Source organism: Rhinichthys klamathensis, unplaced genomic scaffold, assembly GCF_029890125.1.
Source record: "Rhinichthys klamathensis goyatoka isolate OS25496 unplaced genomic scaffold, OSU_Roscu_1.1 h1tg000110l_1, whole genome shotgun sequence".
In the NCBI taxonomy this organism is placed as follows: Eukaryota; Metazoa; Chordata; class Actinopteri; order Cypriniformes; family Leuciscidae; genus Rhinichthys; species Rhinichthys klamathensis.
Window position 1 is genome coordinate 2,000,629 of NW_026606648.1, and position 144,179 is coordinate 2,144,807.

General features: G+C 38.2%; 1 protein-coding gene across 10 annotated transcripts; it reads right to left on the reverse strand.

The window, feature by feature from the left end:
• Window positions 1–21,537: 21,537 nt before the first annotated feature.
• Window positions 21,538–110,069, reverse strand: eya1 (EYA transcriptional coactivator and phosphatase 1). Of its 10 annotated transcripts, XM_056254122.1 has the most exons (20): window positions 109,990–110,069; window positions 95,666–95,733; window positions 65,816–65,911; window positions 58,782–58,909; window positions 58,174–58,239; window positions 56,276–56,353; window positions 54,501–54,567; window positions 53,992–54,137; window positions 52,414–52,551; window positions 46,546–46,628; window positions 45,978–46,164; window positions 44,563–44,705; window positions 43,643–43,726; window positions 37,734–37,823; window positions 27,222–27,280; window positions 26,971–27,131; window positions 26,673–26,787; window positions 26,276–26,397; window positions 25,533–25,633; window positions 21,538–23,534 (listed from the first exon to the last, which is right to left on the reverse strand). In XM_056254122.1, the coding sequence occupies exons 4-20, from the start codon at window positions 58,903–58,905 to the stop codon at window positions 23,454–23,456; spliced, it is 1,845 nt and encodes a 614-aa protein (XP_056110097.1). In that variant the 5' UTR covers window positions 58,906–58,909; window positions 65,816–65,911; window positions 95,666–95,733; window positions 109,990–110,069; the 3' UTR covers window positions 21,538–23,453. The 10 variants fall into 10 exon arrangements, with proteins under 10 accessions (XP_056110097.1, XP_056110098.1, XP_056110103.1 ...); XM_056254123.1 differs by lacking the exon at window positions 65,816–65,911; XM_056254128.1 differs by lacking the exons at window positions 95,666–95,733; window positions 109,990–110,069 and having other exon boundaries at window positions 52,414–52,536; window positions 65,816–66,112.
• Window positions 110,070–144,179: the final 34,110 nt, after the last annotated feature.

Below are 144,179 nucleotides of genomic sequence, written 5' to 3' on the forward strand. Positions count from 1 at the left end.
TGGTGAAGCTGGAAGCTTTTTGAAGCTTGAAAGTTTCAGTCCTCATTGTCAGTGATCTTCAAAATGTCTCTTTCTGTGTTTCATGGAAGAAAGAAAGTCATGTATGGAATAACATGAGTGAGTAAATGACAACAATTTTTTTTTTGTGTGTGTAAACTAATCCTTTAATAGTGTTGGCCAGAGTCAGCATGGAGTATAAGGGAATGACTTCTTCTTTTCTAAATAAATAAATGGTAGATGGAAAAATACAAAATGCTGACAAAATAAGTATTTTAAAACATTACTGTCAAAAGTCGTTAAACTCTCTTTAATCTCTTATGGCTTCTGACAGGTTTTTGCAAGTATTTTTGCAGTCAGCTTTTATTTAACCATGAACTCATGGATTTACAGTTACATCAGACATTCTTTGAGGTTTGAGTAATTGTATTGACTGCATGTGCAATCTCTTTCACAGAATTAAGTAGCAAACTGTGAAATGACTGATTCACTCAATAAACAAGATATGAAATGATGATACATCATCTGAAAAGCATTTAACGATCCATATTCGCTATAAAAGGCTGAGAAGAGGCTGAGAACTTGGAGGAGTTGTATAAAGAGCATTATTTTGCTACAGCAGGGGTCCCCTCTGTAATATTGGAGCTTGATTATGTTTGGCTGTGTTCCATCTTCCTTACAGCGAGCCAAACAATATCAGCATATTCGTAAACTATGCTTCATTTGAACATTTTAAGGGGAATTCCACCCAAATATCACCTTCTGGTAAGCCCAAAAGCTGTCTGTCTGTTGTTTGGGTAAAACGGCCCTTTTTGTTGTTCATTTTCCGGACATTTACAGACGTTCTTTTGTATACGAGCCTGTATCGGCAGTTAGACTAATGTTCCCATAAATCTCCAGTCGGTTCAAAACACAGGGCACAATATAACGCATGAGAATATAAACCTACGCTTGGCGTAGGTTGTATTTAGCGCTCTCTATGAGAGTCAGAGTAATCACGCCACATGGTTTGGTACCCCACTGTTTTAAAAGTCTAATAACAAACACCATGTTTTACACCCTGGCAACGAATCAAACACGTTTATATTAAAAACACCCCGAAACCACATCCAGTAATTACATGAAAATGCGTGGCTCCTCCATGACCTGGAAATGTCGAATTTTTACCTTGTAATCCAAGTTATGGCTTTTGACACGTAATGCAGGGGCTCTAACTTTCCAATCAGTTTTAGAGTAAAGTGGGTTTTTGGTCTCTCTTCCTCAACTCTCTTTTCTAAAGAGCCTGAAATCTCATAAAGCCATATGAAGTGCTGAAGGTGATGTAATGTGCTCTTAACATCAGCAAGAGGGGCGGACTGGTGATTTACTGAGCGGAGAGGGAAGACATGACAGAGACTAATTGCTCTCATTTATCACGTTTGTGCGCATATTCACAGCGTAAACTAATTGAAATCCTCTTACCTGACAGGCAGCCAGGCGGTGTGGAGGAGTGTTGGAGTATGGGTGGATAAAGGATGGAGGAAGAGAGAAAGTGAAGGTCCAGACAGGAAATGAAGCTTTAACTCCAAATAAACCATGTCTTTGTCTAGACAAATCTCCCTGAGAATGGTAATGCCCTCTGAAAACGTGTTAATGTCATGTAAAGTCTTTCAGTGGAGGCAGACTCATGGCCAAAGCCCAGCCCAAATGTGGCTCGTGAAGAAAGGCTCTTTTCCGGCATAAAACACCAAATCAAATTATTCAGGCTTGCAACAGCTGCCACTGCCGTCCGAGGGAGGCCCATTTGTACTCTAAAACCTCTGTGTGACAGGAACCATTAAAAAGCCTTAACCATGAGGAATAGAGACATCAACATCACCACAGACAATACTGATACTTTAGCAAAAATACTGAGGGCTGGATTCACAAAACAGTATTGTCTGTGCAGTATTTTTAATCATTAATTACTCACAATATAGTTTAATCAGGCACTAAACACTGCTTTTAATTAGGGCTGTCAAATGATTAATCGTGATTAATCACATCCAAAATAAAAGTTTTTTTTACATAATATATGTGGGTGCACTGTGTATAATTATTTTATATATATAAATACACACACATGCTTGTATATATTTAAGAAATATTTTCATGTATATACTGTATATAGATTTATATATCATTTATATTATATATAAATATTTTATATATAAATAATATTTTTTCTTAAATATACATGCATGTGTGTGTATTTATATATATACAAAATAATACACAGTGCACCCACATATATTATGTAAAAAAACTTTTATTTTGGATGTGATTAATCATGATTAATCATTTGACAGCCCTACTTTTAATATAAATTAAGCTCTTAAGTGCCCTTTTTTAAAATAAACATAAAAATGCACAATCCAAACTTAAATGGTTGTAATTCAAGAATGCTTTGGATAAATAAATAAATTAAGGAAGTGAAGCAGAAAAAAAGTTATAGAAGTTTGAGTTTATGAAAATGTAAAAATTTAATTATTCATATTTTATATAAAATATATTTTTTCAAAACCTGGTGGACTCTAAAACCGTAAGAAAATCAAAGCCAAAACTCTTAACAAGTTGTGTTTCAGATTTTAGGTTGATATCTCAAAAAATAAGCTTTCGGTAAGATTTTGTTTGGGCGCAGTACCAAACTTTTTCACTGGGGCGCAACCAGACTCCATTACTGCCCATATAAGGGCGCCTCCATTTCCATGTGTGTTTTGAGTGATCTGAACCATTATTTCCACAATTTTCATACAATTTATGAAGTAGGCATCCTATTCAGAAGTAGTAAGGGAAGTTTGGCATATTTTGATATGAATTCAACCTCAATAATCACATAAAAAGAACACGTATGTGCGTTATAGCTCGCTGCCATTTCACAAATGGTGAATCTATCATTTTTTTCTTTATATTTAAAACATTTCCAGACCTTTTTTTCTAAAACAAATGTATATGGATGTTGTCTTTTGAGCTATTGGCATGAAAACAAACTGAGGTTTCTGCCTTTCTTTCATGATTTTCATGTTCATCACTATTTCAAAATAAAGGTCTTAACACGCCTTAGGAGTGTGAAAATATTCTTGTTGCAAATTGATAGATTACGGCTCTTCTGTAATTTATTTATATACCAGATATGAAAACTACAGATTGTAAGCTTTAAAATGATATAGTTTGTCAACATTAGTATAGGTTTAGTATAGGATATAACTGTTTTAAATATGTAATGGCTATGGGCCCGTCGGCAGGCCGGTGCAACTTAAGGGGTTAAATAAATGCATAATCAATTCCATGTGAATCAGATACAACTTGTTCACAGAACTTTTTGTCTGACACAATTAACATCATAATTAATTATATACAGTATACATCAATAGTATATAGAATTTAATTAGATGTTTGTGATGGGGAATTACAGTTACCTGATTTCAAACAGGTTTCTTAAACCGTCGCCCGTACGCAATTTGTTAAAACAAACAGATAGCCCCACCCCCAACTCACAGCATTGGTTGAGCTGTTGCTATGCTGGGGTTTCCCAAAAGCATTGTTAGTCAACTATGGTCGCAAGTTCTGTCGTTATCAGCATAGTTCATTCCCGAAACCATATTTCCAACGAACATTCGCAAACAGCATCGCAAAGTTGTGTGGTTTGAACGACGGCTCTCGACCTTTGGTTAGAAGCATAGTTTCTGGTTTGCATGACATGTGGACTCAATAAATCCTTGTCTTGAGGCAAATAAGCACAATCTATATCTTTTATTTAGAATACATACAAATGTCATTTACGTCTTTTAGTTTGTCAAGAGATTTAAAGCGTCGTTTTTGAAGAGTGTGCATGTGTGAACGTGCTCTAGTACGTAAGAACGGGCCTATGATTGAATCTGGAAATAAAGCAAAATAACTGAGAAAAATGAGAAATAGTCCTCAGAAGCCATGTCCGTAATTTATAGCAAAACATGACATTCGGTTTCGGGAAACAGTCGTGAATAGCTAGTTGATTTATTCTACGATGCATCGTACTATGGTAGTTAAGCAGAGAGATACGTCGTTGTACGGGAAACGCATCCCTGGTCATAATGACTGTTTTCAAACAGGTTTCTTGAACCCTCGATCATATGCCATTTGTTAATACAAACAGATAGCCCCGCCCCAAACTCACAGCATTGGTTGAGCTGTTGCTATGCTCGGTTGGTTAAAATGATCAACCAGCTATGTTTTGAAAGTGCCACGGATCCCAATTTTTTTTTTTTTTTGTGGAAATAAACCTAAAAATACATTTGAAAAATGTGTCTCTGCATATTAAAATATTAAAAACACTAAAGACATCGGCCTGAGGCCATGATTATGATTCAGCATTAACAAACGACCCCTGTGCCAACTGACCGTGATTTAATAGTTTTCACTGGGCTGTTTTAGGTCTACACCCACTTCTGTTGTTGTAAAAAGGTGAAGAGAGGATCGGAAGGAGCTTTTATACCAGTTAAAGACCAGTGCTTAAAGGAAAGGTGCTGAGGAAAAGCGTAAAAATTTTAATCCCATTCCACCCTCTCCGTCATCCATCAAAAATGTCTTTTGTTTTCTGTCCAGGGCTGTAATTACTCAGAATCGGTAGGTGTACACGAGAATGAGAGGGGAGGAGGACAAGTGCATAAAAGAGAGAGAAAACGGAAGAAAAAAGGAGAAAAGAACTCATGTTTTTCTCGAGCAGTGGGATTTACCCTCCCCTAAAAAAAAAAAAAATCCTCACACAAACAACGCTGTTCGGAGGGTAAATTAAAAGGATAGGTCATTTGTTTTGCCAAGCTCACAGTGTACGCCCGTGGCCCGGCAAGGCATTCAGGAGATGCAGGGGACAAATTCAAAAGTGATTGCCGTGTGAAAAGAAATCCTCCTGCCTTGAGAGCGAGATCGAATTTCGAGGTCAGAGACAATTAGAGAGAGAGGATGGGACCTGGCCTCCGTTGTCATGGAGCCCGGCCCGCTGCAGCTCAACACGCTCACATGCAGTCAGCCAGCCAAGTAGCCGCTAAGTCACCCATCCTACACGCACATAAAAAAAACACAGACGTTTGTGATCCACCCTCCAGTGACCTCTCCCGCAGAGTTGAACTGGCCTCGGGCTACAGGGTGAATGTGTAATTCAAGGTGCAGATATTAATAAATTCCCCCTTGACAAATATTATCTGTTGATCTGGCAAGTGTTAGTCGCTTCCTGAACATCACTTGTCATTGGTGTGGTGCGCTGTGTGGTGAGAGACAGACTTTAGATGTTATCGCGAGTTTAATCTTATTGGGTTACAGCAATTTTTTAAATGCAGTATTCCAGAAGACGAGACTGTATTCACAACCTCTCTCTCATTGTCAATGCTATGTCTAAGAGTCTGGATGAGTAGATAGTGCTTCAACAAATATTTCATATCTATGGACGCCAAACCCACACACACACACACACACACACACACACACACACACACACACAACAAGAGTTATATTATATAATAAGGTTTTCATTATTTTCCATATTCTATTTTAGGCAAATGACGACAAGGATGTGAGGGATAAATGTACAGTAACAGTTCGTTTAATAGGTTGTTCTGTCTTCGAGGTAAAATTTGTATATTTTTTTGGTAATACTTTATTTTGATGGTCTCTTTTGAAAATTCTGTTGACTATAAGTAACTTTGCAACTACATGCCAACTAACTCTCATTTGAGTATTAGTAGACTGTCTGCTAAATATCTGCTAACTCTTTATTGTGATGCTCCTCCAACAGACATTCACACAAAGTAACTTTGCAACTACATGTCAACTTACTCTAACCCTAACCCTACCAGTCTACCAATACTCTACTAACACTCTAATGAGAGTTAGTAGACACGTAGGTGCAACGTTACTTGTAGTCAACAGCATGTGTTAAAGGGACCATCAAAATTAAGTGAAAACTATTTTCTTTTTACCCCAAAAGAAATTAACAGTGCTTTTGATTTTTTTTTAAAAGCATGTCCATTCCTAGATGAAGACTCCAGTATATACTTTATCAGTAACCTAATAAAAGCTGTTTTATGTTACCAGGTAGCGGGTCACCTCATGGAGGCAGCCATGTTGAAGACACATGACCAGCCTGAAAACTACACACATAAGGTGTGTTCGACTTCATGCGGCGCTGCACAGACAGATCGGCGAGAGTTGCTGCTTGCATTTAAGTGCGGGATTGAAAACGGAGATGTCAAGTCGGACACTTTTTGCTTCCCATTGTGACTCATTGTTTTTTTAGGTGTTTTTTTTATGAAGCAACAGAAACACTTTTCATGTACTGCTTCATACAGCGCCATTGCCTCAAGTCAGATCGGTCTGCACACCGCCACATGAACTCGAACATATACACTTAGCATCTGTTGGCGTGTTCAAGTCATCTGGGAAAGATCATATTAACAAGTTAAATGCACATGAACACCACAACAAATTATGAGCAATTTTGCGATTCGGGAGTGTCAGTGTGAAAACATTGTGGACACAACGGGTGATCTGTTTTGATGGTATATTTATTGAAATGAATGAACTTTTCCCCCCATTTACTATAAAACGAGCTACGTTTCATGTTCAAAATATGATAGTATTGTACATTTACGATTGAATATATAAAAACACATTCTTTATTAACCATTTTGTAGAAGTAGGACCAAAAAAAACGTTGATGCGTTTTTGTAGAAAAGGTACATCGCCATCTTGCTTTTCGACCAAAGTGATTTGAACACGCCTGACGTCATAAACACACACTCATAAATACAAACTTTCTAGGAGGACTCGAACGCACCATGTGTCCTTTTATCACTTTTGCATGTGGAATAAATGTATCATGGCCGACTGTAAATAGTGCATTTCTACAAATCCGTCTGTGATTGAAAACTAATGCTACCATTAGGTGTCTGTATAAGTCAGGTACAAGACGAGTACCACATTGTCCAGCGAAACAAACCAATAATTAGATTTTATTAAAGCTTTATTGGAAAGATATGGAATCCTCCCTAATTAAAATACATTAACAGTCTATTATGTTATGTTGGAAGACGCCAACATGGAATTCGATCTGCCAAACACAGAGGCACATAATCTATACCTTCCATACTCATTCCATATTCATTTTATAATTAAAAAAATTCATAATTATTTATAAGCATGGCAGTTATGCACAGCAAGACAAACTGGACTTGACAACGGGAGAGTGTTTCTGTTAAAAATGCATAGTTTAAATAGCCAGCGAGGGTTCGTATAGACCGAGGGACACTGAGAAATCCACAGAGAGTTGCTGGTTGCCCAGAGTCAGGGTGAGCGAGTGATGCAGGCAGTGTTTCTTTTGCAGAAGTGAGTTTGTGGTTTTAGGACACATTTACACAGACATGTATGCGCTTACCTACTTAGAGAGAGAGAGAGAGAGAGAGAGAGAGAGAGAGAGAGAGAGAGAGAGAGAGAGAGAGAGAGAGAGAGAGAGAGAGAGAGAGAGAGAGAGAGAGAGCGAGAGAGAAAGGAGAACTGGAAGGGGAGAAAGAACAATGAGAAGGTCCTAGACAAATGTTTACAGGAGGAGTACAATGAGGTTTCAAACAGAGCAGTGCGAATCATTAAGGTGTATATTGTTTTTACGGGATTATGAATCACTGTTGACTGCAATTTCAAATTAGTTACACTACTAAGTAATATTGTAAACAGGACCAAAGAATTAAATGTGTCTTGGTTTTTGTCACTGCCAGCACATTTAAACCTCTGAAGATCTGTGACTGTAGAATGAAATAATTGAGTAAATGTTTTGGAAATATGTCAGACACAGATGTGTAAAATGACTCCTTCAGCTCTGTCTTAAAGTCAAGCATGAAATCTTTACAGTGCTTTCTTAATACAAGTTCCTGGTCTTATTTGAGAACAAATTATTGGTTCATATTATTTTAAAGTTTACATTAATTGATTATTTTAAAATAAAAAAAGTTCCCCTTTAACCTGTCCTATAGAGCACTTTATATGACATAGAAATGTTGGCCAATGCCAATAATGATGATTATTTATATTTTATAGCCATTAACCGATATAATGGCCGATGTAAGATATCAAATTACATTTGGTCAAAAAAAAAAAAAAAAAACGGCAGCCTGTTCTTATCCCACAAACATCTTATTTTAAACCATTAGAATAAAGAAATCATACATGAATTCGGCCATCTTTATTTATTTTATTAACTTTAAATTGAAAATATAATTTTCACAAATATAACAGCGAATAAATAAATTAAATGCCTGAGTGCCATGGATAAAAAAAAACTTTCATGCTCTGATTAAACATTTTATTTGTGTTTGACACTAGGTAAACCAACTTGAAATAATGATCTTTTGGCTATAAATTATCGACTTAAATATACTTTTTAATACAGATATAACATTAAAAAGTCACATTTATTGGCAGAAACTATGACTGCCAATATATTCCTAATTCTGATGGATAAAGTCATGCCTCTGCCTCCATTTCTTCTTCTTTACTAATTTCAATATCTTGTTTCACTTCAAAGTGCCACATTAAGTGAAAAGTTAACAATGGCATTTCATGTTGACTTTAAGCATGTCTTTGATAACTCTGTACTCTTAATCGAACAAATAAACCCACCCAGAAGCAGACGCTCCCCTGCACAGCTGAGAGGGTATTCATTTCTACTGTGAGCGCTTTTAATGCTTTAAGGTGATGGCTTGGTCAGTGGAGAGATAGAGCGTATGAATTATTGAACAAGGGCAATGGATGGTCCCTGTGTTGCCCAGAGGGATTATAGCGCTCATCCTGGACTCATTAGACAATAATGCAGGTGCATTTTAACACTGGACATTTCTGTGAAATTAATAGATGCATATAATGTTACTAGTCAAATGATCTTCGAGTTGGATATTGAATGCATTGACTTTTTATAGCACTTGAATAGATTAGTTTATGCGTGTTTTTGGATTCAAGCAGGCACTGTTAGATGACGGACTGATGTAAAGGAAGTCATTACTAACTTAAAGCCTTCTCGCTAATTGTACTGAATTATAAACTACGTCTGGGCGCTCTCTAACCTGTCTGTGATTAAATATGCATGAGCGAGTCATTGTGTGCCCTTGTCCCGAGCGAACCCTGACCCGGCAGTGACTCTGCCAGCTTCCTGTGTCTTGGGGCTGGCTAAGTGGCGGGCAGGGGCCGCTGGCGCAGAATGCCATACTGTATGCGCTCTCTGTTGTAGGGCCTTAGGGATGGAGGGATGAAGGTGGGGGGGGGGAAAGGCTGTGGTTTCCTGCTCTCTGAATGCTTAGCTCCTGTCTGTACGCAGGTATACAAAGCCTTCCTTCAGCTTACCGGAGGAGCAGCGGTCAGATGAAAAGGACTCGCTGATGGCTAACAGATCTGTCCCCCAAGATTCCCTCCCCCACCCTCACAACACCGTGTTTGTTTACACTCTCCCAGAGCCTTTTTAGCATTTTCAGGCCTGGCCCGGGACTTGGCGGTCCTCCATACTGCTGATTGCCATATTCCCAGACCAGAAATGTCACTTACCACTTTGCTTTCCTTCATCCGCCGGCTTAAAGCCTTTGTAATCCCCTGGCCGAGGGGAGTCACAGAGGAAATCAAATATTTTTGCTTGTCCGAAAAGGCTGATTTGCTGTTTTTTTTTGGTCACTGATGGCAAATGAAGGGTTGAAAAAAAAGTTTTTGTCCAACTTTAACATTCCTTTAAAAGAAATAAAGAAATACAAGAAAGAAAATACAGTGAAAAACACATTGTGGATACACTGATTTTTTTTTTTTTTTTGTCATTAAAGAGGCAAGATTTGGTAAAGAGAATTAAAAATATATATATTAAATAAATATTACATTTGAATTCTTCCTGAAAACAAGTTGTATAGCATATATTTACAAATGTAGTGTGACAAAGAGTAAATTACACAAATGAATCTGTTCAAAAGTTTAGTGGTTCTCAGTTTTGTAAAGGTGGCCAGCCTTCCGTGACAGTTGTCCATGCGTTCTTCAAGCATCCTGACAGCCAAAGCTGGATTCCAACATCATATAGTTGAATGTGGTGAAGAACTCAAATGAGCAGAGCAAGCTGGTACACAAACATGGACACAAACCATGAAATTAAAAAACAAGGGTGTGTAAACTTTTGAACTGGGAAATGTATGTAAATTCCACTGTTATCATGCCTTGTGGAATATAATTGTCAATCATTACTACTGGTCACCCTTTACGTCTGTCTGTGGGTTTTTGCAAACATTTAATCAATGAAAATTATTAAATGAGTTTGTGAATAAACCTCTTAACTCCATTGGATCCTTAAACCTCATAAAAACCTCATAACTCCACCCGTCCTATATTGTGAAAGAAGTGCCACACGTAGTTTGGACCGTCTCTGCTTGTTTGCAATGCAATAAGAACTGGTTCTTTAAATAAGTACAGTGTTTTCTTTACTCGTCTAGAAACACTATATATAAAGGCTAATGCTTTACGTATTTGAGGAGCAGAGAAGAGTGTCTTAGTATAGCATTTACCGTCAAATCATAGCCAATACGGTCTTAAATAGCCTTGGTGTTGCACTTCATCTTTTATAACACGAGATCTTTTCCAAATGACAGAAACAACTGAGTGCCCACATAGCTACAATACACTTTATAACCTGTAAGTTGATGAAAACGTAATGCGATGCACTTACTGCCTGAGGCTCAAATGACGGACAAAACACACGTCCATAATTCTCAGAAATTTGCTGGTCAAAAACCTTGTAACTCCATTTGAGCTTGATGGCAAAATGTTAATAATACGCAAGTGTCTAACCATATATAAAGCCACAAAATCAAGTTTGACAACGCAGTGTTTAATTATTTTAAAAATACAGTGTTTTTTCCATTTCCTGAATATCACGGTTTTGGACATACAAGGTTTCCACCAGACAGCAACGATATTTAAATATGTTATATAGCTTCATCAGGGTAGTGCTTTTTATATTCAAAGAAGTGTATCCGACATGGGAAACCATCTCTGACCCCTTGAAGAACACATTACCTCAGCTGAAGCCAGAGTAAGTGTGGTGTGTCTGTCATCTACGCGTCAATGACATCAGTCTACATTCACCAGTATAAGAGAGTCCGCACCGCTCAAACATCAATCAACAAACCCAGACAGAAGAGAAAGAAAACTGCACTCCCACTTCACTGGAATCCAAGAAGAAAAGGAAGTGTTTTACGAATGTAAAGTTGACTTACTTTAATGCTTTACTGTGGGACCCAATGAGCAGGACACAATAGAAGAATCAGGCAGTAGGAGGAGATACATTTTTATAGAGAGGATAAACGATCCGTGATTCTCTTCACATGGAGAGTCTTTTAGCCTCCAAAGCATTTCTCTGAAATCACCCGTGGAGAGAGACAGGGCACGAGAGAGGAAAAGCGAGAGAGGAAAAATCCCATGACTTATCGAGGAAAAACAAGCCAAGGCGGGACACAATGCTGTTTTATTAACCGGACGACATAAAGTTTATTAAACTCACAGAGAGGTTGGAACGCGGGCCAGCCGAGAAAGGGCTTGGAGCGAATCCGAGCCATAACGGGAGAAAGTCTGACCAATTAACACCAGACCGGGAGGTCTGAGCGCAGCTCGCTGGCCAAATTAAGTCCCGGGAGATGCAGAAGCTCACATCTCAAAGCAGGGGAAGCCGGAGTCATCGGCTCTGTGCTGCCAAAACGAGCCCTGAGCCGTCCATATAACTCACTGCCACTCACTGCTTGGTGGGCCTACAAAAGAGCACTGAGCATGCAGTTTGACCGCAAGTGCAGGTGGAGGTTGCGAACGGGAGAACGGAAAGCCAAAGCCAAGCTCTCTCGCAAATATGACTAACAACTCCCAGCTTAATGACTGGGGCCAACCCTCTGCTGCTATAAAACCAGCACCGGCCCATGTGATAGGCTGCGATGTTTACACAGCGGAGGGTTTGGAGGACACGTCTCACAAGGACCTACTTTGCTGTTACACTGAAGATCATCCTTCTAAAATTGTTAATAAATCAAAGATACTTTTATTGAGCCAATTGGAGAGACATTTTAACACCTTCAACGCAGATATCATAAATTGCACTAAACTCGAAACAACTATATGGAATAATGTGATAAATTAATGGGTTTGGAGCCAAGGTCCACATAAACAGGAGTGCAACGACAAGCATCTGAACACTTTTGGTGTTAAAGTGGAATGACCTCTTCGTGATCACTTGCTTTGTTCCAAAACCTATTGATCATCTTCTGTAGGCAACATTTTATGCATTTTTTTCACTGCTGTTTCAAAAGGTAGGCAGCAACATTATACTGCCCTATAAAACAACTCATTTTGGTTAAAAGCATTGTCACATGAATTGTTGTGCAGAAGGCAGTCCCAGAATGCACTGCGACAAGCTCAGTGAAAAATCTCATGGCGGACAGACTTTTTGACAGAGACATTTAAATAAAATAATTAAATAGCCTAATTAAATTAAATAATTAAAAATATGCTCAGTAACATTTCATTCCTCTCTATAAATACATTCTTTATATTAAATTAAATTAAATTCAATGGAATGTATGTCACCCGGTGGCTATCTTTGGTATTACGCCTAAACAACATCTCATGGGAACTTAAATTTTTGTGATATCAACTTCAAATTTGGAACACAACTTGGTTAGATATATGGCTTTGATTTTATAGTAATTTTATAGTAAACAATATTTTGTAAAATATAAATATTATATATATAAAAATATTAAGTACAGAATATTTGATTTACTGTAAATTTAAACTTCCATTACTTTTTCATACTTTCATTGTTTGAAGTTTGAAAGCATTGTTTGCTTTCACTTCAGCAATAATCTGCTGAGTGTTTTCTTTAAAACAAGACCAAATGTAGGTCTATATTCCAAAGCATTCTTGAATTACAACCATTTAAGTTTGAATAGTGGATTTTAATGTCCATTCTCAAAAGGGGGGTGACAGAGTATACTTTACTTAGAAACATCTAAGTAAATAATACAAAAGATATTACAAAGGAAACTTCAACTAAGTAGAAATTACTCAACCTTTTACAAGTTAAAATGACTTGTTTTCTTTGTTAATTTTACTTATAGCCCACTGAAGTGCCTTGGAACTCGCAGCTTTGTATAATGTGTTGACGTAATTTCCACTGAAACAGGAAGAGGGTTAAGAACATATTGAATGGCTCCTCCCCCTTTTCAAATAGCCAATAGCGTTTAGTTTACCTCACAGACTGCAATTCGTACTTGACAGCACCATGGAAGCGAATCCTGATGACACGTTCGACTTCAGCTTATTTGAAAGAGCATTTGAGCAATCAAACTCACATCTCCAACCCATATTCCTCTGTGACGTGTCAAAGGTCGCTTTGGTGGTATTTATAGCATAGGGGGCGGGACGCTTTAGATTCTAGAGAGCATTTGATTGGACAGAAGATGTGACGAGAAGCTGAAACAGTGAATTTTGTCATTGTTTTGGAACACACAAGCTTATTTATAACCTTAAAGGGTAAACTGCAGGTTAACCACCACAACCAATTAATGTGTAAATTAAAGTGCTCAATATGTATATATTTAAAAATTTCTGTCTTAAAATGCGTTAAAATAACATTTATTGGGGTTTCTTCAAAGCTAGCATGTTTTTTACAGTAACCGGGTGATGACGTCATAAGAGGGAGCGCGGGCGGTAATGCACTCATTCTGTGTGTTCGGGTTGAGGGAGAATAAAACGAATAAAACTAGAAATATCTATGAATAAAACATAAAAACTAATACATTTTTATTCATCTGTTGCCGAAAAGCAACAAGAACAGATTTACAGGCCAGAGTTTCTATTCATAACATGTTTGCAGCGTTGAGCGATGTAGCCAATCACAGACATATGTGTTGATTTCTAGGAACGCAATGGCCAATCAGAAGCATTTACGATAGACTTCCCTCACCGCTCAAAACGGACTTTTTGTTCAGTGATGAATTCTGTATGCTGCAAATCCTCGAATTATAACAAACAAAGTGTAGATATTATAAAAGATTCATTGATCATAACAGAGATGTGTGAGATCGCGATGAACTGATGTCAGCTTTTTAGGAATTATTATGGGAGCGCACTTTGTAATTATATTAAACCATGCATGACTGTAAGTTAGCCTGCTTGTTTTTATGTTATAACAGTGTGGTTTGTGTGTTAATGCTTTAATAACAAAAAAATTATCAGGAGCATTTATCCTGATGTGTATGGTGGCGACACGTAGGCTAACTTGAAAGTATTTGGAGGTACAGAAAAAAAGTATTTTTGCGGGCGGGAGCGGGACAAAACATAAATGTTGCGGGCGGGAGAAAGTAACATAGAAAGTAGTTGAGAACGTCAGTTATAATAATGACCCACGTATTGAAAAATGGTCGGGTTTAAATTGGGCTCGGGCTCATAATTACAGTTAATGTGTCGGGACGGGCTGGGCTCGGACACAACGTGCTCGGGTAGGGTCGGGCTTGCATACCCGAGATCTACCTTAGGTATGCTAACACTTACAGGCACGAATCAGTCGTTTGTCCTTGGGGAACTTGTGGAGCCTCTCCCCCGTTTTTGATGTATTCGTACATCCCGCACAAACACAATAGTTAACCATTTTTGCTATAGGTCTCCAATATAACTGCCTACTTGCCGTTTAGACTAACGGTAACTCTAGGCTTGGAGCATAGACCAGGCATAGACAGTAAAAGCTTGGAGTCCCTTTTATGACGTCACGCCCAGCTAGTGGAAGGGAGGGGGCGTGCTTAAAACCACTGTAAAACGTACCAACTTTTCATATTATATGCAGCATTTTGGTATAAAAACAATTGTGGGCGGTTCTTATCTTTATGTTTAGTAAGCACATTGCATTATCTTCGTGAACAATCGAACCTGCAATTTACACTTTAAGGCTAACATATTCATACTAAAAGCTAACAAACTTACATTTTGATTTTAGGGGGCCTTTAACTTAGTCAAGTAGAGTTTACTTAATTCCATATGAGAATTTTACTTATTGTTTTTGTCAGTGTACTCAAAATTTAATCTAAAAGATATTTTTTGCAGTGTTTCGTCAATCCAGAACAATCCAAAACACATGAGATAACAGTTCAACCCACTGAAGAGATGTATGTCTATCCCTCACAGCCTCGCTTTCATTCCTGTTAAAAATCAAAGATGGCGCTGCTGTGAATAAGGTCTATTGCAACTTTTGTTTCATGCTTACTTTAATCAAGCTTTTGAACTTGAATAAGAACCTGTGAAATGTATTCAGTGCACCTTTAAATCATTAAATCTTATATAAAATCCAAAAAACCAACCAACCAACCAACCAACCAACCAACAAGCCCAGTATGGCAAGGCCCACAGCTGTAATGGCAGGTCAGTCCCCGGGAGAATTGAAGTAAGTCTTTACTCTGAGCAGTAAATCGGCCTGTCCAAAACACACCATGAAAAGAGGCAACAATAACTTCAAATATGTTTTTCTTCTCCCAAAGACAAACATCACAATTAAAGACGATGGCAGTAAAATGACAGGCACCACTGACTTATGTAGTTTCATAATGTTACTGTTGGAGGAATGTGAATTTCAAGTGCTTTATTAGAGCCTCTCTCTCTCTCGTCTGCAGCGTAAAGATGGAGTGAACTCCCTCAGCTTGAAACACATTAGCTACCGCATCTGTGGGGAACAAGGGCCTTTTAATAGATCCTCTGGTTGTAAAGTAACTCATGTGGAACGAGTTTTTAATGTTTGATATGTATGTAATATAATATTAGTTCACTTACGATGCTCCAGGAGTGGCTCTTTCTGTGTGAATCTGCATGAAATCGGTGTCTGGGCTCAGGCAGTAAATCACTCTGGTGCTGTTTGTCAAGGAATTACTCACATAAGAGTGTAAAGTGATTTTCTTTTTCCTGCATGTCATTTTTTTTCAAATTCTATTTATTTTAGAGGTGTCTGAAACACATAGCATGTACTATATTACTTGTAAATCTATGAATTATCTGTGAGAATAACACACAACAAAAATATGACGCTGCATTTATAAGTTGGTGTGAGATGATAGATATAAAGATTATTAGATGATAGATAGATAGATAGATGGTAAATTATTAGATAGAAAGATAGATAGATAGATAGATAGATAGATAGATAGATAGATAGATAGATAAAACAAATAATGTCACCAGTAAAAATGCTTGTTTTGTTTTTAATATGTGATCAGTTTTATTATCTTTACTGTTTTTATTGTAATGTGATCAGTTTTATTATCTTTACTGTTTTTATTGTAATTATTAAACAAACAAGGACATACAATTATAATGTCACTAGTGAAAATGATTCTATTTTTCCCCTTTACAAATGATGTTTCATTGTATATATATATATAAATCCCAGTTTTTCCAATGTGGTCTCAGACTTTTGGAACCATTGCATATCAAAGGGAACAAAACCCATTCTGTCCCAATGTGGTAAATGAGCCTCAGACAGAATCCTGGCTTCTCCTTCTCCTTCTTTTTTTTTTGCATTCCAAGGATAACAGCCCTATCAGCTCTTCCTGGCAGCCTTTAAATCCCCTGGCATATTGCTTAGATGCCATCTGAAAACATAATTGACTTCAATATTTGTAAAATAAGATTCCATGAATGCTTGATTCTTCTGAGCACTTGCAGGAACGCCTCTATTCCTCTGCCAGTCTCTCGTTACATCTTCATTTTGGCCACCTCATAAAATCAGCCTCATAAATATTTTTCATGCGTTATATAAACCAACTCCACTCCCAACTGCAAGTGGCCGAGCTTTTTAGAAAAACACAGGGAAACATTTGTGGAGAGGAGCTGTTATTGGAAGCATTTGGCTGTTCTGCAAAGAGAAATCACAATTAGGTGAGGGTTTCACCTTCAACTATCCCCAAGAATAACACAAACCGCCCGACTGACAAATCGCTGGTGCCCGATTATAGCGTATTCCCCTCATCTGAATCTAGAAATACAGCTAAAACAGAAAATCAAAGCTTTTATCTGTCTCTTTATAAACAACATGATCAGACAGTATTAATACCAAAATAAAATACAATTTTCTGTCAATTTGTGATCAATTTAGACATCTAGCATTGTTTTTGCATCATATGGACCCTTTTTTAACGATCTAAGCCTGCATGCTCTGAAGCGCACTTAGTCCGAATCCACTTTTGCTAGTTTCACGAAGGGAAAAATGGTTGGCGTGCCCAGCACATGGTCTAAAAGGGTTGTCCCTATTCTCTTAATGAGTAATGGGTGTTTTGGGCGTAACGTGCAATAAACCAATCAGAGTCTCATCTCCCATTTCCTTTAAAAGCCAGTTGCGCTCGCGCCATGGCGGATTCGTTATTTACATGGCGGAATTTGCAAGCGGAAAAACTGAACTCTTCTCTAGCGAGGAAACAGATCTGTTTGTGCACGAGGTTTAAAAGCGCAACCAGACCATCTACGGGACAAAGTGTACGCATGTTGTGGATCCACTTATAGGCTTCTATTACTAACGCGCTCTTTAACTAACAAAAAAATAAATAAATACTGCACCATTGACTTTAGACCAGGTTTCAGTTGATCAATGGCGCAGTCTATTTCAGTTGCCTCAAAATAGCAATGCGCCTGAATACACCCCGTTTTCAGACCAGCCAACGCTATCTCACGACCAATTCGTACGAATTCGTACGAGTGATTAAAAGGTGGCTAATTCGTACTAATTCATACGACCTCACTCGTACGAATTTGTACACTGTTAACAATTTTCTTGTATTTTTACAGTACAGTACTGGCAGCAAGGTTGCCAGCAAGGTACTGTATTTCGATTTACAGTAACTGTACTGTAATTCAATTTACAGTACACACGAACAGTACTGTAAACTACAAAACAGTATTGTACTGTATTTTTACAGTATTTTTGTCATTTTTGTCTGCTTCTGTTGTAATTTATACGATATTGTACTGTAATATCTATATTGATATATTGATGCATTATTGCAAAACATTGTAATTTTCAAATTACTAATGATATTATAACTATATAATATGTAGTTATTACAGTATATAAATCTATAGGTAATAATATTATAATGCAACTTCAGAATAACTGCAAATCAAAAGACAATCCAAACAATGTTCTTGTCAAAAAAAATTTTTATTGATCAATTACACTATTAAAACCATGTATGGTGAACACATTTAAGAGAGAGGTTGAGAAACTGCATGACTTGCAGCTGTAGCTGGACATACTTAAAGAGATACTCTACTGGTTTTTCATATTAAACTATGTTATTCCCTTAACTAAGTCGAATTGATGCATACCTCTCTTGTCTCAGTGCGTGCACTAAATCGCTGTCTTGCGGCGAAACTTTGTTAGATCTTATCTCAGCCCTGTTCATTCAATACGTGCCAAGAAGAGAAGCGACCAAACACCTCCACGTTTTCCCTATTTAAATACAGTGACACGAGTAGTGTAACTCGACCTAGGACGGTGACACAAAATAAAACGTTGTGCTTTTCTAAGCGTGTAAAATGGATAACTATATTGTATGGCAGAATACCATAGCAAGTGCTTGGGAGCACTTTGACTCTGCGCAGTAATATCATCTCTCGTGAAAAGTCCGCTCCCCCCGCTGCCTCTCCTCCTCCCTCTCATTTCAACGGGAGCGGACTTTTCACGAGAGATGATATTACTGCGCCGATTCGAAGTGCTCTCAAGCACTTGCTATGTTATTCTGCCATACAATATAGATATCTATTTTACACGCTTAGAAAATTTTGTGTCACCGTCCTAGGTCGAGTCACACTACTCGTGTAACTGTATTTAAATAGGGAAAACGTGGAGGTGTTTGGTCGCTTCTCTTCTTGGCACGTATTGAATGAACAGGGCTGAGATAAGATCTAACAAAGTTTCGCCGCAAGACAGCGATTTAGTGCACGCACTGAGACGAGAGAGATATGCATCAATTCGTCTTAGTTAAGGGAATAACATAGTTTAATATTAAAAACCAGTAGAGTATCCCTTTAAAAACTTGGCTGGGATTTTGAGGTGGTACTGGAACCTTGGACCGATGACCAAAACTGAAAAAGACATGACACACAAAAACACATGACAAAATCTGTTAGCCACAGCACCAAAGATGAGCAGACAGACAGTGGAAGAGAGAAAACTCTGTAGAAATAACAAAAACAGACAAAAAAAAAAAAAAAGTAATCTTTAGATTTTAAAACTTTAAGTTTAAAACATTGTATTAACATGGCTAATACTTACATAAAACTCCTTCCCAGGCTGCAAATTGTCCCACACTGTAGAGCTGTAAGAAATCAAAATAAATAGTATTCAGTTAACGGTTATGTGTTTCTTGTTAAGGAAATATCTCATAAATCTGCTTACAATACATCTAAGTTAGGTTAATAAAACATAAGCTTCACTTGACCTCTCTAAATATTCTAACTTGATTTTTTGGCATGCAGTTTACTTGTCTTTGTTGCCTAATAGATCATTAACTCTGATAGTCTGAAGTTTTTCAACAATTTACACGTTTATTTATATTTTTAATTATTATAATAATCAATATAACTGGGTCTCCTGCCTAAATAGAAATGAAGTAAAAGGCTAAACTGGTACCAATAGCCAATCTCTCTAAGCCCATCTCTCTAAGCCCAAATAAATCACCCATTTTGCGTTGCAAAGGAAAGTGCAGTGTTTTTAAGCCTTATTTTCACGCGTCTTATTTTGTGTCTAAACGACTTCAATTTGGTCCAGTATTGATCATAAAATCATTAAGTTCGTCATTCGGGAAACGGACTGCAAATAGGCCTATAGCAGTTTGATCAAAATAACGATATGTCTATTATAAGTGCTTGTTTTTACCACTGACAGGCTCGGGTGTTCCCTACAGAGATAGGCCTAACAGTAAGACTAACATGTCAAATGCAGTATAATTTTATCTCGCAGACCATCGTAAAACACATTTAATTAAAACTCGACAGAAACAAAATAAAACTCACAAAAGACCATCTCGATTTGTCTTTCCACCGTTCCAACAATCACCAAATCTGTTTTGGACGAAATAAACCGTAAGGTAATGTTAATTCACGGAGTTATAACGTTAAATTTGAAAATGTCAGGACAAGCAGTGAAAGAGCAGATAACGTTAACAAACTTAACAGTGTTTTTGCAACCGTCGCTGGCTAAACTTCCACTGTCATTTCACATTAAAAGCTATGTAGGCTACACACTATAGCGTAAAATCCTTAAACCTTATTATAAAATTCAAAATTAACTTACCAAATTTGCAGATATCCGCAGAGTGAGATATCCGCGCTGAGTGAGTGAACTGCCGCAGTTGTGCTCTGACGTCAGTCAGGCGGCGCGCGCGCTCTCTGTTTACAGCAACCCTGTATATTTGCCTGGCATGTTACAGCCAGGTTACAGCAACACTAAAATGTACTGTAAAATGTTCCCGCTCAAACAAAATTACCCAGAATGCAATGCAAATTACAGTATTTTACTGTAATATAGAAATGCAGTATTGTACTGTAGGTTTTTACAGTACTGTGCTGCTAAATCTACAGCGAAAGTTAACAGTGTACGATTTGTCTAAACCCACGTGATGGGTAGGTTTAGGGGCGGGGTCAGGGGTAGGTCATTCGTACGAATTCATACGAATTTGTTAACTCGTAAAATATGTACGAATTAGCAAAAATCGTACGAATTTGTACGAGTGAGGTCGTATGAATTAGTACGAATTAGCCACCTCGTAAAATTCCTACGAATTGCCGTGAGATCGGGCTGGACCAGCACGCCCATGGGCGCACATGCAATTGCTATTTAAACAATGTGACTCAGGACGTGAAAATGATAACTGCGTCGGGCTGAAACTGGCAAAAAACACTTGCGTCGCGCCTGGCGCTGCATTGCACCGGGTGTATGATAGGGCCCATAGTCTGGAAGCGAGTCCTTAAAATGAACTGAACATTGATTTTAAATGTACTTTGAAATCCCACATATTGTTCTAACAGTTGCTTTGCACAGAGATGAGAGGAACGGAGAGCTTTATATGACATTACATCAGTTATGATGATTTAAACAAAAGTGCCATACATGACGTGTTGTCTGAGAATCTGTTGCTGGGGGAAATGCTGAATTGCAGACCACCAAATGACAAAAGAGGCCACACAAATACTACATTCCCAATCCCAATAATAATAAAAAAAGACTATTATAACGTTATCCTTCTGTGCGTGTGTGTATGTATATGTAAAATGTTAATATAATGATCTCTGGACACGCATCAGTTGCTCATATGTTCAGAAGACCGCCATTCCAAAACACTTAATTTGGAGGCATTTGATCATAGGACCAAACAGTCAATAAATACAAACTTCATGGCAGAATATTGCAAAGCCACCATTTCAATCACTCGCAAAAAGGGGAAATGTGTGTAACAGTTCACAAATCAGTTTTTATTAATTTAAACACAATCAAATAATAAATGTCAAAAACATCTGTACACATCTTTTTTTGTAGACACAACAAACTGTGTTTCACAATGAGGCCCACATATTGTAAATTATTTCCAGTTTGCATTATGATTGCATCATTTATTAAAAAAAAATGCTGTGTTAAATCTAGAAAACATTTACTGTTACCATGATCTAGCAGCAAAATGTGATTCCCCAGTAAGGGGAGGGTGGCGGGCGACGCAATAAGAGGGGTGAAATTGTAAATGTGGTGAGAAAAACTAGGCCAGAGAAGACGACCTCACCTGCAGGAGTCGAACATCATCATGTGCCGGGAGGGAAAATTAGAAACAGATCGAGTTAGCTGGGGAAATTCACAGTCGATAGCACATGTATGTTCTAAACTCCATTGTGAGTGTGTGTGTGTGTGTAGGTGTGAGTGAGTAGTGGCTTTCTTTCTTAAAGTCTAAGAGCTAGAGTTTCCAGTCCACAGTTACCTTAGAACTACCAATATGCATCATGAAAATCCAACTACAGTGGACTCAATCAAAATAAAAAGACTACTTCATACAAAAATTACACTTGCTGTACAAGACTTTCTGCTTTAGCGCCAGTACAAAAGATAATAAAACCTATTTAAGCTTAAACGCCCGGTTCAATGTCCAGCTCGGGCAGGAGATAGTACTGGGAGATACAGACATTTACACTCAGTTTGAAGCTTGACATTCAGAAGATTATTATTCTTATTATGCTGTTTATGTTCTTCCTTGGGAGTTTGAGCTACCGTTGGGACTTAATTCACTCTATCCGGTATGAAATTCTGACAGAAAGAGTCACATTTCATTGTGGAGAAAGTCTCTACAAGTTCTCACCACCAGAAGCGTACAAAGGAGGAAACAAAACATCACTGAAGAAAAATACGAAATTATTGACACTTGACATCCATGCTTTTGGTCATGACAAAACAATTATCACAAAAAAAAAATCTTTATCTACATTTATTTATTGAATGAAACCTCGAACACGTCAACACTTTCAGGCTTTGCACGAGCTACTGCGGGCAACGCCTTTACGAACTTCCATGAAGCGCTTTCCACAGCATGTACCTTAATCAATATAGGAAAGAATAGTCCAGTGATTACAAATTTACACACAAAAAAATGTCTGTACACGATTGTCTCTGCAATGTAAATAGTGTTTTGTTAAATTTTTTTCCTTAAATTACTTAGAAAATCCTTTTTTTTCTTCCATAAACTTCTTGGTGTAGTGGAATCAAAGTACTTTGTAACACGAAAAGGCACAAGTCTCTCAAACAAAGCGCCTTTTTTTGGGGCCCGGGGCCGGTGCCTCTCCAACAAAGTCTCTTGAAGATTATAAATAAGAAGAGCAGGACATCCAGGGCGATGGGGCTGGAGAAACGAGAAAAACGAGGGGGCCGTGCCCGACTGTCTTTGTACCATCGATTGAGAAAGACGGACACATAGAGACAAAACATTACACCAAGTCGCAGTGGGATCGGAGTCCTGCTGAGTTCCAAAGGCATCGGTAGCTCAGTTTTTGTCACAGGTGTGAACCCTTGCCGAGTCCCCCGCGTAGACAGGGCTGTAAAACATTTTGATGGCTTTGGAAAAAAAAGCCAATTCACAGTAACCAGGGCCAGCAGCTGCAGCGCCATAAATTCACTCTCCTCCACTTCGAAAAAGGTTTAGGGTTAAGACGAATTGCGGCCATGTGTCAACACGCTGAGAGAGTCGCTCCCTCTACGTTGTGTGTGAGAACGATTTTGTTTTTGGTCTGGTGCTGTTGGAACGCAGACGCTCGGGCGACGAAGCAGGCTGACGGTGCTGGGTTTGGGTCTTCAGGGCCCTCGCACGCCCTGGGACAGAGCCGTCACAGTGCTACAAGTACTCCAGGTCCAGAGCGTGGTGAAGGGCCATGAGGTCAGAGTGACTAGAGATCCTCCAGAAAGGCATGTTGTGCTGGGAAAGACACAGAGAGCAAGAGTGTTTGAGGGTGAAAGAGAAAATAAAGAAACACAAAACCTGCAATGAACACTTCACTTAGAAAAACAATCACGCCCATGAGTGCCGACTGAACAGCCTTGATGGCCCGTAACATCACGAGACTTGAGAAGAGGAAGGACTTGCAAACTACAACCACTGAAGCGGCACCATTCCATTGAGCTCACTCAGTAAATATCACTTTAAATAATAGGCTAGTAATAATAAAAAGATCCAATTTTGACAGTTAGCTTAGTGACATAAGAAAATAAAGCAAAATCTCTTATAAAACAGTTCTTAGTAATGTAGTTTATGTATTCATGTTGGTTTAATACGGTTTTACAAAAAACATTTAGACCTTTTAATTTAATGTAAAAAAAAGTGGTGTAACCATCAAGTGAAAAATAAAACAAATTTTCTTTCAGTTTGAATACATGTGTATAGATTTTTTAATGCACAAATATCACAAATTATTAATTCATAAATATCATAAAAATTGAGCAGTCGCACCACATGACATTTTACAACCTAAACATAAAAAGATTAAATGATCTGATATTTTAAGAAACTTGGACCTTGACACATAACCATAAAGGTATATGGGTCCTGTTAATCATTTCCTGTTTAATGTTTTTTTTCCCAAAGATTTGGCAGCTAAATATTTAAATATTAATAGGCAGTGAACAATTTAGATCTAAAAAATATAATAATTTTTTTATACATTTTAAATGTTGTTGAAAAGATAAACAAAATAAGGTATCCCCATAAACCCCATAATACTCCTCAGTAAAAAGAGTCACCAGGTGGGAAATAAAAACTATTAAATGTGCTATATATACAGCACCTCCGCACAAACTTATCCGGACACAACGCTGCAAATGAGGCATTGTTCCTGGGAGAGGCCACAGGGAAATATGATTCTGCCAGAATGAAAGAAGCTTGTCAGCTCAGAGACGTCCACACACAAACCATTACTGAGTCTTATCAAAGGTATAGCCTCTCTCAGGCATATGTTCCGCTTAGAGAAGCTTGCACTGACCCTTAAAAGACTCTTTTCTTTTGTTTTGTAAATTGTCTTTGCTTTTAACTTTAAAAGCCAGAGATGGTATCTCCCTTTGCCTTGGTCGGTTATTAACTAGAGGGGAATTGTTTCTGGGATACGATGAAAAAAACAAAACGAAAGTATACAATGGTTTGTCTTTGCTTTCGTGGTTAAATACAATGTCACCCTTGACACTAGTGTTGTATCTGACAAAACTGCAGGCTTCTTAAGTGCCAAGGACTTATTAAAATCCCCGGTGTAACATCTAAACACTTTGTTTCAGAGGAAATGGGGACTGACATGTAAAACTTAAACTTGGTGTTGACTTCCTACGTTCGCATTCCTTCTATGATTAATTGACAACATGGAACTAATCACTTGGCACAATATAATAAAGAATCACATCAACACTCATTCATCTGTTTGCGACCTGTCTGAACAACAATCTGCTTTGATAATTACATGATGAATAATTTCAGGTTTTGTGGTTTATAGCTCTGGATTTACATGAAAACTTGGCAGATGTTCTGAATACACAGGCAGCAGGTAACATAAATCTTCTGGATTGAACAACATGAGTCGTGGAAAACAACACTAAGGTGTTTGGCTGCCCCTCTGACGGTTCTAATGTTATTCTGAATATCCTCAACTTATCTAACAATGATTTAAGCCTCTCAAACGCATGTTATATTTATGAAACGGGCTCTCTAACATGCCTGAGAGGACTTGTCTAGCATTACAAATGGTGAAACGGCACAGTCACATGCAGGGACGTGTAATTATGTCATCTTGCCTCCCTTTACATTTGAGCTGTCAAAAGAATTGAGCTGATTACAATGTGAGATGTATTCTCTCGCTGGTCCAATGACATTTTTTCAGAGAATGGATTGAAGGTTTGAAGGCAAAGTGGTGTAGAGTTCTGGGTGTCTTCGTACCTTTTTCGACCCTTGCTCCTCCTCCACACCGTCCCCCACCACCACATAAACAACTTTCCTGCCGAACCTCTGGATTACTCTCTCGAAGCAGCTCTCTTTTCCTGGGGAGAGGAGAAACAGGTTAAGTTTGCTGCGGAAAGCAAGGAAGCCACATCCAAGACCAAGCCCCGGTGAAGGGGCTCTTTAAATACGCCATAAGTTACACAAAATTACGCAGTGTAAACACTTTGCCTTGGGTTGGAGATACGATAAGATCGATGCTAAGATAAAAGTAGTCTGAAAAGCATTAAGTGTGTCTTGTTCCTCCCAGAACGTGAGACAAATGGCTAAAACAAGCCAAATCAACCTCACATGCAAATGCCGCAGCGAGGGAGGTGCAAGAGCTTTGCGCAAACGAAAGTACGAAAGTAAAGGTTGGTGTTTATTTTGCATTCGCAAAAAGTGCAGAGGCCGAAAAGAAGAAAAAAAATGTCAAAGTGGAATGACATAAATTTGCCGAAGTGGTTTCATATGTGGACCTGAAAAGGAGAGGCCCAGTTCAGGCTGAGCTCCAAGAAAATAATCCCAGCCTGATTAGACCTCTTCCTGAACATCAACCCTCTCGTGTGTCCGCCACTTCTGCAGCCTAACCCAATCACACGCCATGTGTCTTGCGCTGTTTACACATAATATCGTAGTAATTACGGCCACACTCCAATAGAATCCATTCACAGACAGGTAGTTAATACTGAGCTCACACTTACCTATTTTCGTGGCGCTATAAATGTTTTCAATTGGAAATACTACTCCCAGTCCGTACAGAAGGACCTTGGCGAGGGCAGGTATGAGCTGTGTTGTGGTCACTAAGATGTTCACACAGTTTGATCTGTAATTGAAAGGCAAATTATGTCAAGTTAAAGCACACAAGGGAGGACAAGTCTAACAGGCGTGCCATTTGTCATCCAAAACGCCCCGTGATAAATGGACCTTTAATTGTTGCAAATAATCGGTGCCCTAAAATTATATATATTTTTCAAAATAATACAGAGAATAAGTGTTCTTTGAGGTATTGGGGTATAAAGAGCACCGTTATTCATGCCTCTCCCTGATTTATGTGTATCAGTGATGGGCTCTATATAATTCGCTCGTGCTAAGGCCTACCTTGAGTGGATTAATGTTAGTGCTTTCAGTGCCAGTGTTAACCAGGAGTCAGTCAGGGCTTCAATTTCTGCTCGCAATTGCAACCAGGCTTCCCTTTTGGCCGGGCCAAGCAGACCTGAAATGAACAGAAACATTGTTTGAGTTGGACCGTCCTGCGAATACTTTGAGAAATTTAGAAATGTACCCAGACCAAGTGGTTTCTGCATAAGGGATTATTTGAGAAACTTATGAGTGCTTTTGTTGACGCACCACCCCTCTTCCCCAGCAATTTTAGAAAAGCAGTTTATTGGGGAATTACCTCCGACGTTATTTTTATAGGTGGTGTAAATTTCTTTTACTCGTCTGTAGCGGAAGGCAAGCTTTCTCATCCAGTCCACACCTCCTCGTACGCCGGTGGCCAGGCACAGGTTGGCACTAGTGGCAGCAGCGTGGAATCCGTCTGTGCTAAAATTATATGTACTGAACGGAGAGGAGAGAAAGAGAGAGGGCTTTTGAGCTCGACTTCAGCCAGAGTGAACTGTGAAATGGCTAGTATGATGCCAACTCTACCTTAGATCCTGCCCGTTGTCGTCCGACGACACATCGTCGATATGGACTTGATCGCACTCCTAGAAACAAGCAAAACAAATTAGGGTGAGCCGATTGGAATTAAAATATACCAATTTGATTCATTGTTCTCATGTGGAAAATTTGGTTCGATTTGGCAGCTTGAATCCATGAAGTGAATAATGTCAACAACTGTTGAATTCCCAATTGAAAGCTCTCTCCTAAAAGCTCAAATCAACCCTCAACCACTTCCAGCCCCTAACCCCCCACCTGCTAAATCTTAATAAAAATAAACACCATCATCAGGGGACCAGGGATCCAACACATTTGGCCACTACCACTAGGGGGATCTCTTGATATGCACATCTGCTGGTACGGAAAGTCAATTGGGACGGGATCGGTAGACTCCGGGAAGGTAGAGGTGGCCTCTCTGTGTTAGGTCTGCTAGTCCAGAGACTGGTGCCTGAACAAAGAGATAGCTGTGGGATAATGAGTGCGTCTGTGCCCCCTTCAGGGTCTCCACTTCTTGGAGAGGCTGAATGATTCTACAGCTCAAAGCTGATTCAGCCAGTGTACACAGTAACACAAACCAGACTTTCTGGTAAATGTAACGTACTAGAAAAATTGAACCTGATGCTAACCGCCAATGAAATTATGACCTCTGATTGCTGCTGAGCCACACACCAACACAGCCTGAGGCCAGCTTTTTGGAGAAAGCAGACTGAAAATCTGTTATTAGTTTTCCATTTATAGTCGTCCTCTCCCACCTCCCCTCGCAAGAGCCCTAGATATTAGTGAGCAGGACCTGAGCATTCAAATCAAACAAAAAATCAGTTGGTGGCTTGGGCGTTCCAAAAATCATATGCAAAAAATAAAATAAATAAATCAATTAATTAATTAAAAATAATATATATATATATATATATATATATAGACACATACATACATATATAAATTAGCTGACCACCATTCAAATTTCAAGTTTAATCTAACAATTTACTTGGTAGTAGAATTTTAGAAGAGGGTATTTCCTTTTAGCCATTCCTTAGAATTTCCTTTCCAGAACATTAAGCCTTTTAATTAAGTTTCAACTGCCTGCTAAGACACAAAAATACAAAAAGGACTTCCTTGTTTTAACTCAATCTGAACCTGGCCAAATGCTGACGTTATTGCATTCCTGTCTAATGCTACAGCAGGGTAGGGGTAAGCGCTTTAGACCGTAAACCTTTTTTATTTTACTGGTTCCCCTCTGAACAAATTTTTCATCTCTCTGGATTTGTGGGGAGAGGGAGGGGAGAGCGACGTGAAGAGAAACTCAAACCAGCTGTTCTTTAACAGAATTAAAATCTTGACCCCCAACCCCAGCTCTAATGCAGCCATTCTCTCGCCAAGCCTCTCCCAGCAAGCCTCGAGATCCAAAGAGGAAAAGACTTTGACCTGGTGCCCTGCTCCTCCTCTCCAGGGCTCCACAGGCTCAGATAAGGGGGAGGGGGGCTGGAGGCGGGAGGGTTTGTGAGGGGGGAGTCGGGGTGACCTCACATGGAGAACTCGGAGTGTTGCGGGGCCAAAAGATGGACTGCCAATTGCAGCCGCGGCTCAGGAACACCTCCAGCTATTTGTGTAATCTGTTTCTAGATAGTCAGCAGTGGATCTGTAATACTTCTGAAGTACCAATTTGTTTTTCAAAGAGGACCTTTGGACAGGCCAAAATCATTACAGAAAGCTGGGGCCGCCGCCACGACGTTTAATCCTGAGTATTAACTGTTATGATGACAAATGCGCCATTTCAGATAAATAAAACATGGACTATTTGAAATATTTCCAACCAAGATTGATTAAAACATCCAAAACATAAAAACACATTCCAGCAGTTTTGCCCTTGTTCAATTGTGTGCAGCTGTCGAGGTCTCTCGACACGTTACCATCTCCCTTTGACGGAATCACCGCATGTTTACATTGCCTTTTAATTCTCTGGTTATTACGACACACAATTAACAGTCTTGTTGTGGGCTTCCAGACCTCCGGGATGAAAGTGAGGGCAGAGAAAGAATGCACAACCTCTAGCAATTACTGCACACAGCTGGAGCCCACATAAACCACTTGACTGCCACTCTGGTAGCTGCACCCGGACCCTAATGGAGCCGCCCGGTCCTAATGTCTTACAGTAACTCATGAGACTCATTAGGGCAGCTTCTTAAGCGCTCGTAAACACCGTTAAGCCTAATGACCGAGGATGGGCCAGCTTTAAGTGGTTAAATACAGCATGTGGTTGATCTTTAAGGGTGGCTGTCTGAAGGTATCTTCAAGAACGTGTTATGTTGAAAGGAAGAGATACTGTAAATATTGCTTGAGGTATAGCACATTTGAGTTGGTGGTAGGAATTCAATTGAGATAATGGGGTCAATGATGTATAAGAGAGTTCATGATAGCATGTACTGTAAAACACACTTTTTCTATTAATGTTGGTTGCATGCTTTTGAAATTTTATACCATTTTCAAGGAAGGTTTACATTTAATGACCTGAAAATGTCTTGTGGTGTAACCATTAAGTAAAAAGTGATAAATATACATATACTGTACATATTTAAATTTAGTTTTAAAGCTAAAATTAAATAATAATAATACAAAAATAATAAAAAAAATTTTTCAAATAATAAGCAGTGAAGCAATTGAAATAAAATAATAATAATAATAATAAAAGATTATGCAACAATCTCATTCCTTTAATGATTTTTTTTGCATTGTAATATAAGGAAATTTATTCATTGTTGACATTATACCTAGAATATATGTATAAAAAAACCTAAACATGCAATTAAAAATGCAAATTACATTTTTGATGCATTTTGAATGAATATATAAGAAAAAAATGGTCATGTTGACCCTCAGATGCCAATGAAAGTTGAGTGTGATCCAGTGTAAATAAGTCTGTCTTTTCTTCATTTGTGGATCTCCTTGTTCACCAAGAAGTGGTTCTTACAAACCTAACATCACTCCTAACTAACACCAGATGTTCCTACTGTAGGCTGTGTAAAGATCCTCCTCTGCAATCCATACATAATTACGTCTTACACAAACACTTTGTCTCTGTTTAATTCATCAATTTTTTGATCCCTTCTCATTCGTTACACAATATGAAGGCCCTGGTAGACGAAACAAATGTGTAAATGTGTGGGAAAAACTGTGGGAAACTGCAAGAGAAGCCTAACAAACTACAAAATAAACACCTTGAAATCAGCTCTTCTCTATTTCCATTCACTCGCTCTCATTTTCTTTTCAGTTCCTCCTCTGACTATCCAGGCCTAGAAAAACCTTTTCATTTATGCGAACTATCAGAGCCTCCTTTGTTCGGCTGGCATCTGTCATTAAGCAATCAGGCTGGACTGGCTGATTCTTCCTGTTGGCCAGAGGAAGGGCTTTGCTGCCGACTGCACAGAAGCAAATGCTGCAGAACGTCAAAAAAGAAAATGATTATTTAAAACTACAAACCTCACTTTCTCTCTCGTCCCGAGCTGGAAACATCCGTATTGCATTACTCTCCCTGGCTACCTCCGTTTCTCTTTTTTTTCCCCCCTCTCTCTCAGCTCAGGCTTTCATCCCTGGCCGTGCCTTTGGGCCAGACCCTAAACTTTGCTGAATCTCATTCTGGAGAAGGAACCAGCTCCCCACACAGGTGAGCGGCCCAGGTAACAAAGGCACAGTGTGAGTGATTACAGCCATCATCACAACATTCCTCCAAGCCTACAAGCTAAGTCCATGTGAAAAAGCCCAATCCATGGTTCGCAGGTTCTCAATGCTGCCACTCCATTGGCTGGGTCTGTCATCCCCCGTCTGTGAGGGGGGTTCATGACCCCAGTGTTTGCCCCCCCCCCTTCCCTTCACTTTCCCACCACAGTTGGCCCACGCAAAGGGTGAGAGAGGTAAAGGGGAAAGAGGGAGGGTGCAGCTTACCTGTGGGTCGGACACAGGATATGGAGAACAAAGAGAGTTCTTCAGACCCACTTCATTCCAATCCACAGTTTGTGCTTGAACAGTCATGGAATTCAAACAGCCGAGTAAAACAAAGCTCTCGGGAAGCGCGACTTTCCTAAAACCGAGGCTTTTCGCACTCTCTCATAAAAAGATAGGAAAGTGCAGGGGCCAGATTCATGAAAATCATCTTAAGAAGAGTCGTTCATAAAAACATTCCCAAGTACAATTCTTAAAGGTTATCCAAAAGAACATCTCATTCTTTAAGAAGAAAATGACAGGCTTTGATATTATTTGATTGTACGGCAGTTCTTTCGGAAGACAACACACCAAAGGAAGTCTTTTTATGCTGCCTGTAGATTACCGTAATACTCATAAAAAGCATGCACACTGTTTTTGGTTTGATGCGAGTTCAACACTCAGAATCCCACTTTTTAGGGTTAGGTTAGGTTAGGGTGCCATGTATTTTAAATCTTTTTTTTTTTTTTAAAGAGTATGTCTCAAGATTGAGCAGAGATGTTGAATTCATTTGCGCTCCGTTATTTTACGATGACTTTTAAGAATTCTTTTCAGCAATTCAAAGTCTTCAAGTTTTGTCTTTAGAACAATATTAAGAAAAAAAAGAGATAATAACAGTCTTAAGAAATGATTTGGGGAATTAAAATTATTCTTAACTTTATTTTTAAGTTATAAAAAAAAGAAGTAAATAGCAGTTTGGAAGAATTTCATTCTTAAGTATGTTTTGTGTGCAGTAAAGTAAACTTGAGTAAAGTAAGTATGATGGAGAGAAGATGTGTGGTGAATGTGGTCAAACATGGTTCCACTGCGTTTCTACCTTATAGATTTGACAGAAGTAAAAAAAAAAAAAAAAGGTTTGTCCAAATAGGAACACAAGCAAAACCTGTTAATACCCTAACGGTTGAGAATTATATCAAATGATAAATTATTTTCACATTTCGTCTTAATTGAGGGACTTAATTTAAAACACAATCTTGCTTTAATCCAAAAAAACTCTATTTATACATAAGGGTGAGCAATCAGCTTCTAAACCATCTTTTTGTCACCGCATTGTTTGTAACACTAAATTTTCCACAGACGCATAACCTTTATTGCTTTTAGGCCCCATTACTGTGGGCTCCTGGGTAGGAGAGGGGCCGATGCTGAGCGAAGATAGACAGGCCGACTTTAAAAGCTCTCCTTTCTCTCTTTAGTCATTCCAAAACACATCAGGGCTCCTGCCTGGGGACCTCTGGAGCTCTGACAGCCAAAAGACACTACCTGCGTCTAGACGTAAAAACACATTAAATCCACCGAGTCAATTGTGTTACCGAACACACAACACGTGCAGGGAAAGTTATGATAATGACTTATTTCACTTTCAAAAGAGTCACTCCTCTATTTTGGTTTGCTCCAAAGAGCTCGAGGAATTGTGATGGAACATTTGCTTGTGGTATTGGCCAGAAATACAGTATATTAAATAACAAAGCTATCTACCTAAATAACCGAGAGGGCAACTGGAAACTAAGATAGTTGAATTGCACTGGAAAGATGTTAAAGCGCTGTGTTGTTCAATTCAAAAAATATCACAAAAATGCATTTGTAAAAATTTTTTTTTAATAATAATAAAATAAAATAAAAATCACACCTCTACTTGATTCCAGCTGTAAACTCATAAGCGAAGCCCCTCCATCCCGGAGGTGCTAAACCCGTCCCGTTTGCAATGTCACCGGGTTGGCCTCAGGTATGCATCGGCCGAGGTACGGCCGGGGATAATTGAAACCGTTCCCACCTCAGCAGAGCCAGGGAGCAGATCTCTGTCCCGCAGACGGCTCTGTGTTGTTTTCTCTCCCGGCGAGCCGTGGCCCTTCCCTGCTGAGAGGGAGCACGGCCGGGCCTCCAGAGACGCACATTCCCACACACCAACCCGCACTCCACCTCTCACCCAACACACAAGAATGCTTTCATCCCCTGAACATCCTCACACTCAGGTACTGCACGCAGCATATCTCACAAGCTGGGTAATTGCATACAAGAGTTATGGTCTGACCAGTTGTGGTATAACCAAAGAGAACAATGCCAACAAGTCTCTGAGTGCGTCCTGCACACATGTTAAATGTGTGATTTGTCCAGTAAAAATACTGCTGTATTTCTTGTGCATTGTTCTGTCCTAAAAATAACTTAATATTTCAAAAAATTAAAGGATTATTAATTTGTTAATTTTTTTTTTAGTTTAAAAATCATTTGTGAATATTACATTATTGAAAAGTGAATTAATTTGTGAAAATAATTTATGTATATCAGTATGTTTCTTTTTTTTTTAAAGAAAGGAAATTAGAACTGCTATTCAGCAAGACTGCATTACAACTGATCAATTGGTGACAGAAAAGGTATTTATAATGTTACAAAATATAAAAATTTCAAATAAATGCTATTTTTTTTAACTCTATTCATCAAAGTATCCTTGGAAAAAAGTATCATGGTTTCCACAAAAATATCAAGCAGCAAAACTGTTATCAACGCTGATGATAAGAATAATTAATGAGCACCAAATCAGCATATTAGACTGATTTTTGAAGGATCATGTGACATTGAAGACTTGAGTAATGATGCTGAAAATTCAGCGTTGCCATCACAGGAATAAATTACATTTTAAAACATATTCAGATAGAAATATTTATTTTAATGGGTTTTTTCCCCTGTATTTTAAATAAAACAAAAGCAGCTTTGGTGAGCATAAGATAAATATTAAAAAAAAATTTAATATTTAACTGACCCCAAACCTTTTAATGGTAGTTTACTTGATGTTACATGTAAATACATTTGACAAAATATAGTACAGAGTGGGTTAAAAATGGTTTTATAAATATATTTATATTTATAAATGTAAAAAATAAAAAATAAAAGGGCATGGAGATTTTTAAGAAAACTAGATTTTTAAATGTACACTACATTTTTCAGCAACACATGTTTTGATCAACCATTCAATAAAGTTATTCGTACAAAATGGCACAGGACATTCTGCACACTCTATTTTAGTATAAAACTTGTGGTTCCTGAAATTTTCCTCAGTCATGAAGAAATCTGAATCAATATACTGCAATCAATACAAGGATCATATTGCTGACAAGCATGAAATATATTCTGTCATTGTACAATATTAATAATTAAGTGAGCAAAAAAACCCCCCCCAAAAAACAAGACAGAGAGTTTTTTTCCCCAAAGACCTCTCTTTATGTGTCTTCTCGCTCACAGTAGTGTGTGTGTGCAATTTATAACCCTTAAGACCAATACGACATGCCTCATCCTTTTCATTACTTTCCTCTATATCAACATTCATCTGTAATTATTTGAATATATCAAACTCCCATCAAACACAGGTGCAAGAACGCGTGCGGAACGACAAATAAATAACACAACCCATCGACTGCACCGAATAGTGTAACACAACACAATGCAACATGACCCCAAACATCACCAACACAGACCGACGCTTTAATCAGACAGGATGTGACCACGAGAAAATGTATCCATGTGGATTTATACACTAAACACTGATAATTACAGATCATAGTCTAGTTTTATTCCCCAAAATGAGCATTGTAAGTGCTTGGCACAAAGCAAAAGCTGAGAGGCTGATAGTGTATTTCTGGATTGTGCCGGCTGTCCTTTGCACATTTGTCTAAGTTACACAGTTGACAATCACCAATCACCATTAGGCATTTGTATGTGCAAAGCCAGAGGGAAATCCCTTTATGGCTTTGACTAAATTAGACTGAGCATGTGCATTTCTTCAAGGTCTCAAATACATATCTGCTGTGGTATTATTTACAGTTTGAAATTCTCCCACCAATTCTGTGCTGCATTTTTTTTTTGTTCTGTCCATCTGAACACCCTGTTTAGTTCAAAGAAAACAAGTACAGAAAGTGAAGTATTCAGCTATTGCATGCAATTGTCGTTTTAAGAGAAAGGTCCTTAGCTTTAAAGTGTCAAAACGAAATGTAATAATTCCGTTGCTGAGATATAGCAGAAAGGAAAAACTGCACATTGCACAATCCAATCATTTTACAAGAAGCCTCGACAGCCGAATCATACGCGAGCGGTTTAAACACATGAAACGAAATCAAAATACAGGACAGATGTTGTGAAAAAGCCACATTTAAGCTTTGTCACAAAACTGTCATATTTTTTTTTTTCAAAAGACGGGGAGGGGGTAGCTTCCATTATACAAAGTGCAGCGGGCACAATTCAGTGTAGCCAAACATACGGAAATATTTAACAGCCAATTGCTGCCAATTAACTTTGATCAAGATGAGTGCGATTGGAATCTCCCCGTCACTCGAATGTCTCGGGCAGCACAAACATTTTCTTTCTCCCTGGTTCTCGTGGCAGGAAAAGCAGAGCGAGGCCGTTGACTAATGAGACTTGGCAGGCTCGCAACAGTTCTCCTCACACTTAAGTATCAAACAAAACATTTCCTCCTCCGCGAGGTCAGCCACGAGCAGGGCACGGAGGAAAATCAATGGGTCAATGGAGTCGGGTTCTGGGACGAGGGAAAGAGGCTCGCCAGCGGTGTCTGTGATCGGGTGGGTTCTGCGGGCTTGGATAGATCTGGTCTGCAAAGTCTGCTACTTAGAGGCATAGTTCAGACTTCTTTTATCGTTTATTCACCCTCATGTCGTTTCAAACCTGTTTGACTTTTATTCTTAAGTGGAATTCAAAAGGATAAAGTTTGAAGAATGTTCAAGCTGCTCTTTTTCATGCAGTTACAATCAATGGCAACTGAAGCTTTCAAGCTTCAAAAAGAAAGTTATGTATCATAAAAGTGGTGCATATGACTCAATTGCTCAAAAGTTATACGATTGCTTTGTGTTGGAAACAGACTGAATCTTTCTATTTTTTATTATTCATTGATAATCGTCCACTGCATCCGGATCTATGAATCAGTGAGTTAAGCAAAAAATAAATAAATAAATAAAACAATTATGTTTATTGAATCAAAACATTAAGACATCTTTAAAATAAATTTTTTTTTGTTGAGTGTTGAAAAAGGCAAACTAAAAAAAAAAAAAAAAAAAAAAAAATATATATATATATATATATATATATATATATTTAGTTTTATGAACAAAGGTCTGTAGTTTTTATTGTGGAAGGTAAAACATATAAGTCAATTTAATGCTGAGAAACGTATACTAAAAAAAGTCGCTGCCTTCATTTTTTAAGTACAATCAACTTGGATGTTTAGGTCATTTCAACTTAAATTACATTAAACTGGCTTAAAAATTAGTTGAATCTTGTATAACTTAAAAAAGAGTTAAAGCAATGTAAAAACATATGTTGTCAACTTATTGATCATATATTTTAACATGATTTTGGCCACGACCTGAAGGAGATGCTTTGAGAATTCAATTAAAGGCCTTTTAAAAGACAGAAGGCATGTAGCCGATTGTGTACAATAGGTTTTGAGCATGTTGATAATTTAGAGGCCTTAGAGTAGACATATGCATATGATACAGTCGGTTTTATAGGGTTAAGAACTTCAGGACCAGATCTGTTCGATTTGTGAATGAATCATTCATAATAGTCTTATCTGAACTGAACCAACATATTCATTTAATAGATAAAAAACAACTTAAAGTTTGGTCTCTTCTAACACAAAGCCATGGTACAACTTCAGAAGACTTGAAGTAAGAAAGAAAGTCAGGTGAATAAATGATAACTGAATTTTTATTTTTGGATGAACTGGCTTTTAAGGGTTTGTTGAATTATTAGCATATTTTTAGACCTGAAGCTATTTTAACAGGCCATATAGATGATCTGTTTAAATCGCTAAATGATGTGCTAGATTGAGCAACACCAGATCTGGTCAAACTGAATTACACTGCTATGAACACATGGAGCGCTGCCAATCACGAGTAGAAGTGACCCCAACAGTTTTGTTTTCACCCCTCACCAGGCGGGGCAGACAGACACCTAGATACCCTCTCAGTAACTGCCCCCGGGGGCAGATTTTACACTGATCCTACATGAATCAGGCAGAGCGGGCAGAGCAGCCGTTTTCAGACCGTGACTGAGAGTCAGAGACACCGAGCACACAGCATGACACGCAGACAGTCAGAGCACGTACAGAAATATTAGAAGCTGACAAATTGGCCTGGGCGGCAGGGAAGGGAGGGGGACGGTGGTGGGCGCAGGCCGGGGAGACTGACAGCGCATGTAAAATTCATAGTGTCCCATGGGCTCCGAGGTAATACTTCACCACTGAGGGACGTTAGCGAGAAATAGGCACCCTGCTATTAAATGGTTGTTGATGCTATGGCTTAAACTTTAATGGACTGCTCTTGTGCTCGTAATGTAATGTATACACTCTGTTGTGACTTATCCACATCTTGGGGCTGGGTTTTAAATATGGCCGCTAAAAAAGCAAGCTGCAGAAGTAATCACAGTATTAGAAGGCTTGCAGTAAGCTTCATTGAACCCAGTGAGAAAAAGAAAAACAAGAAAAAAAAAAGGAATCCCCAAAGCCACAAAAAGTGATAGACCTACTTCCAAGTCGTTGAAGAAGAAATGTGTGTCGGCCAAGTTGAAGATCATCTCTTCCATTCTAAGTCCCAATGACACCGACGTTGGTGGATCCTGAAAAAAACACAGAGAAAAAAAAAACACTCAATAATTACTTATCCTTTCCACAAAACAATATAAAAAATATATAGGCAGGCCTAATATTCAATCCTAATATGATTAATCTAATACACGATGATGCTTCAGAATCAGTAATATAGTATATTTAGCTCTGTTTAACACATTTCCCCATATTTACTTTGGATAATGTTTATTTGATAAAATAATATATGGCTTAAACAGAATAATAGATAAAAAAGTAAATATGGAAAAATGTGATCCATCCATCCATCTATCTATCCATCTATCCATCTATCCATCTATCTATCCATCTATCCATCCATCCATCTATCCATCCATCCATCCATCCATCCATCCATCCATCCATCCATCCATCCATCCATCCATCCATCCATCCATCCATCCATCCATCCATCCATCCATCCTTCTATCTATCTATCTATCTATCTATCTATCTATCTATCTATCTATCTATCTATCTATCTATCTATCTATCTATCTATCTATCTATCTATCTATCTATCTATCTATCTATCTATCTATCTATCTATCTATCTATCTATCTATCTATCTATCATGCATACATTTAAAAAAATAATGAAATAATTAATAAAATACATAATAAAACACATCTCTGCCTATCCTGATACTACAAGGCTCAAGAATTAAGAGCTTCATTTTTTTCTGAAAAGAAACTGGGCTTAATTTTACACTCTGTAGGCAGTAAAACCCAGTCTTAGATGTGTTATGCGTTGAAATGAGTTTGAGGTCAAAGTGTCATCATAAATATATCACTGTCCACATACCTCAGAGCCAAGATCATCTTTCTACACACATTACTACTGATGCATTTCACCCCCATTTCCCCCGAACAATCTTCTAACATCAGATAAAGCATTTTTCCAACTATTTGTAAAAGGCTCAAGTTGGGAATTTAATAGAAACTTCTAGGAACAGGAAGATGCACATTTTCCTACACAAAACAGCGTTAGCAAGTGATGTTTAAACCTGTGCACTGGCAGTAATCAAAATGGATTACTCACTTAAAATATAATGGACTCTTTTTTTAAAATGTATTCAATGTATTCAGTTTCCACGGTAATGCAATACTGGCAGTAATGGTGATCTCATGGTTGTGTTAGAGCTGACACAAAGATTGGAGTGACCGCTCTCTAAATTGTTAATAAACCAGTTGCAGTGTGTTTTTCTCTTTAATACCTAGTCAACAGTCATCAAGGAAGCTCATTACAAAATGACACCTTTTCATGATTACAAACTTGTGTTGGTCTAGTTGTTCCATCCATCCATGCATCCATCCATCTACAGTATATATATAGTGGTTGATTGCTATCTTAACTAAACTGCAAATATTTAGGAGTCAGTGCATTTAAAGTGACAGTACACAGTGTTGAGACAAAGAAACACTGTATTATAAGACTAAAACAATGCCACAGGGTTTATTAAATGTACGTTTAGACTACTATTCAGTTTAAAATCATCTTTTTGTAATCCTCATTCCACATGGGCTTATTTTTCTAATCGGAGGCCACTATCCCGTTGTTCATTAAGAGGATAAAACGAGTGTGCGAATGAGAGAGGAAAGCAAAGGAGGGGATTTATTCCAGTGTCTGTACGGCCGTGCTGAGTCAGAGAGCTCTGCTACAGGGATTAGAGCTTAAAGCCACCTGAAGAAACGGCTGAGCTTTTTACTGATTACTTATCACACTCCACAATGAAAATGTTTTAACTGCGGACAGCAGGAGGGGAAACCACACAAGAAGAGCAGAACCAGCAAAGACACTGATGAGGTTTTTAAGTTGGTGTTCACACACTTGAATTGTGTATAATAAATATACAAATTTGTATATTTTTGATGGTACAGATAATATGGTGGTACAGATAAGTCTCTTATGCTCACTTAATTTATATGATCAACAAATATAGTAAAATAGTAATAGTGTGAAATATTATTACAATTTAAAACAACTAAATATTTTTTAAAATGTAATTTGTATTACTGTGATGCAAAGCTGAATTTTCAGCATCATTACTCCAGTCTTCAGTGTCACATTGTACTTCAGAAATCATTCTGATATTTTGATTAGGTGCTTAAGAAACATTTTTTATTATTATTATCAATGTTTAAATCAGTTGAGCTGCTTAATATTTTTGTGGATACATAATTTTTTGATAAAAAGAAAGTTTAAAGGAACAGCTTTTATTTGAAACAAAAATCTTTTTGTAACATTATAAATATCTTTACTGTAAATATTTGATCAATTTAATGCATTCTTGCTGAATAAAATGATTAATTTCTTTTTTTAAAAACTTACTGATCCCAAATTTTCGAAAGTTAGTCTACTTTACATTTTAAACAATTAACCCTCATGTTCTGCTGAGAATGAGTTTTAGAGACTCCAATTATGTACATATAAATGTAATAAATTAAACCTCTAATTCTTCCATCAAATACTTGTAATATGTTCCTCTGACCAATCAAAAAACAATTAGACAGGAATTATTAAGTGTGAAACATGGCTTTCATATATTATAGTAACAATTGTAACTTCCAATTTGGGGTCTGTTTGATTTGAGAGAAAAAAAAACACATTGTAGAAAAATCCAATAAAACAAATTAAATTGGCAGGAATGCATTTCAATGGTCCTTTTTGCATGTGAAAATCCATTGCAATTATTCTTTGTTTATATCTGAGGTCTCTGAGACTCCAAACTGAAGTAATATATTTCATGGAGGTCGTTGGATGCATGTTAGCAAGTTAAAATTATGTTTATAATCAGTTCTCATGAGTGCAGGAAGTCATCAACCTGATACTTCAACGTTAAGTATGTTTTCTAAGCTATAAAAAGAGTCATGGAGTCTCTCAGACTCCCAAACAGAAAATGAGGGTTAATGAAAAAAATGATCAATAATTTATACTGTATATACCGAGTTGCTCTCATGTTACTTTTAATTATGAAAAGCACTTTTAAATACATAGCCTAATCTAAAATAGGTCCATTCTTTGTTAAGGGTTGCTTTAAAACAACACCTCCCATCTATTATGAGCTTGCCAGTCAGTGGACTGAATATAAACACCTGTGTATGTATCTGAAAGTTAATAAAAGCAGGTTTGGTGGTGAGAGGTATGCAAAGTGCACTTCTCCGGCCCGACGAATCCTCTCCAATTAAATCTAAACAATCATTCAGCAGGAGAGTTAAGAATACAAGCAGGCCGGAGTGCCAGAGGGTCTTCTGCTCTCGCTGCCACCTGTCCCCACACATCAGCGCCACCCAACGGGCGCCAAGTCCTCCCCTCCGAAACCCCCTCACCCCGCAAGCTTTCCCTCCGGGTCTGACGGCCACACAGCTGGCCCGAACCATCAGCTTTATGGGAGCGAGCTGCCCTGATGCCAATTAGGATAACTGAGAACCACAGCAGCGAGCTCTCCAACACGGCTCTATTTATAGAGCTCTTCCTCAACAGTCTCCCTGGAAGAAATGCATTTCGCTGGGTTTTCTTTCTGTTTATGTCATCTACGCCTCATATCGGAGAAACGTGAAGCACCTCGGTTTTTAATGTAAGGGTTTGAGATGAGTGTGCTGATATGATTTAAGAGAGCATTATGTGGTTTGTGATGTTGCAGGGTAGATGGGAAAAGCATATTTCTGGTAGAAGGGCAACGCGTAATCAGATTTCGAGAGCAGAGAGGAAGAGAAAGAACGACGGGGGCTCATCGTCACGTTATAAATGAAGGTCGGTTAAGGAAAAAGACCTTGAAATCAGAGCTGCTTATTCTTATTATTATCAATGTTGAAAACAGTTGCGTTACTTCATATTTTTGTGGAAACCGGAACACATTTTTATTCAGGATTCTTTGACAAAAAGTTAAAAATATCAGCTTTTATTTGGAATAGAAATCTTTTCAAACATCATAAATATCTTTCAATCTGATGCATTCTTGCTGAGTAAAAGTATAAATGATTTTAAAAAGATCTTACAGAGCTCAAACTTTTAAACTTTTCAAATTGGAGTTTAGACTCCAATATGTAGACTCCAATATCTAAAAGTAATAACATAAAACTGGAAATTAATTCTCCATTCAAATTCTTGTAATATGTTCCTCTGACCAATCAAATCCCAGTAGACAATAATTATAACATGTGAAAAGGGCAACTTGTAATCAGATTTTTAGAGCAGAGAGGAAGAGAAGTTCTGATGGGGGCTCGCCGTCAAATTATAAATGAAGATCAGTTTGTGAAAAATACCTTAAAATCAGAGGGGTGACCAAAGGCTCAGTTGAAGTGTGTGTGAGAGAGAGTGGATGCGATTGAGGCGCTCTCAGAGTTTTGCTTCTTTACCCAGCATGCTCAGCCAAGATAAAGTAAATAAACAGTGCAGGGTCGAGGGCCAGGGCTCCCTCACCCTTAAAACAAAACACCACCCCCATCAAACACCCTGCCTGAGGAACAAAGAGAACAAACCAGCCGCCGGGCCCCGTTCCACTGACATCCGAGCGCTGCTGTCATCTACACTCACCACAAAGAAAAAACCCTTCAAGAAGCTCAGCCAAAAAATGCCAAGTCTGTGATTTATTCCCTCAAACAAGGAAGCAGCTTTCTACATTCTTCAGACACAAAGCGGGTTTAAAAACACACGCATGTTGAACCCAGACTGTGAAAATATAATCTGGTGAATTAAACGAGCAGTTGCACAAGTAAAATAAAAGCATGAGATCATTGACGAAGCCTGAGAATTTCAGATCGCCGTATTTCCCAAATTGTTTGTTTTGAAAGTTCAAATATAGCTTATGATGGTTTATATAAAAATAACAAATACAATGACCAAAGAAGTCAACTAGATCTTATTGCATGTTCATAACCCTTTTGAACCTGCTAAATTTGTCATTATGTATTATTATAATTATGCTATAACTAAATGCAAAACATTTAGATTTAACATACCAAATATATACATATTTTTGCATTTCCATTTTGTATATATTACACAAAATATGACATGCTTGATATACACTACAAAACGTTTGGGGACAGTAGGTTGTTTTTTTAAGAAATTAATACTTTAATTCAGCAAAAATGCCTTAAAATGAAGCATAAGAAATGAATAAATAATGTTACAAAAGATTTCAATTTCAAATAAATGCTGAACTTTCTAGTAATTAAAGAATCCTAAAAAAAAAATATTACAATTTCCACAAAAATATTAAACAGCACAACTTTTCAGAGCATGTTTCATGTTTCTTGAACAGAAAATCAGCATATTAGATTATGATTTCTGAAGGATCATGCGACGCTGAAGACTGGAGTTAAAATTCAGCTTTGCCATCACAGGAATAAATGACATTTTTAAATATATTGGTAGTAATATTCCACTATATTTAGTCAAATAAATGCAGCCTTCTTTCAAAAACATATATAGGGAATTTCTGAAAACATGCTTCTGAACTTTCATCAACTTTGCTACCTCACTTAAAGGGTGGTTTCGGCAAACACTTAATTAAACCTAACAATGAAACATTTCTGAAGGACAAAAAACCCTTAAGAAGTGTCAATGGACATTCTCGGTGCAACTGGTTTGTAATCCATGCCTGTACCAGCCACATAACTCGGACAGCTGCGGGCCGAGCTGAATGCCTGCGAGGCCTCGACGATCATATTAAAAAAAGAAACAATTACTCTGAACTCTGAGTTCCTCGAAGCTGGACGCTGTACCCAAACAGACCCCTTTTCTGTGTATTTTTCTAAACTTTGCCGCAATATTTGCCTGTGTTTGCATTCAAAATACATCACTTACCCTTCCGAATCTGTTGGCGTAAGATCCTGTGAGCAAGGAATGGAAAACGATGATTGTTTCATCCAAGTCCCAAATGAACACGCGCTGAGAAAAGAAAGAGCAAAATCAATGGCTCACTCAGCATGCAAGATGATCTGATTGTCAATAAGAAGGATGCATGGATTCATGTGCCCTGGGAATGGTAGATATACAGCCCTGATGGTCACCATAGCACCCCGCAACTGCGGGAAGGACCACCACCGGACCATCCATCCACTGCCCCTGATGCATTAACACAATCGATACCAACAAACTAATTAACTAGATTTGTTAACATGCTATGATGTCAGCTTGCTAATGGGGTCCGAAACCTTCCTGAGATTCAGATCATGTTAATGAAAAGACCACGACCCATGATCTGAACTGTGCGGCTCAAATATGATCAAGATATAAATAATGCACTTCTACATGATTCAAAACCAAAGTGAATTCTAATGTTGAGCTCTAAGTGTTTTTACACGCACAACTAAATGCGGACAATGATCAGAAATCCGCTCATTCTAAAAACGCAACCATGCAAGAAAACTGTTTACAGGAGATTTGAAATGATCTGTTTTTTCTCTAGTCTTCATGTCGAAACATGTGACGTGCACACTAAATAAACTGACAGAATGCCGATTAAGGTGTTTGCATGCAAAGCGAAGCATGCAAAACAAAGCTTTCACCAAAAAAAACTCTGTTTAGGGCATTTACATGTTGTAACATGTAAGATTGAGCATGTAAAAGCACACTTTAAACATGTCGATGCATTGTTTTTAAGGTAAAGCAGTGAGCAGAACGGACACTTCTGGATTATCAAAAGTATCTGGATGCGGACGGTAATGAATTCTATCACTGCCTTTCCAGACAGATACACCGAGAGAGCGGCAGTGGCCCAATACCTCAAGGTCAGAGTCAGGAGGTGGGGATGGGTTATTGTTCCTCCTTCCCCGGCCACGTGACTTTCCATCCGAAGCTCGGCGCAATCGATCTGATTCTGAATCTTTAATGGGCGTTGATGGACTGTGGATCGTACTGTACTCTCCTGCAAGGGAAAAATAAAGGCAAAAAGTATATCAAAAGAGGAAAATGAAAAAGGCTTTCACCTTCACATTGTGGCTGGATCCGTTTACCTCATCTGTAGCTGCTGCCCACATGCTCTAATATCATGCTGTTTATCTGATCTCCTTCTACCCATTTCAGCTTTAGTTATGGCAATGAGGGTGTTATGCACTATATCATCCTTTCGTAATTTTGGGTTACAAGCTTTTGGACATAAAGGCGTGAATGAAATACTGTATATATTATAATAGTTCGGTCCTCGACTTTGATTGGCTGAGAATCATTTCAAAAGTGCAGATACATAGTCCAACAGTACTGAAATGTTGCATCGTTTGTATCTGACTGTCTGAGTGTGCAGCATTCCAGGGCAAAATAATTAAAAACATAAAACTAAAATTAAGTATTTTAAATGCTACAAGTGAATTTGGGCATCATTATAATGAATATATATTTTATAAACAAAATGGATATTTATTTTTGAAAGATTTGCTAAAATGTGCTAAAGATTTGAATTAAATATAAATTGAAATATTTCTAACCTTTATAATAATTTATATTTTTATGAAATATAAATGTATACAATTATTTAAGTCGAGATATATATATATTTTTTAATCATTTTCAACTTAGATGACAGCACATGTAATCTAAATGTACTCACAACAATACTGATATTAAGTACAGAAAATGAACAACTTAACTGAACAATGATAAGCTACAGAAGTGTCACACTGTCAGTAAGAAACATAGAAAAGTGGAAAGGTACTGGCAATTTTCTGCCTGGATATTTTCTCTTAAATTTACGAACATTTCCTTTAATCCCCGGTTTCATAGACGAGGCTTAAGCCTAGTTCCAGACTAAAATGCATGTTTGATCTGTCTTAACTGAAACCAACTTGCACTGACACATCTTAAAATATATCAGTGCCATTGTTTTGTCTCAAAATGCACATCAGTAATGTTTTTTTTCTAAGGCACATTTATAAAGGCTACTTAAATGCCCTTATTGAACTAAGGCCTAATCCTGGCTTAATCTAAGCCCTGTCTGTGAAACCGGGCCAATGTGTAATTCAAAATACAGATACAAATCTTGTGAAAAATCATTACGGGGAACTCCAGAACATTTATGGACTTATTTTAGTGCACCAGCAGTGTTTAGTGTTTCAAAATCAGCCAATCACATCTTGTCTTTGCAGCAACTTTTAGGACTTTTTTTTATTCCCTACCTCTTTTCCCCCAAACTGAACTCTCTTACCTGCCGGTGGCTCTGAGAGGGCCTGGCTGGTGATCGCTGATGGAGGTTCCTGTAGGGTGTAGGTGGCAGTGGTGGAGGGTGTGGTGGGGCTAGTGTTGTTACTGGTCATGTATGGAGAGGTGTAAGGGCTACTGTTGTAATACTGCGCATACTGAGTCTGGCCAAAAGCTGGGTAGGAGGGGTAGTCCTGCAGAAAGACATCAAGGCGGTAATGTGAGATAGCAGCACACAACGCTGCTACTTTACAGCGCAGATTCCAAAACGTAAATGTGAACATATGTCTCCTGTGTGCTACATCTGGACAGCGATCTGTCTTCACTTTTTCCCCCCTCTGCACGTGGCATAATTCATACGCAAAAAGAGCAAGAGGTAATCCTTGCGTACAGTGGTCGAGACATTTAGAGTGATTCATATCATGTGAGTAATATGCGAGCGTACACATGTTCTATAAAGACTTACAGGAGGTAGGGAAAAAAAGATACTGAGCCCATGTGCCAAATGGAGGAAATACAATTTCAACGTGTGCTACAGACTAGATAGTCAGAGATAGAAATTCAATTACAGCTACCTGTTGTGTACTATTAAATCCAGTTGAGTTTGTGAGGGAATTGCTTCCAGCGTACAGCCCTGAAGTTGTTGTAAAACTGCCTCCTACAAGAGAAAGAGACATAATGCTGAGAAAGAGACATAATGCTGAGAAATCACAATGCAAAACACACAGAAAGACTGAATCGAATGAGGCTTTGGCTATGTCTACATTAATCAGGATACATTTGAAAACAGTGTTTTCATTTTAAAATGCTCTTTGTCCACTCACCATACTGAAATATCGAAAAACACTTAAAAGGATAGTTCACCTAAAAATTAAAATTCTGTCATCATTTACTCACCCTCAAGTTGTTCCAAACCTTTATGGATTAATTTCTTCTGCTGAACACAAAATAAGATATTTTGAAGAATATGGGTAACATAGTATGTTGGAAAAAATACTACGGAAGTCAGTATTGTAGCCCATCAACTCTTTGGTTACCAACATTGTTCAAAATATCTTCTTTTGTGTTCAACAGAAGAAATAAATTCATACAGGTTTGGAACAACTTGAGGGTGAGTAAATGATGACAGAATTTTCATTTTAGGGTGAACTATCCCTTTAAATCATCTTACTGTGCATGCATAAAACATAATAAAAAGCTCACTGAGATGATACAAAGAGACAAGACATATTAAAGTTCTCTATTCTTTTGGCACAGTCATTTTATTCCAGACCACTTACTAATGTGTCAAGGTTGCACTCAATTTTCTGCCATATTCGCAGGAATGTCATATGAAGATTGTACAAAGTGAAATTTATCTTATCACTGTGCAAGTGAATAGAACACAGCAGAGACATAAGGCCAATTCACACCGCACAGACAAACTGCAAAAAACACGTTTTTGGGGTTTGTCAGATCAGTGTGTTACCCCCTGTTCTAAATCCAACGGTCAACTTGTTTGTTGCCGTTTTTCTGTGTGGTGTGAATTGGCCTACAAGCATAGATATCAATGGGTACAATATGTGCCACATGACTAAGCATGCGTCATCGTTTTTGAATATCGCCGTTTTGCACAATCCACAGTAAATGCACAAAATGGCGTTTTCAAAGTTATGCACTTGGGAGAGTGTCTTCAAAAAGCATCTTCGTCCTTTTGCAGGACAAAAACGCTGCCTCACTTTGGACAGAGAGCCAAAAATTAGAGATAATTATGCTTTTCAAATGTATCCAGATTAGTGTAGACATAGACTTTGTTTGCAACTGATGTAAGAGACATCATTCAAAATAAATGACATTTTTAAATTGTAGATGGGGGCTGAGCCAGGCATGACCTACACTACCTCAAAGGCATTTAAGACAAAGCCTTGCAGGTACTATAGGGGCATGAGGGGTTGTGTGTATGTGTGTGTGTGTGTGTGTTGGTGGGTGGGATATAACAGTGGCTCTATCTTTTCTCTCTCCATATCAGTAATTGGATCTTGGCTGATGGTCGGAAAGAAAGAGGAAAGGGGGTTGGGTCTATTATTTCATCCATCGCTACCTTTACAATGACAGACACAGTGCCACTGTTGTGACCGAGGGGGAGGGAGATGGGAGGTCTTTTTTACCTGACATCCTGCCTTAATAAATATGCATATCTGTCTTCTTTTCAAGATGCTCAAAGAAGCACCTTTTGGGTAATTAAATCTCTATGGAGAGATAGCATCTAATGACTTAATAACATACATGACATGAGTTATAGGGGCCGGGACAGCCTGGAGGTACGTCATGTTTCGAGGTGTTTCTTGGAGTCAAAGTGCTCAAATCACATTGAAATTCTCAAGCAAATTCTCATTTCTTTTAAATGTAGCTTTTATTTTTATAATTTAATTTTCATTATATATATATATATATATATATATATATATATATATATATATTTGTTATTTTGCTATGTGATTTTGTAATTTGTATTAGTTTAAAAAAATATATATAAAATTTAGCTTTCAATCAAGTTTTAGTTTTAGAAATTGTAGTACTTTAAATTAAACTTATTTTATTACAGTTATTTGCAAAGGCAACATCTCTAATTTTCAAGTTTTTGTTTTATTTCATGTTTATTTCAATTAACAAAAACAATTTTTAATAGTGTTAGTTTTAATGAATTATAACAACACTTCTGTAGAAATGATAACAACTTTACAGCTGAAGAGATTCCCAGGTTTCAACAGAAGAAGTAAAAGCTTCTTATTTCTTTTAAATCCTCCAGAAACGGGCACCCTTCATTTCCATTGAAAGCGTCTCACTGTAACCTCAATGTTTGCTTCTTTACAGAAAAAAAGGGTGCTGCTTATCATGTATTGAACCTGGAATATTCCTTTTAATAAGTTTTAGCACATTTTCCCAGAAGTTTTCTTTTGCAAACTGACATAACCTGGCGATAAACTAATGAACACAACCTGCTGCTAAGAGTTGTGGGTAACCTTGGAGTCATCAGTTATCTCTTTTACAGCATTCACAATTAACTCAATGTGTTTAAATAAAAGGGTAACTGTACAGAAGCTATCAACAACAACAACAAAAAACAGAAGCAAAGTCTTTCATCTTCTGGTCTTCTGGAAAATGGGGAGGGGGGTGGGGGGGCTTCAGACTGTAACAAACATACAACAGCTTTACTTGTGGACTACCGTCTGGCTCAACCAACAAGTTTGTTTCCTTTGTTCCATTTTTTTCTTCTTCTTGTTTTCTGTTAAATAACAGCAAGAGGTGCTCTAAAAGCTGTTGACTTCCTCTCCAGACTTAGGCCGTCATTTAAAGCGAGACGCATCAAACTCCCATTGCACAACAAATTAGCTAAATCCACAGTTCAAAAAGTCATAAAAGCCAGGACTCGTAGGAAAGCAGTTGACTCCAGAGAGAGTCCGGAGCCACATAAAAGCCAAGCAAGACCCCCTCCGGTCCCAAAAGAATGACTCCATGCTGGGGAGAGGCCTGGTTTTTCCCAGGGGCAAAAAAACTCCCCCATTCCTCCCCCTTCTCCACTCTGTCTTGCTCCAGTTAGTTCACTCAAGACGAGACACTGGCTCTCCTTATGGCCTCTCCAATTGGGAGTCCATTTGCTGTGCTTGATCAGTCCTCTTGCCATGGGCTATGTCTATCATCAGTGCACAATATTTGTAGCAGAAGTTTTGTAGGCCTCTCTAGGGAGCAAGCGATCAAGTCCAGATGGGCTTCTTTAAAAAGCAGTCTGCTGCTCCTCTCACACGGTGTGCAGAATGGAGGGAGGCACAATTGTTGCTGTAATTATCATCTACGTTTAGTGAAAAAATCAGCGAGATGCACCTCTCTCGCTCTACTCTTGCTTTAGAGCCGTTATGTTTATGGAAAAGGAGGCAAAGCTCAAACAGGTGTGAAACTGGAAAATTAAATCCTAATTTATACTTGGATGTACTTGGATGTACTGAGTGAAATGCTGTCAAGAAGATTCATAAGATGCCATAGAGCGAATTAAATCTCAGCTAAATTACAGAAAATTATTATTTCTTTATTAATTAAAGCTCAAGCTTTTATGTTTCATTTATTTCTATTCAGATTGATTCAGACTAAAATTATTTATTTATATTTATTAATGTAAGATCATACGTAAATCAGTATATTTATTATTATTTAGATTAATTAAAAAACGTTGTATCTGTATTAAAGCAATAAAGCTCATATATATATAGACACACACACACTACCGCACCACTGCAGCATTGCATCACATGAATACATTGCATTTTCAAATATATTCAAATAGAAAACAGTTATTTTAAATTGTAAAAAAATATTTCACAATACTACAGTTTTTACCGTATTTTGGATCAAATAAATGCAGCCTTGGTGAGAAGAAGAGACTGCTTTTGAAAACATGATAAAATCTTACTGATCTAAAACTTTTGAACGGTAGTGTACAGTATATATACAATTACTTGATATCCAGATTAATGAATCAAAGGAAATAATCACAATATTTACTGAGAAGCTCAATAATTATACAATTTTGGCATACCGGTAAATAACTTAATAGACATCACAAGAAGTAGCTTTAGAAGTCAATATATTATTTGTTTTATTTCCATAAAATTTAACAAAAGCCTGATTGCTGACACCCGAATTTTGATACTGTCAGAGTGTTCAAATTACCATATTATATTATCTCACTATTTTGTGATATATATGATAATCCCACAATGTGTGACGACTCCAGACCTCATCATTTTAAGCCAGGAAGGTTCTTCTGTGTTACATTTCTGGATCGTGATCAGAGAAAGCCAGTGCCGTTCCATTAGACATGAAAGAGCACTGTAAAAACATTAATTTAATTGTATTCCCTCTGACAGCTGGGTGCAGGCTCACTCTAGTAGGGTTATGGGACAGCAGTTGGTATATCGTATAGATGGGGGGTCTACATTTGGCTACCGTGTTGAGACTTTTCCTCTGAGTCCAGACCTGCCTAATCGATGAGGCACAGAGAGGAAGCCAATAGAGACAGACTGGCCTGGTTAATGGTCATCTGTCATCTGCTCTTGCAGTTAGTGGCTAATGTGTTTATGGCTGCATGGGCTTTGAAAGGAAGACTGAAGGCACCTCAGTTTCTGATTAACAAAAAACTCAATGCGCAGTGGCATTGTTAGATGATAGTTAAAGGGATATTTTATGCAAACAATTTTAATTCTGTCACCTGCATTCCAAACCTGCATGCTGTTATTTTTAGTGAAAAAGGAATTTTGAAAGACATGGTCTTATTTTTTGGAAAAGAGCTGCGTGAAGATGATCATCAGGTTTGGAATGACATAAGGGTGAATAAATTATGGCATAATTTTTGGGTTAACTATTCCTTTGAGGACTATTCATAACAAATGTTGGCACAAAAACGACAAAAGTAACAAACAAAATTAATAAACATTAACATAACAAAATTTTTAAAAGAAACAAAACATCTCTACAAACTCCTAAGTCCAAAACATCCTATTGCGATGAGCATTCAAGTGCTTGTATTTGACAACTAGGTTGATTTTTTTTTTTAAACAAGGTCCTTATTCCCAAAATTATTCCAAAAATGTTTTAGATTTGGTATCAGACACCTTGTGAATAGATTTCATGCACACTTTGGGTTCTATACTTTCATGACATTTAGTCTTATTGGACTTGAACGGTGTGAACAGGCCTTTAAACTTCTGCGGTCGGAACAGGGTAACACTTACAACCCTAGTGTTGAAGCAGCATCAGCAGAAACAGAACATTTCTACTTATGAGGCATGGAAAAGAAGCTTCCACTGACCACATATGTCACATTATTTATTGTGAGATGCTCTGGAGAGATTTCAAAAACATGGAGATGTTTCTACTGTCACACATTATTTGGAGATTAGAGAGCTCAAACCAGCACTAACCGTTGGAGGCCCGAAGGAAAACACTAGAGGGAGAAAGACGGGAGAAACAGAACGACAGAAAAAGACTGTTGGCTTTGGAGCTGGGACAATGTCTCAGAAAAAAGAAAAAAGAAAAAAAAAGCACTGGGTGGCAGGAAATTTGCTTGATGCACGTTTAATTCCCAGTACGCAAGTGTGACTTCCATGAACTGACCTCAAATACGAGAGTACTTGAGAATGTACATGGCCAAGTACGAAGGAGAAAAAGATTGGTCTTAAAGAGGAAAAAGGGATTTTTTCCATCTGTGTTGTTTCTCTTCAGGCCTAATGCAAAAAAGACTGTGTCCAACTACAACCTAATACAAGCATCTGCTCGGGGATGTTATGAATTGGTCCGTGTCTGCCATTAATTGTGTCCTCTTTTGAAGGGGGCTTGAGAGGAATCACGGCTCTATTTTGTCACTCCATTGGGAAGAGCAAAAAGGGAAAAGAGAAGAGGGTGATCCTGACCTTGCATCTGGTAACTGTAGGGTGCTTGTCCCGTCTGAGGCGTAGAGAAGCTGGAACTGTAGCTGAGGAAACCACTCTGGCCTGGAGACTGGGCCTGGGTCAATCCACCCTCTGTCTTGATGCCTGCCCACAATGGACCTAAATCAGTTAGTGACACCAGAGCAGTATGATGCACAATCCTCAGTGTTACTCTTTCCACTTCAATCAAAAATGAAAGATAATGGTGGCTTGTTTCGCACAGGGCCATGGTTCAAGCAAGCTTTGCATTGAAGTGTTTGCGCCAAACCCAGCACAGATTTCCAAGAATTTGCTGGTAGGAGTTAAAACAAACCATTTTTTTGATTAGATTGAATCAGGCCCAATGAAGGTTTGCGTTTTGCTTCCACTCAAACAAACATGTGAACTCTCGGGAGCATATTCGAGATTGTTCCACCTAAACAACATTATCTGTGCGCATATTTTCGCAAAGGTTTCACAACGTTCAAAACCCTTGGAAAAACATTTCTAGCTTGAGTTGGGTTCAGTGTGTACACGATGAACTGAAATCTTTATATCTCCCATATCTGTCGAACTAGCATGAAATTAGCAACTGTCAGGAGGAGTCACTGAGTCTGCAAACGCAAAACAAAAGGTCAGCAGAGTCCCAAGTTTCGACTGAAGGTGGGAAAAGGAGCTACTAAGGGCTGAGGTAAGCGTTAGCATAATCTTAGTGATCAGTACATTGTTAGCTAAGCTTTAGAATTAATCTTAAAGCTACATGCTAAGCATTGTACTAAATGCTAACCTGCGTCTCATTTTATGACTTTCAGCTTAATAAAATGCATCAAAGGAGCCAAGAACCATTAAATATTGGCCTGTTTTCACCAAAAAAAAGGAAATATCTGAAAAGTGAGGTATGCACAATAAACCTGGTAGTAAGGTTTAAAAAGTTAGGTAATGTAATGTTCGCTAAGTAGGCTAGACATGATTGACAAAAAACATGAAAATGTTTATAAAGATATAAAAATACATATTTTAAATACATTTTAAAAATGACCGAAATTCTGAAACATTTGCACTTACACTTTTTAATAAAGATTCCATCCATTTTTAGAGTATGGCAGAAAATACAGAAATGGGTGCCATATATGGGTCTTTATATTAGGTGTCTTTAACTACTATGTACTAACATTTTAATTAATGATTTGACACAATGCACTTATTATTTATTTATATTATGATAATAATTACCTGCATTTAATTACATCTGTAATTAATTTCTGTAATTACAGCAATGATTACACTTTTGACCCTTACTTTCTCTTTTAACCCACCCTTAAACCTACCGATACCACCAAACCTGTCCCTAAACTTATCCGTATTCCACCTCAGTAGCAGCACAAGTGTTTTGCAATACAACATCAACACAATAAGTACATTGTAGTTATTTTTGGATGCAAGTACATAGTGGTTTAAGACACCAAATATAAAGTGTGACCCAGAAATGTTTTGTAAGGGTGGGAGTTCATCTGCTTGAGTGAAAAGCAAAGCCCAACCAAAAGCTTTAAAGCATAAAAAAGAATGAAGTGAATCAGTTACCATAGGCTGGAATCCCGTAGGGCTGGCCTGGCTGAGAGTACGTGCCATAGGCAGCAGCCTGCTGCATTCCTGTGGTGTATTGCGTCTGTCCGTACGCGGCCATATTTTGGGCGGAAGGAGTCGGAAGAATGTGTGGATAGGGTCTGCTATTTGAGAGTAAAGTAAGAGAAAAGGGAGACGTGTAGTTTTGCCCAAAAGCCCATATCGTAAAATTTGCTCAAAGACAAATTCTGTGTGATTCTGCTACTTAATCATAAATATTTGGCCAAGCTGTGAAACGTAGAAAACTCTAGCCATTAAGCAGCTGATATACATTGCGAAAGAAAAATAAATCACAAGGGAAATTTTCGCAAGATAATAATTACAACAGATTTTGGAATATGCAAGCTGCAGACATCAATGAAAACAAAGCAGCTGGAGAGTCCAGAATCTGGCAGAAGGATCTAATTAAAGGCCCAAATGAAGTTGGATGCTGCTTATTTTTTAAAGAAAAATAAAAGAAGCCTTACTTGGAAGGGTAAATCTGGGGAGAGAACTGGTGAGTTTGTCTTGGGCTGAAGCCACTGGTTCCAATGGCTGTGGAGAGTTAAAAAGAAAAGAGGCAAGCACATTCAAACATTAAAAAATAAGGCAAATATTATTCTTTGCCAACAGAACTTCTGGAATCCAAGGAAACAGTAATTACATTGCATTACACTATTTATTTCACTAACCTTATTTTAGGTTGATAAATTAAGAGCAATAACGAAGGAAAATAATCAGGTAATATGGGAGCGTTTTTCTGCTGACTTGTATACATAAAAAAAAAACTACACCGGATGGAAAGGCCTAGTGTCCACAAACACGCACACACACAGAGCTGGGAATGATGTATAGCTGTGCACACTGGAGGGTTTAAAGTGGACTGTACAATGAGAAATCATCAGGCCTGATTACAGGTAAGTAGTACACATAAGGAGCCTTCATTAGACACATACCGGCCCTGTGGTTCCCAGCCCTTAATGACGGCGTGGAGGGCCATTCAGTTAACTCACACAAACACCACAGAGCAACATGAGATCTTTTGATGTGCCAGTGAATGCATGGCTTAAGTCTGGGAACTTGCGCTCAAATTGTAGTGCCCTTAAAAGGTACCTTTCACGGCAAACAATATAACATGAAAAAATGCCATTTTCTAAATAATTTATTATTATTATAATTAATTTATGTTTAACAACAACAGCAATAATAATAATAAAAAATATAAAAAAACTTTTAATTGTAAGTATTCAACTTTTTTTTTTTTTTAAATAATCACTACTAATAATATTATTAGGCTGGCTATTGCCATTTATAGATTGCTAGGTATAAGCCTAGGTCCTTTGTGCATTACCATTTGTAGGGTTTGTATGTCTTTCTTTGGGGTGAAGGTATTATGAATATTGTGATTCTCTTGCCTTTTGTGAATAATTGGCTGTGACATCTAAAGTAAGGGCTAGTTAAGTAGCTCTTGCTCAATGTAACTGTATTCTCAGTGCCCTGAAAACGGGGCCTTTTCCCCCACACTTCAGCACCTGGTCTGGGCAAACACCGAACCTCTGCACAACTGCATCCCCCGAGTATATAACAGTCTCAAATGACTTCATTTCATTCATATTCTCAAAGATAGAAGTCCGAGCCATGATTTATATGAGTCTAACATAAAGGTATCGGGTACTTAGTCAAATAGGTAGGGAAATAAGACAAATTAGCAGGAATGTAATACTCCATGAAGAGTTTTTGCATTTGCTTAGTAAGTAATGTGAGGAGTCTATAACATGGAGTAGATCTATCTAAATTTGTATTCGCAAGTTTGAAAATAGACCATTGAGAGTGTAACATTTTTGACACTGTGCAAGCGAGCTGTTTTTCTTTAGCTCCAAAATGTTCAGTTAAGTTTCTTAGAAATAGAGTAAAAACAGCCACTTATTATCAATCAATTTACACGTCTTACAGTTATCAAAATTAAATCTGGTCCAAAGTTCTGCGGTTTAGAAAGCCGTTTTACAATTTAGGACACTTAGTTTTGAAGCACGCATCTAAAAGTGTGAGGGCCACGGGGACGGGGTGTCACTCGATTAGGGCCGAGAAGGGGGCTGGGAGGGTCATAACTCAACGCCCGTTGGCATGGGAACTGAGACAGAGCCTCATGCTACTAGAGCCCCAGCCACAGGGACACTTCCTGGGCCTCTGCTTATCAGTAACCCATCTCTGGGATCATCTCCCACCAGTCAGCTCTACAGCTTTGAGTGTGTGCGTGCCGTACCTGATCCTGAGAAGCTGTCTAGAGAGCCGTCTGCTACAGAGGTGGCGATTTCACTGCTGCTCATTGGCTCTGTTTTAACTGCAAACAGAAGGAAAGCAGAGCATTTGTGGCACAGCACTAGCAACGTCTGTTGTCAGTCACACTACAGGCAAATGCCTCTCTGCTTGTAACATCAACATACTTAATCTCAAGGTAATGTGCAAATTTAAAGCATGGTAGAAAAACAAACTTCTGTAAATGTCAAAGTGCTCATCCAGATTGTTTCATTGGCTCACAATGTGAAAGCATCATTAGGAGGTTGGGTTTTGTAAGGGTGTAATGAACTGGGGTTTCTATTGAGATAATAGAGCTTTCAGGGTTCGACAGTTCTGTCCTAGCTAACTCACAGGAGAGGCCAACAATTAAAGCTAATCTCTTCTACAAATAAGACAAGGACAATTCCCTTCCAATACACACAGCTCTGGTGTTGATTTAAGGACAACAGCCATAATACATCTTATTTAAATGCATAAACCTCTCCAATCTACTTCTGACAGAATGACATGAAACAATGTTCAAAAGTTTGGGGTCAATACGTTTTTTTTTCTATCATTCTTTTTTTTTTTACAAAATATTTTTATTTCCAATTAATGCTGTTCTTTTGAACTTTCTAAAACTTTCCCACAAAATGACTAAGTAGCACAACTGTCTTCAACATAATAAAATAATAACATAAAAAATGTTTCTTGTGCAGCAAATCAGCATATATGTGACGCTGAAGACTAATGGCTGCTGAATATTTAAAAATAGAAAATAGATATTTAAAATTAATAATATCCCACAATATTCCTATTTTTACTGCATTGTTTTAAATAAATAAAAAAAGCAGCCTTGGTGAGCATAGGAGACTTACAAACACCAAAATCTTACCAACCCCAAACTTTTGAATGACAGTATACATATGTTTTTTTTTTTTTAATTTCTTTTTCTACATTGGAAATTGACCTTTTATTTAATGCCAACTGATCTATTCTAAAGGGTTAGTCACTTGATTTCTTACCGGAAGGGTTTTATGTAGCATCAAGGGGAAAACAGGCAAAAAAAGGTGGAATTTAATGGCAGGAATAAACTGTGGAATGCATGGACGTGCAGCATAATTGATATGTCAAGGCAATGCATGGTGTATAAAAAAAGTGTTTGACCCAACCGCTCGAACTACAATGAGGGCAACCAGGAGACGATTTCACAGCGTTTAGACAGGCCCGGATCTTTGAAATGAATCCATCTCTGTCTCAGGAGGGGGTGGGGTGCAGGTTTACATTTATGAAAACAAAATTCTCTATGTGGGTACAGAGTCATGCCCACTGAAATCCCTCATGGCTGAGGTAGCCATCAGCTTGTCATGTCGAACATGTTGCAGCTATGCTCTCCCTCAAAGGAACACATGTCGATGGGGAGCGGTTTGAATACGTACCAACGCTCCCCCCACCCCTCCTTCTCGAAGGGATACGGGAAAATAGTGGCACGGCACATGCAGAAACTAGTGCAGTCAAGTCTTATCACATACCACACATAACCATAAAACCGTCCTGCAGAACATCAAATAAAAAAGCTAAACGCACATTACGCGTGCCCACAGCTTTACCATTCATTGAAAGAATGGAATCAAAGCCAAAAGTCTCAAACCATGCTTTCAACAGATTCACCATAACACAACACAGAATGCCAAACAAGAGTCCAAATGAAAGGCACAATAGTTGAAGAGATGTGAGCACATCAAATTGGCTTTTCACATTGGTGAATGTAATCAGATTTGAATTGTTAGGTTTGCCTCAGAGTGAAATGACTATAAAGCGTGTGTAGTTTCACATATGACGCCAAGTATTGTCCTTTCATTGTTTCGCCAGAACTGCACAAACCTGCAGCGGACTGTGAACTAGAACTTAACAACCAGTCAGCTGTGGTAAGCATAGTGATGTTATCACCTATAGGGAGAAAGAATGGGGACAGGACACATGACAATCTGCACTGTCACAGGTTGGGGCTTATCACTACAGAAATGGAGAAAAACCACAGTCAAGATTACATTATGTAAACTACTTCAGAGCTGAATAAAATTCTCATGATCTGTGAAAACACAGAAAGATCTACAGTTTACATAGTGCACGTATTCATGTAGTTCTAAAAGTGCACTGTTGCAAAAATAATAATATGTTTAAAAAAATTTGAATTAAAATATTACAGCAATAAAGTTGAGGTCAGGGAAACAGATTCACATATATATTCATTATTAAGAATGGTAATGTTTGACCAGATTACAATAGCTAAATTGGAGTACAGCCTATACATGGAAAGACATGGCAAGCATATTGCATATCCATCAGAGCAAAAACAATTAGATGTTTAACACAGATCTAACTTTTCACAAGAGCATAAATGCTATACAAAGGGAATGTGCATGTTAAAAACAGTGTGCTGTAGCACAGCAATGAAGGTATAAGACCAACGGGAGGCTGAGAAGACGTACCTTCAGTGCCATTTGGTGTCATGGAATTGTTATTTATATGCGAGTTGTCGATGTTGGGACCGTTTGGGGACTCACTGCTTCCACTTACTCGGCTGTGTGGACTAGCTAGATCCTGCATTTCCATAGACCTGAGAGGAAGAAACACACAGACAGTCACATGCTATTGAATGACACACGCCCACACACACACACACTCAAACTGATCAACAGGAGATCTGAAATATGAGTGCTCACTAAAATAAATATTAATGTATTTCATTTACTAAAAAAAAAACAATTAAATAATACACTTTTAAAATTAAAACATATAGGCTACACATACAAATATGTCTAACCACATTATTGGCAATTGTTTTTAAGTAGCTAGAATATATATTTTTTCCATTTTAGCTACATGTAAAACAATACGTATACATTATGAACAACATACAATTACAGAATGACAGCAAAAAAGAATGATAATAATAATACGAATAATTATTATTATCATTTGAAAAACTACATTAGAACATTCCAGCAGCTCTCCAGAGAAATACGCTAAACATGGACCTTCCCCTGAGGCACATCAAATGACATTTGACACAAATTTAACAATTAATGAGACATCTGATGATTGATTGACTTTCTCATTTTAAGCATTAACAATTAACCACCATTGGCCCCTTAGCGCACGCTGCAATTTTCATACGTTCATTTCCCCCAGCGATCTCTGATCTGAAGCAGCAAGAGCCGGAGCCGTGTGAGAGAGATGTGTGATTGCGAGGCCTCAAACCTCAACGAGAGCGACTGAAGAGTTCACTAAAGCATGCTGTTTGCTCTGGCGAGCGTCTTAATTGTTTCTTTGTTTATGTACCGAGGGCCACGCCACTGAAAACATTATTCTACTGGCTCCATCGCGCACTCGCGGGATTTTATTATGCATAGCAAATGGAAGGTCAGGCCAGTGTGCGTCTGCGGTCGGATGTATGTTACGGGTGTTTGTGTGTGATGTGAGCGTGGCCACAAAACTAAAACACACATCAGTCTTCAGAAAAGCATTATTGCGCTAATTGCGCCAAAAACATAATGCCTTGCGTGCCGCTCTGCCAGAATCAATTAGGAATGGTCGTGTCCCTGCTATCAACAAACATTTGGATTTTTAGGAATAGCAAAGAGGAGGAAACAAGAAACGTTTTATCAGCGTAGATTATCATACCTCTTTTTCTTGATCGGCTATAAAATATCCGTTACAGCTGGTCGCAGTTAAAACAAGGGAAAAATAATCCATGCCATGGAGATGTAAAGTAACGTCAGTTTCTGACACAAACCGTATTTGTCAAATGTTTTCCTTTTCCGACACTCCTAAATCCCTCTGTCCTGTTTCTTTCACACTTCCAGCAGTTTACAAAACACTTCCAGAAACTTTCTCCAGAAGTTTTGAGCGTTTCAACGCTGAAAAGCAGAGCACTTTGCTAAACAAGTGGTTGCTTTTCAGTGATGCTGCTGGCAGCAAATCAACTCCCTCTTACCTGAAACTGGACAAACCTCAACCATCTGTCAAACAGTGTTTTCCCCCTCCCTTTCTTTCTTTCTTTCTTTCTTTCTTTCTTTCTTTCTTTCTTTCTTTCTTTCTTTCTTTCTTTCTTTCTTTCTTTCTTTCTTTCTTTCTTTCTTTCTTTCTTTCTTTCTTTCCACCTGCCAGGACCCTAAAAACAATATCCCTCCTTGTTATTTCAGCTCAGTGTCTCTGTGAAGAGCCATCCGTGACACAATAGACGTTGTCTGAGAAAACATTTTTGTTATTCTCACGCAGAATGGGAAGAGAGGAGTCGGTGGAACAGAGAGGCACATTGTCTGGTAGGCTCAACCCCTCCACCGTTGTTTCCTCCTTCCAGGTCTTCCCTCCTCCCGGCCGAATGACGGAAAGGTGATTCATCATTGGTCTACGACAGCTGCAAACTGGATTAGTCCTCCCCCAATCAACATGCAAAGCGGCTTAGCCAAGGTAAGCAGGAAAGGGAGGGGCGGGTGTTTGGAAGAGGGGGGTGTTTTGGGTGAGCGAACTGGGGGCGCCTGCTTGAGGTCGCTGCCGCTGTTGCCTCTGGAAGTGTATGGGGGGGGCTGTGAGAGATGGGACTTTGTTGAACAGAAGCTAGTCAAGCATGACACCCCTAGCATCTTTCATCTGCAATTGACACTATCTGAAATTTATCTACACTCCCTCTCCAGGCACACTGACAGTTCCTAATGACGGTCAGGGGGATGATTGGGACTTCGCCTGAGGGTTTAGGGAACACCGGACCACTATAGATACCATCCTGTACAATAAATCAGAGTGGAGTGTATTGACTGCATCTTGTACAATAAGTTGAATTAAAACATTTTGAGTGCATACAAAACTATCAAACATACAAAACTATCAAATATTATCTTTATATTGTAATATTATCCTGTATAGTAATCATTATGAGCACAAGTTGTAATTGCTGCCTAACACGTTTGTTGTGTCTGCTTACCTGAATAAATGACATTAACTATTAACATTACATGTATTACATTTTAGCTATATATTTCTGCTATATGGGAATTACTTTGACACTCATCTCTGGCTGATAACAGAATATTTATTTTCTGTAAAGCTGCTTTGATACAATATGTATTGTGAAAAGCGCTATACACTGTAAAAAAAGGTTGCTGCCTTACATTTTTTAAGTACAATCAACTTGGATGTTAAAGTCATTTCAACTTAAATTACATTAAATTGACTTCAAAAATGAGTTGAGTCTTGTATAACATAAAAAAAGTTGAAAATTGCTTAACTTATTTTTGATGAGTTTTGATGAGCAATGTAAAAACATATGTTGTCATAACTTATTGATAATATCATTTTTTTTTACAGTGTATAAATAAACTTGAATCTTGTACGATCAGTTGGAGTTGGACGTATGGGGCCACATATGTTTCACATGACACTTCAAATGCCGCTATTACTCTTTTTTTGTAGTCGACAATTACGTTTTGCCGTCCACTTCTGCACTGATACCTGCGGCGCTATTTCCCAATATCACACCGGAGCCGAATTGTTGGATCTAGGTCACAGTGATCCGGCCTTTCCACCAAAAATGTCTGAAAAATCCCTGCATGAATTTTTTATGCTGGGCTGTTTTCATGATGTAGTAACCCGAGCTGTTTGGTCTTGGTGTTTTTTTCGCCCCCCTCTTCTCACAATGGCCGAGTCGTGATGAATAATGGTCAAGTTTTTCAAATTTCTCTTTCGGTCTTCTTTCTCTTGACCCCGTCTAGTCACATTAACACACTTTTCGTGCCCTAAAGTCGTTCCTTACATCATCTGAAGCTTGGGAACATTACTTTGGCGTTCAGCACAAATTGTTTCATTGCAAGAAAAAGGGAGATGAATGAGGGAGAAATAAAGACCTAGCCACGGCCTGCATTCAGCGCCCTGAGCTTACGAAGCATTACGCATGCCGGTCTCACGGCAGAGCCCCTCATCCAGCAGGTGATTTTCACCAGGTGAACAGGGAGGGGCTGGTGGGCTTTTAAAAGCAAAAACAAGCCCTTGTCCTGTACTGCTAAATATTTATTGTTTAAACAAAAAAAAAAAAGAGAAAGAAGTGCATTCAGCATCTTTGATGTGTGCTTGAATTCAACCTGAACTGAGCCGTCTTTGAAGCTCTCAGGAACAAAGAGCTGCGTTGGAAGTGTCATCAAAAAAGCCAAACACGCTTCACTCACGACTGTTTGCACGGCTTTTTGTCTCGCTTTGCTTATTTCAAGCGCTGCGTTTCCATGGGCAAACACCGCCGGGCTTTTAACATTGATCATTATAGAGCACGCGGGCTGTCTGAGCCGCTCTGGCACGGATGAGATTCACCTGAATCCTTAAGCTCAGATGTAATAACACATATTTGGTAGCATTTATTATTGCATTTATCTTTTTGTCAAATATATGAGATGTACAATTTAGGGAATAAGCCAATTATATTTTTCAAATTCAAAAATTCATAATGAAACGGTTTATCCTGCTTGCTTTCCAGCCACGGTTTACAAGATTGTAATTTTATAAGGCAAGACATGCATGTTCCTTTTTGAATTTCATAGGTTATGCAAACCATGTGTTGTAAGATTCTAGTTTTGAAAAAGACAACGCTTTAATCAAAATAACTTTAAAACAACTAATCCCAACTTAAGCTGGTCAGCTGAATCCACATGGTGGCCCAGGAAAAATAAATCCACATGCAAAGAATGTCGATGTAGACAACAATTGAACACAGATGTGACTAGAATTAGACACAGTTTACAAAATGCTACACTTCACTGGACTCTGTGAGCATAGAGCAAAGAAATGTGCACCACCAACAAAACACTGATTACCTATATATTTATAAAGGGCAGAATGAGAAATGTGTGCCTATAATATCAGGCTTCATTTTATTGCAGACATGCTTTCAAGTTTTTTTTCCCTGTGAATGGACTGAAATACTAATAATGCATTAATAAAGTGTGACATGAAAACTATTCACTCAGGATAATCAATATGTATTGATACACGAGGCCCATAATATTAGTTATCAAATTACACATTTATGCGCAAACGCAGACTTGGACACGTACTTTTAATTTTTAATTTAAAAAGACCATTTAAACTTTTAGAATTTCGTGTAATTAAAATGCAAATTCCGAACATTTTGTGTTCTGTGGTTTGTTGATGTGCAATTTGTCCCTTCCATTTTGTTCAGTCTGACATGAAGCTCAAGCGATGGACAGCGCAGCTACATTAAATCTGTTAATTCTGAGCTCCTCAACCCTTAAATTATTTCCAGAAGTCCGTCCGCTTGGAGAGTCCATCAGAGAAGATTTAAGGTACACATCTGATCGAATTCTCCCCACCGCAGTCACAGAAAAAAAAAAGCGATCACACTGCGAACACGTAAATTGTTACTGAAAAACCATTACATTTTAATGCATCCTTTATTTCATTGTTTCATCGGCTTTTAATTTTGCATTGTAAAAAAGTATGCTCTACAAATTAATTGAATCTTAAAAAGAAAAAGAGAGAATTTTTTTTTTTTTTGAATAAAAACAGATTTTTATTGTTGGGCATTTTCATGTTACAGTATTTATTTATTTTCCGCCCATTTTCTTTTATTCACTATACTAAAACCTGAATCAACACAAACGTAAAAAAAAAGAAAAAGACACTCAGGTTTAGCTCATCCTCTGCTCTCCTGCTTAAGTAAACAAACTCCTTGATTACATGTAAACAAACACAAAGGAATTGCGAATGTAGAAGAGCCGTGATCAATTGAGCTTCTCAGCCCTTATTTCCTGCTCCCTGAGCGACGTTTTCCTGAGACCAACAGTGGCATGTTAACAAAATAACATTCTACTGTATTTGGTAAACAGCTAATCGCCACAAACCGTTTCCGCTGTCTCTATCTCATAAACAGTGGAGCGCAGCAGTTTCAATTAACCCTGTGTCTTTCACCGCGCACCGTTTCACAGCTCGGCCTCACACACACACGGAACGCATTGGGCCTTCGGCAAACAACGGCACGTCGCGAGGCTGAACGCATGAGGGCTTATCGGAGAGTGCTTAATGCAGTCAAACTTATGCCTTATTAAAACAAATACAGTGTGTAAACAGTCCAAATCAAGCAGCACATTATGAGCTAATTAGATAAGCAGGGTTATTGTGCGAAAGGAACACAGAGAGGGCGGCTGGAGGCAACACAGTGCTCACACACTCTGGAAAAAAACAATGCGAGTCGGAGAAACAGCTGCCGTAGAATGACTTTACAATTAGTATAACATAAAGGCATAATTAAATGCCATTTTTGGTAGACAAAAAGTGAAACAAGATATCTGTTTTGAGAAATATTTAAGTCCTGCATAACTACGCATTTAACCGTACAGCACAAAATGCTGGATTCTCAAAGAAACTGCATCCCCGGATAGAAAACAACCCTTCCAAAAATGTACGGGTGTCTTGGTTGCGGTGGCCGTCTGCCGATGTCTTACAAGACAGCAATCTGCCTGTCTGTCCACCCTAAAACATTCCTGCCTGCAGCAGATGGCATTGGATGTCAACTGCTAAAACTGAACTGGTTTTGTTTTATTCCGCCGGCTGAATAGAATCTTGGGTTTTACTTACTGGATGGAAAATTATGGAAAACGTTATTATCTTAGACCCAAAATGCGGTCATTATTTACAATTCAATCTCTTATTTCAGTGCCTCGTACACCTGTTTTAAAGTACCAAAAAAAGGTAGTTGTCACCTGAGGGCTGAGGAGATGCAAAAAGGTGAATTTGAAAAGGGTGAAGGTGTGAATCAGGTGCGTAAGAGAGAGAGAGAGTCACTGGGGATTTAAATTTGAGCGGCAACCGGCGACATGATGCCTTAAGTGCAGTCTTAAAGACTTTAAACTTAAACGCTGTTGCTGAATTTTACAGGGAGTTGTGACTGTGAGTGTATTTATCAGAAAATTTTAAATGAAATGGAAATTTGTAGGAACGTGAACTCAAAATACTACACAAAATATAGCTTTTTAAAAAATACGAAATACTTAGCAATCAGCTTTTTGTGAACTTTTATAAATATGTTTTGGAAATTGTCAAGTCAAAGCATACTATACAGCAATTTTCACTTTTAGACATTTTGCAAATTGCTATTTTAGTCTTTTATGAAATTTAACATTGAGGTTTTAACAGTAAATTAGGCAAAGATTAAAAACATATATATATTTGGTAAGAGATAAATCGCTAATAACTTTGATAGGATAATTTGTCAGAGGTTTCAAATGATTTGAATTTTGTCATTCAAAAAAAACTGACGTTCATAAAAATATCAAAAGGTACGATTTCAAAAAGACATTCAAAAATGTTTCGATTGAATTTAGACCTCGATTATGCAAAGTTAAGACACACAGCTGCATTTAGCCATGTTTAAAACTGACATAAAAAGTTTAGCACGGGACACGTAAAATAACAAATGTGGAAGCAAAGACCGTTAAAAGATAATCAGAATAGTACTCACTACAATTATGGTAGAATCCTTGCACTTTTTCTTTTATTCCTCCTTTTTTTTGCAATCTTCCGTTGAGTGTCTGTCTGTTCCACAGCAAATAAAGAACTTAAAAAAAAAAGAAAAAAAAAAGAAACTTCTCTCTGAGTTGACTTTAAATGCGCAGATTAGCGATAAAAGACAACTTTTTTCTTTTTCATTTTAAGGGTGAAAAGTCATGGAGCCCCGTGCTAGATCTCAAGAGACAGACTCCGAGCAAGAACGAGAGTTGTCCGATTACTGCTGCAGGCAGTGACTAGCTAGTGTCTGAGGAAGAGGAAAAAAAAAAAGAGTGAAAGAGAGAGAGAGAGAGAGAGAGAGAGAGTAGAGAGAGAGGGAGGGAGGGAGGGAGGGAGGGAGCATGCAGTTTGAAAGCGCAGAAAGTTGCTCGCTGCTCTCTCTCTCACAGGAAGACTTTAGTTTGGAGGAGGCACTGGGGAGTTTTCTTCACACCAGTCCTCCATATGTCATTCACTCACAGCTTTAAGCAATATAGCCTTCCTCTAGATTGTATCAGTGATCCTAAGACAATGAAACGGCAGATCCTGCATGCATCTCTGCTAGTCTGCTGGATCCCGTGGCTCAGCACACACACAGCCCAGGGGCACAGCTTTTTCATTCTCTCTCCTGTTTATTTTTATTTTCTTCTTTCCACAAACCGGTTCTTTTTTTGTGGTTGATTCTTTGTGGTTTGTCCCTGACAAAAGGATCCTAGTAGGTATGCATTAAGTAAATATAGTTAGTAAATGATGGAGCTGATTTTATTGGAGCAAACTGGCTCGTCCGATCAGCGTTATAGTGGAAGCCTTCCATCAACAAGTAGACCTCTCACTGCTGTTTGCAAGGTAATGACTGCCGTCTGTCTGCTCCAGCTTATTACTTCATTTGTTTCCAAAATGTACCTTCATCCCTCACAACGGAATACTACCAAATGCAATCTATTACATAAAGAAATACATATATATATAGAGAGAGATACATATTAAATATGTATTAAATATATTCAAAAATGTCTCAAATCTTAATTTAATATAGACCTCGATTTTGCAAAGTTATAGTATATATATATAATACACATACCTGCAAACTACAAATGTAAAGAAGATCTCAATTAAAAATATATGTACAGTATGTACTACATAAAAAACAAAAAAGTAAAGTAACAATTCCAAATGTTTAATTTCCCTTTAGAATTACAGATGAAAGTTTACATTTTCATAGGAACACACAATGTGCAGATAATATTGTCAGAGATAAGATAATATTTACAAATTATTGTTTAATAAGCGTCTACAATTCTATAACAAAAGCAGCATGTGCCTTATTTTATAGACATACAGGCCTATATTAAAACTATATCTTTGCATTCATCTTCTGATTGGCCCTAAAGACATAGTCCTAAATATCATTCTAAATATAAAAGAATAGCTGATGAACCACAAAACCATTAACAGTCAATCAGAATCCATCCTGATTTGAAGAGCTCGAGCATTTGAAGTGGCAGACGACAAAACAGCAGCGCTTTATAATAAACAGAACGTTATCATCCACGCTAATATCGTTATCATTATAGTCTGAACGGCCCTAAAAATAAGCTAAAAAGTGGTCAAAAAGACAAACCAACTCTCACAAACTCATTTACACACCTTGATGATGTGTGATGGGATGAAATGAACTGGACTTGGCAGCCATATATGGGACAGCAGGTCAAACCTCTGCCGTCCACCTCGGTATAAATAGACCCGAGCTTGACTTTTCCTCATAGATGTGGCGCACTACTAAAGCAGTTGTCATGCAAATGCACAGGCGTTTGCGCTATACAGATGTGCCTACAGGTAAAAGCCGGCGTTTCACATTACAGCCTGAGAAAATTAAATATATTGCATTTTGAAGAGGCTCTTGATAACTCAATAGACTAATAAATGCAGAGGGGATCTCAAGTAACTATTCACCGTAGCTGAGGGGTTTATACGCCAATCGAGTTATAACCCCCTCTCTCGCACATAAAATTAACTTTCAATGTAATTTTGCAGTTATTTTAAAATTGCACAGCATAATTATCCCAAGTAGTTTATGTCTCCCAAGAAAACACTTTCATTTTCCCCTAAGCAAAGGCATCATCGTCAACAGAAAGGTATGTTTCACATCACTGAACCATATAACTATAAATAGTACAATATCAGGTGAAAGATTGCTTATAATATTCAATAAGACTGAAATTAAAATCCTGAAAGACTCATTAACATGAATAGCAAAACTGAATTCATATCTTGGGAAAATAAAGAAGTTGATAGTTTGTATATATATATATATATATATATATATAATTATTTTAAAAAATACATTAAAAAAAATATATAAATGCTGATCCTAAATCTGAGAGCCTAAAGGCTTTAACAGCCTTATTTTTCCCCTAGACTTAAACGCTTAGCAAAACTGCCCTTTAGAATTAGACAATCAAGCTTGCAATGTTCCTATTATGTGCCCGTGGTGGACTTAACAAAGATGCATTGATAGTCCTAGACTGACATCAGTGCTAAAACATTACTTGCCAAAAACTATATCAAGCTAGAAATATGAGAAGTGGGTAAGATTAAAAGTGAAGCCGTTCTTTATTAAGGATTATCTTGATGGGACCCTGCAGTCTTGGGAGGCTGCAGAGATGCCTGCTTGAAATGTAGACACATGGGGGGATCTACAGTGTCCTGCGTTACACTGGGGGTTATCATGAAATTATGTCACAAATGCATAATTATGCTATGATTCATGCTCTGCCCACAGCTGAGCCACTAGAAGCAACTGGCTGAAGTTGAGCTACTCATTACTCACTGAAGTAATTCAGCTGAAAAACAATAAATGAATGCCCTGATGGAATGTCATTATAGGTATTGTATAGCACAATTATACTTCTTTAAACTATGAGCAATACCTGCTCAGAGAAAACGAGAAAATGCACAGTGACTGTGATGCTAATAATGCTAATGCTATTAGACAACAAACTAAAATCACAACGTCACAGGTTGTTTGCAATCTGCTACCAAAGTGTTTACACAATGTCACACTTTGAGGGGATCGAGTTGCTTTTTCTGCCTGTCTCCCAGAGCACAAAACTCTAAAGCTTCCCCCAAGATACGAAACCTGAACTTTAGTCTTTGTCTAATGAAAACAACTTTTTATACATTTTACACAATATTTACCTATACTTCTAACGTGAAGAGGAAAAAATCTAGGCCTTTAAATCCATGTCCCTGATGGGTAGAGGATGGATGGAGAGAGTTGGATCTCTGCTGATTTTACCGAGAAGTTGATATTGGATATTTTCTTCATTCTTTGAAGGACTTTTGTCATAGTGAGTATATTTTCTGCTTTGAATAACTGAGCAACAATAACTTGTCTTGAATGACTGACAATGTCAAAAAACACAACCAGGTGAAAACTGAAGTGCAATTTTCATGTGCTAAACTTCAAAATGAACATTTTACTATAATACTTCAGATAATTCAACAGTGAGAAACGCTAAGAGTTATGTACAGGTCACAGACAATTTCATGGGATATTTAGCAAGAGTGTATAAAGCCATATAGCACATTGTCTTATATATTATTATTCATAACAGCAAATGGCCCTAGTAGTTATTCACCTGTAAATTAAAAGTAAGGTAAAAAGTAGTAAAAAAATACTACTTGTGGGCTTGAAAAATAATTGCGTAAGATATTCTTTGTGCAGTAACATTATTTTTCAAAAGGAATACATTAATTATTGTATTCAGCAATGACACATTAAACTAATCAAAAGTGACAGTAAAGACTTTTATAGTGTTACAAAAGATTTCCATTTCAAATATATGCTGTTCATTTGAACTAAAGAATCCTTGAGCACCAAATCAGCATATTCGCATGATTTCTGAAGGATCATGTGACACGGAAGACTGGAGTAATCAGCACAATATTACTATGTTTACTTTATTTTTTATCGAATAAGTGTAGTGTACCATATCAACATTAGTTTCATACCAGGTTTAGGTATGACAAATAAAAAGGATTCTAATTGTTAATCTGAAAAAACTCCATCCGATACAGTTGCATTCAGAAAAAAATGATCAAAGCTAAATTCAAACACACTATACGAGACATTTTATGGATTATACGACTCCGTCAGTGGGTGTTTTTCTCTCCTCCTGCCTGATCCCACAGACTGCACCATCAATCTCCAAAACTACATTTGCTGATCCAACCTGCAGTGCTTAATTTCACTGTTAGAGAGGAGAACCAATCAGATGGAATCTGCTCGACAGAGCACCATGCCCACTATTCCAAAACCATCTTCATTTGACTCCGGGGCAATCTTTGATGATGATGACGAGTTGTCACCACAATAAAGATTTCGACAGCACAGACAGATAATTTCAAAGCCCCCTAAGGTAAATTAGTAGCAAGCAAAGTGCTTTCAAGTGGTGAATAAAAGCTGCAGTGAAGCTTCATTTCTCTATAAACAAACATCACGTTCATCTGCTGGAAGAACTAATGGAACTGAAGTATGTTCATATTCATGCCTATGAAATACAACTGGATTTCTCCTCAGAATAATTCAGCTGGTTAACCTCAAAAGGACGGTGAATAAATCGAAATTTGCAATCACAGGCAAGACAAACCAAAAAGATGATACATCTGTTCCATATTCAGTTATGATTTATTCTATTGTAAACTCATCAGTATGAATTTCAAACTACATTCATGTTTGTACTTTTAGAGATGCAAAAACATCAATGCCGACAGAGTGTTTGTTTAAGAGCGGCACAAAGGACACTTCTGCCCATGAGTGCACTGCAGGCCGCGCTTTATGAGGATTCAAGCACACCTGGTGAAGTTCTATGAGGGCCCTCTGATCCTCAAGAAGGCAGTTTATGACTCTCCAGGGCTCTGAAAAAACAGCAAAACAAGCAAACTACAGAGACCTATTACTCAGAAAGAGACATCACAGAGGATTGTGCTGATATACAGGACATACTCCCTACTAGAGTGTTTGTTTAAATGCTGTACTAGGGTCATTGGGTGTTGTTAAATGGAAGGAAAAATGGCAAGGACTGAAGCAACTTCAAATGTTTATTTTTTCAATCAAGAGTGCATTCTAGACACAGATTAAAAAAAAAATGTTTCCAATTTCCACCATTTTGGCAGTGTTGATGTTGACAAACTAAACTAGCTACAGGTGTTGCAAGTCAAATGAAACCCCAGAATGCATCACTGTAGAAATCAAGCGACATCGACATCAACTAAAGCAGTGGCATCAAAACTGTTGGTCAGGAGCATAAGCAAAAATACTACTTAAAAATATATATGAATAAAAAAAAAAAATCAAATGTGTATTTTTTAAAAAGAAATTAATACTTTTATTCAGGAAAGATACATTTAATTGATCAAAAGTGACAGTAAAGACTTTTTCATTGTGACCAAAGATTTCAATTTCAAATAAATTATGTTCTTTCTATTTATCAATGAATCCTGAAAAAACATAATCAGTTTCCACTAAAATATTAAGCATTTTTCAACATTGATATTAATAAGAAACATTTCTTAAACACCAAATCAGCATATTGTAATGGTATTTTGGTATTTTTTTGTGACACACACACACACACACACACACACACACACACACACACACACACACACACACACACACACACACACACACACACACACACACACACACACACACACACACACACACACACACACACACACACACACACACACACACACACACACACACACACACAAAACCTTTTATCCCTGGGTAAACCATAACTAGAATCTTAAATTCTGGAATGGTAAACGCTGCTGAACTCCACTAAATTTAAATCAGCTGCGCCCTGAAATACCAATACGTTTCGTAATAAATTTTCAGGCCCCTTTCTAATGACTCCAAGCAAGCATGCCTGGCGTCCATAGGAACATTTGTCAGCGCTGGCCCAACTGTCTTGGTTTTGGTCAGAAATGTGGCATTCCCAGCCTTCACAGCTGCCTCCCCCAGTTGGGTCCAGGTCAGCAGAGTGCCGGGGCCAGACCGCTGCTCCCTGGCCCCCGGAATGGGCTCTCCCCTGCAGAGAGGACACTTCGGCTCTCAGGCGGAGGGATTAGTTTCAGCCCAGCAGAACTCCCAGTGGGGGAAGAGCACTGAAACTACAGAGGTTAGAGCCACTGCTTCCTTCCAGCCGGCTGACATTTGTGAAGCCAGGAGTCCACATAACAAAAACACATTAGGCAAATGTCTGGTTGGGGTTGTCTGTTTAAATTGGCCAGATGAAAGCCACTTTGACTGGGGCATTGCCATTCTGCACAATGGCAGTGGGCAGTTCCAGTGAAGGGGAAGGCGCATGGAAGGAATGCAAGAGGGAGAATGCAACTGTGTCTCGGTGTAAGGGAGAAATGGATCCGTGTGTGCCTCAGCGGGTAGTGTAAATGTGCTAGATGATACCAGAGCTTAGAAAAGTGCAGCCTCATTGATATGTAGGCATCATAGGTTAAAGCAACGCAGGCATTGTGAAAGGCCCATAACAGATATTTTTGAGAAAAAAAATGTGGGCCACTGTGCGTTGCTTTTGATTTCACATTGAAACAGTTTCGCATTTTAGCCTGGGAAGCGTCTTCGGCCTACCAAATCTGAGGAAGCAACTAAACAATCTGTACTAAAAATATTTCCACACTTGCTCTTCAGGAAGTATAATTAAATCACTCAGGGCTGCTTACCATATATAATGGCAGGGTAGCTATTGGGCAGCGGATTTCATTTTTAACTCTAGTTTAGACATTTAACAGCTGAACTTCCCTGGCTCTTTATTTCTCCTTACGTACATGCATTTAAAATAACGCTGGGATTATATGGATATGGAATGGCGTTCATTTTATAGGACAGGAAGATGCTGCAGCGGCCCCTGAAGTGTGTGAACTATTAGCAGCTTGCTTGGCCAGCGGTTGCCTCCCATCATGCTGGCGTCATATAAAGTGACTTGAAGCATGACCAGAAGTTCAAAAATAACCAAAGGTTAATAACAGTTTAGGACTATGCATGAGGGAGAGAGCGCAAAGACACATGCTAATAGCATCCCCCGATGAGGCCTAACTCTCCGTGACTCCGTACTCGGGTCTGGGTCTCGTCTGCTTAATTGGCAAAACTCACAAAGACAGTTGCCTTTAGTAAGAATAAAAATCTATCACCCCTACTTTTTGGCAGAAGACTTTTTCAAGGGCAAGTGCACCAAATGCACTTAACATCAAAACACTGCAGCAACAAAGTCAAAGTTTTTGGACTGACGTGCCAACTTTCCATGTTTATTTCCTTTTTGTGCGGTGCTCAGAAGGTGATTTCCTCTTTGAGGAAATGGAAATTGCCTAGTGGGATTTCAGCCTGAACTCTTCAAAAATATGTCAAACCTTGTCTTATATCTAGGCCTCTGAATGATTGACATGATGGCCAAAAATCCCATCCCAACATCAGTGGGGTGTCGTAGACATACTCAAAAGAGTAACAAACTTAAAAGTAAAGCCTCTGTATGCAGATGTTCATTTCCAGATGTATATATCACGTCCAGTCCGTTCTGAACTTTCATCACAAACACATTTCTGAGATCCAAAACCGCAGGGAAAGGCCTTTTATTGCTCGGTTGCATGTAGTATACTTGCTCCATGACTTCACTGGGGTGTCTCATATCACCGCGTCTGAATGGGATGTACAGGGTGGATTCCTCGTAATGGATACGCCGGAGAGAAAAATTTGTTTCAAAACAGCATTTGAAGTTCACCTGATGACACATCCTCTTTACGGACACTATCGACCTCTTAGTATACACAGCCTACTGTCAGCTTATGGAAATATGACAAGAAAACACTGACAGGAAGCAGTAATCAAGGCGAAGGGACATCCGTCATTGGTGACGCAATAGTTCTGGATTGAAATGTGTTTCGACGAGCAAAGAACTGAAGTAAAAAGAAGAGGTTCGACCATTATGAGAAATGCTTCCATTAAAATACACCAAAAAATGGGTTCACAGAATCCCTGCTGCCCTTCATTTGATTCGTATGACTAAAATGTTTATGGGAGACGTTGAGTCACACTTTCATTTTGTGGAAAAAATACACAGGAAAAGAAAAAAAAAGATTATGCCTGGCCAACTTGAATGCTTTCAGACAGGGTTATAAAATCCTCTGCATCCAATAACATTAGCAGGCTGTCCGTATGCCGAGGGTTTGGCTTTAATAAATGATGATAAACGGAGAAAAGGATGACTAACTTTGCACTCAGATGGCTAACATATGATTCAGTTTAACCACTGCCACAAACACCTAAATAGATGTTCAAGTCATATAGATTTGTCATAAATTTCAACTTTTATAAAAACAAAAGTATTGAGGAACTTTATAAACTGTGCTGTTTTATTCTACTCATAATCTTTCAATGCTCTACTGCATTATCATGGTCAATTCCTTAACAACAAAACAGTGCAAAACACAATTTTTAAAACAAACATTAAGTAAAGCGATATCCAAAGTCTGGTCGTCAAATGTCTGAGGGGTATAACTCACAGCTCACAGCGAGATTGATCTATATATAGAGAAGCGTACCATGGTAACACTCCCTGCCAAGTCTCGGTTACACGACTCACAACTTTTTATAGGCCGCAAAACTTCCTGTTGCCGTGGATACATTGCAGAAGAATAGTCCAGGATTTGGATGTGAAACAGGTAGGACTGGTCAGGCCAATTAGAGGAGCCATTTGCTTGAATGAAAGCTACCAGAGGGACATTCAGGGTAATTGGGGGTTTGTTCATTCACTGGGCTGGAATTGTTCTCCCTCTCGGCCGCACCTGGCTTAGACTCACTAGAAGAATGGAAATGACATCCAGCTTCAATTTGAATGGCTACTCAGCATAGACAGCTGTCATTTCTGTCTTTAGCTGCATATTAGAACAGTGGATTAGCGAGACAAGACACATTTGGAGATCGAAAAATAGAGATAAAAGATTCATTAATCAATCAAAGACTGTAAAAATGCTATGGTAAAAACCCTTGTATGTTACATTTTTTCATTTAAGTAATTATGTTTCTTCTTAGTTTTTTTATTTTTATTTAGGTGTATGTACATTAGGTGTTTATGTTACATCCTCTGTTGGTAAATTACTGTTAATTGCATTATTTTAGAGTTGTGTGCTACCATGATGGTGTTTTGTATTTGTTTGACACTGTGCACCTTCTATATATATTAGTATTTACCTCAGCTTGTGGAAAAGCTGATGAACTTTAATCATCATGTGGCTTTCTCTTTAACACCGTTTTTTTTTTTTTTTATATTAAGTTTAATCAATACAATTTTTAATGTTTTTACCATATTTATTAGGGTAAGGTTCTGGCAACCACAGCTGCAATTTCTTTTACAGTGTGGTGCTTGACCATACCTGCATAATTTCGTAGTTGAAGGAAAGGTTATTATCATTAAAAAATTATCATTGTTTCTTCACCAAATACGTATGACTTAATTTCTTCAGTGGTACGCAAAAGAAAAATATTTTTCACTTTTTTTATCAATACAATTTATATAAAGTGTTAAATTCATAAAAGGTGCGAGTTGTTCTGTGCAAACAAACCAAAATGTATGTTGTCCCTGATAAACTACCCGCATTATTCTAGATCAGACTGATTTAGTAACAAACCATTCAGACTGCTTTTGAGAACCAAATTAACTGATTCAATTTAAATGCTCAGAAAATTATTCATTCAGAATCTGCCATTTCTCATATGAATTCTCTGTGAACAACGACTCATATTTCAGGTTGTTCGTCACACAAAACGTATTGTGAGAAATAAGATAAAATAGAATATAGTGAACATTTCGTATAGACCACTTTTATAATAATTTTTAGACTTTTGTTTAAAAATTGAAAGCTCCAGTGTCCATTCATTCAAATAACTGCATGGAAAATAATAGCCACTACATTATTAAAAATGTCTCCTTTTGTGTTTCACAGTAAGTCATACAGCTTTAGAACAACATAGGGGTGAGTCAATATTTTCGGATGACCTATTCCTTTAAGTAAATGAAGTCTTTGACAAAGTGAAACCTCACCTATTGTCTGTCTCCTGAGGATATTCTGCATTTACTGGCATGACGAATGACCCATCACATGATGACTATGCTATTTACAAAATTACAAGCTAGCTGAAATTCTGTCTCACCAAACGGCTGCTCTGGGCCTGAATAATTGATCAGATATCGAAAAGCTCTAATAAAAGGAGGCAGCCTGTTATGCAGTCGACATTCTTGTCTTCGGCAGCTATAGACACATCTCTAATACAAGAAGGAAAGGGCTGATTAGGCAGAAGAGGGCAAATGTTGTTCCTTATTTTTATCCCTCCAGGAGGGCAGAATTTGAAATACAAGATTAGGTTACCGTGGTGCAATCTGTCATGCTAAGGGAACACGCCCAACCAGTGCCAACGCCAACTAGTTAAGAGCTCCCTGCTGCATGAGTAACACGATCAGAACAAAACAGCATATTTATGACACACTGTAAACAGCATAATGCACAGATATAAACAAACTTGTCTCATTTTTTTAAATGAAAATGTGAAAAGAGGTATAGTAAAAAGATTTTTTGTTTTGCCACAAAAGAATAAAGGACGCCCAGTCAAATGGATAGACCCCAACACAAAACAAAAAACACTGAATTAAAGATTACTGAGCCATGCCACCTCATAAAAACAAAGCCTGTCAGAGGGCAATGTCTCCTAAAATATCAGATCATTTAACTTGATGACATTACAAGGTTAGGTCAGGTTGGAAAATGTCATGTGGTGTGACAATGTCGGTAATATATGTAAATGAACAATGCTTTCTCGTTCTCTGTGTTACCTGGACCGAGAAATTAATGTTTATTTGTCAGCAAAAGTCGGTTTTTGTATCTCCGCCCACGGACAGTCGGATCAACACAGGGTTATTAACAGAACGGTTATTGTAATGGTAGATTATCTCAGCAAATTGTATCATACTATGTCTACTATTTAAAAAGCATTATGGTAAAAAAGGAACACTATGGCAACAGCTTTTTCACTTGTAAGAGACGGTGTTATGTGGGGAGTGGGGGGAGGGATCTGACAGAACGGCAGTTTTCTTTCAGTTTTTCTCCTCCATTTGGCCTAAAACAGTGTGTTAGTGGTCATCCACTTTGAAATGTTGACTACAAACATGGAGGTTGTTTTTTAATTTTCCGTCACAGTGTTCTCTATATATTTACGATTCATTGCCGCCTTTAGCTGCTGCCTACAATGTGTTGGATCCTTCACTGGACACTGAAAGTTCCTCATTCCTGCTAAACGTTTACTGTTTGAATTCTTGCACCCGGGAACAATACAAGTCAACACCATTATAACTAAAAGTTTGCTAAGAAGTATTTTCTACTAAAGCAAGGCGCTATTTGACTCTGGTAAGCGAAAACGTATAGCAGACTGGTGGCCGTGGCCTTGGATGGCAACATGCCAAGTGCATTAACCCTTTAAGATGCTCCTGTTTGCGTGTCTCTGTTTAAGAGCCGATAGAAACTGAAACCAAATGGCTAGCTCGATAATTCTTTTTTGCATACAAAACCAGCCTCCAACATGCTCCTGTTGCGTTGTTTTCATCCTCTGATGAGTCTGTACAAATTGCGTAATATGCGCATACAACAAACACACTAAAATGCATTGCACATCTTTGCACAAGTTCTATAGATCTGCGATTGAGTTACGTCTTCCGATGGCTCATAAACGTTCTGTGCACTATGACCCCAGGGTTTGTCGCATGTTGTGACGTCACAAGCGGCAACATTTTACTCCCATTTGCTGTATATGCTACTCTACTGCGTTCTACTTTCGTTATTGTCTCTTTTTATCATTGCTTCATCATTTTGACTCCACAATGCACTGTTTATAAAAATGAGTGTATCTTACAAACTAATTTATGTAAACAGTTCAAATCAATTGTGTGTAGTTTTAAAGTGTTTTATGCAAGTTTTTTACATTGACAAGTTTGAGGTTGACATTTGTGATATTACTGTATTTAAAGGTGCTCTATGTAACTTTTCTACTAAAATGAATCCTTTTTTTATTGCCTGTGTGTGAAGGGGTTGTAATCACACATTGAAATGATCCCCTTGTCGAGTTTTGCTATTACCTCTGAAGGCCAGTATTCCTATTTCTATGTGAAGTCTCCGGGTCGGATTTACCGCGAAATCCAACGGATGTGACGTGCATGCGCGCTCCCGAGCCTCTCTCCTTATATACAGTCTATTGTAGACGGTCAGGGAGTTACGTCCGGTTAAAGGCGCACGTTTTTCGGCTTATATCTTGGTCAATCTTTGATCAATATTCCCAAGACTCTAATCGTTCGTAGTGCTGGACGGGGCCTTTTGAACGAGCCCACCCCCGAGGTCCAACTCGCCCGGCTCCCCGAGTTATAGCCGTTCGAAAACGGGGGTCCCAGCGAACGGCGATCCGGTAGGGGGCATCCCCGAGGCCCGCCACTCTAGCGTTCGGGCAAGGGTTCCCCTGGGACCTCCTCCCCCGAATTTGAGCTCTCTGGGTCTTTGTGTTCCAGAGATACGAGCGATTTTCTTTTGAGATCGTGACGTCACCGGCGTCCGCAATTTTGCAGCGCGCCCGATGGTTTTCTGCTAATATCTCCGCGAAAACACCACCAAAAACTATGGAACAATATGGTTCTTTTCAGCTCGACAAGATGGTCCCAACGAGCTCGCTGCTCGCCGAATCCGTCTAGTATTCGCAGAGATATTTGCGTAATAGACGGTATTGTCTATGAGTTCGAGCACGAGCGCTCTTGTAACATTTGGTTGCAATCTGAAACATCACCACTAGAGGCCGCTAAAAGTTACATAGAGCACCTTTAATAAAATATGTAGAAAAAAAACTTTTTTTGTTTATTGCACTTTTGAGCTATTTATCTACTTACATAGCCTTCAAATTGGAGGTGTAAGGATTGTTTTGTTGAATGCCAAATGAAAATGCTCAAAAGAATGACAGCACAGCATGTAAAAATACTAAGACATACTCTGGTGGAATTGTTCTATGGAAGTTCATAAAGGGTTAAGGGTGTTGAAGTACCTATTTGGCAAAAGGAAAGACAACAGTCTTTTTTCTTTTGTTATCTCCAGTCACGTAGCACAAATAAAAAAAATAAAAAATAAAACCTATATACACAGTATGCCACAGCCTGAGAGACAGCAGGAGAATGTGTGTGTCTGACCTCAGTGTGTTTCCCTACTGTCCACCACAGTGACCCTCAGTAATGTGTGTGTGTGTGTGTGTGTGTGTGTGTATGTTTAAACACTGTGGTAACAAATGTTCACACATATTTTAATTTGTGTTAACAATAACACTGTTAATTTGTACAATTAATTGAATTTGTACATTTACATTTAAGTTATGTAATAATATTTTACTATTTTGATGTCTTTATAATTATTCTTTGTATTCCAAGCTATGGCAATATTATATTATGTACAGTCATGCCAATAAAGCAATTTAGAATTGAATAGAATATATATATATATATATATATATATATATATATATATATATATATATATATATATATATATATATATATATATATATATATATATTTATAATAATATTATTTCATATATTAAATTATATCAAATATTTCAAATATCAAATATTAAGATGTGTACAGGTGCAAGGAAAATATACAAAAAAAGGAACATTTTACTTGATGGTTAACCCATGGTTTTCAGTGGCATTGCATAGGTTGTAATTTTTTGACATTTCTGAATTTATCTTTGTTTAATTTTTTACATCACAGAAACAAGCTGTTTTACCAGGGCTGTGTAGACTTTTTATATATACTGTATAAACTACATTTTCCTTTCATGGACATTTGTCCATCTTTAACCCACAGTTTTGCTTCTAAACCATGTAAATTGACCAATCCCACCTCAATTTGACGCCAAGGGCACCTACTCCCAGCATCCCTGACCCCATCAGCTGTGGTCTCTTTAATACATTTTACTTTTTACCAAAGCGAAAGGTGATGAATTGAAAAAATGTTTAGCAGTGCGATCAATTATTTACGCTGTCTTTTACTCAAATCAGCTCTTGATGAATAATTAAAATTAATCTCATTACATGAGATTTCATTAGGAGATAATTTAATTAAATGAAAGCCCAAGGACCTCAGACGTCTGTGAGACTCGCAGTGCTGGCTTAATGGGCTGAGGGGGCACAGAAGTGGGAGGATACACACATGGGCACATACATTATTTAATGGCTTCTAAATAAAGACAAATCAATAATAAGTTGTCATCTCATCAATATGTTGAAAGCATTCCAGAGCCACGGCTTATCAGCTGAGGTACTTCACCCCTCTGTCATTTAAAATATACCAATAGTTTAATGCTTTAAAACGATATACCTGCATCAGGGATAAATGCACAGACTCTGACTGAAAAACTACAGCAATGAAAAGAAAAGGCTCCTTTTCTATCGAGGTCAAATGTGCCTGTACAAATTATGAAGGGTACAACTTGTACATCTGATCTGAAAAATACATGATATCACGGTCTTGAGGGAGCCATTAGGAAGCTTTCTTTGTGGGGAGATTTTTTGCATGTCTTGTCTTCAGGAGCACTTAAGAAGCCGAGGAATTCCTCTGAGCCTGTGATACACATCTACAGTAGGTAATGTTCCGGCTCAAGCCATTTTGTGCCATCCGGATATCAAGTGTTAAAGGTTTTTCACACACTCACACATGCTCGTCCACATCACATTATATCATATCACAAGTAGATTTATGTTGAGTCCCAGAACTGCACATTACTGAAATAGTGGAGGAATGTTTGAATGAGTCGTGCGTGACTGTTTGAGAATGTCACGCCATGACACATCACAATACGTGGATAGTGTTACAGGTAATGTGTTAATCATGTACAGGTTCAAAAGAAAACAACAATGAAAAGGGTATTTGGCCTGATTTCCTGTTTGAAATTGTATGCTCAAAAGTAAGAAAATATCTTATTACAAATATACTGATAGGTCAAACGCTGCATCCAGGGGTCAAATACTGAATATTTCTGAATACTGACTGTTATCCATGGCAACAGTATTTAACTGACCGATCCAGGAAACTGGTTTCATATACAGCTGGGCTCTTCAAGACAGACAATAAAATTATTTCAACTCAAATTAATAATTTGTTTAATATCATGTTTATTTACTTGTAAAATAAACAAATGTCTGACACAAATTGGAGGTTCAGTTAATTTAAGAAAGAGACCTGGAGGAGTATGTGGAGGAATTTTTCGGAATCAGACGCTAACGTTGGCATCATCACGCTCATGGAGGGGCTTTGGTTCGGACTCGACGACTAGAGACAGCTGGTGATGCCGCGAGGAAAGTCCTACTGTACGCTGGCTGAGTACATCAACTTCGCCCAATGGGTCAACGGATTATTAAACTGAGGGCGATGTAGAAGAGGATCCCAGCGTCCAGCCCAACTCACCATCAGTCACCACCCCAGAGCCAGACCCTGCGCCAACGTCCACTGCGGACAAGGAGCCAGAGTCAACCACAGACCGAGAAACCTAGCTGATTCCAGCCATAGATCAAGCCTCAGCCAAAGCCAACGCCAACTAAGGAATCAGAGCCAGAAGCAACATCCGTCCCGCAGGAGAAGCCCGAGGTCCCGGTTAACCAGGTGTGTAAGCCCGCCGTAACATCCGTGACAGTGGGGGTTTTAGTGGACCTTGATTCAACCCACCCACAAACCTTCTCTGCAGCTGGTCCCTTCCTGCAAGAACACCTCTTTCTTCATCATAGGTGCTAGTCCTGTCCAGCCCTAGTTTGTGGTTGAATCCAGCCCTGTCTATCAAAGTGTGTTCTTCATCGCCACCACCCCATCCATCACAGAGTGTTCTTCATCAACACCATCATTGTCCCAAGCTCTGCCTTGTCCCTCGGCGCTCTTAGTTCCACCTCGGCTCATCGACCAATCAGCTTCATACTGGCTCTTCATCCCCTGGGGTTCACCTGGGACCGTCGTCCCTTTGGCTTCACCGGGCTCCCTCGTCCCACCGGCTACACCTTGGTCAGTTGTCACCCCACCATCGTCGCGCCAAAATCCATTTTCTCCCCTCTCAATCCGTTAATTTTCTGTTGATGACTAGACCACAGCGAATTAATAACAGGAGAAGAGTTTAAAGGGTGTCGCACACCGGATGAGAAGCGCAGCGTCGCGTCTTTAAAACTTGAACACATTATTCTCTATGAGTGTACAGTGTACACACAACGGCGGCGCATTCGGCGTCTGTCCGCGGCGCCCAGAACTTGTTCAAAATCCTGCCGCGCCACAGGGCGCCATGTACATAGTTTTATATTAAATTTACATTTATTTATCTCCAATCGTCGTTAATGTATATATACTGACTTCACCCTGTGCTGCAATATACATTTAGTTTTACATTCATTTACAGAAATCAGCTGCTTGAATAAAAATTGCTGATGTTATCGGATTTTCAGGAGATATTCTCAATTCATTCAGTTAACGGACGCTCTGAGGTAAAGTGTTCAGACTGCAGACCTAGCAACGATTGTATTTAATTGTAGAGTAGTACAATCATAACATAGTACAGACATTATCTTACTTCCTCAATGTCCTTAAACAACAATATTGCTGGCCATAAACTGAGAAAGTGCGATGTGCGATACAAGTTGTCCTCGACGCGGCTCGGTGCTGCGCTTCTCGTCCGGTTTGCGAACTCCTTTAGGCCCACAGCTGTAACATCTGCCTACAGTGTTCTCACTGCAGTATTCTCTGATCGTTGATTCGCTGAAAACCTTGCACCTGATACGTGAGAGAGTTCAGACATAATCAGTATCTGTGTGCCGAGAGTACAGACTTCAACTATAGTTGAAAACGTTGTCTAACGTGCGTTATAGCTAATTGCTCAATAAAAATAGGCTCATGGTACAAATTACGTTTTGTTAGATGAGCTTGCTGAAATATTTCAAAAGTTCTTATTGTTTTGATGTTGTTGTTTTAAATGTTTGTTATTTAATCACCTCTTTTTTTTATAGTGCAATCAATAAATGAATTGTACATTTTGAAAAAGCGTTTCCATATTAGTTTTTTTTTTTTTGTGCGCATAAATCAGGGTTTATACTAAGTAAACAAGGACTGACATTTTTTAAATTAGGGTTACCAAAAAATTTGAGTCTCACTCCAGCCAAAGTCCCAAAGTTGGGAACCCTGTAAACGCACACCATGGGCCCTATTTTAACGATCTGAAACGCAAGTATCAAGGGCGAAGCGCAAGTAACTTTGTGGGCGGGTCTTGGGCGCTGTTGCTATTTTCCCGGCGGGATAAACGACTCTAGCACCCGACGCAAGTTTAAAAGGGGTTGGTCTGAAATAGCTTCATTATTCATAGGTGTGGTTTGGGCGTAACGTGAAATAAACCAATCAGAGCGTCATCCAACATACCCTTTAAGAGCAGGTGCGCATGTTGCATGGCGGATTGTTATTATTATGGCGGATTTACCAGGCGCGCGCCAGGAGCGGTTCACACCCGAGGAGACCGACGTTCTTGTCAGGGCAGTGAAAGACAGAGAAGTGACGTTGTATGGGGATGGGAGATTTTTTTTTTCCTGGTTCTTGACGGACAAACTAATTTGTCAGATGTCCTTATATACATATGTGTCTTGCCACTATTGGGCAAACAGGTCTGATCCGTCATTGCTACAATTAGCCTGAAAAATTGGGTAAATGTGTAAGCTAGATTTAGGCCTTTTTACATCTTCATGGACACCACAATGATTTCCCTTATGGGTTAATATTTTTCCTTGTTATAATGTATGATTTGCAAAAATAAAATCTGCTGCATCTGTGTTGATGAGAGAATCAAAGTGTGTGCACCCGCTACATTATGGCCAAGCATGCGCGCTTAAAATAGCATTATGAACAACGCGCAACGCGCCACTGACTTTAGACTAGGTTTTTTTCTGGTCAGTGGCGGAATTGCTTTCTGGAACTGCAAAAATAGCACCAGGGAATGTTTGCGCCGAAACACGCCTCCTTTTTGCGCCGACCCGCCCAGGGAGCGCAAGTTAGTTTCCTAGTTTACCGACGTGCGTCTGTGGAGGGAAAAGCCCGCTTTGCGCGGGTGCAAAATAGGAATGATACATGCATCAGTGTACAAAGTCAATTGCGCCGGGTGCAAGATAGGGCCCCTTAAGTAGTTACAGGGAGGTCTTGAACGCATTACAGTACCATATCACTTTGCCAAATTATTTCACGTATTTCAAAAGGTCCATAAAGCCTACAACAGCAAAAGAACCAAAAACCCAATAAAAGCAAATAAATATAACAAACAATAGGACAAAAATGACAAACTATTTCCATGTTTTTCCAACTAAATTACCTTTTATTATCTATGGAAAGCACACCCTCTTTCTACTGCTCTCTAACTCCCATAAAGACACATACGCACAAACACACGGAAACATTCAGTGCACAGAAACTTGTCAGCACTGCCCTGCAACTTTATCAATAAAATAGTTTTGCAACTGAAAAGCTACGACATTTTCAGTAGCGAGCTAGTAACGTTGCTGTTCTTGAAGCAAAAAAAAAACAAAAAAACATACAGATTCACTATAATTAGAGACGCTGCTGCTGCACACTGTTGAGAAACGCACAGACTTAGGTAATTCACACACGCTTAAGCAATCTCTCTCTCTCTAGTAACTAATAACTGCATTAGTCTACATATCAGTGGCTCAAGCTTCAGTGACTAGCTCTAAAATGTTTTGGAATCAGCAGGCTTAGTCCTACACACAAGAGCATTTTAAGGACAAATACCTGACAAATGTCTTGAAATAAAACATAAAAAATGCCTTAAGGTGTGGTAGCTGTAGTATAAGTTGAACAATTGACTATAACTTTATATAAAGTTAAATCTGTACTATATCATTAATGCATAAAGTAAAAATCAAATGCATTTATTTTATTCTTCATAACAAGGTATTGTAAATGAAAATCCTTGAATGATATGAGACGAAGGACAATAAGCTTTTGAATTTCATTTCAGCATAATGTATATTCAGGCACAGGCTTCAATTTAAAAGAGGAAACCATGACCATAAACATTAGCATTTTGTGCAAACAACTGCGTAATTTGTTTAGCCTCATAATAAGCTGGAGATGGCATACAATGAAAGAAAGCCTTTTGGTTTTAAAATGAATAAAAATTGATTGCGTCCCAATAAAAAACGAATTGGCAGAGTGTTAACTGAATTGCACTCAAACGTCTGTAGCAGTCCCTGGTCGCTTTATTGTGTGCTAATGCAATAGAGCACACTTAGCAATAAATGCATCTTTCTGATGAGCTCGGAGAGGTTTTCCAAAATGGCCTGATGAAATTGTCCAAATTAGATTAGGCTGAGCTGCTAATGACTCTTAAAACAAAGGAAAATCTCCAAATAAAATTAGCCGAGCCTCTTGTTCTCTAAATAAATCATATGTAAATTACTGTCATTGGAAAAAAGATGCCTGCCTGGAGGGTAAAGGTTTCATTATCTCAATGGGTTTGGAACTCTAATAAGAAGGCTCCTCCAAGACAATTAAAACTTGAAAATAAATCACCGGAAATTTATCTAACTCGCAGAAAGCCTCTTTGAATCCTGATACTATATTTATACTCGAAATATTCTGATTTGATTCTCCTTGGGCAGTTGCTCTGTGTGACTCCACTTGTTCGCCAAGACGTCTTATTATATCAGGATGTGACAGTGTTGAGTTGCCTCTGCTGTTAAATAAACTTTCCAACTCTTTCCTTTTCATTTTATTTGAAATTGAGATGAGGTTGTGAAATTATTGAAAATCATTAAAATGTTTGAGTTTATCTGAATAGGTTCCTGTCACTTCTTAGACACAAACCAAACAGGCTGATATGACAAGTCTGCAGCAATTACTACAGCAAATAAACAGAATGAATGACGTTTGAGAACAGCTTGAGCGCGACTCAATACAAACACAGGGATTTCAGTTGCTTAGGTACACGTAACCGCTCTAGTCTTCCTGCCATTCAGGTAATTCTGTGTATTGTTCGCATTGTATTCCTGTTTGACCTGGTGGACGCGCTAAGCTTTGGTGGAGAAAACGTCACAGAGACCTGAAAAACACATCATTACAGGTGTTCTTGAAATAGGCAAGGATTGTGTGGTTGTTTTCTGTGATGCAGATTCTGCTAATTCACTAAAAGCTCAATGAGAGAGGAAGTAAATAAGGAACAATGACATACATAAGGAGAAGGCAATAAACCAGAAGCAGCTGTGCGTCACAGTGACTTTAACCTCTTAACCATGGTAAAATCACTGTATTGTACAACCTTGAGTGACTTATTGCTTTATTTTTGCGACGGCTTCGAATGTGGCTCATCCAATCATAATATAGAGTTTTTATTTCCACATTGTTTCTACTTATTTACTGTTTCCTTGATCTGTCTCTAAACAATGAACATCTCTCAATAAAAGTTTCTTATGGTCACCAAGGCGGCATTTATTTGACCAAACATTATTATAGTAAAAACAGAAATATTGTGAAATATTATTACAATTTATATTTTAAAATGTAATTTATTCCTGTGATGGTAAAGCTGAATTTTCAGCATCATTACTCCTGTCTTCAATGATCCTTGAGAGATCATTCTAATATGCTGATTTAGTGCTAAACATTTCTTATTATTACCAATGCTGAAAACCTACTATTAAGCTTTATATTTCTATAATATTTCATATGCAAAATATGTATGTTTTTGTGGAAACAGTGATAGATTTTCAGGATTTTGATAAATTATCAATATCAGAAAGCAGTCATATAGGCTAAGTCTACGTATTTCCTTGAGCTCATTGATAAAAATTGTCATAGACCAAGAATCCTCTTCAATACTATAAATCCTGTTGTGAATCCACCTGTTTGTAATAGTTAGTAGTTAGTAGATATATGTGAAAGCTTTTGTCTTTTTTTTTGTAGATGAGATGAGCAAAATTAAGACAGAATATCAGGCCTCTACTTATGATCCTGCCGTTCCTTCAAATTCTAGTGCTAACTTTAGCCAGTTCAATTCTGTTTCTTTTCTTTTCTACACGAGATTGTTAACCAACTAAAGCCTTCTAGGTCTCTTTGTGATGGCATTCCTCCCAGCCTTTTTAAAGAAGTATTTGATGTGGTGGGCCCTGCTTTTCTAGTTTTTATTAAGTGCCTGGAATCAGGAACTGTACCTGATTGTTTAAAGCATGCTATTGTCAAACCCCCTTTTAAAAGTTCTAATCTGGATCTAAAAATTGTATCTAATTTTAAGCCCACCTGTAATATTTCCTTTTTATCTAACATTTTGGAGAAAGTTGTTCTTCATCAGCTGCAGAGCTTTTTGAATGACAATACGGTTTTTGATGTTTTTCAATCAGGTTTTAGAAACTTCACTCTACAGAGACGGCACTCTTTTTTATGATGTTTTAATAGCCATTGACTCAGTTGACTATGTTGTAGTAATACTTTTATATTTAAGGGCTGTGTTCGATACAGTTGATCATGAGGTCCTGCTTTCTCAGCTAGAACAAGTTGTGGAAATCAGAGGAACTGCTCTGATTTCAGTCATACAGTGGCTTAAAAATAGAAGCTTCTCGATCAGTATAAGAGGATGCCACTTGGGTGTGGTCCCCCTGACCTGTGGGGTCCCCCAAGGCTCTGTTTTGGCCCCTTAATTGTTTTCTTTCTATATGCTTCCTTTAGGGTTTACTTTTAAAAAGCATGGCTTGTATTATCATTGCTATGCAGACGATACACAACTTTATTTGCCCCTGAAGCACAGAAATGGCTTAGTCTCTTTCAGTGCCTGTCTTTCCGATGTCAAAGCCTGGATGCCGTCAAATTGTTTATATCTAAATGAGAGTAAAACTGAAATCAGTGTGTTTGGCTCTTCTCAAAGTCCCAAACATTTCTCAATTAAATTCTGGTGTTTTATCTTCTTCAGTTAAATGGTGTGTAAAAAACTTGGGCGTCTTATTTGATAGTGCACTTAAATTTGATGAGCAAATTAATGTAGTTGTCAAATCAAGTTTTTACCAATTAAGAGCGCTGGCAAAAGTGAAGACTTTTCTTTCTTTTAAGCACTTTGAAACTGAGATTCATGCTTTTATCCCTTCTAGAATTGACTATTGTAACTCCCTGGAAATAAACAATTCTTCCCCATGTAAATTACAAATGGTCCAAAACACGGCTGCAAGACTTTTAACCGGTGTTCGCAAACATATTACTCCGGTTTTAATGTCTTTACATTGGCTCCAAGTCCGCTTTACAATTCATTTTAAAGTGATTCTGCTTGTTTTTAAATGGCCTTGCCCCTCTTACCTTTCTGACTTGTTGTGTGTACACCATCCAGTGAGAAAGTCAAAGTTAAAATCTAGGGGTGATCGAACCTTTGCCATAGCCGCACCTAAACTTTGGAACAGTTTACAGATCCATATTAGAACTGCACTAAAGGTAATTATTATTATTTTTAAAATCAAAGTTAAAAACATATCTCTTCACTCCAGCCTATAACTGCACCAATTATACTTCAAACATTTTTGTGTTTGCATCTGTCAGAAAATGTCATATTTCATTTCAGCAAATGGAGGCACATTAATTGCTCCAAGTGTTCTTAAAGGGGCTAGAAAACACATTACCATAATTGAAAGTCCATACTGTGGTAAAAATAACTCTTCTCGTGTTGAGCTAGACCCACTGGTGCCTTTTGCTGTCTGTTGGTGAGAACTAAATATATTTTCTGCATTCTGAATGGCATTCCAGTCCAAAGTGTACGTGCCAGTAGTTAACAGTGTATGATCATAAATAGTTTTCTCAGCCAAAGCATTTTCAAGACTGAGATGGGCCTTGAACAAAGGAAGTGCAACTTTCAGAGTTATTAGCGGGTTTTATCCTCTTGCTAAAAGAACAAAGTATTAATTTGAAATCGATTTCTGGCAACATGATGGTGTTGTAATATTGCAAAGTCTCAACACTGGGCCAAAATTATGTCACTTGGACCACCTGTTCCTGGAAAATGTCATCACCCTTAAGCAGTTCCGGCTGGCTTCCAAAAAGTAAACTTCTAAACTGCTGTCTTTGGTCCTGGTTTGTGAGTAAGCAGGCAGCAACAGCCACTCTAAGTTTGTGAATATGGTTAGAGGGGTTACATAAGTTATGGACGGACCCTGCACATGTCACTCAACATCCGTGTGCAGCAGTAACGGGTATTTGCCCAATTTAAGAGCTAATGAGATGAACACACATGCTCACAGTTAAAATGTGAAACTATTGTGAGCTCCTTAATGTTCTGCATTTGATACTATCGACCACAACATTATTTTGAATAGACTCGAAAATAATCTTGGCATTAGTGGAATTGCATTGGCACGGTTAAAATTATACTTATCCGACTGTTACCAGTTTGAACAAGCAAACGAAGAGGTGTCATATCGATCACAAGTTCAGTATGGAGTAACGCAAGGCTCAGTACTAGGACCATTGCTTTTTATCCTGTACATGATACCCTTTGGAGATTTAAAGGTGCTATATGGAACTTTTAGCGGCCTCTAGTGGTGATGTTTCAGATTGCAACAAGAGCGCTCGTGCTCGTGTGCGTGTGCGATCTCAGGAGCGAGCATTCACTACCGGCCACACGGAGACTTTCAACGCAACGGCGAAAGCATCACACAACATGCTGGAAACTCATGTAAACTCCCACTGCAATGTTACAATAATAGGCTACTTTTATCAGCTTGACGTTGAACTAATGCTCCATGCTCGTACCATGATAACGTTACATTGACTGCATTTAGCCGACATGTGATGTTATCTAGCATAGCCTACGGCATTTCAACTATTCGTGTATCTTTCACAATCAACAATGTCAACATAGGTGAATGTATAATATGATAACGAAAACGGTTAGTGAACTAGACTGAACAATGTCAGTGTAACAGTAAGACAGTAGGAAGTAACATTACTGTACTGAACGTGTCTGGAAATGTTTATTATAAACAATATGACAGTGGGATGAATTACGTTATAGCGTAACGATCTATAACGTAGATCTAGTACATAAAACAAGTATCCTAAAGCACCTTTTCTTATCCTGGAACAGTCTTTTGTATTCATTCCATGTCTCATGTAGTTTACCTTGCTATTTCATTTGAGTTTACTAATAATTCAAAAGCTCTGCCTATGTTGATCCGTGTTTTCGTCCTGAGTCGATCAGAATCACGTTTGGCCTGACGAGCTTCAGCAGATAAAACTTTGTTTTGTTTTTTATATTTATGTGGAGTTAGTGTTGGAGTGTGTGTTGTGCTGGAGGCAGGTCGTTTTGGGGTGTTATCAGACTCCATGTCGTCAGCTGCAGTGCCGTCGGTCACATAGACTGTATATAAGGAGAGAGGCTCGGGAGCGCATGCACGTCACATCCGATGGATTTCGCGGTAAATCCGACCCGGAGACTTCACATATAAATATGAATATTGGCCTTCAGAGGTAATAGCAAAACCCGACAAGTGGATCATTGTAATGTGTGATTACAACCCCTTCACACACAGGCAATAAAAAAAGGATTCATTTTAGAAGAAAAGTTCCATATAGCACCTTTAAAGCAGCACTAAGTAGGAATTCCTTTTTGTCAAACAGCGACCCCTAGAGTCGCTGTGAAGTACTTGTACTGTCGTGAATAGCACTCACGCAGAGATGGCTCGCACTCACGGCCGGATCCCCTCCCCCTGTACACCGGTACCTGTTCAGTAGGATGGACGCTGTAACGAGTGGAAATAAGGTATGGCCCCAACACCACATGTATACGGCGCCGGGTTATTTCTGTTTGATGCTCATTTTATCAGAATTTTATCAGATCTGTTTTTTGCCGTAAAGCAATTCGTTACCTCGCGAGACCTGATATCACACGATATAACACTTCCTAACACTGGGCGGCTCGCCGGCCCAAAGTTGCAAGGGTGGTTTTGCGGCTCACAGGCACCAGGGGGGTGCAAGACGACCACCATTCAACACGAAATCAGTAATATAAACATTACAATGACTCCAAAGCTGTTCGGTTAAGGTAAAAAAGTTACTTAGTTCACCTTTAAGGAAGCATGGCATTAGCTTTCACTGTTACGCTGATGATACTCAGCTCTATATTTCTTCACGCCCCGACGAAACTTACCAATTCACAAAATTAATGGAATGCATAGCTGATATAAAAAAATTGGATGGCTAGTAATTTCCTACAACTTGATTCTGAAAAAACAGCTATTCTAATTATTGGACCAAAAACCTCTGCATGTAATAATCTAGAATAATGTCTAACACTTGATGGATGTTCTGTGAAGTCTTCGTCGTCAGTTAGGAACCTGGGTGTGCTCTTTGATACCAATCTTTAATTTGAAAGCCACGAGCATCTGTAAAACCGCATTCTTCCATCTTAAAAATAACTATAAATGCGTTCATGACCTCAAGGCTAGATTATAATTGTAATGCTCTACTGGGTGGTTAATATTCAAACGCTTAATAAACAAACTCCAGCTAGTCCAAAATGCAGCAGCAAGGGCAGTATTAGCCCAGTTCTGTCACACTGCATTTGCATTTTAAAATCTAGCTAATTACTTACAAAGCATTAAATGGTTTAGCTCCCAGTGCAGTAGCTCTTAACGCATTATAGTCCTTCACGTCTATTGTGATCTTAAAATTCTGGCCAGTTGATAATACCTTGAATATCAAAATCAACTGCTGGCGGTAGATCCTTTTCCTGTTTAGCACCTAAACTCTGGAACAGTCTTCCTAGTGTTGTTCGGGAAGCAGACACACTCTGTAAGTTTAAATAAAAACACATCTCTTTAACCTGGCATACACATAACACATTATCAATTTCTATAATTCCAATCATGTAAAATGATTATTAGGCTGCATACATTAGGTCAGCCAGAACCGGGAACGCTTCCAATGACATCTGATGTACTCGTTGCATCCTAAGAAGAAAGGCATCTACGCTAATATTAGTCCCTCTGTTTATCCCGAGGTTTACCGAAGTATGCCGGATCTGGGCCGTATACAGATCAGATTAAGGACCTGCGCCTAGACAAGGCCACAACGCAGCTCTGAAGCATCAGCAGAGACCGTGTCAACTGGGCTATCCCCTGCGAAGTGTGTCGACAAACGTTTTTTTCCACAAAAAAAAAAACTTTTTATCCTCTGTACAGATGAAAGCATTATCAAAATGATTCCCGTTCACATGGATCCACAGAAATGACTAAAACGCTGTATTATGCAGGTCAGACAAGTAATTTGGCGATGTCACTTTGTGAAGAAAATATGCATTCAAACGCGCATGGCATGCCTATAGGCTAAACACGTAATACGCATACACATGCTGTCACCGTTTTCACAGATTCACTTTTTTGAAGTTTACACAGAGATGATAACGGTATCGTTTTCAAAACTCATTTTCAAAAACTTGCACTTTGAAATCTATTTCAAAGTTTGCTTTCTCATGCCACCAAAACACCATTGTCGTGCAAGTGAACAAAACACATTAAAGGTTTTCTGTTTTCAGTTGAAAACGGTGTCGTGTAAGCGGCCCCTAAGTTAATAACCAATTATTTTTAAAATGGAAATTAATCAATCAAAAACTTACTTAAGATGGACAATGACTTTCTATTCTAGAGCTGCTGTACAGCCAAAACAATCTTTGTTGAATTAATTTCCTATTATCACTGTAAAGCTGCTTTGAAACAATCTGTATTGTAAAAAGGGCTACATAAATAAAGGTGACTTGACTTCAACTAGTTTAATATTAATGAGGATCTGTTGTCTTGTGAATTTTGAAAGTCTATAATTCCATTCATAGATTTTGAAACAGTGGGAAATTAATGATCATAGCCCAACAAGTGAATTTTGAAAGTCTATAATTCCATTCATAGATTTTGAAACAGTGGGAAATTAATGATCATAGCCCAACAAGTACAACATGAAAGAATGGCAGATTTTTTTTTTAGATTAACTATTATTTACCCACGTCATACCAAACTATTTTCAAACTATTTTTTAGACACAAGCTTTTGCAGAGTGAATAAAAATCAGTGAATAATAAATTTGAATATCAGTCTTACGACTAGAATTACTATAGAATGACATGAAGGGGTATAAATAATGACATTTTTTTATGAACTTTTCCTTCAAAGATGTATAAAGATAGTCTTAGACATTATAGTCTTAGAGTTTCAGTCAGTACCTCTATAATATGTTAGTCTTAAGTCTCATTCTAAACGACCCACAACATAACTAATATCATGTACAGTATTAAGAGTATACTTTTTGATGGTAATGGGAACAATAGCCAAACTCAAATATTGTAATTCTTTTGGAAAATGCACAATACCAAAATGCTGCATATAATGTCTGCATGTTTCACGTAGATCATAATACTCCTTTAAGAGCAACATAGCTGCTCACACACAATTTTATAAAATCAAAGTTGAAATGAAACTAGTGCAATACTTCAAATCCACAGCTTTACAGCTGTAAGTGGTAACAGTAAAATAACACGCACTAATTCACACTCTGCCTGGTGCTGACTTCAATATACCCACATTTTGTTTGTCCACACTTTGCCGAAAACGTTCTCTGTGACTAGATGGAAATGACATTTATTATTTTGGGCAAACTCCCGTTTTAAAGACTAAATGTAAAGAGAAACACAGTCATTTCCAGCTGAGAGAGTCCTTGGTGAAATCACTTCACACTTTGAGAGAGGTGCTGACAGTAGGGATCAGGGCTGCGTAAGTTATTCCAGAGGTCTCAGCAGGATAGCAAATGATGTGACCTAAACAAGAAGCCGATAAGCCTGTGACATACAGGGAAACAATCCCTGCTCTACCTCCAGCAATATATTCATCCACACGAGTTGATTGCTTCACGAAAGGCCCCAGGGGCCAGTAGAGGGGGTCATCGGCAGGCCCACACAAAATCTACTTTTCTCGTATTTTCTTTATTAATTGTAATGAAAAGTCTTAGGAATTCTGCAGATAGATAAATCTGATTCTGCGGTAATCCGCACCCACGGAATGTGTATGGCATAAAACCATTTAAAAAAAAAAAAAATTTATTATCTATATACACTCTTAAAAATTAAGATTCTTTAGTGTCAGCTATGTTTCAATGAAGAAACTTTAACATCTATGGAATCTTTCCATTGTACAAAATATTTGTTAAAGTGAAAAAAGATTCTTTGGATTTTTAAAACGTTCTTCACACTAAAAAAAAAAAATTAAGAACGGTTCATTGAAAGGTTATTTGGGGAAACTAAAAATGGTTCTTCTATGGCATCGCTGCAAAAACCCTCTTTTATTTTTAAAAGTGTACTATTATAGTTTTTTTTTTAAGAATTATATTTTTATATTTTCAGTTTCCATTTTAATTTTAGTTCTTTTGTCATGTGCTTTTGTCATTTTTATTAGTTTTTCTTTTTTAAAATATTTTTCGTGAGATTTATTTTACCTTTATCTAAATTAACAAATATATATTTTTTCATTTATAGTTTTCATTTTAAATTGAGTTTAATTTTTAGCTATTTTGTTATGTGCTTTTGTCATTTTTATTAGTTCTTTTTTAAAATACTATTTAGGTTTAATCTATTCTGATTTTAGTTTTAGTTTTTATTCAGCAATTTTAGTGCTTCAAATTAAACGTATTTCAGTTAGTTTTTCATCTATATTTTATTTATGAACAAATACATTTTTAATAGTTTTAGTTTTAGTTAATGATAATGATAATAACTCTTAGAGATCAATGTCAATAAAAGGTTACAGTGTTCAGGTTACAAATAATCAACAAGGCATTTAAAGCAAAGCGAAGACACTCTCCAAAAACTGCTGAAAATTTTTCAATAACTGTCAAAATTACAGAAGTGCAAGTAAACAGCAACACTGCAGGAGCGTATAGCTTTTTTATAAAGAAAAAACACCAGATGACATAATGGGCATGAGATTGGAGGCTTGGGGCACTATATCCACATTGACTTTACACACCTATTTAAAAACAGCAGCCCTTCACACCAAGTTTAACAGGAAGAGGCTGTAAAATGAAATGGCTGAGACCTACAGTATTTCATAATTAATAGTTAGCGGCGAGGGAAAGAGGTCTGCAGTGACGTAAAAAGGTCAACAATAAAACGTTGACAAAATAGTCATCAATCTCTCTTTTTACATAATTCAGGATAATTACGAACTGGATAAAATCAGTAGTGGCCAGGAGCGAGGCACGGTAGCAGTGATTACTTTGACTGTACTCGTTTCCCTGCTAGCAAAGAGTTTCGTCAGTTCCTACGGTGGTCTCTTGCTCAGTAGGAGGCCACACCTGCAAACCGTAGAGTAAATTACTCTGCAGGCTCACTTGCCCTTGTCTGCTACACTGTGCTAACTCTATTGTCAAAAGCTTAATCACCACCACAAGATTTATATCCTAGGGTTAACTCGTGGGAATGACTCAATAAAGCTGTGAGTTATTTGTTCTTTTTATAGTCAATTACGTCTCTACGTTTAGAAGTAGCAAAAGAACTTGCAGCGATACACCAACGTCATTGCAAACGGCACCATATTTAAATATTATGAAAAAGGGATTAGACACTTGGAGAGTAAAACAACTTTATGGCAAAATAGAGGGGCAGAAAAAAGATTGGCACTTACCTATTAAGCGATATTATTTAGCCTCAGCTCTCCTTGACTTCGGTAGGGGGTGGAAACCACTTATAAACCTAGGTGAAACACAGTAAGAGAGCAGTTGAGTCATTTTCATGTGTCCATCATACACGTTTTAAATATTTTCCTGTCATTGACAACGCTTCCTTGCCATTGACGAGTTTTACTAAAATGTCCTGCACCCTGTATCGCAATGACATATTGGATTAAATCCAATAAGAACACATGAAATTTCTCCAAACCAAGTTAAGGTTTAGGGTTTAGGGTGTAGGGTAGATTTAGGGGTTAGTATTATAGCGTTGTGTAGGCAATCAGCATTGTGATTGACATCAGAAATGAAATCTTTTAAATCGGCTGCAGGGCAGAGTTTGTACTGAATTTGGGAGAGAGGAAAAAAACACACACACATCCACTACATATTGAATTTAATCCAGAATATGTGCTACAGGCTGAAGTGAGGATAGGCAATCCATGTTTTGACTATTATACGGCAGGGGGCGCTATATTACACATCTTCTGAAATAGTACAGAATGGCTGCATCCGAAAGCTTAAAAATACTGCCTTCGGAGGACACATTCCAAGGTAGGAAGGCATCAATGCACGTCCGAATTCAATGTTAGCTTCACTTCCTGTCTCCTGAGATACCTTCATCTGATCGATTTTTGAATCCAGCAAAGATATATCCTTTGTTACCTTTGATATCCCACAATCCTATGCGTCCCATTCGGTGACAGTTAAAGATGGCGTCTGAAAGTTGCGGTTGCTGGTCAGTTTGTGTGTAAATGTACGTTTTGAACCAACATTTTCCACTTCCAATGTCATTTCTAGCAAGAGAATACACTGAGATTGGCAGATTTACATTTTCGTGAGGTACCTTCGTGCACAAACGCTGCCTACAGAGTCATTGTTTATAAGGCAGCGAGGCAAAAAGTCAGCTGCCTAAGTTTTCGGATGCAGCCAATCTCCGGCTCCAAAAACAAGCAAATAAGAAGCAGAAACAAGCGATAGAAAGGCTGTGTCCAAAATCGCTCCCTACACCCTCATTCACTATTCACGACATTAGTCCAATAATATAATCCACTTTAAGGAGTTGAATGAAAATGAGCGAGTGAATTCGGACACTTTGAGTATGTATAAACCTTAATTAAACAATTTAATAATCAATTAAAAACGAATTTATACCTGTTATGAGGATAGCAGATGAACCCAAGCGCAGACGGTATGCAATCACACAACGTTTATTATAACAGAAAAACAGGGGAAAACAAAACCCACGAGGGGGCAAAACAGAGGCAATACAAACGAGGGATAACTAAACTACTGTAGATAACACTTGACAAAAACTAGACTATTAACAAACAGCAAATACAAGATCAAGACGTTCTTCTAAGACAAGGTACTCACGGGTAGACTCTCACAAAGTGTGACACAATGAACCGGCACAGGACAGCAAACACAAGGGGATAAAATAGGGGAACACTAATGACGAGGACAGGTGAAGCTGACTAGACAATAATGACAAGACGAGGATAACAAGGGGGCGGGGTTACGTAACAAGACAACACAAGCACATGGCCGAACACAAAGCCATGTGCTTGCACACAAAACATGAGTCTGTCATGATCCTGCCCCAAGACTTAAAGAAAGACAAGAACTAGATGGCAGAATCATGACAGAACCCCTCCCTTAAGGAGTGGCTTCCAGACGCTCCTCAAGGGACATCAAACACAAGACATGACAGGCTGGGACATCGACACAAACCAACAAAACATGACAAAAAGCAGTTGCGGCATACACGAAAACACAACAACAGGGTTAGGATGCAACAATAAAAATAACAAATACTGTCGGGGGTGGAGGAACATGAGAGTTCATGGGGGGTTGTCCAGGGTGCATAGGTGGAGGAACATGAGAGTTCATGGGGGATAGTCCAGGGTGAATAGGTGGACAGGGGATCCTGGGTCTTTGGGACGAGGGCTGAGGACGAGGAATCCGGGCAGACTTGGATGGGGAAACACAAGTAAAAACTTGGGGGGAACAGTCCGTGACTGAAAAGTGGCGGGCGTGACAGGAAAAACAGGTAACGGAGCAGGACACACGACAGGGGGTGTAGTTGACGACCGTGGAGAGGAGAGAGGCCATGCTGCAGCAGGCTGCAGAGCTGGAACGGGGTCACAGAACTCCGCAGTAGAACCAGAACCAGCGCTCCTCACATCAGACTCGGAAGTAGCGCATCTCACATCTGAATTGGGAATCGCGTCTTCTGCAATCGGCTCAGGTACAGCAACCCGTGCAACGGACTCAGGAAGCATACTCTTTACAGCTGACTTGGGGGCAATACTCTCAGCAGCTGCCTTGGGAACAACACTCTCCTCTTCTGTAGGCACAGGACTTGTGGACACGACAGGTTTGAAAGGGACCTCTAGGATCTGGACTAGACTTTGGAGGTAATCGGACAACGTCTTTGCGGCAACGACAACAGGCATCTCTTGACGAGCTGAAACGGACTGCAGGACTGCATCTGCAGCTTGATCGGCCACCGCTCTCACAGCAGGTGACACCGTAACAGGTTCAGGGTCAGCCCTCTCAGCCGCAGACTCTGGAATAGCCCTTTTAGCACCAGGTTCAGGAACAGCGCTCAGAGCCGCAGACTCGGGAACCACGCTTTCAGCAGCAGGTTCAGGAACAGCGCTCACAGTTGCAGCGGCAGGTTGAGAAACCATCGCAGACACAGAAGACGGTGATGGGGAACAGGAAGCTCCCTTCTTCCTCCTCTTTCTCTTTGGCCGCGGGGCAGAGACCACAGTCGGACTTGTGACTGGTTGGGGAAGCTCAGCGGGAAGCATAACAGGAGCTCGGAAAACAATCTCCGGTAGGGTAGACTCAGTCGAAGAGGACTCCGAAGCCGACTCCCAAGATAAACGTCTACCCCGTTTACCACGGAGACTGCTAGGAACGGTTGGCGCCTCGGGAGATGTGGTGGAACGAGCCTGGTCCCCAAGCGTTGCGACAGCAAGAACGCGACCCTCCGGGATCGCGGGCAGCACGCCAGGTGGTGAAGACATGGAGGAACCCTGCGACCCCTTCTGAGACAAACAGTCCACCATCTCATGGAACGGGCGGCGGACCAGTCTTTCTCGTTCAGCCAGAGGAGGGGGAGCATTGAGACCCGTGATGAGGTAGCGATTGAAGAGGACATCAGGTAAGAAAAACCTCCTCTCATTCGCTACCTGAGCATACTCCCTCAAGGACCTCTCTCCCTGAGGAGGGAAAGGAAGCTTGCCCATCTTCATATCAGAAAAAGTGTTCTGCCACCAATGTTAAGGTCCTCCGAATGGTGGTCGACAGAAGAAAGCATTCTGTCTGCTGGGTTCTGCGTTGGCCGGTTCATTCTGTTATGAGGATAGCAGATGCACCCAAGCGCAGACGGTATGCAATCACACAACGTTTATTATAACAGAAAAACAGGGGAAAACAAAACCCACGAGGGGGCAAAACAGAGGCAATACAAACTAGGGATAACTAAACTAGATAACACTTGACAAAAACTAGACTATTAACAAACAGCAAATACAAGATCAAGACGTTATTCTAAGACAAGGTACTCACGGGTAGACTCTCACAAAGTGTGACACAATGAACCGGCACAGGACAGCAAACACAAGGGGATAAAATAGGGGAACACTAATGACGAGGACAGGTGAAGCCGACTAGACAATAATGACAAGACGAGGATAACAAGGGGGCGGGGTTACGTAACAAGACAACACAAGCACATGGCCGAACACAAAGCCATGTGCTTGCTCACAAAACATGAGTCTGTCATGATCCTGCCCCAAGACTTAAAGAAAGACAAGAACTAGATGGCAGAATCATGACAATACCTGTATGATATTACGCTGAAGCCACATTGGACTAGCGGTTTGGAAAATGAATGGATGGATTCTGTGGAAGCCATCTTCAGGTCAGACGTGGGAATTCACTCAGCGCACAAATCTCACAGTGCATTATGAGTATTCTCTAGCTCTAGTATTCTTGAGTGTACATCAGTTGTACACTTGTTATTGTGGTGCATTGTAGGATTGAACGAGTGCACTAGAAAAACTCCACTATGTTTTTGGACACCACTACAAATGGCTGTGCCCTCAAATAGTGCCCAATTTAACAGTATAAGGGCGATTTCGGACACAGGCCTGATTGCTTACGCACATATAAGCTAATCCGATCCTAAAACATTCAACCGCACATAAATAAAAACTGCGTTACACCATATGATATGTTGACCCAGGAAGAGGCAATGACTGCACAAGCTTTAGAGGATCTACTCAATCTATGTTTTAATCATCCAATCCGGATTAAGTCTGACAAAAACATGACTTTCTCAGCGTTTTGTTTTAAATGTTGCTTCTTTTTTTTTTTACTTACCAACATTCAAGTGCTAATAAACAGAATGAAGCAACAATACCATCAAATGCTGGTGCTGGCAACAAGTTTTTAAAAAAACGTTGGTGGGGAAAGAGTTAATATAGCAGATAAAATATTAAACTCTGTTTTTAAAGATGGGAGTCATTTTAGCTGGTTAACTTTTATCAGAATATCACAATTAAGTGAGCATGACTTAAGATAATTTCATTACTTTGGTTCAAGCGGATGTTGACATTTTTCCATGTCTACCTTCTGACATGAAAAATTTGGCAATTCATAAATAAATATTCCAGGTTTGATTAATTGATAAAAAATTTAGTTTTTGAACTTTCCATCCTGTTAGACTTTCGTAATATCCCTTGCCAGATACTTTGCTTTGACTGCTTCTTAAAAAAAAATGGATAGATAGAATGACATGACAATCATAAAAACATATCAAACATCAACACTGGATGACAGTAATACATAAGGAGCAATGTAATAAACAAATAAATAAATTATTGAGGTATTCAATAACAAAAAAATTACATCATTTTGGGTGGGAAAACAATAGCACAGAAACAAAAGAGCATTAGTAATGGTTTTGATGAATTACGTGAGGAATAAAATTCGGTCAAAAACATTTTTAAACCGTTAAAGTTCAAAACGTACAGAAAAAAAGGAATGAGTTAGTTGCAGATGGCAACTTGGTCATGATGAGTTAATGGAGTTCATTTCAGAGAGTTAATCTGTAGTAGATTAAAACAAGTGACTTAATATTGTATAATCAGTTTGTAAAAGCCCCAGGTTTCAGAGTAGAAATAAAGCTGAAACCTCAGCCAGAGCGTTCATAACCTGTAAGCATCCATCTTAATCATTCACTACATTAATGGCCAAAAGTGTTTGCAACACTCAGTTCATAAAGAGAGTAGAACGCTTAGTTAATTCATTGATGCACTCAAGAATCAGGATCTGTGTAAGAGAGAGAGAGAGAGACAGAGAACAGCGATCTGGCTGAAGGGATGTGGTCTGTGTGGAGATGTCAGGAGCATAATGGCCAGCTGAGTCATAGGTTATAAAAAGCTGTCATTAGGGATTTCAACCCACTGCAACTCATGACAGTGGAGTAGTGAATTATTTATTAAGGTGGAAACTTAAGTGCCCCTAACTCAAGGCTGCCTGTTTTTTTGTGTTTTTTTTTTTCCTTCAGGCTTGTTTAAACCGCTTTGCCAATAATTGTCATGTACGCAAGTTTTAATAGGGATGATTTATTAGCATGACATTCGTTGTTATTTCTTTGCTGCCAACTAATTTTGTTACATAAAATAATAAATGAATACATTTAGAAACTATGCCTTTACGTTGCTGGATGTGATTAACATTGAGAGATGTGGGTAAATACATCCAAACATAAAATTAAATGAACTATTTATTTAAATGAGAAATTCATTTTTATTACATTAAATTAAATTTTTCCATAAGTTCTTGGCAGATATTTTCTTACCAAAATAACAGAAAAGTAATGTGTTTGTGAATATTAGAATAAAAGTGGAAAACTAATTTCAAGACTATTAATAATATATTATTTAATCAGTGCATTATGTAAATGATTTATAATAACACTTGAAATATAATACAACATTTTACTACTAAATATAATAATAATTGTATTTAACAAATAAATATAATAATTTATATAAAAATATATTTAAATAAATAAATACATTTTAGAATTTAAATGTAAAAGGTGATTAAAATTGCAGCTGCATATCAGAAGATGTTGTTTTTGATCATTCCGGCCCAATTTAACCCATGCTATCCCAAACACCCAGTAATCGCTTTCCAATTTTACATGTGTGTGATTCATTTCTGTATTGGGGTAAATGCACAAGTATTATTATTTTGTTGTTGTTGACAAAACCCACAAAAGTTTTCACATTGCTCTCATTGCCTTTTGATTGCCAACTCCACACATATCAGTCAAGGCATTTGCTCTTTGTTTTGTCCGTAGTGTATGAAAATGGTTAAAAATCCCATGGGTCAGTGAAAACGATCTGTTCATTCCAGTTGCCTGTTTTAAGTCAGTCAAAACATTCCAGACTTCAAAAGGGGGCTATGCCTTCTTAGGCCATTTCTGTGTCCCCTTCTCAATGGCCCAGGAGGGCTTGGTTATTTGGATAAATTAATTTCTGGAGTCTGCCTGCTATTGCAAAAGCACCACATGTCTGACAGCAAATTAGTCTCACTGAAACAACAGAGACTTTAAGACTGAAATAAAACACCACAGAAGGAAGGTGGCACGGACAATACAGCGACTTGAGATATAACACAATATTGAAATGTACATCTGTCGTGGGTATGTGTTTTTTTCCCTTACCGAACATTATAATAGTAGTTTGAAGCAATTATATGTGATCACTGATCACATGGGTGTTAAGCTAAAACTAGGACATGTAATGGATACTGAATTTCTCTTGCTTTGTGCAAATGCTCTGACCTCACCTCAAAAATGCAGAAAACATCACTCGAAAAACATCCAATCGCAATAAACATCTCACACACTCAAAACTTGTACCCTTAAGGCCCGTTGGACATTGCTTTAACAATAAGATAGCTCTAAAATTCATTCTAAATAAAAGAATAGCAGAGTCCACACCACAACTATAATGGCCCCGAGAAACGGAATTATTGGAATCACAGAAAGATTTTTTTTCGAGCTGATCAGCAATCATGGTGCGTTCACGTGCTATGGAAAATATGATATTTTCCATTTGTGAACTGGTATTTACCAGTGTGTTGCGTTCAAGTGCTTTTGTTGTCGTAATGTGGTAAAAAGATGGAGATCCAGACCTGTTATTTAGCTAAAACTATTTTAGATTGCTAAGTCATCTGCTACAGCAAGAAAATGATTTATCAAAACTCAAACGTAAATAATATATGCTGTATATTTTCTAGATCATGAATAGTACATATTTTTACCATTCACAACTCTTGCGTTGCTCTCCGCCATTTTGAAAAGGTCAAAGGTAATCTCATCTCGGCAACTCGTGCATCAAAATATTCTACGAGTTGCCCAGTGGAAAATACCACATGAGGGGGTGTTCATGTGCATTTTCCATGTCGGCTTTTGGTATTTACCATAATTACCATAGCACGTGAACGCACCATCAGAATCCATCCTGCTTTAAAGAGCTCGAGTTTTTAAAGCAGAAGACGACAAAACTGCAGCGCGCTTAAAATAAACAGAACATTGTCCTGGTGTGGATGCTAATATAGTTATCGTTTTAGTTCTCTAGTAATCGTTCTTGGTGTGAACAGGCCTTTAGGGGTACAACAGCTTGTCACAGGGGTACCTTTAAAGGGACATCTTTGTACCCTATTTACCCATAACATTTTCAAGCAGTACCTAAAGGGTACATATTATTATAAAATACTAAAATGTACTTTTTAGGGGTTGATAAGGTACAAAGTATAAGGTTACATTTACATGAGAACGATTAACTAAAAACAGAAACGTTTTTCCTTTGCGGTTTTTCGTGTACAGGCGACAACATTGTCAAAAGGATCCCCATTCATTGTATTATGCAAGCCAGGCCAGTTGGCGATATCACTTTGAAAATAAAAACTATATGCACTTATAGACTGAACACGTAATACACACGTGCATGACGTCAACATTTTAAAAAATGCAAGTTTTTGTAGCTTACACGGAAACGATAACGGTATCGTTTAAAAAAATTTGCACTTTGAATCCCATTTTCAAAAGTTGGCATTTTCAGGCCCCCAAAACGCTGTTGTCGTGTAAACGAACGGCCAAAACGAACAATACGTTTTCTGATTTTAGTTGAAAACTGTCAGGTAAACGGCCCCTAAAAGTGTAGTTCACAACACAACTGTGGGTATCATGTCAGTGATATAAACTGATCTCTCCGCCATTAATGTGCTCGTATCAGTGATATATAGCTACTCAAAAGTCTGAATCATATCAGTTCTTAACGACAGAAGTTGATGAAAATGTCTTCATAACATTGACGCAGACTTAGAGTGGTGCGGAGCAGAGGTCTTTAAGAGCGGAGGCCTAGACCTCAGCCAACACATGAAGACAATTCAAGATAAATGGAGCATGCTATTTTCACAGTACATGAAAGGCTGCCCAAGGACACTGCTCTGAAAGAAAGAACACAGCTAGCCAGTAAAAGCGGAAAAAGAAGAAACTTCAAAGTAGTACCAAAACACATTTTGATTTAGGATAATTCATTTGATGAAATGCTTTGTGGGTCTTGGAATTGATGCAGTTACCACTCCAAATGCTTAAAGTGTATCGCTCCGCAACACGAAACTACACACCGTTTGAAAATAACACCATATATTAGTCTTAATGATAATGTAACGTAATGGTGCATAATGCAGATAAAGGGCTGAAAACGTAAATTACAGTTGGAAGTGGGTTAAATCTAAATTTAAAACTGGCATGCATTAGCAGATGACACAAAAAAATTGAAACGGCTGTGTCACTATGAACTGAGCTCGTATGAAGAATATTCTAGTGTGTGACAGTGTCTTACACAACAGGATGCAAAAATGAGTGGAAGCTAAAATAGGTGCATTTTGAGTATATAAACCTGACATGATTAAGCATTGATTAACAATGTTTTATTCATTTCCATTAGTGGAAAGCAGGTAAGTTGTGCCAATTTGTATTCAAGTTTAGTCAAGGAAAAATGAGAGAGAGCTAAAACAAATATGCCTAATTATATTTTAGGATGTCTGACATCTACTGTACTTAAATAAATAGAACATAAAATAGGGTGAGAAATATAACATCTCAAAATAAATTATAAATAACTAAATATAAGTGGCTCGGAATTAAGCATATTTTCTGAAAGGTACTTTCATTTTAAGAACAAAATAAAGAAATTAAGGTTGCAGGGAAGTATGAAATCCTTCAATACATACTGTAATATAGTGGGGGAAATCTATAATAATATTTTTAAAGGTAGATTTCTCTTTTCAGTCGTGCTCTGACAAAAATAAATTTAGTTCCCAGTGTTTTCCCCCTAATTTGTCCAACGATACCAATAAATGTAATTTAGTATTTCCTGCAACAGATTGAGTCTCTGGCACATCTTACCCCAAAGCATCTGACACAATTTACCCCACAGATGCTATTTTATGTCATATTTTATTTAATATTTGACCTTTATACATGATGCCAAAACATTTAAATGGTTTTATACACTGGCGATTCATCAATATGCATGATGCATATTTAAAAAAAATTGGATACATTTACTTGGACAGTTTGTTTTGTTTTTTGCATAAAAAAATGCTATACTCCCTAAAAGTACTCCACACTCTTTAAATTTGAGTTACACTTTATTTTCATGGTCCTCTTTAGACGTTCTGTTAACTAACATTAACGTTGCACCTACATGTCAACTAACTCTCATTGTAGTGGAGTATTAGTAGACTGTTAGGTGTATGGTTTGGGTTAGTAGAATAAGGGGTTAGGTTTAGTAGAATAAGTTGACATATAGTTGCAAAGTTCTCCCAAGTATGTCTGTTGGGGACCATCAAATGTGTGCAGTCTATGAATTTAGTTTTGCCTAACATTTGTATTACCAGACAAACCAAAACAGTAAAATGACAAATTTACCGAGCTTGATTGAGTAGAAAACCAGGTCTTTCAGTTTAGATATTACGGCACAAATTCAGTTCTACTGCAGCTCAACCTTGAACTCAATGTAATGACACCACTCAGGTAATGAGACCACAGAGCCTTGATGACGCTACACGTCTAACCAGAGGGAGGGCTAGTGTGTCAACCACACACGCTACAGTGAGACCAAACCCAATGACCACTGTTACAGTGGGCTAAAACATGTTCAGTTAAACTGATACCACACTCAATAAACTTCATATGCCATGTCAGTCTAACAGAAGAATCATAATGCCTGATTAGGATATTTAAAATGTAATGATTGCAAATTAAACGTACAAAAATGTACCTACTTTAAATGCACACTTTGCGCTATATCAATTAAAAATGTATTTAAATATTTAAAAATAGAAAATGTGCATTTATTCTTCAACAAGGCTTAATGGAAAACTCACCCACTATTCACAAACAGATAATCAATAATACTAAATACATAATGCAATCTAATATACTCTTCATTTGCAATTTGCACATACTTTTTTATATTTTATACAGAACCATAATGCAACATGCTTATGACTACATTGTTTGTATTTTTATTTGTTTTCTACAAATTAACTAAATGAAACTTTTGCCATTCATATTAGTTCTCTTCTGTTTACAGACTTGTTTATCAGCACTGCCAAAACATTAACTTAAAGACTAAAATTTCAATATTAGAAGATGTTTTTCTGCAGGCAAAAATGAATTTTCTATGTCGCACCAGCTATTGGCAGATGTGATGGTGCCTGTGAAAAGACTTATTTATTCTTTGCTCAGTGCTGGACAAGGTAATGGAGTAAATGTATTTATCATTTTACTATTAGGATGGCCGGCATGCAAATAAGGGAAGGAGTTACAGGTCATATCATTTGGCTACAAGCTGTCAACTAAATTTAACTACAATAATGATAATAATTAACTACAAAATGATAATAATTAATCTTCACCAAAGTATATTAATATACAGATAAATTGTAGAAGCTTTTTTTTAATGCATTGTACATATCTTACTTTTGGGAGCTGGATTAAAGTACACTATTAAGTGAAATAAACAATATATGTCAGCTCAAAAAAGCATGGCAGCTGAAAAAGACGAGGCATATTTAAAAAACATGGTAGGACAATTGTTTCCCCTCAAGGAATAGTGAATTACCAGGTGCTAGTACATAGAAAATGTGCCTCACAAAATCAGAATCTCTATTAGTCCCTTCATTAATCTTTAGTCCTCTTATAAGCTAAATGTAATTAGTTTAAGTATCCAAGTTACAATGTCTGTTTCTTAATTATTAATTTACTTAAGGCCTTGTATATTTATGCAGCTGTACTATCAGTGTAATTCACATTTTATTTGACTTTTTATTCAAATCTGAAATCTTTGAGTAATAAAGACACATTGGTGTGTCATTTTAAAATGAATGAAGTGCACCAATTTCAGCTTATTTGCTTGTGTGAAGCTTTGGAAAGAAACAGATATTCCTCCATTCCTGTTCCCCACACAACAGTAACAAAATGCAATTTTATTTAGGCCGTAATGAAATCAAAACCTTGCAAAAGCAGCTACTGACAAACACTGCTTACCTTCAGGTCACAGAATAGCAACACACACTGCAAGGTTACCCTTCACCAGTCTTACTCGTATTTAATACTGAATGTAATGTGCCCTCTAGAGGATGTTCCTTCTTTGCACCCTTTGTAGCAACTCCGACTGCCTCTAAACTGACCTATTTTTGTGTACTTGTACATTTTTGTCATTTATCCAAATTAAATATTTAACCACTGGAAAATAAAATTGGAAGAAACAAACTCATGAGCCTCAACTTCGAATTCCATCCACACAAATCCATCATTGTTTTGTGTTTCTGTCAACGCTCAAACCAGAATTGTTTGTTATTTTCAGGCATGAACATTACGACTTGAATTGACCTCATCGGTTACAGCCGGGCTCTAGAAACCGTGCTGCTCAGATGACCTGGCATTAACCCTGCAGTTCCACTCGCCATCTTAATTGTGGATGTAAAACTGTTAATCTATCCCACTTGCCTTCTCCAACTAAAAGTTTTCTTCAATTAATCTCTTGTCGAGAATCAGTTAAAATAGCATTCCTCAACTGTAAGAAGATCACTTCTTTAGGAGGACATATAGGCCGGTACCATCAGAGAGAAAAGCGTCTGCGAGCGAGCCCTGCTTGGCAGGAGCGCATTCTTAATTTCTTCATGCTCCATCTGTTGAAATGATAAAGTGCAGCCATAATGGAACACAACAAGATTAGATTAATTGGGTTTGTCCATTATACTGCAGGCCCTTCCACAGATGATCGCAATTTTCTCGGTTAGGGCCATTATTGTGAGATCTGTTTAGCGGCTGATGCAATTAAAATGGGCTTAATGTAAATTTAACAATACAAATAACACTTTCCCTCCATGTACGTTGGGAGTGGGCGGCCTGCACAAAAGTCCAAAAGCGGAACAGATAAATAGCACTGCAGCCCATATTTAACTTCAAACAAACCAGCGCTCGATTTGATTAGTCTGAACTCTGTGATCAATAACTGTGTTATTGATGTGATCAGTGGGCATGTTTTCATGTTCTCAAGGATGTTCGGGGATCCGATTGCAGAACGTTCCTGAGTGTTAGATGACTGCTCTACTGTGTTTAAATCGCTCGTGGGCCTCAGAGTGTACACTTCTCCTATGTGCTACTAAGCGTGTGTTGATATACAGACATGTCAAAGCCAAAAAAGCAGTCGATAGGGAAAACCGACGGGGAACGAAACAGCGAAGTGGAAGAGAAAAGGATAAGAAACTCGTGAATTTTTCTTTCATGTCTTTTCCCTCGTCCTTGTCGATCTGATAGGGCTCTTATTGGCGGTTTCCTGCAGCTGTATCAGGTCTCTTCTAAAGGAGGAGAGCAGGAGGAAGTAAAACTGACAGAAGGAGGTCCCTGTGTATCACCCAATGCTCTGACCGCTACTTAAATGGACGACCGGCAGACTGAACGCTTTTGGTCTCAGCATGTCTATAACTTTTGATTTATATAAAACTGTAAAAATATAACGATGTTATAGCTATTTGTTTTATTTTTTCAGTGGAACGGGCCAGTATTGGCAATACCTTACTTTGTAACATGCATTTTTCATTTTATAATTTGGGGATCTGAAGCGACATCTGTTTTTTGTGACTTTGTTTGCATTTGTAGCACAAAGTCCTGAGTTATTGTGGCTAAACAGAGAAATTACCATAACCAATCAGACAACACAGCAAGTGTTTTGAATTAGTGTCCTATCATATTTCTGAACATATGAAATAACATGCACCTGGTGAAAAAATGTTTTCTTTCCATACACAAAAGAGAGGAAATAAACTTCATTAGTAATTAGTTTGTCGTATCAGCACTCCTTGTACTCCATCTCTATCATTTCACTTCATCAAACATGACATTTATCATACCAGAATGCCCACTAAAGCAACACAAGGATGTGAAGACTTACATACCTTGTGGTTTTGCTATCACAGGATGGGATGTAAGATATCGGCAAAGCAAGACAAAAGAAAATAATGGTGTTCAGTGATGTTCATTCTCCATATCTCTTTGTAACTCAAGAACTTAGAATACCATATAATAGTGTATACAATAAGAACCAAAATAAATAAATAAAAACAGTAGACCTAAATTAAAAAAGAGAGAGAGAACACTTATTTCTAACCCATATCCTTACATGTAACACTCATTTCAACATATTTAGAAGTTGCACAATTGCTGAGCATGTAATTCCTATGTAAGGAATTTGCTAAAACAAAAAAGGTAACATAGAACCTTTGGACGGTTGAGGTTCACTGAGAAATGTTAATAAGCTGCTTTGCCTATCCAAATACTCTGTTAGTTTGGGTTTTGAGATGTGGTGTAAGGGTTGAGAGCCAAAGTAAATACATTCACAGGTAGGGGAAAAACAGAAGAAAACATACTTCGATTCAGACCTCATCAAGGACCTACTGAAAAAATAATGAGCAGCAAACTCTGACCAGCTATCAATAATGCATATACCAGCGAGATTATCTTTGTCACATTTGTCTGAATTCTTGTGTGAATGTATATAAGTCTTTATACATATGTAATAGTCCCTAGACATATGTATCCCAATCCATACATATGCAAAAGCCCTATATGCAAATACAATACAAAAAGACAATGAAAATCGTGAAAACTTACCTGAGAAATGTTCTCCACTAAAGAAAGTTTTTGGTAAGTCAGCAGTGAACTGTGTTTGACCCTCACCGTCACCTTTGTTCCTGTTTACCACAATAAACGGATGAAAAAGTCAGCCAGGCGTTGACTGCCAATGTTCATATAGGCCCAACCCTTAGCAAACAGTCTCTTGTCTTCATGCCAATGGGTGATCATGTGCCATGATGACCCAACTAAATATTGAAATAACAACTAAATGATATTAGTTCCTTGTCTGCTATGATTTCAAACAATGATTGTAAACTTTTTTACCTTGAAAACATTCACCCAAAAGTATCTTTACATCAGTTATAAACAACATAAGCAAGTAGAAACTCAATATTCTGAAATAAATCAACTAATATACAAATTGTGTAATATTAGAAGGAATTAAACAATAGAAGGCCAATGTGCATGTGTAAATCATGTTTAACTTCTCAATGAGGTTTGCACAACCCAAATGTCTCTACCACGCACCCTCAATCTCACATTTCACTCTGCCAAGCAATTTGCATTATGTGTGTAGAACACAGGAAAAAAAAATGTAAATATGATCCAACTAGAATCACAAAACCTACAGGTGAATTGCTGCCAAAGTGTTACCAAACACATCACGTACACCTCCCTCAGTTTAAAAACAATATATATAGCCTTTTTCACAAAAAAAAAAAAAAATATATATATATATATATATATATATATATATATATATATATATATATATATATATATATATATATATATATATATATATATATATCCAAGCACATACCATCATGTTTAGTCATTAGACTGGTTCTGGTTCCAGCTAATTTTATGGTGGGCTGTTCTTAGACTACTGACTCATGGGATAGACACAGTACTCAGCTTGATGGAGATGAAATGAACCCAGTCATAAAACCCAACGCCAGCACACGCTGTGGAACAAACTTGATTGTGACGCTTCTGGATGCACGAGGAGGAATTCAAAAAGACCCTTTCATGTGTCACATGCATTTTTCAAAGAGGGATAACTTTTTGTAAAGTAAAGGTACTTTACTATACCTTCCAGCCATAGGTCATTAGGTGTGGCTCAGAGACAGTGAGGGATCATGGGAAATATACTGCATTAAGCCATGCGTGCCTCTTGAAATTTGCATTGGCTTCACCATCCAAAAGGCTCAGGCCAAAACCTCCCTCTGCATTTGGACAGCCGACCTGGTGAAATAAAATAGGGATTTTTTAGGGGGGGGGTTGAACGAGAAATTAAGATATAGTGGAGAGAAACAGTAGTCCACAGCCACTGCCTTACTCAATCCATATGTGGGTTTGAACACAGGAAATACCCACCCTTCAATGTAATCAAGCAGGAGGCCTATCCATCGAGGAGATCCTTGTGGAACTAATTGAACACCATTAAGACCGTTGCTTCCAAATATGCAGCGCACGCAAAAATAAGCTTTTATGCAATAAAAGGAAATCATCGTCATAAGACGCAAAAAACATCAAGAGCTGTATTTCATTGAGATCTAATCATGATTTCAAGAAAAATGAAAAAATTTAATTTGCGTCCTATCAGTCTTTCCATAAACAAGATTCATACGCTTATCTCCCAAAACAGTAATCAATCCATTGAGACATAAATTGGCAAACCAAAAGTACAAATCATCCTCATTACAGTGAGTGCGTCGTCTATGGAGTTAAATAGATTACAGCACATTTATGACGTAACTGAATGTCTCAGAACTTAACATCAACCTCTATCAGGCGCAAATGTAAAATGTCAAGATTGAAAACTTGATTATTGATTCTAATTGATTGATTATTGGTTTGAAAAACAAGTGTAAGTCCCTGTAGTATAGATATGGGGATTTCCCAATTCAATTCAGTTCTGATTCAGAAGCTCTTGATTAGATTTTATTTTATTTATTTATTAATAAGAAGAGAAGAAATTCTCTTTCTGATAAAGCTGTAAATTATACAAGGCAGTGTTTCAGACAGGTAACAGGTAAGCCATCTATTTGAACTATATACTAAGAGGGATTTGACACTGGGCACGTTTGCTGCGGTCTGACAGCGATTCGGCAATCCTATAAGATCGTTACAAATCACACTGTACGACGTGGATCTAATAAACTTGGTTACGACATGTATGTAGACTGTACGATGATGACACCTATTGAATAGTAGGCTATGACGCAAGTTAGTATAAAAGAATAAAACGTCATCAGCATGCGCTAGTGGTAAACAAATAGAGCAAGATGAATCGCACTTTGGCAGTTGTGGTTTTTATGTGCGAAAGACGGTCATGGCTAGGGAAAAGAGGCCAACTTGGCATGCCACTTTTGTAAATGGAGCTTGAGGTAGTTTTAAGTTTTAGTAAGGCATGTCACGTTGATCAATACGCCATTTCATGTTGCATTTGTATTGGCTAGTCAGTAGACAGGTCGTAGCAGCAAACGAGATGATCATGCTAAATTTCCGACACTGTCACAAATTATCGCTGGCTATCTTTGGTCGCAAGACCGTAACAATGGCCATCTTTGAACCTCTATGACGTAGGTTCACCGTTTAGGAGCCACAGCCACAGAAATCGCCACGATTGGTCATCTTTTGTCTGGGACAGCATTACATGCGTTTTGTTGAAGTAATGATGTCATCATCGGCTAAAATGCATGCGCAGGTTACTTTACTTCCTGAACAATTGCACACCTGAGACCAAGTTGCATTCACATTCACATGAATCGCACCACAGTTCCAGTGCAAACAAACTCAGACCAGCTCCTACAGGTAGTCTTGGGTTCGGTACCTCGGTGCGCTCCCGGGTCCGCATGACAGCTTTCACATTACCAATTTTTCATATGAACCGTGCCCCGTTTTGAACTAAACTTCCAGTGTGAACGTACCCTAAAAGAACCAGCTCAAAAGAATCTTTCGTTTCAGGAAAACTGGCTATGCTGGTCACACTGTGTTTTTTATTCACTGTAAAGAATCAATTTCAATTTTACACTGGCCGCACTATGTCACTAAAAATAATCAGCTAAGAGTCATTTGTTCAAGAATGAGACTACACTGGTGGAACTATAGACCCCTTTTGCGCCGACGTCACAATTACGTCTCAGCGCTAGCTGGAGGCAAAACAAACGGACAACTGGAGGCGGCCAATACAAACCAGCACAGATTTGGCTACATACTAAGGAGCTTAAATTATTATTATTATTATTAAATGTCATCTTGTTGTGTTGTTGGGTGCAAGAATCAATGAAAAATGAATATGCTGTATCTGGAATTTTTATTTCTAGAAAATATTCACATAATTAAAATTGCACCGTAATGTCACTCTTTACATTGTCGTCCTCTTGGCGCTGGCTAGGCAGAACTGCGGATCGTACCACACAAGTCTTGTACATGACCATTCAGCACATAGTTATAAGCATCTAAAGATTTATATGCCCTCAGTTTCTCTTTACGCTTTATCGGATATGTGTAGAAGTCAGGCCACTCAACTGGAGGTAGCGTTAACGTTAATCCTGTCAGATCCTGTCCATGCATTGAGTGAGCGTGTACGGGTCAGCCAATCTGGTTCCGTCCGTTAAAATTAACTTTTGCAAATAACAATCGCGGTCCTGGACACTGAGTGACCTTGCACATTAAGATAAAATCGGATTTTCTCCAGTCAGTGTTAAAAAAAAACAAGCTAACAAAACTTGCAAATTAACGTTAGTGAAGTGGCCAGAGGGATCGTTCTGCCTCCACCTAAGGTCCGCCCACAAAAAAGTCACCATGTTTACCAACTGAAAAGGGGTCTATATGCTTTTGATTCACTTAAAAGAATCAGGGTTTAAGAGTCATTCATTTGGGAATCAGATTACACTGGTCACTCTTCATGTTTCTGATTCACTAAAAAATAATCTGCTCATAAGAGTAATTTGTTACAGACTATACATTGGGAAACAGACTATACATTGGTCGTTCTGTATGTTTTTGATTCACTAATTCAACATTCAACTTTGATTAAACATTCAAGTGTCATTTATTCATTTTGAGGGTCATTTGTTCAGGAACCAGCTCTGTTTTTGATTTACTTGAAAATAATTGGCTCATCAGAGTCATTCATTAGAAATTAGATTAAACTGATCAAACTTATGTTAATGATTCACTAAAAAGAATCAGCTCATAAAAGTAATTTGTTCAGGAATAAGTTTACACTGGTCGAAAAAGTCATGATAAAACATTGATCTTGAGATTTTAACAATCAATAATAGGATCATTCACGTGAAGATGATGATTAAATCACAAAATGTAAATGTATCTTACACTGTAATAAAAAAAAAAAAAAAAATTAAAACAAGGAATGTGACATATGGGGTTTGGCCACTGGCTTGTTTTGTGCTTCCAACACAGCAGAACTCAATTACAGTCACAGACAGATGATATGGGTTTTATAATTAGTACAAACTATTTCAATGTTTGACAGCACACGCAACAATTAAAATCTACTATATGCCCTTGCCTCTTCTTTGAACCATTATCTCTTGTAATCACTGAGCAGCCCACAGTTTTTCATCTTTCGACATCTCTGACATTTGCGGGATTGAGTTTGTTTACCCCAGTGCTGGTTGTGGTGGATGGAGTGTGACTGGATGGACCGGTGCCAGTTGAAGGCGCAGAATAGATTTTGACAGCTCTGTGAGGCGGTCACCCTCCACATATGCCATTGATTTAGCCAAGGCTTCAATAAAGAGCTGGACGGCCTGGTTCACAGTTAACACACTCTCTTCTCACACACACTTCCACTCCAGAGAGTGAATCCGAGAAGAAGGCTAGGTTCAGAAATCCTTGATTTGTAACCTTCCTGAAAAACCCTGACAAGCCCTCCCACACCCCAGCCGTCCCCCATCTCTCCCCTTCCTCCCACTCCCAGACTCCCACACAACTCCCAGCTCAGCTCTGTTGGTCTTCTGTGACAGCATATGGTTATCCACTCAAACTGTCTCGAGACACTTGGGCATCATAGTCTGCTTATGAACAGCGGGTTGCACTCAAAGCTGAATTGGACCAGTGGCATTTACTGTTCTGGATATACAGGTGCTGTTTTTCAACATTTAAAAGACCCATGACCAGGCCCAAATGGAATCAGTGGACCTTTTAGCAGTGATTTTGGGTAAAAACTGTGTAAAAAAATAAAATAAAATTATATACCTGATTAACTGATATAAGAACAATGTCAAATTAGCCAATGATTTTACACATTACCAATTATTTTAAAAACCAGCAAGTCATTAACATATCTTCCAGATCCAGGTCCAGACTTTTTCACTCCATTCAAAAAAGAGTGAAATCATTATTTCAAGAGCTATGGTTTCAAACATTACCAGAGACATTTTATCACCAATCAAAGACATATATTATAATATATATATATATATATATATATATATATATATATATATATATATATTAAAGAAATTATTACTTTTATTCAGTGAAGATGCATTAAATTGACAGTAAAGACATCTATAATGTTCTAAACGATTTCTATTTCAAATAAATGCTTGTCTTTAGAACTTTTAATGATCAACATCCTTAAAAAAAAGTATCAAAGTTTCCACAAATTTTTTTTTAAGCTTTTTCAATATTGATAATAATAAGAAATGTTTCTTGAGCACCAAATTACCATAATTATAGTACATCACGTGACATCGAAAACTGGAGTAATGGCTGCTGAACCTTGCCATCAAAGGAACAAATTACAGTTTAAAATAGAACATTTTATTTCAAATTGTTATTGTAATATTGTAATAACATTTCACAATATTACTGTTTTTTCTGTATTTTTGATCAAATAAATGCCTTGGTGAGCATAAGAAACTTATTTAAAAAACATTTAAAAACCTTAACAACCCCAAACTCTTGAACGGTACGTACATTTAATGATTATCAGTGAATAGCTAACACCTTTACTATGCATTATTAAAGACATTCAAAAATACTTTAACCATATTGCTTTTTATTGCAATATGAGTCTATTTTTAAATCTAGTATATATTATAAATAAAGGTCTACATAATTAAGTAGCAATATTTTACAATGCATGTCCAACCTTTAAATACTTTCACATTAACATTTGCAGTGTAACTTTTCACACTGAGATGCATTGCTAATCCAGTGAAAAATGTATAGAGAGTGGGAGCAGTTCAGTTAGCATCTCATCAAAGTGTTCCTACAGAAAATAGTTTGGATCAGATCTTCATGGAACAAGTCAAATCTTAACACACACAGTAACATGTTAGACAGCATCCCTAGTAACTGTTAAATTCATTTAAAAATGGGGTCAAACGAGAGCATTGCAATACAGATACAAAGCATACTGCTTCATTTTTAGTGTGGATACAAAGAGCTTAGGACTGTATGCAAGTGTGAGAGAGAAATGGGGTGGCAGTGTTGGATGGAGTGATCAGTATAGAGTGATAGCATCCTTAACCGAGCCCCAGGGACTAATAGAGAAGGAAAGAGGAAGGAGAAAGAGGATGGGAGAGAAACTGCTCTGTCTTCTCAAGTGAATGTATTAGACGTTGTTCTTTTGCCCATCACGACTATGTGTCTGCGGTGTTAAAAGATAATGTCTCTCTGCCTCTCTCTCCCTCTGATTGATTCTCTAGATCAATACATCTCACAATGTGCCCTTAAAGCTCCCTTCAACACATCTATGCATTCAGCAGACCCACAGTCAGTGCAGCAGTCAATGAAGGGTGCTTCGCAGAGGAAACTCAAAATGTTTAGCCCAGAGCAGAGGCCATGTGGAAAGGTGAGGACAGTTTAATGGGTCCTCTTCAACAAGATCCCCCTCTGGATCCTACTGCCCCACAAAAGCAATAGACCTAATAGTCATTTTAGGAGATGCAGAAAGAGAAGGATAAATTAGATGTTAACATTAAGCTGTCATTCAACATTATAAAGGCTCTCAGTTAACAGTAAGCTGATTAAAAACAACATTTTATGAATGAAATTTTTAGTCTGGATTGGTTGACATGGTGTTTTTAAAGGGATAGTTCATCCACAAAATTGTGTCATCATTTACTCCCCCTCATGCAGTTCCAAACCAGTATGTATTTTTTTGTCCATATAATGGAAGTCAATGGGAACTGAAACTGTTTGGATACTAACGTTCTTCAAAATATCTTTTAACAACTACTTCCCCTAAATATATAACCACTAAGACCCTTAACCTAGAAAATACAGGTACTAGCAACTCTATGGCAATACACTAACAAACTGCAACCATACAGCAATGCCCTGGAAAACCACACAGAAGACCTTATCATCACTCAAATTTCATCAGAAAAAGTAAAAACCTAGTTCTGTCATGACAACTCTCGGAGTGATTGGCATGTTAATGGATATGGCAATATTGATATGTTTATTGCTGCTTTGGAAGAACAAGTACAGGACTTGCTACAGCCAATACATACATGACACGCTGCTGTGCGCAAGTAAGACATGCTGCTGCTGTACAATATAGCATACATGAATTGCCCATAGCAGATCTATATAGGTGGAGCTGGGGAAGATGGAGAGTTTCTGAAGCACACTGCACTGCTAAGGCAAATGCTACCTAAGTATTTGAAGGTTGAGCACGCAAGCTCAATGGCTACTGATACAGCAGGAACCAATCAGCTGCGCCCTAAAGATAACGATGTGATTATGAACAGGTGAGTAAAAGGACGTATTAGCCTGCACTATCTAGAGTTTCATGCCATAACCTTGTATTTCTTTATGATAGTTGAATAGTTTTGGTTGATAATGATGACAAAATCTGTGACTGCATATTTAAGTAAATTCTATATTAATATAGCTAGTTGCCTGTCAACTGTAAACATCGAGAATTTAAGTTAATGAGTTATATTACTTGGCAAAGGTATTGTTTATTATCATTAATGTTAGATGTATATTAATTACTGCCAAGGGCAGAAATTAAGGGCAGCTTGGGTGCACAGAATAAATAAATAAACAGAAACAAAGATTCCCCCAAATATATTTAATATTGTATTTAGTATTTATTACTAATTATTATATTTTATTTGTTTAAGAATTAAGATTATTTCCTTAAATTATATTCTAGCCTGATTATACATATTATCACTAAAGTATCAGTATCATTATTGTAAGAGATTTTTTTATATATATATTTTGAAGAATTTAGTTAACCAATCAGTTTCGGTTTCCATTGACTTCCATTATATGGACAAGAAATACAATGGAAGTCAATGGGAACAAAAACTGCTTGGTTACAGTGGTCGCACGTTACAGTGATTTAACTATGTTAGAGGGATTTGAGACACTAGGGATTCATGTTGCGCCCAAATAAACACCCTTAACCATGGTAAACTCTTTGGTTACCAACATTCTTCAAAATATCTTCTTTTATGTTCCACAGAAGAAAGAAAGGCATACAGGTTTGGAACGACATGACGGTGGAATTTCTGATAACAGAAAAATCTCTTTAACAACAAAAATATATATTTAAAAAAAGACAAAAGTGCTCCAAAATATATGTATTATACAAAATCAATGATTGAAATACTGCTTTTTAACATCTATCTTAAATTCTGACGCTCTTCAATGCATTACTTGAAAACATTCAAAAACAAATTTGAAAGGAACACAACATTTCATAGTAACTTTGTCAACCTAGCATTCATATTTAATCATCATTTATATTAGATATTTATAATTGAACATCTTTTCCTCTTCATATTGAGTTTCCCACCATTTTTTAAATGAGTTCCTTAAGGACGCACGTTACAGTGATTTTACCATGGTAGAGGGCTTTGGAGGCACTCAGGATTCATATTGTGAACTAAAATCCCTGTGATTTACTAGGACATCTTGTAGCTTAAATGTAAAGTCTGTTGCAGTTTTCCCCCAAAATTATTTGCGACTATTAATATCTGGAAGACTGGAAATTCATCATGACAACGTTTATTCATTCACCCAAAACGCATTATCTATAGTGTAGTAAAAGTGTTTTCTGCAGAGTGTATAAGAGGGAACTTCGGCCTCTATGAATGATGAGCCCCTTCGCTGCCATTTCTTCTTAAGTACACACTACTGAGCGTGAAAGAGGAGTGATCATGAAGACAAAAATGTTTTTAAACTGCAATTTATGCATCAGCAAAGGCGACTCCCCCTTCAGGCATTACAATAATGGATGACGTAAAGGTCACCCTTAAGATCTGAGTTTGCAGTTGCGGCCTGGTAGGGTGTAGAGGTTGGCTCAGCGATGATTACAAATAGTGCTTCAACATCCCGTAGACATCAAAGGAGGTCTGAGGAAGGTTACTCACCCTCAGAAGGGGGTTAGTGAAATATGACCAATAGAGAAAAAGACAGACACTATATGAGGCTCTCCAAGGAACGACTATTTGTGTTCCTTGTCAAATAATGAAGCCTCAATGCATAAACTATGGCTGTTATGCGTCTTCAGTGCACTTGTGAATATTGATGTAATGCTAAATACCGCCCTATGCAAAACATCACTGCAAAACAAAACTTTTAGATTGTTACAAAAAAAAGTATTTAAACACGGCATGCTATTTGCACTTTGCGTAAATAGACACTTTGTTAAAGTAAATGATGTTCTTCAGAGCTTACTATTCATCGAAGAATCCTGAAAAAAATAAATCGAGGTTTTCATAAAAATATTAAGCAGCACAACCGTTTTAAACTTTAATAATAATATGAATACGAATAATACAAAGAATATTAGAATGATTTCTGAAGCATCATGTGACACTGAAAATGAAGTAATGGCTGCTGAAGTAATGAAGTAATGAAGTAATGGCTGCTGAAAATTTAGCTTTGCCATCACAGAAATAAATAAATTACAATAAAAAAAAACTAAAATTATTTTAAATTGTTATTTCATAACATTATCGATTTAATTTTTTATCAAATAAATGCTTCCAAAAACATTAACCAACTCCAAACTTTTGAACAGTATGCGTATATATTTATTCATACATAATATAAAATCAATAAGAGTTACAATTTTTTTTTTTTTTTTTTTTTTACCAATGGTTAGGGAAGCAATGTATTTAAAAAAAAAAAAAAAAAAAAAAAGGGGGCGGGGGGGTCCCCAAATACCAAATCCAGGATGCAAATATAGCCACATTAATTTCTGACACTGGTCACTGCATTATCTGAAACCGTACAAACGCAAAATTGAAAAATTCTGAACATTTATGCTAACTTTCTCATATTGATTTCTGATATTCAGATTGCCCACAACTTAATAAATACATATACAAAACCACTTTAGATTTTAATGTCTGAATCAATTTCCCCTCATTATGAAGTTTAAGCAGTGCTAGCAAACATAGGTATGCAAGGACGTACGGATTGTTCCAAAAGGCAGGATAAAGGCTTATGATTCTAGGATTTATTCTTTCAAGCCGAAGGTATTTCAGCAGGAAACCTGGGGTTTTCCCACCAGGTATAATAACATTGATTTATGCCAATGACAGCAAAGCTACTTTTAATTTCACGTCAGTGCTCCCCCACCCCGTTCGAAAAGCGTGCGCCTTTCTCTCCGACCAGCGGCCCATTATGCTGTTGTAATACAGATAATGAATACATAGATAAAGCACAAACTCTCCCAAGACAATGGCCTTCCTATTGCAAGTGTGGATAATTTTCCTGAGAAAGGCAGGGCGTGTTTTGGCAAATTGCACCAGATTCATCTATTAGGCATCCCCTTTCATTATCGAGTTTCCGCCGTCCATCTCTGGGGCGGGCTTATCGTGAGGCTGCCTCTCAATAGCCTGAGCCATTGCTAAGATTTCAGGTGCTGGGGGACTGGGCTCACTAGAAACAGGTGTTCCCTCTGTTTGTGGGCCGCAGAGGTCCCGGGATGGAAGCATGGGAAAGGGCAGTCACCACCGTAGTTCTACATCAATGGGCAGCTAACAGTGAGCCATTGATTTCATGAATTCAGCTAAATTGGCATACTTAAGTAGAGCCTATAAGTAGTGGTAAGAAAGGGGAAAAAAGAAGTCTTCCATCAGTAGGTTTAGGAAGTGTGTGTGTTGCTTTTAATGACATACCAAAGCTTTAGTGGAAGCACACAGCACTGATCCCACCCCACCCCACATGATCCCAAGGTCTTTCCAGAGCATCAATTGTCAAGAATTCCAAGTATGATTGTGCAAGTGATTAATGAAATATGATTGGACTTCTACCTATCCAACTTCATGGGCAATTTAATTAGAAGCATTAAACAGCAACACAAATTAAACAAAAATGCCAGCGTGATTCTGAACACATTTGAAGGGTCATTAAAGGCTGAGGTGGGTGATGTGGTGACTGGGAATGTTCTTACCAGAGAAGAGCAGGATATTGACAGCATGGCCTCAGTCTATGGTTGCTCTCCGGACCAGCGTGGTGAGATCAAACAACGGTTCTATCACCTCTGGCCACACCTGTCAGAGACAAAAAGTGATCAATAGAGCAGGTGTGAATGTTTACTGCAGATGTTTAGAGCTTGTTCACCTGCAGCCTTACCTGTGGAAATTTGGAGAAATATATTGATATCTCGCAATTCTGACTTTTTTCTCGCAATTGCAAGTTTAAACTCACAATTTAGACTTTATAATTCACAATTCACAATTGTGACTTTACATCTCACAATTCTAAGAAAAATTTCAGAATTGTTAGAAATAAACTCGCAATTGTGAGAAAAAAAGGCAGAATTTTGAGATATAAAAAAGCCAAGAAAAAAAGTCAGGAATTGTGAGATAAAAAGTCGCAATTAACTTTTTGATTTTTTATTCTGTGGCAGCAACACTAATATGATTATTTCATTACGAGTATACAGTAATGAAGAGCTTTTTAAAAAGAGAGCAGATATGTCTACAGCCGGAGTTCACAGTACATTCATAAACATTAAATGAAATCATTATCGTGCATACTGAGAAAAAAGACATTTGCAAATGACATTAACCAAACCTCTCTATTCCAATCTGCACACAAGTGATAATATATAGATGGCACTATCATTAAAACAGTTTCGTGCTCCTTGTGGATTCATTTGCGCTGACCCAGAATGCAATATTTTCTTAACACTAGCAGCAGGCCGCTTTGATGTTATCTGCCTGTCCAAACAGCCTGACTGGCGCTCGTGGAGTGCAGCGCCTGCGCCCGATCTGCCGTGGTGGACGGAGGAGCCATATTAATCATTGTGAAGTCTGCGAGAGCGCCGTCATAAATCGCACAGCCCGGTCCTTAACGGAGGGAGTCCCTGGACGCCCTCTCCTCATTTATCAACACGCTACGACTCAGGATGCAGGGTAAATATAAAGGAGGAATATGGGGGTTGCTGGGGCTTGTGATGTTGAGCATATCACGGAGGTCGTAATGACTTTTATACTGCTATGAGTGATGTTTTTTTCCCCTCGCTCTAACCTCAGGAACAATAAATAGTCGTCACAACCGGTAACGTTTTCCTCAAGTGGAAAGGCATGAAAGTGAGTGTTTATGCCCCCACAGTGCTGGAGGAAGATGGGAAGTCCGATTTATTCGTGCAAATTCTTTTCAAAGAACCGATTCAAATGACAGTTTAAGTGGTTCTTTTAATTGCGTCTTCATGTGGTGCTTAACATCCAATTCATGCTATAAAACGTTACGACAAAGAAATATCTAGACATAATGCTGTTTTTACATTTTCTTTCTGACAAAATCTTTATTTTATCGGCTTATTGATCAATTATAGAATTACATAGCTGAAAATGTTTTTTGCACGTTTTAATGATATTTATGAAAACCAACAATGTTTTGTATGTGTGTTGATGGAAAGGTCATACATGCTAGTAGTGATGTATGTCTCGAGACCGGTCTTGGTCTTGAGACCATTGTTACGTGGTCTCGGTCTTGTCACGGCCTTGACGGTCTTTGGTCTTGGTCTTGTATTGGTCTCTGACCTCTAGGCCTTGTCTAGGTCTCGCTGTCTCAGACCGACATAGTGGTCGGGGGATTTAGCAATACAATACTACAATATCCACGACGATATCCGCAACGGATTGAAGCGCGCGTCCGAGTGAAGACAGTGCGGTGTGCGCGAGCCACACGAGAAAACACCGTATCCGTGCCACTGATCACAGCGGCAACGAGCACTTTGATCACTTGATTTAAAAAGCGCATATCATGTACAGTTTTTGATGTATTAATATTTAGTAAAACACATATCAGTGACATGATGGGTTTTAACTTCATTCAGGAGATTTTGGGTAACTGCACAACTGACAGATGACTTTGAGCGCACCGCCAACGCACGGTGTGTGTGTGTGTGTAACCATAGCGACAAAACAACCAACTTTCGAATCCTGCACTTAAGCTTATAATTTCGTTTTTAAAAATATAATTATGTATTTAAATGTTGCAGAATGGATTCATTTGGAGACTTCGAAATCGGCAGAGATAGGCAGGCAATGCAAAACAAAATCTTACAAGTTATTGCTTAGCTTCAACAACACTAGTCTGTTTTTTCCCCTTCGGTCTCGACTTGGTCTCGGTCTTGGTCTCGACTTGGTCTGTCTTGGTCTCGATATCCTCTGGTCTTGGTAGTGTCTTGGTCTCGGTTTAGGCGGTCTTGACTACAAGTCTACATGCTAGTGATGGATGTGGATGTGTGTGGAGTTTTTTTTTTTTTGCTTTTCATTTATTCATTTAACTTACTTTTCAAATCAGTCAAATTCTCAGTTCACTCCAAATTCTTTTACTATCAATTCACTCATCGATTTTGGTTAATTGTGAATTGGACATGTCCTAGGTGTTCCCATTCAGTCGGTTCACTCAGTACAACACATGACAATGGGATATCGCGCTCTCACGCCATTTGTTGAAGACATCTCCTAAAAGGCTAATGACACATTGACACCTACCTGCCCACAGCATACAGTAAATGTGGTCCCATGCGTCATTTCCCCCTCGTTCTTCAGCTCTTCACCTTGCTGCTAAAACACCACGCCACATTTACAAGAAAAAACCACGGTGGTGACTCTTGTTGAAACAAGCCAAGTTTTTTAGCTCAAGTTTAGCTTAGCCAAGAAAGGGCAAAATAACTTTTTTCAAAGAAATTGTCTAAACAAAGGTTATTGTCGCTGTCCTATGGCATTTGGATATTTACACTCAGAAAAGGATAACCACGAGCACTGCCCGGTGTGTTTGGGGTTTGTCCACGCTAAGCTGGCTCTCTCCAACCCCTGGGCATGTGTGCACTGCCGGCAGCTCTGTCGTTCCACACTCGAGCGGCATGTAGCGTTTGTTGAGCGTGTGCTCGGGGAAACAGTGGCCAGACACAATCCGCTTCTATCTTTGGTTGCTGATCCAGATGCCTCTGGTCGTTTTTGGGGAGGCCACTGGGAGTTGGGGCAATCATGTGGAAGTCAAGAAGAGTCTGTGTGATCACAATAATGTTCCTATGACTGCCCTGGAGTTTGATCGTGACTCGTGAGGATAACTGTCTCACTTGATGTATGCGAGGAATTCTCTGACGACATTTTTCAAGCAGGGCAAATCACGACTTCTCCCTCGACCTCTGAGGCGGCGGGTGGAAGAAGTGATCGAGGATACTTTCATTAATCTGTACCGTGCAAACCGTGGTAAGAACACACCTCTGGTGCTAGGGACAAATAGCTGCATACCTGGTGCCTCCTTATAATAGTGCCGTTGCAGGTACCCTAAATCTTCCAATGGATCTGTGCCGGTTCTAGTACAAACAGCTTGGCAGAATTTACAGTGATAAGGCCTGCACGGCTAGAGCACTGAGCACTAAATCCTTATTGCAGACGTACCACGGTATTTGCTTGGGGGAACTGGGCAAGGTCATGACAGGGGAAGGCCATGCAATGTGCTTTTGGGAGGGGGGGGGGGGGGGGGGGGGGGGGCATATAATGTGCAATACATTGCGCGTTAGTGTGATTGAGTCATGCGATGGCCAGTATTGTGGTGGCTCAGCGACCTCTTTGTTTGACCCTGGCAAATCTGCCTCGATGCACCGGTCTCCCCGTCCGGCTTGTTTGGTGAGGGTCTTGACTGGTTTCAGGCGCGGTTTGAGCACTCTAAAAAAACAGGCAGGATCTCGGAGGGGTTCAATGCAGAGAAAATATGCATACCAGCGCAGTTGGCTGCACATCCAGGGTTTATGGAGTCTTCCCGACCGCCACCAGCCAAGAGGCCACCCTCAGCAACAGCATCGAGGCCCAGTACTTGGAGAGCCAATCTGATGACTGCAGGCGGGGTCTGGAAAAAGGGCCCGCCCCCGGCGAAGGGGAGATGGAGGGTTAGAAGGGGCAGTCAGATCCCTAGCCCGCAAGAGGGGGAGAAATGTCAGTCCAGAGGCAGCCGCATTCTTCTCTCTACACAGAAAGGACCCCGCAGGTTCAGTTTTCAGTATATTGCCAATAACAAAATTTCGTGTTTAGCATTCAGTGCCTCGTGTGTTGAATTGGTCAAGATGATCAGAATGCTGATCAGAATGCAGAATGATCAATTGTGAGGTTAGAACCACTAACCTCACAACTGTAGGTTCTTTGCACCATTCAGGGGGGTTATCGGCTGCAGTTTCTTTCGTGCCTTCCCTGTTTTGGTGGAGTAATTGCAACTTCAGTGTCAGAGAGGGTTTTTCCAGTACTGAGGGAGGAAATCCATGATGTCCTCAGAAAAGGGGCACTTCAGGTGGTTCCAAAAAGGAAAATTGAGGAAGGATTTTACAGCCGTCAGTTCCTCCTCCCAAATAAAAGTGGGGGCTTGTGCCCTATCCTAGAAGCCTGGATGCCAGCCGAACTTACCCCCGCCTACAACATTTGAGGATGGGAAGTTCGGTCTGGACTTGATCCGTTGAGAAGCAAGTATGCCCGAACCAAAGCTGTTCAGACCAATCAAATTGTCAGGGCGGGCTTTATACGATGATGGACAGCTGATCAACAGTAACGTAATCATCCACGTCACCAACGAGTGCTTGGGTTGAATTCGTTTACAACAAAGTATGACTGCCGCTGGATAATTTAGATGTGTAGATGCAGCCATCGCGTCTGTTATAGAAGATGTAGACAGCGCATTCATTTTAAAAGAGGAACAGAGAACCGCGATCAAGGCAATCGGAAAGATGTTTTTGCCGTCCTTCCTACGGGATTCGGTCTATCCAATTGAGTGCAGAGGCATTTTTTTTCCTGGTTCGGTTGAAACACGCCCCATAATCGCAGCCCAATGGAGCAGTATCAGACTCAGATTCTGACTGTAATCGGAGTATGACGACATCAGGCTACTATTCTAGATTTACAGCAGTTGAACAAGCATCTCAGGTGTTACAATTTCAAAATGCTTAATGTACATTACCTGTTATGCTCTCTGTATCCTCGGGATTGGTTTACATCGGTGGATTTGACCAATGCATATTTTCACACTACAATCCACCCAGTGCACAAGTTTAGGTACGAGTTTCAGGTCCTGACATTCGGGCTGTCCCTAGCATCGCACATACTGTATTAACAAAATGTGCAGAAGAGTGTTGGCTCCACTGCGTCAGCAGGGCATGAGAGTGTTCGCCTATTTGGACAACCTGCTCCTGGCTGCACACTGTGGGGAACAAGCAGTGTTACAAACACAAGCACTTGTCTCCCATTTGCAAGCTCTGGGGTTCTTAATAAATGTGTTCAAGCCCTGATCCCCTGGGGAATTACGGATCTGTTGACAGAGGGAATTCCCCTGGGCAGGGCTTTGTCACGTACAGTAGTGACTATACTCCTTCTCTTCCCCAGTCACAATTGGTACGGACACTCTTGATCTGGGGCAGTCAACATTTAGTGCACTCAGGGCACCATTCAGGGCATCATCTGAATGGTGAAGCAGACCTGCTGTCCAGGGGGGAGAGCACAGGACAGGGAGTGGCATTTGCACCCTTGGATAGTGGCACATTTCTGGGATCAGTTCGGCAGGGCCAATTTTTATCTTTTTACGCCTGCGGAACACACACACTATTTTTCACGAACAGGAGCACTCCGCTGAGGGTGGACGCCCTGTCTCATGTATGGCCCAGGACCCTGCTGCACATGTTCCCACCGGTGGAACTGATACAGCCCACCCTGGACAGGGTGCATCGGGAGGGTCTGTCACTGATTTTGGTGGCTCCTTGCTGACATGGTATGCGAGCATCCTGACGTTGCTGTATCCTCAACTGGATCTGTGGTCTCTATGGACTTACTCTCTGAGAGGGACAATCTGATGGCATCTGGGCTCCCAATTAATATCATAACCACAATACAGAGTGCTAGGGCAGCGTCGACAATGTGGCTTTATGCACTGAAGTGGCGCGTATTTGAAGCTTGGTGCAGGCGAAGGTTTATATCAGTGCCCGATTGTGGTGATACTGACTTTATTGCAGTAATTGTTAGAGGAAAGTCACTCCCATTTCATGTCAAAGTTTATTTAATGGCCATTTCGACCAAAGTCATGTCAGGAGCATATAGTGCGCTCTAGTTCGAGCTGCCTGCCCTGTCAAACGTCTTTATTGACTGAGGAAGACAGGTGAATTCATGCTTTGTGCCCTGTGCGAGTTTTGCACAGATACATTGAGCAGACGTAGGCTGTGCACTCTTCTGACCAGCGTTTTTTAATATGCTGATCTTTTTTAACCCAGTCTATGGGATGCAGGCATATTTTGCATTGGATTTTGGAAGCTATTTCAATAGTATACAAGAATAAATGGTTGGCTCTGGCATAAATAAAGGTGTATTCAGCAAATATCCCAAAGTCATGTGTTGTACAGTACCTCATTTCCATCCTTCTGGGAACAGTAGTTATATGCATAACTCAACGTTTCCTGGTTCATTAAGTCGGTGACTCGAGAATGGCTCATATTGATTCAGTTCCATTCGTGAATGAATTATTCCATTTTTTGTGAATAGACTCAAATGATTAAATAAAAAGATTTGACTCAATTTGTTTCTAGTATGCATGTGAACACATCTGGTTCATACAACTTTAAAGGTAGACTGTTTAAACACTGTTGGCTCTTCTCCTTATGTGTGTGTCATGTTTTTACGTGATGTTTGTCCGATTGATGTTTTGATGTGTTTAGATTATACATTCTAATGTAATAGATATTTTTACTAAATGTATTTTAATTTTTTTAGTGCAATGTAATATGTAATCTCTTTTAGGGTGCTGTCTAGGGACTGCAGATGAAAAATAGCCTTTAGGCTAATTCTGGCATATTGACAGTAATGTTTATGAATATGCACTGTCCCTGTAATAAAAAAAATAAAAATAAAAATAGACACACATCCTAAAATTGTGGCTGCATCTGAAATGGATACTTCCCTACTATAGTAGGGGGAAAAAAGTATGTGACAAAAGAAGTATGTCGGAATTCACAGTACTCATTAAAGACTAGGCAAAAAGGACCCTGATGACCTACTACTTCCGGCAAGATTCTGAAGTGCTAGATTAAATTTGATTTTAAATACAGTTTATTTACTGTTTGTTTGCAGTGCAAATACAGTATGTATTGTATGTATGCCGTGCAGAAGCAGCACAGGCTCATTGTGCTTTCACTTATGACGTGTTCACAGTGTGCAACTGATCCGTGGCTGTACAGCACAAACATAATATTAATGAGTCTTCCCCTACCACCCTGCAAAAAAAAAAAAAAAAAAAAAAAAACGCGGCCGGTGGCATGTAGATTCGACCGATGCAGTAAAATGCTAACCAACCAATGGGCAGAAGTTGACCCCTTAAGACACAGCCCCTCCTCATTTGCATAATGAGGCAGAAATGCATACAGAAATGTAGAAACGACAGGCAGAAATAAATAGCATTGAAGAAATAAATAGGGTAAAAAAATACAAAGGAAGAATAAAACAGACAAAAATATTATAACATGCACATAAATAAATACTTCAAAAAATAAGTAATTAATAAATAAAGTTGAAGATTATAATGGACAATAAATAAATAAGGTAATTATTACAAAGGTGAATAAATAAAGAAGCTAATTAAAAGAGATATATACATTTATGTCTCACTGTATAATTTAATTTCTACCAACATTTATTTGTTTATTGTATTTTTTGGGGCAATTAATTGTATGCTTATTTATTTATTGAGCATTTATTTATTTCTGTATTTATTTTTAAAGGCACACTATGCAAGAATTGTACCTTGATATAACAGATTCAAAGTCATTTCGGTGGTAAACAAACTCATAGTAGGGCGAATCATCCTGGTAATAAAGCTTGGCGGGGTCGCCGCTGGAAAAACCAGCAATGCAAGTTTGAGAGGAGCGCCCCCGACAAATCTCGCGAGAATCACGACTTGCTTTACGGCAACGACTTCACACACATCAACAACCACATATGAAGCACGAAGACACTTGCGCGCATTTCAGACGTGATACTTGACGATGGAAAAAGCAAAGAAAACGCGGTCGGAAGAGACTTGGAAAAGGAAAAGAGAATCTGACCGCGTGAGGAACCGGAAAAGAGTCCCTGATTCGCCCTCGCTATGTGTGTGCGTGTTGTGTTAGTGAGCGCGAGGGCGGGCGCGGCTGATGAGCTGATCAGCGCCAGCTGTTTTGAATGAGGATGTCCGATATATTGTTTGTTACCTCGTCCTGTCTTTGTCAGTTGGTTGTTGAGGCTACCAGGGTTCTATTCGCCGTGTTCTCCTGCATTCCACTCCTGTACCATGCTGTGGTTTCCTGAGATTTTCCCGGAGGAATTTCTACCTGTTCCTGCATCTGTGTCTGCCCACTGCGTCCCTGCGTTGCCGAGCCTGAGTCTTCTTCTGTCTGCTTCCATTTTGACCCACACGGATATCTACTATTATGCTCAATAAATTACTGTTTACTCGCAACTGAATCCTTTGACTATTTCCTTGTGACAGTCCCACTCGGTCGGGCTTTCACTATTTGGTGCGAGCTAAAAAGCAGCACTTGATTCAACCGCGATGCTGACCTGGCGATCTTGTTGATGGATTAAGTAGCCTAAATCTCTTATTTCTAAACTTGATTGCGTTCTATGTTGTTGCGCTTGCTTGTAGTATGCCATTTTTTTACGATGCTGTTCATTCATCCATTGTTGATAATTAGACCAGTCCAAAAATGTCCACATATGTCTAGATAGCTATTTACGACAGTGTAAGTGTTCCACAACGACTATAGGGGTCACTGTTTGACTAAAACACAATTTCTGCATAATGTGCCTTTAAATATGGTAGAGTTGGTCCTCCATAAATGTGCTGCTTGTATAGCAGTATATATTTACTTTCCTCTGAAAATAACTCAACATACAGCCATTATTGTCAAAATAACTGGCAACAAAAGTTAGTACACCCTAAGTGATGACAGCAGTACGTCGTTTAACCATTCAAAGCCACATGTCCTATTCATCATGTTCATGTTTTTGTCTGCTTGACAGAACCATACACATTTGTGTATCTTGTATTAGAGCAGTTGAAATGTGTGCTTTGAGTACAATTCTCTCCAAGTTTCATTTCTATAGTATTGTCCGTTGAGAAAACATACTAAAATATTTTCTGAAATGTGAGGGGTGTACTCACTTTTGTGAGATACTGTATGTTAAAATCACAAACATTTTAAATTAAACCTTACAACTGACAAAAACAGCCGACTCTCGTGCCTTTTCTTTTGCATTTAAATCAATTAAACCTGTGTGGGTCATAAAGAACTTTATGTTTTTTCACCTCCACAAAGAGACAAGTGCCATCCATTACGTCAGCTTGTTTATCTAAATGTGATGTAAGGTGTAGTTTTTCATGTTTTACTTGTTATTTGAGTTATTTTAATACAGTTTTTTTGTTTTTTAAATGTAATGTTTAATTTTAATTCATTTAATTTTTATTTAATGCAAATTTGTAATTTTAAGTGTGTAATTTGTACAAGTGTGCAAACATAAAAAATTACATTTTACATGTTCTGAAGTAAATATGAGTAGATGTTGCAGAACTTGATACAATGCTAGGCTAGGTGGTTGCTAAATATGTGGTCGCCCTGATATACTTCAAGCGAAATCGAAGAACAAACTGTTGTGACATCATTTCAAACAAAATCAGGCCAAAATGAAGTTCTTTTGGAGTTTGTTTCAGGAGTTTGAAACAGCTTGCTAAAGAAAACTTTCTGGAAAAGTGTTTCCATCTCTGGCGATAAAAAAATAGTAAATAAACTAGCATATCCTTATCTTTAGTTTTGATTCTTGTTCTAAATTTTACATGCAATGGCAGATCCGCTAATTTTCTTCTTCTATCCTTCAGTGCTGCCCTCTGATGCCCGGTAGCAGGGGGCAAAATGGGGCATTGCCCCCTCAGATCTCAGATTTTCGTGCTTTTGGACGAGTTCAGCGCTTTTCTTATATCACAAATATTTGGTATTTTTAACCACATAATGTTTATTTATGTGCCAGACACTGAAATTAAGTACTACACTTTATATTTTGTTAAATACACACTGATGTGAAAACAGCAATAATAATCCTTTCAATTATAATTTGACACATTCTGCCCTACAAAGGCAAAAGACCTTAACTCGCTAGAGTGTGGAACTGAGAAAAATGACTTTAAAGATTTTTAGTTGTCCCGCCGTATTAATTATAGGTAGGACACTGAAAATCTGGGAATTAGATGTTTAAGTAATGGAAATTATCTACATAACAAAATTTTGAGCTCAAACTTGACTTTTGACCACTATTTTAAAGTTACTGTACTCTGCCTTTGTATTGTCAGCAAAAAGTGAGAAGTCATGCCAAGGCAAAAGGCAGTAACTTCCACATTATCAATATTTGGTTGCTGATCACCATTAATAAAATCATTATAGAACACCTATATAAAATGTAGTGATCATGGCATTTATTTTGTATGATTTACAATTACCTAGCCTTCTAGTTATTGTGCTTTGGTTACATTCTGGTGGCCCTATTAATACATTAGACATGACAAAATAGCTCCACAGCGGTAAAGACTAAAGAGTATCTTCAAGTAGGGGTGGGCGATATGGCAAAAATATCATATCACGATTTTTTTCAGGAAAATCACGATTAACGATTTTATCACGATTCTTTTTCATGTTGGTTTTACTATTTTGCAAGTGACTGAGCATTACAACCAAACTAATGTCCCTATTTATTAAAAAAAAGGCCTTATAGGTAACAAAAGAAAAAAGAATGGCAGACATTTAGGCCAAAGTGGCGAAGATAAAAATCTTTATCATTATTTTCTTTGTTATTAAGAATTAGGCACAAAGATACACATTAAGCATACACAACTTAATATACAAATGAAATAAACAATGCTTTATTTTTTCAGCTACGGTAGGGGTATTTAACAGTAGCATTGAAGAAAGTAATTAGGCTAAATGAACAAATACGAAAATAAAATACAACTGTATAAATTATACATTGATTATTATTAAAGCTACTACTAAGTTCTCAGTCAAGAGCAGTGAGTGATTTCCTCTTTGTGTTTTGTTGTTTTATTAACATTAAAGGGATAGTTCTCCCAAACATTTTAATTTTCATCATTTACTCAAGTTGTTTTAAACCCGAATAAGTTTCTTTCTTCTGTTGAAAATAAAAGTTATTTGGAAGAATGTGGCTAACCAAACAGTTGCTGTACTCCAGTGACTTCCATAGTATATGTTTTCCTACTATGGAAGTCAATGGGGACCAGCAACTGTTTGGTCCCACATTCTTCCAAATAACTTTTATTTTAAACAGAAGAAAGAAATTAATACAGGTTTGGAACAACATTAGAGTGAGTAAATAATGACAGAATTTTTATTTTTGGGTGAACTATCTCTTTAAAGACAAGAGGCAGCTTGTTTACTAACTGGCTACTGTCGCTTTAAGAGCTGCACGCGACGCGTCTAATATACACGCATTTGACAAGCAGATTTTCTCTCATTTTTTTCTTGTTTGCTTTCACTTTAGACATAACCAACTTTGTTTATGTAAACATTGTGTGTATTTGACAATATTAGCGCAATAAGACTCGAAAGATAACTTATAACGTAGTCCAGTAAACAGACGCTGTTAGACAGGCTTCTAGTGCCCGTGTGCTTCGGGTGTATGCGCTCAGAAAGCACACGTCAGAACAGCGCATCAGCACGTGAATTACATGTTTAACCAGCAAGGCTTTAAAGCACATGCAAATAATGAACTTCTGTGAACGGCAGTGTCCCGTTCCTCTGCGTTAACATTTGTTGTATGTTGAGACGGAGCTCGGCGCCAGAACTGCAACTGATAAAATGCACGATACTACGATATTTCTTCAAAAGCAGATCGTGGAGACATTTTAATCGTCCACGATCAAAAACCGTGATATCGCACACCCCTATCTTCAAGTGGTACCGAATGGCATGCTAAACACGCGTTATAATTAGGGATCGACCGGTATGGATTTTTTAGTGCCGATACCGATTTTTTTCCCATCAGCCTTAGCCGATGACCGATACGGGCTGCCGATTTTCTTGAGCCGATATTTGGAGCCGATACATTTTGCTCCCTCAATTTACATCATAAAAATTACATGATGTTAACAAATGTTACAGGTCTCAATTTAATAAAAGTAACATTTATTTAACGTAAAAAAATCAATATTTAACAAATAGTAAGAACATGTGAGGTAGAACAAGAACAAGTAGATAAACAATATTTAACAAATATTAAAAACATGAGGTAGAACAAAAAAAAGTTCACTGCTGAAAATAAATATTTAAGCATAAATAAAATAATTACACTATTGCACACAGTAGCAACCAGCATAATAAGTGCACAGTGCACACTGTACTTCATTTTAAAAGTAACGAACTATTTACTGCCATGGTTTAAATTTTTCTACATAAAATAAAATGAGCATGTCTAGTCTCTAATATCACTGCGATGGCGAGGGAGACACACACCACACGCGTCCAAACCTCAGCCAGGTGGTCGCTGAATAAATCTCCCACAAAAAGCACGGAACAACGTTGGTATTACTTAATCCTATGACCAGTGTTCGTAACAGCTACCGTACGCATACTAGGGCTGTCAAAATTGCTCAAATGGCGTTTGTATATTCCCTCTAAAAAACATATTGGAACATATCGTCGTGCATTTGGTCAATGACGCGCATTACGTCAATAACAGGACAAATTAATACAAAGAGACTTAACTACTAGTATTAAGTAGCTTATTTGAGTTTAAACATATTTGACAACGTATTACTACAAAAAAAAACGAGTAAATCAACTAACGGCCAAGACCGCAGAGCTCACTCTGGCTCGCCCGGACTCGCAGGCGCACTCTCTCTCTCTCTCTCTCTCTCTCTCTCTCGCACTCACCCTCACGCTCTCCGCGCATACCGGTTTAAATGAACAACAACAAACAAATGTTGAGTGCTGATCAAGAGTTTTGTGCAAGCAATTTAAGGTATATAGCAGGCTTCATTCAGTGATTGAAACAAATACATTAATTGAAGTTTCACAGTACATAGAACCGACACTGAGCGCTCCGAGCGAGCTGTGCTGTGGTAACGTTAGTCTGCTACCGCGGGCGTGTTTTTCCACATTCGAATATTAATTTTCACCTTCAAAATTCAGTTTTTTTTAAACTATTCGAATATATATTCGTATTTAGAATATTCATTGACAGCCCTAATGCATACTGAACGGATAGCCTACAGCTATTTGCAGCTCCCTAAATACAATGGCAAGCAAGCAGTTTTATAGACGAGTCATTCGCGTTTTCCATTTGGACCCACAAACTTGCTTAGCTATATAGTTGCAACCACATAACAGTTATAGAGCAACGTGTTTCCATTTTCAAAGTGTTTGACAATATTTCAGCAGTCAAACAGTTAAAAGATGCTTTGAAAGTTTAAAAGTTACCGTTATCTTGAAGCGCAGGTTGCACTCTGCTAGTGGGGGAGGGGCAGTGCAGGGTCTGCACGTGAACTGCAGCGTCTCCAGCAGCACAGAGCTGCCTGTGGACGCGTCTATAAATAATGCCGGGAAAAAACTATCGGCGAACGCAGCAGCCGCGTATCGGCCAATTCTGATACACGTAAAAACCGCAAATATCGGCCCGATATATCGGCTGGCCGATATATCGGTCGATCACTAGTTATAATGTAATGTAATGATCACGATAAAACAGATCCTCGCGCACATTCGACCCGGAGACTGGTTTATAGCGGTGGATCTGAAAGACGCATACTTTCACAGGCATTTACCGGGATTCGTGTTCGAAGGTGTCACGCTCCGTTCACGAAAAGTAGCCTATGCAGTGCTTTACCCCTTAGGACTCAGTAGGGAGCGCGTTCTGGACTACTTAGACGACTAATGCATTATAGCACAACCTTCTGTGTTCTGCGTCTTTTCAGTATGCGTTGGTTTCAGCTGTCTGCCCTATTATTGTGCGTGCACTTCGTTCGTCCCGCGGATTTATTCCGGACGCTGTGTTTTATGCATGCTTTTAACAGCTGTTCTGATGTTGTATGCACCAGCACTTCTTGCTTCATTATGTTGTTTGCGTCAATATACCCTTGTTGCTTCATTATTATCACTCTGTGATATATTAGTCCCGCGTCGGCTCGACCGTGTTCAGGGCGGAGCTGAAGGCGCCGGCGAAGTTTTGGCACTCTGCCAGCTAGATGCATGATTGTTTCAACTAGGTCCGGTACCCGAACTGGGTGAGGTGGGGCTTTAGTTTTTTGTTGTATTGACCTGCTTCGGCATGTGTAAAAATTTTCTGTCAACTCTGGATATATCCTTCACGATCGATATCGCACGTTTGTCGATGGAGCTGGTTAAGAGCATACTAAATGTTCTGACCGCATTAGTGCAGGACAAAGCTCTGAGGACATCAGAAGTTACAGGGACGGATGGTAAGCTGTACAAAGTACACAGGCTACATCGTAATTTCAATTTTAATGGGAGAGTAAAACTAAGGCAGAACCGTATAATCTGATAGGCATTATTTGATAGAATTCCAGCACAGTAACTTCATATTGACGCGCGGCTAAACAAAGGCAGAGTGCCGTAACTCAATATGAGCGTTCCAAAACTAAGCCAAAGAGCCATAACTGGTGTTACGGTGTTCTGCCTTGGTTTCTCATGGGCTTTTGGAAGTTACGGTTTAGACAAACCATTATTTTCTCGAAAAAACAACGGAATTGACTCAAGATACTTATCCACATGATAAAGGAGGTCTTGAATGTGCCAAAAATATCAATAACTCATTTTCGACCAAAAACGAAGTTACGGTCTTTTGCCTTTGCACGGCAGCATTGTGTAGGTAACTATACATTTTACTCAATTCTTCTCTTAGTTCACCACCCACTTATTTTTATGTATTTTGGGAGAAACAGATGAATTTATGCGATATTCATCCGACAGATCCGATTCTCTGAATTTCGGTGCAAAATAGAATGGCGGCGCCTATCGCGCTTTATAGATCAACTATCACGATCCTTATAAAGGTGTTTATTAAAGGACAAAACATTCACATACACATATTTGACAATCTGAATATATCAGATGGTTCATGATAGTTAACCAGTTTGTTAATATTTTTAATAAAAAAGTAAAAGTAAAAGCAAAATAAAAGCAATGCATCTGTCCAGAGTTTGTGTGTCCTGGCGCTGACTCTACCTAGTAGAATACAAAAGAAAAACAATTGTACTGCGCATGTGTCAAACTCGTCCATCCGCACTCATCTCCAGTTGAGTTTACATTTGTAAAGCTGTGCGGACACAACTCTGAAAATGAAGTATACCCAGGCTTTAACAAAGAACTTCGCCGCGAGCATATCGGGGCCTTAAGGCCTTGCTATGAAGTTGCTATGATGTTCTGAGTGGAAAGACACTAAGGAAATAATAAAAATAATAAAAAGTCTAAGAAGTTTTTTTCAAAGCAAACAAATATCTCAAGGAGTGATTAATCTTGATCCCGATGCTTATAACGTGCACTTTCTCCATTCCGTTTACTTGCTACCTTACCCTGTTATCTCGTTTTACCAGGGCAGACGCTACATTGCCCTGAGCAACCCACAAGAACAGCTCATCCACACTATGAGCCCTTTCATGTTCCTACCTCCAACTCCTAAAATGGCCGTGATTAGGAGTGGCTCATCAGTGCAGTGTGTGAGTGTGTGAGTGATGACTCTCTTAAAGGCCAAGACAATAGCCGTGGTCAGGTTACACTCTTGGACACCTCCCCAGCACACACATTGTCTGTATGTGGAGTTCACACACATTCAGACACATGCCTCCGGGACATCATTTATGGCAGTGTCACAGATTACAGCCGCTCACTTTCAGCATATGAGAAATAATTTTAGACAGAATTGTTTTTAAGTATGCTGATTTCTGAACCTCATCATCATCATCATCATTTAGAGAAGTTTATTGTATCGTCCCGCTGGTGTTCTGAGAACTCCTAACCAAAGGGTTTTCAACTGACCGCATATTTGAAGAGAATTAAACATACGTTGAAAAACGGAGCCACCACCCTCTAATTCGCAGGCCTACGCACAAAAGAATAAACAACACATAAGTAGTTTCCCAGGCTCTTGATGAGGACTGAATGAGGATCTCAAGGTTATAACACTGGTTTCCTGTGAGGGGCAGGACAGAGGGACAGAAAGTCCATCATCAGAACCGTACTGGACTTGTCCTCACTCTAGCAACCCAACAAAGCCTTCCAAAGACAGATGACAAGCACACAAAGAAAACACAGGTGGCTATAGACCACCTGGAGAAAAAGAGAGAGATGGAGAGAGAGAAATAGGTGGCTTCCCTTTGAACTTTCAGCTTAGGGGGTAACTTACCCACCTACCCCCAACCTAGTCTTCTGGTCAGAATGCTTTGACCAATATGTCTTTGACTGTCTACAGTGGTTCGCTGTTTTGTTAAAAAAAAAAAAAAAAGAAGTGGTAACATGCTAACAACAGTATAAAAACTTTTTTTTTTTTTTTTTTTTTTTTTTAAGAAAAATATGAATAGAAATACTACTTGAATATTATCAAAAATGACTGGTCTTGAATTTACATCTTTTTCGATTCTTGTGGTGTGATTCACCAAATCCTTTTCTAAATGGACTGCCTTAAGAGGATCCTTCATATTTTAATTAACACCCCAATAGGAAGTAAATCTCATAAAATGCCATTTAATAAATTGTAAAAAAGTTAAAAAGTTTGGGACCAGTAGGATTCTTCCTTTTTTAAATTAAATTAATACTTTTATTCAGCAAGGTTGTGTTAACTTGATCAGAGATGACAGTTAAAACATTTGTAATGTTACAAAAGATTTCTATTTCCAATAAATGCTGTTCTTTTGAACTTTCTATTCATCAAAGAATCCTGAAAAGAACTGATCATGGTTTCAAAAAAAAAAAAACATTGATAATACTAAGAAATGTTTCTTGAGCACCAAATCAGTATATCAGAATGATTTCTGAATGATCATGTGACACTGAAGACTGGATTAATGGGTACGTTGTTTTTGTTTTTCATCGCATTAATAAATTACATTTTAAGATTTATTAAAATATAAAACAGTTATTTTAAATTGTAAATAAAATTTCACAATATTACAGTTTTTTTATCAAATAAATGCAGCCTTGGTGTACATTAGAGATATTAAAACTTAATGTGCACTAAAACTGAACATTAAAAAAATATTACCAACCACAAACCGTTGATCAGTAGTGTATTAAAAAATATTAATCAATAATATACATGTATTGCAGCCATGATTATATTAATTGATAACTTAAATTGAATATTTACGCTTGCTTATACTTATGTTTATAAATTCATTGGTCACAAATTGCAGGACCATTGAAATTTACTAGTGAAATTAAAAAAAGGTGAAAAACTTCAAATATCTGGTGAGCAGATGCAGCATCTAAAAGCATACACTTTCTATTCTATAGATCTATACACTTTAATCTTAAATCTTGATCTTGAAAATAAAATAAGCTGTCAGGATGTTTGTTACATAGTGTTTTGGTTTAAGTTAGTATCCATTGCCTAGAGGTTTTGTAGTTCCAGGTTATATTTCATAATAATGTTTCACTGCTGACCCATTCTTTGTCGTGCCTTTGATCAATATTGTTTGATAATTAATGGAGTTGTTACGCTCACTAATCCAATTACATGCTTTGCTCCCTGAAAGGTCTCGGTCTGATCAAGATTAATTTGTAGTGGAGGGCTACTTCTGTATCAACCTTTGAACTGAAAGATATATTCATCCACTGACCTCCATCGATTTCATTCAGCGGAACCCTTTCTGACAATAGCGCAACACTCAGGTCCGACAGTCTTTGCGTGGTGGGAAATTTTCAACCCTATAGATCTTTATTGGAGAATTCAGGGAAGAAAAAGGAATCTGCTTTGGCTTTCAGAGCCATCCAATATATAAGCTGAACTTAACTCATTCTACATAGACTTTAATGACCTCTGGACCAGATTAGACCCTCTAAATGATGTAACAGGCCAAGCAGTTTCCCAAAGGAAGACTTAAAGGAATACTCCAGGTTCAGTACAAGTTAAGCTCAACCGACAGCATTTATGGCGTAATGTTGACTTCCACAAAAAAAAAAAAATTATTTGTCCCTTGTTTTCCTTTTTAAAAATCAAGGTTACGGTGAAGCACATAAAAGCAGAAATGTGAACGTTACAATTTTATAAAAACACTTCTGTTAAAACTTGTGTATTGTCTGTTAAGCTGTTCAGCTCATCTCTTTTAATAAAGTAATGTTATGGTTTATGGCGTTACATTATCATTGCAACAGTTGTAAAATTAATTGTAACTTAACAGTTATAGATTAGTAATAAAAGGTTAGTAAGTACTGTTTTCACACTAAAATCATGATAAGACATTCCGTTTTGTGGCTACATTGAAAAAAACGATTATTTAACGTTAACAAATTGGTCCCATTTATTTCACCAAGCTCACTTTTACCAGGAGATTTGCTTTTTTAAAGAGAGTGGAAATTAATATGTGTAATAAACATTATATGCCACAATTGCTCTCAGTTGAGCTTAGCATCTACTAAACCCAGAACCTTTTCTCTTTTGTATTGTTTACATTATTATATAAATTGAAGCTGCTAATAATCACATTAAGATTGTGTTTCATTTAGACACAGTAGTCTGTACAGGTCATTTTGTTTTGTTACAACTCTACTTGAGCGGTGAAGTTTATCAAAGTGTGGCAGAACCTCTCCATTCCTCACCTATTGAACCTCCAGGCTTAAATAGGTTTCACCTTTGTGACATTACTGGCATAAATCCTCACATCCCATGAAGGCTGTCTGCAAGTGACTTCAGTGGCCATCATAAAGTGAAACAGACAGTCTTAATTGCCGTTCCAGACTCAAGGAAACGGGACTAAAATATTTGCATAATTTCACGGAAGGCAGAGGAAATTGCTAAAACATGTGAGCCAGAATCCGTGTGCAACCCAATACCTATCCAGTCTGGCTCTTGGGTGCCACCCAGTGCTGAATGTGCCAAGAAGAAGGGCACGTGTATGTGTGTGTGCGTCCAATCAGAAGGAAAAGGTCACGGGCTGATCTTATCTCGCCTCTCTCCCAGAATCCCGAGCGAAAGCCTGTCAAAGCTGCAGCAAAGTCTGCGTATTATATGCACAGAGAGTGTTGCGTTTCTTATTTTGTGACATTTCAGATATATTGCTGCGATTACGTTGGGTTTCACTCTTTACTCGTTAAAGCTGATGCCCAATGTTTTTTTGGACAACGCTCTCTGTTTTTCTAACGTTTCTAGCATTTGCTTAATAAGAACATGGGTGAAACCGAGCAACAATGCATCTAAGATATGCAATCAATCATATTCATTTCATAAACAGCGTTTGTACCACAGTGAAACGGAGAGAGTTATGCCATGGCTGTCAGCCCATAGCCTTTCTTTTCCCACACAGACGCAGACAGCCGTGGGCGGAAGGCACAGCTGAGCGGAGTAATTAAGCCCACATCGGACATGTGGAAAAGGCATAGAGACCTAGAGTCCTCACAGGAGCGCATATGAACACTTCATATGGATCTATATAGGGAGACACAACTCACATAGATACCAGCCACACAGAGATGATGGTAACAGTTTGTCACCTTGTAAAGTGAAGAGAGGAAAGTAAGCTGTCATGAATCATGAGGGAATATAGTGTCTTTTTTTTTTTTTTTTTGCCAGCAGAGGTATAAAGGCCGGTGAATGAAACAGTGATTTCTAGAGTCTGGGGAACCAGTGAATTGTGGGGTATGAAATAGACTGTGAGGTTTGTTTAAGCCTCTATAGATTGTTGACGTAAATCTTTAGTTTTTAGTTGAGGATTTGGGGTATTACGCTTTAGTCTCAGGTTCGTGGGAATGATTTTTAAAGGAAGTTTTTGACATAGATAGCTTCAGAGAGAACTGAACAAAGGCTAGAATATAAATGAGTGAAAGGAAATAGATTAGATAGGCATTTAATGAAAAACACCTATAGTCTATTATATTGTATTAATTTATTGTATTTTACATAAACAGTGCTGGATCTGGATGGAAACACCAATATTTGTTTGTTTGAAAAAACATTTTTATTTGTTTTTTATATATATATTTTTGTTTTATTTGTCTTTTTCAATTAGTTTAGTTGTCACTTTTTAATTCTAACATTTTTAGTTTTTATTGTTTCGGGTTATTTAGTATTTTTAGGCTGATTAATGGCAAGGTAAGTAAATGTACAAGTTGGTACTATTTAAAAATATTATGTTGTATTTAATGCAGGGGGTATTAAAGGTTTTAAATGTTATAGTATACCACGTATAAAAAGCCAAAACTAAATTTAATTTGTGATTATTTTTATTTTATTTTAGTCATGCTAGTTTTTAGTGTAGTCTCAGTTTTAATGGCAATAACACTGTCTGACACACACTGTTGCTTCAGTGGAAAATGTATTACACTCTTAAAAATAAAGGTTCTTTATTGGCATTGATGGTTCCATGAAGAACCTTTAACATCCATTGGAACCTTTCAATTGCACAAAACATTCTTTATAGTGGAAAAAGGTTCTTTAGGTTTCTTTGGGGAACCAAAAATGGTTCTTCAGTGTCACTGCTGCAAAAAAACAAACATTCTGGAACCTTTATTTTAAAGTGTACATTTAATAAAATAATAAAAATTCCCCAAAGTGACAATTTTGTAACCTTGAACATATGGATGGAAGCGCTGCCTTATTCGCAGATTGTTTCTTGATATTCTTATTTTTCTCATTTTGGATGAAAACACACTGAAAGAGCTACTGAAGAAAATGAATTCTTGAAGTCTAAATCAATCCCCCTGTGTCTGTGTCATGCATGGCTTTCTGGTCCTCTCTGGATTAGCTATCTGTCGGTGCGGGTTCTGAGGCAGCCTTGGACCTTGTTGTTTGTCTCTTTCTGCACCAGTTGCTGGGCAAACAGTCAGTCCTCATCTCTGCTCACTCATCCCCTGACTTAAGCTTTGATCTGAGGACCCCTAAGGGCCCCTAAGGTCCCAAAGTATAGAGGAGGTCAGGGACCTCTGTCCATCCTGCCCTTGCCACAATGGCGTTCAATTTGAAAAACTTCTACACAACCTAAACCTAAACAACCTAAAAGTTCTCATTAGTAAAGTTGTGGCCATCACTTGGATGGGGTCCTCTACACCAGGCTTGTACTAATAGTGGATAAAAGCAAGATGACAACATAAGTTATAACCGTAATTAAATTAAACTATACATGTTCTATATCCATGCAACATATATTATCTGGCCCTGTAGGCATCATTGTCTGACTCCGGTTCGAACTGAACACTGCTGACAGTTTCTGACATGTGTGAGTGTCCTGTATTGTTTCCATAGAGCTCTTGAAGCTCCGCCCTCTTCTTGAAAGGGGGTGGGGAGCAGCAACTCATTTGCATTTAAAGGGACACGCACAAAAATGACGCGTTTTTGTTCACACCCAAAAAGGGGCAAATTTGACAAGCTATATTAAATGATGGGGGGAATATTGAGCTGAAATTTCACAGACACATTCTGGGGACACCATAGAATTATATTAAATCTTGTGAAAAGTGGCATAATATGTTACGGAGACTCAATTCTTTTCAGCGAAATCTCAAAACAAAATGCACACAAACGTGTCTCTGCTCTTGATACAATCAAGTTCTTCCTCCAGTCCATTATGACATGAATATTTGATGCGGATGTACGACGTATCTATTCCCTAATGTAAAATACTCTCTCTAGACTAACAATATATTCTATTATAGTAGAGGTAAGGATAAAACTATCAAATTAAACATGAGTGTCAATAAATTAAACTCTTAAGTACTACTGAAATTAATTTCTGGACATCGTAATGTTTTTTTTGGTGCATTTATTATTGCACATTTCTAATATAACCAGCACTTACCAATAAATATGAGGCTGATTATCTGATGCAAATGTCAAAATGTATTGGTTTGCAAATCATGCACTGTGGTAAAATGGTAAAACTGTTGGCACATAGTATTGTAGGTCATAACAGGTATTCTCCAAGGAAGTTGCTGCTGTTCTACTTCCACTAGTGTTTATTTAAAATGAACTGGAAACTGCAATGGAATTGTATGTATAGGTAAAAAAAAAAAATAATAATAATAATATCTTCAACCTTTCTGAAAACACATTCCAGCTTTTTTGCTTCTTGTTATATTAAGTTCACATTAAAAGGATAGATCACCCCAAAATCCTGTATGAGTTTCTTTCTTCTGTTGATATTTTTAAGAATGTTGGTAATCAAACAGTTGACGGTAGCCATTGACTTCCATAGTAGGAAAAAGAATAACTATGGAAGACAAGGAGTGCCGTTAACTGTCTAGTTACCAACATTCTTCAAAATATCAACAGAAGAAAGAAACTAATACAGGTTTAGAACAACTTGAGGGTGAGTAAATGATGACAGAATTTGAATTTTTGGGTGGACTATCCCTTTATAACAGTTTAGGGAAACTTTTCACCATGCGTTTCAACAGTTTAAATAAATCAATAATAATTTATGTAAAAAGGAATAAAAGTTGTGGGTGTTATATTGCCACTAGTGTTCATTACAGCTGGAAAATGCAGTGCAGGTTTTTGTAAATGTATGCTTTTGCAAAA

What these genes read in the sequence shown, in the direction of transcription:
- eya1 (XM_056254123.1), bottom strand. Translation starts at nt 58,905, where the DNA reads ATGGAAATGCAGGATCTAGCTAGTCCACACAGCCGAGTAAGTGGAAGC. An exon ending in CTACGGGATTCCAGCCTATG is followed by an intron (nt 52,552 to 53,991) that starts GTAACTGATTCA and finishes TAACTGATTTAG; the next exon opens with GTCCATTGTGGGCAGGCATC. An exon ending in AGGAGCAAGGGTCGAAAAAG is followed by an intron (nt 23,535 to 25,532) that starts GTACGAAGACAC and finishes TGTCTTTCCCAG; the next exon opens with CACAACATGCCTTTCTGGAG.